The sequence below is a fragment of the Pipra filicauda genome, unplaced genomic scaffold (assembly GCF_003945595.2).
Source record: "Pipra filicauda isolate LSUMZ 115617 unplaced genomic scaffold, ASM394559v2 scaffold215_size1667880_pilon, whole genome shotgun sequence".
Taxonomy (NCBI): Eukaryota; Metazoa; Chordata; class Aves; order Passeriformes; family Pipridae; genus Pipra; species Pipra filicauda.
In genome coordinates, this window is record NW_024104327.1 from 1,498,948 (window position 1) to 1,643,126 (window position 144,179).

A 144,179-nucleotide genomic window follows, 5' to 3' on the forward strand; every position below is an offset into this window, starting at 1 on the left:
TGGAACATTATTTAATTAAAAAAAGTAGATTCTTCTGAAATTAAGGTACCTGAGGATGGGGATGATGATGAGAAACATCCACAGCAAGGAAGCTGCACCATGATGGAGATGGTGCTGTCTGCACCCACTTCTGAAAAACGCCATGAAGAGTTAAAAACTCCAATGTTCTTTGAAGCCACACAGCTCTCCAGTTTATAAAATACATATTTTTTAAAACATAACCCCTGCTGGGATAAAAAAAAGAACCCCAACAATAAAGCTGCAGCCTGGTTTTGTGACAGAAGCCCCCCACTCCACCCAGGCAGCCAGGGATGACTTGGCCAATGTTTAATGAGTTTACGATGTTACATATCTCTTTATCTTTTAATCCATTTAATCAACAAAGATTTCCAACAACAACGACTGGGGGAAAAAAAAAGAAAAAAAAAAGAGACGAAAGAACAACAAAAAACAATGCCCCCAATTTGTGTTTTGTTCGACTGCGAGTAATATTCATGTCTGCATGAGGATGGCATGTAATTAACATGTCATAATCAAAATGACTAAGTTTGACACATTATAATCACTGCATGGAGATTATAGCATAGCCACAGGCGATCTGCACAGCCTATCTTAATATCATTTGCATAATGAAAGCATGGTGGCAGTAATAGCTTTTTTCTCTTGTTATCATAATTTCACCCAGGGCTGCAAAGGGCTTTGGTACTGTCAGATGTTGCCTGTTAAAAGTCATTGCGTGTTGAAGACTCCAGTCCAAGTGACCGAAGCATTTCCATGTGAGCCGTCGCCGAGTGGCTGCAGGAAAATACACTGAAATAGGTGGGGTTTTTTTTTCCCACTCTGATTTCCCAGAAAATGTGTGTGCACTTTCATCTTGGGGTCCAGACGGAGGACCTGTTTCTTACCTGTGAGGCTCCAGTAGAACTGGGCTGCATTTGCTGGGCAACCCCCAAATTTTCCATGTGTGGGGAATAACAGGGCACGCCGGCAGAGCACTTCCCTGAAACATCCATGGAGTCTACCTGGATGGTGATGCTCCAGCCTGGCCACAGCACCTCCATGGAGGATGCTAGCAATGCTGTTCCACTCTGCCTGAATCAGAGGCAACCTGCCACAGCTCTCCAAAGTGATGCCAGGCTGGAAGGTGATGGACAGAGAGTGGCTTGGTGACCTGGAAGGTGAACTAGTGGTCACTGCTTCCACCTCCTTAGATGGTTCCTATGCAGGAATAAGAGATCAGCACTGCAAAGAAATGTCTGCAAACCTGGGGCAAAAAAAAAAGAAAAAAAAAACACCAGAAGGGAGACTGAGAATTGACCCCAGGCCTGGCAGAACTGCTCAGGTTGATGTCCCACGTCTCCACGGTGAAAGCAGAGGCACATGGTGTGAGGGGCTGGTGAGGGACAACCCGGTGTCTCTTGGCTTCCAAAATGGATGGCACAGCACAGAGGGATGTCAATTAAATTGCAGTCTAACTTTTTACTCAAGAAGGTCTCAGACCATATGCTGGCACTTCAAGGGAGAAGCAGCTCCTGTGGGAAGCAGCTCCCAATCTTTACCTGTCCACAAGTCATAGAATGGTTTGGTTTGGAAGGGAACTTTAAAGGCCATCTGTTCCAGTCTCCCTGCAATGAGCAGGGATATCTTCTGCTAGGCCTGGTTGCTCAGAGACCTGTCCACCTGATCCTGATGTTTCCAGGGATGCAGCATCCACCACATCTCAGGGGAACGAGACCCAGCTGATGGTCACAATTCCCCTTCTGCCTGGCCAGACCAAACTCCTAAGGACAAATACCCAACACAGGGAAGCTTTTGAGCTGGACCTTGGTCTGGATATGAACCTTGTGCTTCCAGTTTTACCTTTGCTCTGAGTAAGGATGGAAGAGTTTGGTATTTTATCAGGGGCTCACTTGCACCAGTAATTCTGTATTTTGTAACTCACAGTATCAGGCTTTTCCATCATTTCTGTGTTGTTCCAGCCACTATACAGTTCAATCACATTAACACAAAATAATCCTCCTGCAGACGTTACAGCATTAGGAATTACAAATTTATCTTATAGCAAAAAGTGTTGGAGTAGTTTGCATAACATAAACCAATACAGTCCTCCTATACAGACCTCAGAAACATTCCTGCAGAATTTGGAAAGGACTACAACAGATGAACTAAGTTATGTGTGCAGTCTCCCAGCATCTGGGTAAAACAGTGTCATATATACAGAATTATCTGAAATTATTTTTGCATGGTGTGCTGGAATGATTATGTTAAGTCTTTTTGTGGTAACAGACTCAAGTTTCTTCCTTGTATGCTAGCAGAGATATTATGTTGGCTCTTTTTATTTACGTGGGATTTTTACCATATCCACATACAAAGAATAAAACTGCTTTGTGAGGTAATTTTTAAATTGTGATGGTTAAAGGACCAGCAGTTTTCCCTAATCTGAAATAACCCAACCAGATGTACAGATCTGTACATACTAAACATACTTGTCCTTTCAAATACCGGCCTCGAGTATTTACCTGGGTGAAAAGACAGGACATGCAATATTTCCTAAATACTAAGAGAAATTATCCCTTTATAGGTAGTAGATAAATAGATAGATAGTAGAAAGATAGATAGGTACATAGATAGATAAATAGATAGATAGATAGATAATATATAATTTCAGAACCAAACTGAATTGGAAAATAAAACATCCTTCATGGAAAAATCTGACAGCACCTTCTCTCCCGGCATCCGCCCTGTGAGATCAGCTCAGGCTGGTCACCACCTTCCACCTCTTTTATCAGAGGGTGCAACCTTGCCCTGTGCTTTCTGGTGCCCATCCTGGTGTCTGAGTGCTCTGCAGACTCACATGGAAGCAGCAGGATCCAGGATAAACCCCCTTTTTTCTGTGTCAGTCGTGCAGCTGCCTGCAGTGGCTGCCATGGGACAACAGTGAGAAGCACCGAGGGGGGCACAGGAGTTGCTGGCTGTGCCCCAAATGTGCTGTCCCCAAGTGTGCAGCCCCTTGATGCCTGCAAGAAATACATGGGGTTTTTTTTGTGGTCAGGTGTTCCCATAGCATCATCCCAGCTCATTAGGAGGGGACCCCAGGCCAGAGTTTTCCCAGCTGACAAACGGTGATCCTAAAGCAAGGATTGTCCTTGCAGAATAGGCTCAGTGAGCAGCTTGGTGATACATCTGTTGGTCTTCAGGCTGCTGTAATCAAAAACTGCTTCTGCTCTGGTTGTGGACACCTGATTGAGACCACTGAATAGTTGATAAGAGTAAGAATTCTCAATATGATTTCCCATCTCATGGAACCCCATGAGAAGCCTGCAGTGTCCTACAAAGACCAGTTCATCTCTACCTAGACACCTGTGTTTTTTTCCAAATAAAACGTATCTTGAATGACAGAAATAGAAATTCTCACATTTGTCAGTAACATCTAATATAGAGGAGTCCCAGCTTATGTTCACCATATTGGTGGTTTCTATGCTACTTACAGCATATTTCTGTCCTGCTGATGTGTTGGACCTTTACAAATAGCTTATAAAATATTTATTTTCTCCCATAAAGGGGACAAGGAGCTTTTTCCAGCCTAATTTGAACAACCTGATCTAGTGGAAGGTGTACCTGCCCATGGCAGGAGGGTTGAAATGAGATGAGCTTTAAGGTCCCTTCCAACCCAAACCGTTTTGTGATTCTGTGGTTCTAATTCAAAATCTCTTCTGTCTCAGTGACTGTGCCCCAACAAATACACATTAGACAAAAGCACCCAGAGACTCTGCTTAAATTGCATTCAGCTCCAATGCTCTGTCACCAGAAAACTGGTGTTTTAAACCAAAAACACCCTGGTCTGGAAAGCAGCTGGGTCAAGTTCATAGGCTGGTGTTCGAGCAAGTACCGGGACCTGGATGGGGCAGGATGGGACCAGGCAGACATCACCTTATAGGAAGGTTTGGTGAAGAGTGCCAGATTTGCCATCCATTAGGATCATCCCTGCCCTCTAATGAAAACACTGAGCTGTTTTCCCTTCCAGGTTGTCCCATTCCCATGCCCCATGAGCACCAGCAGGCAGCCAGAGGCCAGTGTCTCACAATGCACATCCTGTGCTGACTGCACCAGTGATCAGAGAGGATGCCCTGGACTCTGAAAACCCCTCACAGGGCTGAGACACAGCAAATGAGGGTCTTTTCCACCAGTTTGGCTTCTGGTGACAGAAATGGCATCCCGGTGTGTTCCCTCCTGGGGCAGTCTCCTACTGCCGCCGCTGCCACGCCTTCCTAAATTCCTGTTCTTAAGTCCAACTGAAGTCAAAGCCCATCTCGTTGTCATAATTCCAGTAGTTCATGTGTCTTCTAATCACATGTTTTATCGTTAGTAAAAATGCCCCATGGGAGCTGATTAAAGGTTTATGAGAACCAAGAAAATCTGATAGGATTTGGTTTGAATCTGACCAGTTTTTTAAGTTTCCTATCCATAAGCTTTTAAGTACTTACAAGCCATTATTTCTGTCTTTGATGCAGTAGCGTTGTTGTTTTTCCTCTCTTTTTTCCTTTTATTTTTTCCCTTTTTGGTTTTTTTTTTTTTTTTTTTTTTTTTTTAGTCAGCGGGAGGGGTAAAAAAAAAAAAAAACCAACATAAATCTCAGAGCAGAGATTTTTGAAAATGATTATCAGATTTGGGTAAGATTTATCTTCCTCTTTAAAAAAAGCTTTTCAAAATCACAATATAAATGCATTAGCACAAAAGCAGTGTAAACTCACATTCAGAAAGACACAGCACTGTGATACAGGGCTTCTTTAGAAGTACCTGGAACATGAAAACAGCTTAACTCTTTGCCTGCTGGGTCTTCACCCAGACCTTTCCTTGCTTTATACCCAGAAATACAGAAAACTCAGTATTTCAAGCCCTGTAAAGTTGCCTCAGTGGAAGGTCTTTGCTTGGCTATACTAAGGGTTTGCAATGCAGGAGTTACACTGGCTGCTGGTGCATGTGAAGTTTGGGATGTCTTCTAAACTAGTTTCTTATTTCCAGTAATATTGAACAAGGCTTTTCTTGGCTTTTGACGGGAAACATAGAAACATCATCATTTCCTTCTGTCCCTGCAACTGGTCAGTGCAACCAGCTCTACGTTGTCCCTCCACCAAACCTATCTCAGGGCTGATGGGTGCCACAGCCTCAGAAGATGTTCTAATGCAGCTTATTTAGTTCCTCTTCAGTACTTCCACTTACTGAATAACTGAACCAAAACACATCACTTCTGCAATTACAGAGGGAGCACCTTTATGCTCCTTATTCTTTCCTTTTTCTTTTCCTCTCTCTGTAGACATTCAGGTCTAAGGGTCTTGCTCTGTGTGATGCATTACTTATTTTTCTTGGGTCCTTTCCTTCTGAGACCAACGAAACACACTGAGTTCCTTCCAACCAAAATTATTGTGTAATTTTAAGGCGGTGTTTAGGAGATGGACAGAATCAGACAGCTGATAAGTTCATAGCAGCAACACGAGGGTCAGGATGTCTTGGTTCTGCATCCAGCCTCTTCTCTGAGCAGTTTGTGGCAAACCTCATTGCATTTCACCTCATTTTTTTCACCTAGAGAAAAAAAAATGAAAGAGTGCTTGATTAGAAATACTGGTGAATAAAAAGATTGCTGCTGCTGAAGTGACAGAATCTGAATCCACCTCTATTATACCTATATTCTGTGTTTCAGTATGTGGTAAGTTAAAAGGCTTTTTGGCTAGTTCTGCTCTCACTAACATCAGTTGCAATCGAGAGCACCCTCATGCTGCTCAGCACTGGAAGAAGCCACAAAAGAACAACAGGCAACAAAAGTATCCACTGAAAAGTGTTTTGACAAGAAGTAGATGGACCTGGGAACAGTATTCAAAGCCAAGAAAACGGACAAGAGACGAAGATCTGCATAAATATTAAAAATCTTTTCTCGGGGTCTGCAATACTCTTCCCCTCCACCCAGAGCTGTTAATTTGATGTCAGTTATTAACAGCCAGATTTCTGATGGGCATTGAGCAGGTCTTCAGTCCCTGGCCCCATAAATTCTGTTTAGCCCCCATGAAATGTATGTACTCCCATCCTGCAGAACAGCCTGCAAAGTTCCACCACAGAGGAGGTCCATGATACTGCCTGTATGCTCTCCTTCCCCCTCCATCAGTCTTGAAGGGAAGGTTTAAAATGTACAGCAAAAAAAAAAAAAAAAGAAATGGAGAGGGAAAATATTTGTTCACTTGACTGGCACTTATTTGCCAAATTAACGCTCCCTCCCAAAAAAACAAACAAACAAACAAACAAACCACCAAAACACTTAATCCAATAACATATAAAGTACTTGAGAAAAAAAAACAAAAGGATGGTCTTACAAGTGGACCTGTGGAAACGTGATTTTCTGCAGAACACTGGGTAGAACACGGGCTCCTGTCGCTGTGTACAGATGTTTTGGGGGCTGGCAGCACCAGAGGAAGAGGCTGGGTTCAACCTGCGTCACTCCCAGCACTGAAGACACAGAAATATTTAAGCTGACGCACGTTCCACCCTGGCATTCAACAGAGAGCAATGCCAACTTCTGGAAAATAGAAGACCCCCAGGGCAGGCTAATAACAGCACTACTTAAGAACGTAAGACAATTATTACCTCCAACTGTGAGGGAGTCTGAGTAATTAAAAAGGGTTCTTTATTTTGATTAAAAAAGATTCCTTTTAGTCTGTTTGAATCTTCAGTAAAAGCCCCGAACGATATTATTAGATACCAGAAAAGAGACTCTCCATTTGATGATAGATGCATAGCAAACTCATTTGAAAAATTCTCCTATTATCATGTTGTCCAAAATCAATTAATTTCTCTTTCTTCCACCCACATCACTTCCTGGAGAAAATGCAGGTCTAACCCAAAGCTTCCGAAACCTTCTTTGGATTAACAGAAATCCAAAATTAATTGGATTTAATTACTATAAATTTCCTTCCCAATAAAATCTCAAGAATTTCCAATCATGCTGATTTATTTGAGTAATTAGAAAGCCATTCACAGATGTCACACTGTTAGGTAGTGTGGATAATGTGGGGTTTGCTTAACTGGATCCTGAGACCACAGCACTGTGAAGAATGACAAGCAAAAAAACTCCAGTAAAAAAAGGGAGATAAAGGGAAGGCGAATGGCACAACCTCAGGCAGTGCAGGGAATGCCAGCGGCTTCCCTTGGGAAACTCCCTTCTGTCCATTGTGCCTCCTCGGGTCTGCTGCTCCAAAATAATTTGCTCTGGTCCTTACATTATGCACCAGTCGGTCCTGAGGGGCTTTGCAACCATCCTGATTTTGCAGAGGAGGAACCCAAAGGTCCTACAGACGATGCAGCCAAACCAGGGTCACCCCAAAGGGGTGGTTTCAAAGGTAAAAGAAGAGCTGGAATGAGCTTTGGAAGAGGTTTGGGAAGGTGGTGCAGTCACAGCAGACCCTGTGTCCCCACGGGCTCACTGCTTCCTGCAGAACCTGTAGAACAAATGGGATTGTGTTTTCTGGCAAAGTTATTTTGCAATGCGGGTGATCTGTACCTGTGTCAAGGTGGAAATTGTCCCACCCACCTCCTGACATCGATGACTGGGCTGCTAGGAGCTGAACTGATCACCCTACCCACTTGGTGGAGAAAAACAGATTAACAGGGGCAATTCTTTTGACCTCATGTGCGTCCTTGCTCTGCCTGTGGAAAGGCTGAGTGATCAGGGTGAGTCTGGAAGAGACCCTTAATTTGGATTTTCTTCCCACTTCTTCACACTCTCAGCTAAGTGAAGCCTCTTCTCATTTGGCAGACTGGCTCTTCCTCAGGAGAGAAAAGTCCATAGATTTTCTTGCCTGTCCTTTGTGAGAGTCCTGAGAGTTCTGGGAATTTGAAAGTTTGTGGAGAGTAACACAGATTTCAGGTTCTCCTTCCCTTCAAGGGAACAGGGAGATTTAACACACTCTCCCACAAATGCAACACACTTGTTTCCATTAGAAAGGAAATTAGTGAATTTAAAAAAAGCATGTCAGGGTCACCAGACTTGAGGGGAATTATTTAATTTGATGCAGTAAATATAAATAGCAGTTTATAAGTGGGGGAAAACATATTTTTGAAGACTGATTTGTGAACTGAATCAAACAGCTTAAATCTGAGCCTTGCAGTGAATTCCCCCCTTCCTCTATCCTCTCCCCCCAAATTATCTTGGGTTTATACATGCCAGTATTTGACTAATAACATAATATTTAAATACCACAGTAATCTTAGCGTCGTAATCCTGACACTCACAGGTTGTCTTAAATAAGGGTCAGCTGAAGAACATGGTGTTGTCCAACCCCCCTGGGCTGTCAGACATCCTCAGCCACAAGAAAATCATCTTTACTTTTGGCTTGAGCCTTTAATGGCTCTGAAAGCTGCTGCTTTTGTCTAAATACATACATTGTGCAGCAGTTTAGGAAATAGGTGAAAAGGCTTTAATGGAGAGATTAGTGCTAGACATTGTGAAGCTGCAACTAGGTCATAAGAGATTTCAGAGGTCAGGAAATTTTTACAGGGCTTAAGTGTTTTGTAATATAGTTTAGTTTGCCCCTGGACCAGGGCATAATGGATGGTTCAAAACTTGATTTGCATTGATTAAAAATAACCAGGCTGCTACTCTGGGCTAAGAGTCACTTGACAAACTCCAGCACGCACCAGCAACTGCTCTGGTTTCTGCAATCATTTTAATGGGCTGGGGTCAGGTGGGCAGAAAAGGCATTTCTTGCAAAATGAAAGGCCACCAAAGTCAATGAATCAGAAAGTCAGGCAGTCAACAAAACCAGAAGCTTTTTGTCCCTCTTGTGTAGTCATAGTTTTCCTAGTCTTTGGTCAGATGGATTAGGGAACATCTCATTAAAAAATGATGTGCCAGCCATTTAAATAAGGTATTCATGGGGAAAGGAGGGGTTTAAGCGCAGAACGAGCCTTCCGTGTAAAATCAATGCTGTTAAACTCCATTACACTATCTTTCCTCCATGCCTAAGTAACCACCTTTCCAGTACCAGCCAGAGCATAAACAAGGACCCAAACCAGCACCAGCAACAGGCAGGAAAAGAGCGATTTCCTCTTTCAGAGGAAACATTCTGGGGGATTATTTAAAAAAATAATGTCTCAAAGATATCAGGTCTTTGTCCCCTTGTCCCTTCCACTGCTCTTTAGCCTCCTCAGCCCAATCTGCCTATTTTCTACTCTCCCAAATTTGTATAATTCAGCATAGACAATAAAAATAGCACATCTCAGGGTCTTGTTCATTTCCAAAGGTAGGTCTCACTTTGGAGTAGTTTCTTAAAAAACTATCTATGAAGAATTGTGGATTGGATTTAAAAAAAAAAAAATAAAAAATCTTTTGCAACCAAAACTTGTAATGAGTCATGATCACTCTGAAGGAAGACTCAGTGCTGAGAAAACAGCTTTTATGCACCAAGGAGAGGCTGATCCTGGAGTATTGAGTACATCCTCCAGCCCTAAAACAACAATTGACGGAGATCCAAAAATTGTTGTGAACAATTTGAAACTTCTGACAGAGACCAAGAGCTCCATGCGTTTAGCACATCCAGAGAAAGGGAGGAATTATCACCCTCCATCATGAGATGGAAAGCTTGCCCTTCCCGGGAGGAAAGTACAAGATACTAGACAAGATCTGTAAATCTGCCAGGAAAGGCACAACAAAAATCCATGTCTAGAAGCAAAAACCAGGAAAATCATAGCATGGCATTAAAAATTGTTGGTAATTCTAAAATTAATTAACAATGCATCAAGTAATAGCAGTGTACCAGGGGATATGGTGGATTCACCATTGATTGATGTCTTCCAGCCAAAAATGTGGTTGCTTCCCAGTAAAATATGCTTTAGGCAGACGCCAGTTCTTGGCTCAACCAAGAAGGTCACTGGACCGAGGTACAGAGCAAACCAGACTGGCTGATCCATTCTGACCTTCATAAATCTCCAAAATCCTTCCACAGGAAGATGCCCTGGGACGCAAAGGATACATAGACTAAGGTCAAAGTGTTGGGTCAGCCATGCACATCTTTGTCCATGACTTCCCTCCCTCCTCCCAGATGAGAGAAAGCAGTGGAAGCTGCAGCCATCAAGCTGAGGAGCAGTTTGGTTAAAAACACTGATAATGCACTTCCAGTTCTTTCTTCGGAAGATCATGCGGTTTTCTCGACGTGTGAGGCCAAAGAAGATGTGTGGCCCAGTGCACTCTTGACAAAAGCATAGATTCACTGAAGCTTACAATTAATATTTAATACCAACAAGTCTTCTGTGATGCTGTGCGGATGTAAATAAGTGGAGAGAATGTGATATTTACCCCACTATAAAACATTCATGAGAGCTAAGCTATTTACAAAAGCTAAATATGACACTGTATTTACTGTAGGTCACCTCCTAGGGTTAGAGATGAAAAGTTTTTGGTCTAATGGAAAGTAACATAATATGCCATAATAACACAACCACTGTCTCGTCTGCAAAGAAATATCTCCTGGCTCCCTCCTTCTATTGCAATTACAGGTGGGTAAAGCCACTATAGGGGGAAAGAAATAATAATAATGATAATACTAATAAAAAGAAAAACAGAAGGAAAAGGTGCCTTAAGGAGACTTGATACCTCGAGCCCCGAGGACACTTGATACCTTGGGCTTGTTACACTGTGTGCTCTCCATGCTCGTTATCAAACATCATCGTGTTCATGCAGGAACTCGGGTCAGCAGACAGGTATGTGGGACAACTTCACTTTAATTGAAGTTACACTATCCCAGGATTGCCAATTAGATATCAAAGTGCTTTGACGTGATCTGGGGCTTTCCTTCTACTCCAGCGGAATTCAAATTCCCCCTGAAAAAGGTTCTTTTTTAGGTACCCAAACCTGCGATCGATGCGGATGGTTAAATGGGACTGTCAAAAATTTAAAATGCCAATACGCTGGGAGTGAATTCGCTGATGAAGGTCTCATGGCGTTAGGCTCAGGATTTATGGGGCAGAATAGTTAAGAATTTTTTTCATAAAACTAACCCCCACAGCAGAGCCCTTCAGCAGTCAGCTGCATTATTCGCTCTGAGTCTCAGAAATCATCAAAGAATTGTCAAACCCAAAGCAGAGTCCTGATTTAGGAAGCATTTGGGTGAAGCTGTATTACAAAGACTCACAGTAAAACCCAAAACAAAACCTAAATTGACACATTTATCTCAGAATCCTGGATTGTTGTTCGGTTTGACATCCAAAAGCAAACTGAAAAATGATGTGAGTAATTTCTGAGGTGATAGTAATTTCTGGTGGAGCAGCGGTAAATGGAACAAGGCAGGGAAGGTTCAGCCTTTGGAGCATATGAGAAGAGAATGTGTGTTATTGTGAGCCAGTTACAAATGATCAACACCATCTACCTCAGTGTAGCTCAGGGCAGTGGTCACAGCACAAAGCCTGCCAGAGCTCAAGGAGATTTTGGACAACGCTCACAGACACATGGTGGGATTCTTGAGGTTGTCCTGTTGAGGGCCAGGAGCTGTGGGTCCCTTTCAACTCAGTATATTCTATGATTCTGTGAGTATTTTCCAGCTGGTGACTTAACAAGATACCAGTCTTCAGCCCTTTAAAGTTTTTCCAGGGAAGGAAAAATTAGGATGGCTGGATGGGTTGTTTGTTTAACATTAATTAAACAGATATTAAATGAGAGATAGGGTCAAATCTAAAAATAATAGAATCACAGATTTGTTTAGGTTGGAAAAAGCCTCCAAGATCATCAAGTCCAGTCTTTGACCAATCCCCACCTCGAAAACCAGAGCAGAGCACTGAGTGCCATGTCCAGTCGTTCCTTGAACGCCGCCAGGGATAGGAACTTCATCATCATGACTCATGAATAACTCAGGTGGAAGGGACCTACAAGAACCATCTAGTTCAGCTGCCTACCAAACAAAGTTAGAACTGTAAAGATGACTTCCTTGCACGTCAGAGAGGATTTTGAGAAACCAGGCATTAAAAACAGAAGCAGTAGCTGACATCTCCCCTCCTTCTCACCTGCAGGACATCTCCAAGAAAAAACGGGACTCCCCGGCACGTACTTGCCAACAACCCTTTTAGTACAAATCCTATTCCCACATCTTCCCCAAGACACACTGCTCTGATGGACAGAAGAACCCCAGTCTCACCACGGATACCACCACGTGACACCTTCTCTCACTGCTCCCGTGTGTGAGCCTGCAGCCTTTCCACCTCCTCCACCTCCAGGAGACTGAAAAGGAAGTACACTCTGACTAATGTAACACAGGCAAAGAGTCAAAATCCTCACACCCCCGCCCCCTCCACCCCCAGTCTCCCATCTGTGTCAACAAGTTTGAAGTGTCCATGTATTTTTGGTGATCCAGGAGCAAGTGACTTGCCCGAAGTGGCTGCACCCAGTTGGTGACAGAACCGCAAAGCGCTCTCCTCCTACAGTTAGTAAGCTCTAGTCCCTACACAAACATCTGTAGATCAAACCAGTGCTGGAACCAGTGACAAGATAATGAATAGAAACAGTGGTCTTTAACTAAGGCCCGAGATCTATCTCTGGGGGATGCTCTTGGGAGTGAATCCTACTACTGCTATGCTCAGTGTGCATATTTGAGAATAGATGATCTATCGCTGTACCATGCAAGCCCTTTGTGATATCTACTTACTGAATTCCCACAGAGACTTAAAAAGTTTCAGTGTGATTGATGAGACAGAATAAGTCAAAACAGGGAGGCCTGTGCAGTTTCAGAATTATTTGAAGTAAGATGGCTCACCCCATCACCTCAAAATTTTCCACAGAGCTTGGAAAATTAACCTTTGGTGTTCCTCAAGCCATGGGCAGAGGGGGATGCTGTGCAAGAGCAGGAGAGGTTCCACTCCTTTGCAGCCCGAAGGTGATGTGACTTTGGACTCAGCTACAGTCTTGGTGTTGTTTGGGGCCACTGGCAACATGCTCAGGCATCTCAATGCTCCCTGGTGATGTAGGTCAGCTGGATGGAGTTCAGTGGGTCTCAATGCATCTTCCAACCAAGAGAGGTTGTACAAATTGCAAAGGAGGTGGGAACAAAATTCTCAAACACAGGTATCCAGTGCCAGTTGTGTTGAGACTACCCAAAACATCTCTAGTTGGGGTTCATCCAAGTGTGGTGACTGAGACAAGTTAGGGGGAAACTCCTAGGCCATGAAATCTATGGGAAACTCTCTTTAAGAAGCCCAATGCCAGAGCAAATAAATCCCTAGTGCCAGGAGGGTCTGTGATTCCTACCTGAAAATCAGAGTGGTCTATAAGTTTATCATTAAAAGGTATTTCCCGGAAGCAATGAACTTCAGGCAAACACATTGCAGTTTCTCAAACCTATACTGATTGCAACAAGATTTTTAATAAAGAAATAAAAAGCTTTTTAAAATAGTGAAGTGTCTCATTTCAATAATTTTTATTTCATCTCATGATATTATTTCATCTCTTCAGTAGAAAAGAAACTCCACCTAATTTAAATTTAGGTGGGGGTTTTTTTCAATTAAATAGTTGTCAGCTGACTTGTTCCCAACAGGTACCAAAATATTTGCCTTTACCCAACTTTTTATCCAAATTTGGTGAGACGTGAATATTGAAACCTTTAAGTTTTTAACAAAATGAAAAAAACCCAAAACTTTTCTCTAACCTGCTTTACACACAAAGCAATTCCCCCAAACGGAGATGATCAAAACCACTGTCATTAAAAAGTTCTTTTCCCAAGGCCCTGATTTTGGATCTCATTCCTCCCAAGTTGTTCCTGTTCTCTCAAAAACTGCTCTGAAGCACGTTTCTTTTGCATCGCTTCTTCCTACATTTCCAGCTGTAGAGTACAGACAAACACTGATGCTGTCATCACTTACACACTTTATCTGGGGGCATTCAGAGTGCAAGTTGTTCACGAGGAAGGAGAAATGACCCCAGATGGAGTGGAAGAGGTGTTTGGCCGTAAGTGCTTTGAAATGCTTCTCCTAACACCAACCCAGAGAGTTTGTCTGATTGCAAATTCTCCGTCAGCTACAGAAAAGTGACACCTCTCATTTATGAGAGGTGAGTAAATGGGATGCTGGCGAGGGTTTGCTCAGCATCTGTTCCAGTTGTAGACAGCCTTTACCTGGGAGCAGGTTCCTAACCTGGCATTTCTGCACATGGAACCCCTGTCAAGACACCAAGACACATGAACACGGTGTTGTGGCACCTCGTGCTTAAAGATAATTAGTGAAGAGGTGATGATAAATGCACAAAAACTGGCTGCAGAGTGCGGAGGGGGATGAAATGCTCTGCAGCCCAGAAAACTAGCCCATGAGCTGGGGCTCTCCTGCCACGTGCAGCCTGCAGAGATGACGGGCAGGATTTACTCCCACCCCTTTCCTGTTCTGTGTCTTAACACCACTCTGCAACATATGGCCAAAGCTCTGCCACATGAGAGGGAATATTTCTCCATTGTCCCTGTCCATCAACACCATTAGTTCACAACTACCAAATCATTCATGCAATGAAATGTCATGAGAGGAGACATGGATGGAGGAGAAGACGCCTCAAATTCTAGTCCCACCTCCAGGATATGGATAAATCTAATTTTTGTCTTCTCAACCCCACCTTCCTTGGTCTACTGCTGCATACAAGGCTAAAAAGGAAAGACACCCCCTTTAAAAGGCTGACAACTAGAACTATGACATTGTGAAATTGATAATGCAAAAAATGTTTAAATATCCTCCCTGCTGAGCTGTGCTGAGTAAGTCAGGTAATCACTAAGGGGTGCACAACCATTTTATGGGTCATCAAGTGATAAAGCTAATATGCTGCTTAAACTCCCCGGGAGAGAGGTCTCATTTGGTTGCATCAGGCCATTACGCAGGGTTGTAAAAAATGCAATTGTTTGATTTGCCTAAATACAGGTGAGATGTAATAAAACCCCTTATTTGCCATCCCTTGCTGTGTTATGGCAATCTCAAAGCAAGGACTGACCTTTTTATTTGCTTATGAAGCACTATTCTTTACCTATAGCACCGTAGAAATAAAACTTAAGTATTTGAATGCACACACATAATCTATTAACAGTGTGGCGGGGGGAATAAAAAGCAAGAGGCCTTTCCAGGATGAAGCAACACAGATCAGGAAATGTGATTTCCTCAAGTTCACACCAGTATGTTCAGGTTCGAGGGAAGGGAAGAAGAGGAGAGGGGAGGATGGTGCTCTCTTGGTTAAAAGGAGAATGGATCCAAGCATCCCAAACACCGGAGCAAAAAGGTCAAAGAGTGAGAAATAAAAGCATTCGCCGGTGCGGTGGGGGAGGAAGAGAAAAAGAAAAGGACCCTGAGAGCATTACATCTTGATCAAGGAATGACTGATAATATTCCAGTGCACCATCTTTCAGGCCCCTCGTTTGATGACAAAGCACGGCCAACATCCCACATCCATTATCCGCTTCCCTCCCCGAGGCGAGCGCATCAATAACGCTCCCTGTGCCTCTCGGAGCCGCGTCCTCCCGTCTGCGCCGCGGCTGCTGCCAAGGGCTGGTGGGCATTTCCATACAGCCCAAGCATCATTACAGCCCACCAATCCTTCACCACTTGTGCAGCAGATCCTGCTGCTACACAGGAGCTGCGCTTTAACCAGTTCCTGTCCTTCAGGGATGCTCCGTCCATCCCAGCGGGGCAGCAGGGAGAGCAGAGGGGCTCTTGTGTCACCTAAGGTCTGTCTCTCTTCCCTGTGCACCTGATTACAGGTGATGAAAAAGCTCCTGGCATTTTGGCAAAACCACCCCTTTGTCTGGTTTTGTTTTGGTTTTGCTTATCCCCACCTTTTAGTTAATCAAACACGCTCATCCAAGAGTGGGAGCAGTTTGAATCTGAATGCAAATGCCTTCAGACTTGTTGCCATAATTTGATTGGATTAACAGTCTAGTTTGTTTGACCACCTGCTGCTATGCCTGATGGCCCACACCAAGGTGGGGATTGCCTTGCCTGTATTTTGATTTCCTCTCAAAAACCAGCACTGGGCTCCAAGACCCTCAGAAATCAGGACCTGAGCTCCTCACCTACCAACTCTGGGTGAAGATGTAATGGTTTGGCTTGGGAAGGAGATGAATTATACACTGCTCTGGGAGCCTGATGTGGATCTTGACAGCATTTCAGAGGGGTGCTCAAGCCTGCAAGAACAAAAAGTGGCAATTATTTTAAATAATTGACTATGGACTTTCCCCAAAGCTGCAGCTGAAGAAATCTGCAACCGAGGTGTTGTCAGTGTAATGGAGATGAGTAAGGTCCCAAGTGAGAGGAACCGATCCATGAGAGATATTAATCAAAGCTCTGACTAGTATGAGGCTAAAAAAAAGATATGAGTTACCTGCCTGGCTTTTCAGCAGCCTTGAGTGACTCCTGGCAGTTGCTTCTGCACCTGTGTTTTCCATTTCATAGAGTACTAAAATGGTTTGTGTTGGAAAAGACTTAAAACCTCATCTCATTCCAACACCTTCCACTAGACCAGGCATTTACTCTGTCCAAAAAGGTGCAGCTTCAGGTGTGGTGCACATCAGCAGGGAGACAGAAGTCACCTGGCTGGAGCTGTAACAGAGGCAGCTCTTCCACATCTGCCATGCCCAGTCCAAAACTGATTATTCCCTGCCTACTGGAGCTGACAACAATCCCCATTCTCCCCCTGCAGAAGCCAACTACCCCCTGCCCACTCTCCCTGTTCATCACAGGTGACCCAACATGACAGCTGGTGGTGGAAAGCAGAGCACACCTAAGAAAAGCAGCAGAAAGGTTTTCTTCAAATTACTGGTGCAAATCCCAGCAGGATCAGTGGTGGATTTGAAACTAGATCAGGTAACTTCCAGGCAGCTTTGTGAGCTGCAGGAAAAGATTACTTAGTTCAAGTCCTTTAAAAATAAAAACTCAGCAAATCAGGAAAATTTCTGTCTCTTATCAGAGTTCCTCATTCACTCCTAGGATAAATGGGAGAAATTCCAGGCAAATCAGCTGGTAACATCTGTAACAAACCTTTGACAGTGTTACAAAATATATAGGAATTTTTAAAGGTAGAGCATCCACTGTAATGAGAGAGAAATGAGAGAAAAAAAGTTCCTAAAAACACCCCAGACCCACCAGGGTTTTGTTTTGCTCTCGGAGGGATACTGGGGAGCTGGAAGTGGTTTCTCCTGCCTCCCTGACCACAAGTTTGCCCTGCCTACATGCTTCCATCAGAGCCAGGGCTCAACCTTCACACCATCAGCTCTACACACACCAAATCTTTCCCCTCTTGGCAGGAAAAGATACAATATGTGGGCCTGCCACCTGTACTTAACACGGAGGGGTGAGGGCCAGGCGCTCTCCAACCTGTCACCTGCACCAGGACAGGCTGGGAGGGGAAGGTCAGCTCCATCAAAGCAGCCAGCAAAGTAAAGCCAGTTAATAGCAAACCTGTTTCTAATTGCCTGCTGCATTAGAGCTACACCTTTCACCACCTGAGACCGCCAGGAACCCATTCAAAGCCTTGCTTCCCAGCTTATACATAAGCCCTTCATGTTTTATTATAACCCTGCCAATTTTTTACTTTCATTTATGTGCTGGAGAAAACAGCCCCTTCACCAGCCTCAACGCACAAGGGGACTTTTTAAAGCCCTATTTCCACATACATTGCTTCCAGAAACCCCCCCTGGCAGATTCCCCCCCTCCCTGGATTCCTGCAGTCTGATGCTCAGTGCACAAATGGCTGTGTGTGATGTGCTGCCAGCACCCTCAGCAGCACATTTTTCACCTTTTGTGCTCTGTGCTCAGGTGGATGATGGAACCACCCCAGTGCTCTTCACATCCTGGTCGTGCTGCTGCTCAGTGCAGTCTGTTGTTTAAGTCCCCTACCTCCACGACTGCAGCAGCTGCCACAGCATGCAGGAGGTACTCCAAGGAGCTCCACGAGTGCTCTCTGTGCCAGCAGCTCTTACCTTGGCCTCCAGCTCATGCCTAAATCCACAGAACCTCATGTGACACTGTGTGTGTGCTCCTTCCATCCCATCCTGGCCAAATCCAGTTTCCCTGCAATGTGACTCAAGCAACCAGTCAGAAAGGGGTTGGGATGCAAAGCACGGGGAGCAATTCAGCCCCACAACATTTCAACTCTTGACCATCCCAGAATCACAGAGACATTTAGGTTGGAAAAAGCCCTCTGAGATCATTGAGTCCAACCATTCCCCAGCACTGCTAAGCCTATCACTAACACGTGTCCCCAAGTGCCACCTCTACACAGCTTTTAAACCCCTCCAGGGTGGGGACTCCACCAGTGCCCTGGGATGAACAACCCTTTCAGTGAAGAAATTTTTCCCAACAGATAACCTAAACCTGCTCTGGCACAGCTTGAGGTCATTCCCTCAGAGTATGACCTTGGGGTTTTAAGTCCCGTGGGATGCACCATAAATTGGCTGTGCTCTCCTCCAGTCCCCCAGTATCCCAACCTCTGGGCTACCCAAAAGCCCCATATTTCTTTTGTGGGATAGCAAGTCCTGGCCAGGCATGGTAGGGAATTGTATCCCCTCTCCAGACCAGGTCCCTGGCACTGAGCACCTCTCCTCTGCCTGATTCACCTTTCCCTTGACAGCCTACACCTCTGACAGTTAATTCCTCATCACTGAATTAATATTTCATGGCAGCAGTCAGCACCAGGACACCACCACGACAGCTGCTTCAGAAACACGGGTGGACCATCCAGGAAGCCTCGTCACTAAATAGGTTAAAGTTATTTCTAGCATTGCAAGGCATTTTTTTTGGCATGGCTCAAGGTTATGGCAAGGCCACTCGCCAGCAGCGTCACCACCTTGCCCTTAGTTTTCAGGCAAATGTAGGAATTCACCGAATTACAGCCAAACCCAGCCATGCTCAGCGCTTAATCCTGGCTCAGCTGAGCCCCAGCCACCTTGTCTCTGCTCCTTTTTTTTTTTTTTTCCCTTTCTTTTTTTTTTTTTTCTTTTCCCTGTTATTTAAATCATTTTGAGCAAGAAAGTAGGCCATGAAAAAAAGGGGTAGCATTGTTTTAATAATTAGCAATTACGATCTCTGCAATATTAATTGCATATTTCCATAGCAAACACCCCCCTGGAGGGGAAAAGTGAGCGGTGGTTAGAGACCGCCGAAGCCTAAAACTGGAATTCCTGGGAACAGGGAGGGGAAAAAAAGGGAGAGAGAATATGAACTTCTTACATTCAAGTAAATTACTACAGGGATTCCTCAGAAACCTTTAATTAGCCCTGCTCTGCTGTCGCATTGATTGGTCTGAAACTCATCAATTATTCAATGGCAGCAGCTCTTTCTCTCTCTTGCTTTTTTTTTTTTTCCCCCTTCTTTTCATCCTTTAGGTGGAAGAGCCTGCTCTTAACCTGCTGGGGCGTTTCTGTTTCCATGCCATTGAGCCACGGGCCAGGAAACTCGACTGGATTTTCAGCCTCCAACCCAAACCCTTCGGGGACATGGTCTGATCTTCATGCTAGAGATCCTGTGCCCTTGCCTGGCTGGGCTTGTTTCTCCCCAGTGGGTCCAGCACAGTTAAAGGTGGCCCATGCTGGTTTTTAGGGATCACTCACCATTTCCAGCTCGGGTTATTGCAGACAGGCCTCCAGAAGTGGGGTTTTGCAGAGGACAAGGTGCTCCTCACACCTGGCATCCCTGAGGTGTGGCTGCCACCAGAGGGATAGAAGGTGTAATGGCTCCTCCCAAGTGAGGGATGCACTTCCATGTGGGGAAAGCTGTTTTAGGGAAATCAGAAAAATGAGATCCAGCAGACACTTCCTCTTCAGCTTTGAGGTGAAAACAGGGCTGACCTGGATTTGATTGCTGCCCAGTCAAACTTGGCCCAGGAAGATTAGAGTCCTGCATGCACAGCATTATTTGCAAATCACTATTTTACTGGCTTGTGGCTGGAATAACAGTGACATCTCTCCCAAATTGGCCACTTTCTCCAAAGAGCCACAGTTTCCACATGTTCATTTGCCTCACCCCTGGAAGTGTTCAAGGCCAGGCTGGACAGGGCTTTGGGCAACCTGGTCTAATGAAGGCATCCTTACCCATGGCAGGGAGGTTGGAATTAAATGGTCTTTAAGGTCCCTTCCAACCCAAACCGCTCTAGGATTCTGTGATTTTCCAAATGAGGCGCAGTCCCATCAGCACTCTGCCAGCACCACCTTGCTGGGCTCACTCATCCCATCAAGTAGCAGACCCCTGCTCAGCACCTTTTTGGGCACCACAGACCTCCCAGCATCACTGAGCCAGAGCAGCAGCTCCGGGGCATCGTGGGTGAAGATGAACTTGCAACAATCGCAGTCCATCCCTGGGCTGCCTTGCTCTATTTAAACTGCTGGGAGAACAGCTTTGCTCACCATGTGTGTACAGCTATCAGCCTGTGTGTTTATCAATCCCGTTTATCCAAGAGAATTCACTCTAAAATCTGGCTGCTGGAGACCCCTACGTATGATGCAGGTTCGCGGACTGCCCGGCGATGCTGATTGCTGCAGCCTGCTCACCTCAGTGCTCAGGAAAGAGACAAACTCACTGGGAATACACCCACAGACCTAGGCAGAAGTTACATTTTTAGAGGCCTCAGCCTAAACCAGAAGCCTTTCCTTCAGTCTGTAACTTTGAGAAATTCTGGTCAGCTACGCAAAATTTGGGTTGATGCCAAATATTCTTTTTTTCCTTTAATAGATGATATTCTCATTTCTTTTTTTTTGTTTGTTTTTCAAATTTAACCCACGCACACTTTTTAAATGGTGTTGTGGGGTTTCTGCTGTTCCCAGGCTGAATGTAGTTTTTTGTCCCCTCTTCTTCCCGCAGAACCATCTTTAGTCTCATGGGAAGATAATCTCATAGAATCCTAAACTGGTTGGGGTGGAAAGCACCTTAAAGATCCTCCAGTTCCAACCTCCCTGCCGTGGGCAGGGACACCTTTCACTAGACCAGGCTGCTCCAAGCCCCGTCCAACCCAGCCTTGAACATTCCGGGGATCTAGGGGCAGCCACAACTTCTCTGGGCAACAATTCAACTAGGTGAGTGACAATTTGAAAAGTCACTCTGGGCACTTCATCTTGGAAATGGCTTCAACTTTTCCACTGCTGTTGCAAATATAGGGAGCAGGGTCTGCTTGTCCAGAAGCAGCTGCCTGTGTTCCAGCCCACAGTCCTGCCCACCCTGCTTTGCCCGTGGCAGCTTGTAGAGTCACTCACAGAGTCAGTGCTTTGGATTTAGTGGCTTTCCCATTGATTTTCATTCCCCTGAAGTCCTTTACCTCGTCCTACAAGAAAGAAAGAGAGGGACTTCGTATGAGGGCATGTAGCGACGGGACAAGGGGGAATGTCAGAGGGCAGGGTTAGGTGGGATATTGGGAAGGAATTCTTGGCTGAGAGTGGTGAGACCCTGGTCCAGGCTGCCCAGAGAAGCTGTGGCTGCCCCATCCCTGGAAGTGTCCAAGGCCAGGTTGGATGCATGTGATATGAGAGAAAAAATTTAAATGCCAGACCTGGACAAACTCTCTGAGCTTGACAAACCTGTGCTTGTACCTCCCAAAAAAACCCATATTTGAACTAACAGGGAGAGAAAATCAGGGGAGAAAAAACCCTTTACCGTGGAGGCTGGTGGAGAGCTGAGCCACCCCAGTGTCCATCCTGCCCAGAGCACTCCATGTCCTCCACTGTCACATGGATCAAACTGAAAGGTACTCCTCTGTTTTTTAGCCCCTGCAAAATCTAGGAGAAAAACACGCTGTTCAACCCATAGGCAAAGGGGTTTTATTTGTCTTCTAAAAATAAGAAAAATTGATTTAAAGGATTGTTTAATTTGACTGTACTTGTTTTATTTTTTTTTTCCAAGACAGCTGTAAGAATCAAGGGCTTCATGTTTTCGAAGTAATTTTGGATCATTTCAAAATACTATTCAGAAATTTAAATATCACATTTAGATTAACTTATAATGATGCCTTACTTCTAAATTTTCGAAGCATTTTGTTTCTAGACAAAACGTGTTTAATTTGATGTCGTGTAGAAAATGCAATTTATAAAATTTGTTCACCTTTTGGCATGGGAATGATTTGTCTTCTCCTTCTCCAGCTTTCATTCACCTCTGATATGCTCCATAGGTTCTTTAGAGCTAATCTTGGTTTAGAATTTGCTATTTAAAGTAGAGAAAGGAATCAGTAATTTAAGCTGACTACCGAAAAAAAAAAAAATTGATTTATTACATTATCCAAAATCAGGGCTTCTGGTGCCTCAGAGAAGTGTCATGGATGTGCCTGAAGACCCTGGGAAGGTTGGGATGGTCCCACCAGGTACCCCAAGGTCTCCCTGCTCACTGCTCTCCCGCTCAGGGTTAGCTGCAAAGAAGCCACTGATGAATACAGGCAAAAAAGAAATCCAAACCGAACAAAACCTGAACCCCTTGCCCCAAGAGGGGGATAAGAAATGATGTATTGACTATGAATTTCATTTATCTTCCCACCTTCCCCGGCTCGAGCAGCGGCAGCGGCGCCGCTCGCGCTGCCTGTACACATATTAGCCTGTGTATTTCCCATCCTACTTATCCCCTGGAATTTATTCTAAAGCTCGCTTTTGGAAACCCATAAGTAGGACATAATTCGGAGGATTTGATATTCTGGTCAATGTTTTGTCTAGTAGTTATTCTGCAAGCCCTGGTGTTGCGGGGAAATGTGTCCTTAAATACTTACAGAGAAAACATAACGCGTATAAATATACGTAATTTTACTTAAATTGTGTTACGTTGCAACGTGCCACTGTAATACATAAAATCAGTCCTACGAATTAGTGACATTCAGGAACACAGAGGACATTTGGTTTGCCTACCTATGCTGGACAAGTATTTTAAACCTGTTTTACTCTAAAATAGGTGCAAATGTGTTCCCTTGTTTAGGGCAGCTTGAGCTCCTGACAGACAGTCAGGCATGACAGTGACACACAGAACTGGCAGGAATGTTGCCAGTTAGGAACTTTTTTGTCGTGGATAATAGTTTCAGTCCCTTTATTGAGATCACACACTCATCCCAGCACCTGCTGCAGCTGATGGGACATCAGAATTCCTCTGTATCCTGTGTTAAAATCCAATATATTGCTGTTAAAAGTCATCAAAAAATATTCACACTGCAAGCTTTTTGAAAACCACTGGATTATTTTCTCTAGTTTTGAGGGTAGTAGAAGGAAAAAGGTGACAACTCTTTTCTGGCTGTCCATGTCCCATCGCCCCCATCTGCCTTCTGAAAGCAAGGGAAGAAGAAGAAAAATGAGAATTACACTTTTTCCTCATTTTCCAGTTTTTGTTTTGACACTGTTTTAATTCAAAATATAGGTGTGAAGCATTATTGCTTTCTTAGGATAAAGAGGAATTTGCTCAAATTCCATTGAAGTCATGACACTGCTTGAGAATTTACCAAAGAGAATTGGTCAAAAAATTAAACAAAAACACACTTTACCCTTGACAGTGAATGAGTAATTAAAGAAAAGAAAAAAAACCCAAAACACAAAAATGGCACAACAAAAGAAAAAAAAAAAAACAAACAAAACCTCTAAGGTATCTTAAGAACAAGTATTATTTTAGGGGAAGTATTTGTTTGGCTATTTATGGGATATATACATATATTTTATATGGGATATCGAAAGAATTTGCCCCAAATGCAGTTTTGCCTTTGCTGTTGTAATTTTAATTTCCTGTCTTTAAAAAAAAAAAAAAAAAGAAAAGAAAAAAAAAGCAAGAATTTTGCTCTTTAAATCCTTATCCCCTCACCAGAGGGGAAGGTGAAGATTTAATTGTTACTAATTTTGTTAATCCCCTGATCGAGCCACCATTGATCCCAACCCTTTCCATCCATCACCACACTAAGGTGTAATTCCATCCCAGGAGTGCGAGTTTACTCCCTGACTGCACGGGGGAAGGACTGTGGGGGCTACAGACCCACAAAACTTGGCCGAAGACACTTTGGAAAGTATAAAAAAGGGCTAAGAGTTAAAAAAAATCAACCTTCTCTGACCCCAAGGAGACCCTTTTTCCCTGGGATCGGGCTTGGTGCTGCAACCTTTTGCCGCAACGCCAAGAGGGACACCGAAACTCCACCTGCATCACAATTTTTTCCCCTAAGCTGGTGGGTTTAAGGCTGGATCTCTACAGTACGTGAGAAAAGGCTTTCTCTGCTGATTTTTTTTCCTCTTTTTTCTTTTTTTTTTTTTTTCCCCAGTTCACTCCCTGTCACTAAAGCAAAAACACGTGTGCGCATCCCTGCCTTTAAGAGAACGTGGGTTACTTCTCCCCTCACTCCTCCCTGCACCCCCCACAAAATTCAAGGAGAACATACAGTTCATGAAAATTTAATGCCATATGTAACAAAGCAAAATGAATATTTAATTGGGGCTTTTATGTGAAACCAGATAACAAAACCAGTTACACACAGAGGGGGGAAAAAAAAAATAAAATAAAATTAAGCCACTCTAATGTTTGATAAAAACTGGTACTGAAGCAGTTAAGCTATTGGCAACAAGCGGCTCCTAATAAACACTCAGCTAATTCTGTAGGAAAAGCACTAATTAGAAAAGCAATAATAATCGGTGTAATTGCTCTAAATTACCCTCCTCACAGAGAAGTGTGTTTGGATACTGCAACGCAGCTGCTCCTGCTCCATCCAGGCGCTCGCAGCCAAGGACGCTCCGCTTTTCTCTGCTGCCCTCTCCAGGCCCAGGAAGGTGGAAGAGCTGTCACCTCTCACATCCCAGGGAAAGACGGGTTTATCCCACACTCTGGGCATTCTTGGGTGTCCCAACCTGCTTCGGTGACATCACCTGGATATCATTGGCTCCAAAAAATGCAATATGGGGCTCCAGAGCTGGGATTAAGGTGGATAAGGAGCTACAAGGAAGGGTGGTAGGTCCCTCTAGATGTCCAGTCTGCCCAAAGAGGGGAAAAAGACCTTAGTGGTTTGGGCACATTAGGTTGGTCAGGGTTTCATAGATGTTGCTTATAGCATGGTAGGGCTTGGAGCAAGAGCTGGATCCTCCTTGGGGATCACCTTCACCCCACGTCACATTGGCAAGGGGGCCCACAAGCATGCAGAAGCACAGAAGGGATAGAATCCACAGCTCTTAAACACCAAAACACAGCAGAGAGCCCAGAGCTCAGACCTTGATGCAGAAACAGGGATGTTAACTCTCCAGCACAGGGGGTGCCTGGAGCAGAGGTCCATGGAGAGCTCATGTCCTCGTGGCGCACTCAGCAGGAACCTGAGGACTCTGTGATGACTGGTTGAATGGGGGGCCCTGAGCAACCTGATTCAGTGGGTGACATCCTTGCCCAAGGCAGGGGGGTTGGAGCTAGATGACCTTTAAGGTCCCTTCCAGCGCAAACCACTCTGTGATGATTTTGTGACAGAATCAGCACTTCCTCCGCCAGGGATTCCCACCTCATGGTCAGGAAGATGATGGCACCTGAAGATGCTGTATTTGCCATTGTTCAGATTTGCAGTCAGATTTTTGGGCATCAGGAGCCCCCAAAATGCTCCCCCCGTGCTGTACCCAGAGCATGGAAATCGCTGGTGCAGCGATGGTCTCTTGTGTGATATTTTTGACTGTTGGCAAATTACTTTATGCTAACTTAAATAATAACGAATGGAATAACAAACTTCCATTGATTGCACGTCTGCACCAGCTAGTAAGGCTGCACTAGGGTTGATAACTGGCATTTTCAGGGCAGTAAACTAACTCCCTGTGCAGTAAAGCTCAGAGGGACTGGAGATGACCACTGTACAGCCAAGGCTTTAGCCCAACCACACTGGCTTCCTCCAGCTGTGATGTTAAGATCCTTTTCCTCCAAAAAAACCAGATAAATTAATTGCAGACCAAGAAGCCCTGCAGTTAGTTACGAACCTACATACCTACACAAGTCAAAACCATTCTTGACTTGGTGCTTTGATGACACAGGTGAAGACAAATAATCTCACAAGTGTCCTATGGTGCCTCCTCCCCGGTCTCACCAGCTTTAATAACACAGATTAATTTAGTCCAACAGTACTTCAACTGTAACCCAGCAGCATGCAACTATTCGCTAATAAAATAGAAATGTTCACCTATTTGAGCATTCCGTGACCTTCACCTGGGATCTTTCCCTTCCTTGGTGCCAGGTTGGAGACTGTGACCCCACCCCTGAGTGACCACAGCACAGCTTCCAGATAGGGCTAGCAAAAACCCATCCCAATGCAAAACTCTTGTTCACCAATCCCAGCCTGGCCAGCACCTGGAAAACAGCCCTGAAAACTTTTTTTTGGCTGGTTTTGGCCTGAATGTGCATTTTGTGCTGCTAAAGGCCACACATCCTGCTGCACTCTCATAGACAACTCTGCTTATATTTCACAGGCCATCCTGGCAGCAGAATTTGGCTCTTACTATATAAAGTCAATTTTTTGACATTACATTGTTTAATGGTTAGAGTTTTTCCAAACACATCTGCATCAGCTCTGTGTGATGGAACAGTTTGCCCAGAGAAGCTGTGGCTGCTGTGGCAGTTGTGGCTGCCCATCCCTGGAAACATTCAAGGCCAGGTTGGACAGGACTTGGAGCAACCTGGTCTGTTGGAAGGTGTCCGTGCCCCCATGGCAGGGGATGGAATGAGAGGATTTGAAGCTCCCCTCCAACTCACACTGTTTTGTGATTCTGTATGCAAAGTCCTTGATACATAAAAAGGTGGGTGGATGCCCTCAGGGCTGGGGTTTTCCATGCTGGAGGTGGGGATGGTGCAGCAAAGCCCTGGCACGTCATCTAAAGTGGTCATGGAGTTCACCTTTGGACCTTGAATCTACAGATGTCAGACACACTAGGGGGACAACTCCAAAATCTTCTCCAAAACTGGCATGGTATTTTGATTCATTTCACTTCCAACGACTCCCACAGCTGTAGAAGTGATGATTTTTTTTTTTTCCCTTTTAATTTAATTTCACTGATCTCGATGGAAGCATTACAGAGGAAATTATTCCAGGAACAAGGTAAAAAGGTCAGAGCCTGCGCTGAAATTTCCTCTTTAGCAGAAAAGAAATGCAGAAACCTAAAGCATTGTTTTGGAGAGTCAAACCCCTCCTGATCTTGGTTTAATTCCCCTCCCTTCCTTGGTGTTGCTCACAGTGCACTGCAGCCTCGGAGAGCGGACAGTCACGCTCCAAGTTTCCCTGTGTAATTACGTTCAAATCCTCGTTGCTTCCATGCATGCTTCAGCGTTATTTATATTGGTTTAACGATCCATTAAACAAATACTGTACTTTGGGAAGTGCTACTTTGCTTATGAACAATTACAGTTTCTCCAGCGTTCAGCGATGTTAACCACAAGAAAGGGGATGATGGTGCAGAGCTGGCTTGGAGTAGGGGCTTGGAACTGCTTTTAGCAGCATCACCATAACCCTTTCTGGGTGTTTTTTTCTGTATTTCAAAAAAAATATATTGAGGAATTTAAAAAAAAAAAAAAAAAAAAAAAAAAAATAAAAACCAAACATTTCTATAAGAGCACAGGTTAATTGCAAAGTGATGGCACTCAAGAGGGGATTCCTACCTGGTAGAATTTACTCCACTGGAGACCCATCCTACAAATACTTCCAGAATTTTGGTGCAGCAGACAGGTTCCAGGCTGTGAGGCACATCCCACGAGCTGACCTCACCTTCCTCTTCACAGACACTTCATGTCCAGCCATGCACATTGAAGCACATCCCACGGTGACCACGCGTTTGGCTGAGAAGGGAAGATGTGATCCTGGCCCCTGTGGCAAGCAGCCTGGCTCTCAGCTGTACTCAGCCCTGGAATTACCACAGGTTGGAGAGGAGCTCACAAATGCCCTCCCAGAAAACTGGAGCTGCCCTAGGACCTTGGGAATGGGGAGCACTGGGTTTGCCTAAAGAGGGGTTTTGAGGGCAAGAGGCACAATGAAGGAAATCCAAGTGCAAGGGAAGAGACGGGACTTAGGTCACTACCCTTCAGAGGCAGATTTCAGCTAGACCAGCAGTGAGATCTAACAGGAAGGGTGGTGCCTTGCAGGCCCATCATTTCAGCCCACGATTAATTTAACTGATTTTTGAAAATTTTTCGATGGTCTTCAGTTGGGCAGCTGAGCTTGTTTTATCCCTCCAGGCTGCTGCAGGCATTAGGGTGAGCCCCGGCGCACGGGAGGAGGGTGGAAAGGAACCAGAAGGAATGGGTGGGGAGAGACCATCCCATGGCAGAGTGGTGCACAGGGAGGATTTGAGGACATCAGGGGGACCACAGGGACCTCCTGCCACCCTGGCAGCTTTCAGGGCTCTGAGATCCCACGAGTGCTGGCAGCAGCTCAGGCCTGCAGGAGCAGGAGGGCAGCTTTGTGTTCCACCTAATTAGGGTGGCTGGATCCGCCTGAAACGTGTGCCGGCTCTTTCATGTGCCCAGTCACCCTTTACTCCTTTCCAAAGTGGCCTGTTGTGTCTTAAGACTGGTCTTATTGTGCTTGGTCTGGCAGAGTGGAAAATTTAATTTTAAACTAATTAGTTCCTGAGTTGCCGAATATCCTCAAATTACCGGGCATCACCTTTCCCAAAGGGGAAGAACAACATAACTCACCTGTATCCAACATTTGACACTGCTGGAGTCAAGAGCATGGAAACAAAGGATCCCCAATTGCTCATTGTCTTGGCTCAAAGGTCAAGAGTCGTTTATGACAAAGCTCTGATTAATAGTTTATTACCCACAATTACCATAGTCTCTTTTGTTAGCATTTAATATTATTAGCTAAAGGTTTGCTTTGAATGCAGAATGAGATTATCTTTGAATTCAACTTGTTCAGCTTTCCTTGGTCTTCAAACAAGGCTGCCCTCTGGCTCGTCACTCCGTGTTCTTGGTCTTCACCTGACACCAAATCATTGACGTGCTGTTGCTCTGATTACTTGGTCACTGAAAGGTCACGGGGATATAAATACTCTTTTCCAATTATTCTCATAAATGGGCCAGTAATCACACAAAACCATCCAGCTCTTCAAAGCTAACAACAGCAGCAATTACCTTCCACGTTTACGTTTTCAAGTTCATACAACACCTGTGCTACTCTGCCGGCACAGAATAATGGAATTGTTTGGGTTGGAAAAGGCCTCTAAGATCACCAACTCCAACTGTTCCCCCTGCACTGCCAAGGCCACCACTCACCCCTGTCTCCAGGTGCCACATCCACACAGCTTTTAAATCCCTCCAGGGATAGGGACTCCACTCCTGCCCTGGGCAGCTGTGCCAAGGCTGGGCAGCCCTTTCCATGGAGAAATGTTTGTTTTGGTTTTTTGTGTTTGTTTGTTTGTTTGTTTAGTTGGTTGGTTTGGTTTTTTGTTTGTTTGTTTGTTGGTTGGTTTTGGTTTTGGTTTTGGGGGGGGAGTGTTTTTTGTTGTTGTTTTTGTTTGGGTTTTGTTTTGTTTGTTTGGTTTTGTTTTTTTGTTGTTGTTGTTGTTGTGGTTGGTTTTGGTTTGGGTTTGTTTTTTTTTCTTCTTTGAAAGGCACCAAAAGGAGAGCCCAGACACCAGGGCATGGACACAGGATTTGCCTTTGGGATGACAACAAGCTTCCACTCCCTGGTTGGTTTTGGAAGGGGCTTTGGGTTGAAGCAGCCCAACGTTTTTGTGGCACCAAAGCATCCTCTCTCCTGGCTGGTGACCTGAGCTGAAGGCAATGGTGGAGACATCCTGATGGGGATTTCTTGCTCCACCATCATCTTTTCTAGTGTAACTCATGTAACTTCATCTCACTTCTTGAAACAATATCTATTTGCGTAGCACTGAATATGTCACAAGGTCCCAGCAAGAACACTAATCTCTGCAGATGTACAGAAGATTTTTCCATTCTGTTGCAGTTAAAAAAAGATAATATAACAGGGGGTATAATAGTTTAAGAGTTGAAATGGAAGTAAGCCTTTTTTTTTTTTTTTTATTCAGAGGGAGCACTTAAAAGCATTTTTCCCCCAAAAGAATCAGATTCAAAATAGGAAAATATTTTAAATATAAAGAGTTATTTTGCTTTGAATGTGTTCCTTCGAGACATTCCCTGAGGCCTTTGTTAAATTCTTCTCCTGTGACCCAAACAGTTTGGCAGAACAGATGCTAAAAATCACAGAATCGGGTTGTTCTTCAACAAGGGTTTCAGTTTAGGAAGCTACCCCAGGTTTCCTTCAATGCAATGTGCCACAGATGGCCATGACCCTGGGACACATGGGAAAACCCACGTCCTTGTCTGTCCAGCAAACCCTGGAAAGACACTGATATGGCCATAAAATGCCATTTGCACTCTACAGAGAGGTGCTTGCTCCAAATCATGGTCACTGTCTCACCCCTTTCCCCAAGACATGCTTTGATACCAACCCTTCTCCTACTTTTGAGTTCTTCTGTCCCTTGTAAAGCAGCAGGGACAACCACAGGCACCCAGCCCTCTCCACCTGGATTTTGGGGATGCTGGTGCTTGGCAGAAGCCACTCTCCAAGCTCACCAGGCACTTCGTGCTGCTCATCGGGTGTTGGCATCCCCAAAAGTGGTACCCGAACCCTGTGTCACCTCTTCCTTTCCAGGAGGGCACACAGATGATGTGAGTGAGCTCTCCCCAGGACAGAGGACATCAGCTGTCGCCTTATCAGAAAGGCCACATCACCAAACCACGCTCTGCATTTGGGAATTCCCTGGAGACAGCTCACCCAGCCCGAGCTCTCCCATTCTCTGTTCTCTGCTGCCATCAGGTGGATATTTCGTTTTATTCAGCTAAAAGCTGCAGAATCCCGGTGTGTTTTCCCTGGGTTTGACCGTCTTAGCCACGGGCAGTTGATTTCCCCGGCCTTTGGTCACACAGGCAAAGCCACGGGAGGAGGAAGACACAGAACGATTCCTGATATTTTCCCCCTTCTCAGGAACAAGCTGATTTTGGACACCACAGAGAGCTGCCAATACCCGTCAGGCAGCACTGTTAGGTCTTGTTCTGGTCTCTTAAGTCAGTGCTCTGGACCCAAAGCCCTCTGGGACATTGGATGGTTTGGGTTGGAAAAGACCTTAAAGATCATCCAGTTCCAGCCCCCTTATTCCAATGGGATACCTCCCGCTAGACCAGGTTGTTCCAAGCCCTGTCCAACCTGGTCTTGGACACTTCCAGGGATGGGGCAGCCACAGCTTCTCTGGGCAACCTGTGCCAGAGCCTCAGTGTCCTTAACAGAAAAAACTTATTCCCTATATCTACTCTGACACTCCTTCAGTTTAAAGCTATCATCCCTTGTTCTGTCACAAAAGGCCCTGACAAAAGGTCTGTGTTCCTAATTCTTTTAAAACCCCTTTAATTACTGATAGGCTGCAATAAGGTCTCCCTGGAGCCTTCTCTTCTCCAGGTGAACACTCCTAGTTCTCCCAGGCTGTATCCAGAGCAGAGGGGCTCCAGCCTTTGGAACATCTTTGTGGCTCCTCCACACTTGTTCCAGCAGCTCCACATCCTTCTTGTGCTGAGGATCCCAGAGCTGGACACAGGATTCCAGGTGGGGTCTCACCAGAGTAGAGCAGAATTCCAGGAGTTGCTTGAAACTGCAGTGTTTGTAAAGGCTTTTGGAATGGTTTTGCACCTTTGTGGAAAATCACTATTTTTTGTGCCACGTCAGCAGCAACAAAAGCCCAGAGTATGATCTCAGCACTGAAATTTGGACAGAGCATTCTCATGCAGAAAAACTGGGGTAGGTTGATGGAGGAGCAAACCAACCTGATCCTGCTGAGACCCAGGACACTGCCAAGGTGTGGGGTGCTGCTGTAGCAGGATGTGAAGAGTCACCTGTAACCCAGGCCAATGTGTTCTTATGCCTCTGAGCACCCACCTCTGGTGCTTTATTCCCAGATCTTCCATTGCGTTTCAACGCCTTCCACCACTGAGAAAACCACCAAGGAGAGTTTTCCCTCTGATCCCATCTCTTGCCAGGTTGAACCCCTGCTCCCTGGCTGGCCAGTAGATAGTGTTTTAACAGCTGCAGACCAAACAGAAGAGAAATATCAAGCTCACACTGCAGCAGGTTAAGTGGTGGAGATCTTTCTTCAGGTGGCCCTACAAGATTCAGCAAGACTGAACATCCTCTGTCAAACCTGACCTAAATTGGTGAGTGGGTTCAAGAGGCCATGGGAGTGGAGAGCCCAGACTGACAATGGCACAGACACAACTGTGCCAACTCAAAAGCCACAGGAGACATTCTCAAGTTAGGCAGAAAACCCACAAAACAGCAAATAAGAATATCGAAGAAGATATTTTAATTTTTCCCCACAGATTTTGATCATCTAGGAGTTGTCAAAAACTTCTCTTCCGATCTTAGCGAAAATAGGAGCTGGATGAGATTGTCCAGAGAAACTGTGGCTGCTCCATCCCTGGAAGCGTCCAAGGCCAGGTTGGACAGGGCCTGGGGGAACCTGGGGTAGTGGAAGGTGTCCCTGCCCATGTCAGGGGGGTGGAACTGGACAGTTTTTAAGGTTCCTTACAGCCCAAACCATTCTGTGATCCTCTGAAAGCAAAGCTCCCACTGTGAGGGAGCCAGATCCAATTCTTGGAGCACCAGCAGCACCTCTGCCAGTCCACAGGCAGAACGTGGCAAAGGCAACAGGAGAGAGAAAGAGAGAAACAGCCACAAAAACAGGCTCCTGCTTCCCAGTTTCACAGAGTGCTCGTGGCCCCAAAGTCCTCTGCCAGCTCCTATTTTTCCTCTGCCCCTAAAGTAAATAGGATGCTCAGGTGCTGACAAAAGGCGATAGGCAGAAATCAAGGTTAAAAAAGCAATAATTCAGCCAACTAACTGCCATCACTGTTCCTTCCTATCTCTGCATTCTTGATAAACAAATTCATAACAAGATTTTACTGCTCTGTTCCCTGGAGCAGTCTATTAGTCTGTCGTTCAACATGCACTACCAGTCGAAGCCGAGCTCCCCACAACACAATATCCCTTAAGATGATCTCCTTTGCATTCGCTATGATGTAATTATGCTAATTATCCAGCCAGCTTTAATATCGCCATATTTTCCAGGAGGTTTACGATCAAACCTGTTCCCTTAATTTACTCTCCCTGCCACCGGAGCCGGGGTGTTTTGATGTGCTCTGCCACACGTACGTCTCTCTCTGCGGGCTCCTCAAGGCCACGGGGAGCTCAGACATAACTTCGTCCCCCAGCCCGACAAGAATTTTAAAAATTACTTCTCCTAACTAGCGTTTAGCCAATGCCTGCTGGCTTCTCCCATCAACAATGTTACACTGATAACGTTGCATTCCAAGGTTCTATCTTCCTTTTTTTTTTTTTTTTTTTTTGTCCCCCGCTTGCAGTGGAGTAAATTCCCTGGGAAACCTTCACATGTTTACCCTTCCACTTGATACGAAAGCCCTGCCTGTCAGAATAACGTTTATCCATGCAAAAAACCGAACAAACAAAAAAATCCCCAACCAAAACCCTAGAAATTTTGGAGGCTGAATCCTCACAGCTAGTATAAAAAAGGATGCATATTATAAAACAGAGGCAGCAACTCAGAAGCTGTCCTTTCAATGACTGGAATGAATTTCTTTAAGTAATATATATGAAAAATATAATTTGACATAAAAATCTCATTATCTTCCCTACTGCTTGAAATACAGCTTGGTTCAAGCCTTACCAGAGTGGATCATAGAAAGTCCTCCTCATTCAATGAATATTAGCTTACTTAGGAATATTTTCTTTCATGTTTATAAAGTTTCAGTGCAAGTGCTCAGTGGGATATGGGTTTCATTAGCTTTTCCATTTCAACTTTTGCTATGTGCTTTCTTTTCCTAGAAAAAAAAATAAAATCTGAATTTTCATGGCTTGAGGCTACCACAAAGTTTTCTCTCCATAAAATGTGATTTAAATAGCAAGAAATGTTGGCCATAATCAGAATAAAAACCCAAACGTGACCCAGATGTCTTTTCTAGAGGGGTTTTTTTTTGTGTGTGCATCATTTCCATAAATTCCTGGTGTGTGCGGTAGCCTTTAGGACTGTGTAATTCAAAAGTGTTTTCACTATTTTCTGGGGTTTTTATCTCACCTCCATTACCATTTAGCTGAATTACCTCATAGAATCACAGAATGGTTTATGTTGGAGGGGACCTTTAAAGGCCATCTCACTCCACCCCCCTGCCATGGGCAGGGGCACCTTCCACTAGACCAGGTTTCTCCAAGCCACGTCTAACCTGGCCCTCAACCCTTCCAAGGATGGAGCAGCCACAGCTTTTCTGGGCAACATGTGCCAGTGTTTTACCACTCTCACTGTAAAAAAACCTCTTCCTTATACGTCATTATGTGGTAGAAATTACGTTCTTTGTAATATTTTACAGATTTATTCGTGGGCTGTGCAGAGGGTTTGCTCTGTGTCTCCCTGCAACAACCCCAGTACAGCTCTGGAGGCATGGAAAGGGTGAGGTGACTTCTGCAGAGCCTGGAGCAGCACCAGAGCTGCCCACAGCTCAGTGCATGGATGGATGAAAGTCCATCACGCCTCTTTAATTTTCCTCTCAGCTACAGAAATACATCTCCAGCAGACTCCACACAGACAGGAGGGAATGGGCTAAACAGAGTGTTCCCTGAGCACAGCTGCTTTTCACTCATGCTGGATCTTATCCCCACCTAATCCCATCAGTTTCCATATGTCACTAATTCAAAGGGCAGGGGGTCAGTCCTCCACACCAAAACACAACCATGGAGCTGCTCAGCCCAACACTGCAGGTGCCCTCAGGGCTTTATGAAAGGACACTGCCTGGAGAAGATGTGGGAGGTGCCAAGACCAATCTCTTGGCTGAACCAGACACAGATTTAGAGGGCAGGCTCTGAAGGAACTCTCCTTCCCTGAGAGCTGAGCTGTGTCTGCCATGAGGAGTCAGGTTTTCTCCATCCTCCCACCACAGCCTAAGAAAGCAAATGAAGGACACAGATGCCCAACCCACAGTCAAGCATAGGCACAAAACAGATCTTAGAAGAGCCTCCCTTCAGATACTGGTAGACATTGAAGACTTGCCTCCAGACTGCTTCACTGGCCAGAATCATCAGAGCATCATTATGTCTTCTTTGGAGCTTCACAGAGAAATAGCAAAGCTTGGGAATCATAAAATATCCTGAGTTGGAAGGCACCCACAAGGATCATCCAGTCCAACTCCTGGCCCTGCACATCCCAGAATGTGTGCTTCCACTTCCCTGGGGAGCCTGTTCAATGTCCTCTGGGTGAAGAATCTTTTCCTAATATCCAAAGTAAACCTCTCCTCACACGGTTCCATGCCATTCCCTTGGATCCTGTCGCTGGTCACCAGAGAGAAGAGATCAGTGCCTGCCTCTCTGCTTCCTGAGAGATTCCAGGAGAGTTCAGCCCTGAAGTCCGAAACATCTCAGAAAGGCCCTGGACATGAACCTATTCAAAAGGAGAAGCATCCAGGTTTCTTGATCACATGAGAAATAAGCAGGCTGGATTTATTTACATTGGGCTAACCCCACATCACATGCCTTTGAAATAATTTCAAAATAGATCCCCTACCTTGGGGGGAAAAAAGCAAAACTGCGCTCAATTCATCTCCTGGAGCGCTCAAGGACAAGCGGGAGGGGAGCTGCTGAGACAAGCAAATCCTGTTGTCTTTACACCAAACCCACAGGGAAATTGGGACTGCCTGACAGAGGAAAAGGTAATCTTTTTGATATAGCACACCGTGGTTGACAGACCAGAAAGCTTTGCATGAATGCCTTTTAAAGCAGCCCACAGCTTTAGGGCATGAATGTGAAATTTCTGTGTCTACCAGGACCATGCCAAGGCTGCTGAAGTTGCCTGTGTGAGCTACTCCAACCAGAAAAGATGGTGTTTGCCCTACTAACGTGGGGAGAAACAGGCTTTTGTTCCCAACCACCGAACAAGTCCTGCCACAGCACGAACAGTGACCAGGTTGTTGTGGGAAAGTCTGGCAGGAGAGTAAAAGGAGCACAGCTCCAGCTGGGAACACCTGAAGCAAAGCTTACAGATGAAACCTCAAGTGAAGAACAAAGACCATGTGCCCACGAGCGACAGACACCATCTGACCACGGTGGCTGGCGGGGACGTCGACTGCGGAATCGAGTTTAGCAGAGTGGAAACCATGCTCATGGGAAGTCAGGGATGCCTTGTTAGGGAGTCACAGTATGCTTAGAAAAACACCATTCTCACAGAAACACGTGATTCCAGTCAAGCTTGGCATCTACCTGAGACCTCACTATCTTAACTGCAACCACTGCAGGGTGTCTTCTAAACATGTTTTTGTGGCTTCCCCCCTCCCAGATTCTAGCTTGATGAGACCCAGGGTTTTGCACCAACAATCCTGAGAGGGGAAGGTGTCACCTGTCACTGACACAGATAAAGAGATTTCTTGTCCAAGTTGCAAGATAATAAGGTTGGACAGTTAAATAATAACATGGCACGGACAGTTTTTGGAAGAGAAGACAGTTCTGTTGTTAGGAGGTAGGGAGATGGGTGAAAAACCTGAAGGGGTTCAGGAGTGGCCTGAATCTGTACAGCAGTTTTGGGAAATGCTCACATCCACACAGAAGTGACTGTGCCATATATAACAACAGCTGGAGGAACTTCAGAACTGAATGCCGACCCTATGTGGAATGACAGACCATTTTCACGTTACATGGGAAAGGAAAATTCGAAGTGAGAAACACTCAGCAGAAGGCTTGTCAGAAAAATTTAATTTTGAAATAGTTGGAGACACATGGGGTGACATCAGCTCAGAGAGGTTGCCTGGCTGCAATGATGACCAAGGGACCAAATTGTCTGCTTTGCTGTCATTCAACAGTCCCATGTAATCAACATTCTCCACGTAACATTTCAGCTCTGTCAGAATTGCCTGACATTTTTTTTTCTTTTTCTCTTTCATCCAAATCTAACAAAATGTGGTTGCTTTTCTTGTGTAGTTAGAAAACCACCCAGTAGCACCTTTGTCCGACAAAATCTTTCTTTATACTTTATTTTCCTTAAAACATTTTAATCAACAAAGGTACCCCCACTGTTTTCTTTTAGGGAGTAGTAATTTTCAAAGGACTGAGTTATTCTCAGCAGAACATTAAAGCCAGTGTGCCAATTTGCTTTTTTTCCCTCAGAGTTCTTCACTGTTACAAGCACCAGGTCATATATAAAACCCCACAAGCAGTGACAGAACATGTGCCACTGGCCATTCTCACCAACCTTCTCTGAGAGGTGAGAAGTGCACAGACTGTTTATCAGATCACTTTGGAAACACACATTGGGTTGATGCCCAAGGTGAAAGGAGTTTCTCTTACACAAGGAATCAAGGTCATTTGCAAAGCAGCTTTACCCTTACAACAGGCAAGGGTGGATTGTAGTAGAGTCACATCTGCAAATTCCAAAACTACTAGGAATAAAAATAGTCAGTCAACTGGTGTACAACTAGTTTCATAAATATCAACACCTGTTTCTCATTATTTTGCCTCTTTGAAGAAGATACTTTCCCATTTCAGCTGGTCAGACAGCCAAACCCATCTTGAGTTACAGTCTAGTCACAGCACCTCCACCACTGTCTCATTAACCAAGGACAAGAGAGACACCCTGATGGGTCCCACTGGGGTGAAACCAGACCAACTCCACAAGCCAAGGAAGGGGGACACAAAGCAAAACACCTCCGTAGTCATAGACAAGTCACTTCAAAGCTTCCATGACTCAGAGCTATGGGTTGCCAACAGTGGTACCCTGTAAAAAAAAAAATACTGTGGCTTAGTGCAATCAGCCTAAGGCTGGAAGGCAGGAAGGTGTGGGTTTTAATGCTGGTGCTGCAGATGCATCCTGGGGTAATGGCAACCAAGAAATTCCCCAGGAGCTCAAACTTATTTGAAAGTTGGAAGAGCTGACACACACATGAGAAGCGCCCGAGGACTCCGGCAAAACAAGGGCATAAAACACTGCCCACTGACTGCACTTATCCGCTTTCCATCTGCACACAGATACTGTTCATCACGGTCTGCCTCCCCTGGCACTCCTCCACACAAACTTTTAGCAGATGGTTTTCCCTCCCAGAGCTGTGGAGGTCTGACGCCCGCGCTGGGAGAATCTGATCCCTCTTCTGGGTGACACAACCCATACGAACACCTTTCAAGGGACTGACTCTAAGAAGGGAGATCTCTGCTTTTTTAACTTCTGAAATTACAGTGTTACCTCTGTCATATTTGGTATTTCATCCCTTTTTAATCTGCTCTTTTCTGATGCTCTAAGTGGGGGTTGGCTCGTCATAGAGTCCCCATTTTCTTGACCATACAGATAACGAGAACACAAAGTTCTAAAGGGATCCCATGCTGCTCGATGGAATGCAGGGTTTAATCGATGCCACCTAGAGCACAGGACAGCGAAGCATATCAAAAGAGAAGGAATAGCTCCTGTACACTTCAGAAGGCACACCTTGGAAATCATTACTTTCAGAATTGGTTCAATCACAGCTGGGGAAAAAAGTCTTACAGACAGATGTCCATGGATGCAAACGCACCAATATTAGCACCAGGTACGTGAATTTTAAGTTGAACTGGATCTGCCACTTAAACTTCCCATGCCATGGGAAGAAGTCCACAAATTCCTCTCTTGCTCCTTCGTTGTTTTAATCCAGCTACATGTTTCCTTAGGTAGATAACTTTCAATGATCAGGCCTAATATTAAATAAATATAAACACATTTCAAAACCTGGCTGGTTTTTGACAGGGTCATAGCAAATTCAGGCTACCAGCAGCCTCTGCAGGCAGACTGGAGCTCAAGCCACAGTCGAAAATTCATCTGTCTTTATTTTTTGTTAGACACCCAGTTGGACACAACAGTCCCAACGTTAGTAATCAGTATGGCCAGTGCTACCTACTGCAGTGCTAATTAATGGGACATTAGTTCTTCCAAATGCAACCAGATCTTTTTGGCAGCACCAGATATGGGGGAGCGGGAGAAAGACAAGGGGAATCTTTGCTTGTCCCAGGCCAGAGATTCGACTTCCCAAAATTCTGCCCATCCTCCTAATGTGAGGATAAATCATTATTTATGCTCAGGTAATTGTCTCAACCCCTTGGAGCAGCCTGAGGGAAGCACTGGGTACAAACAGATCCCAGAACTTTACAGTCACCCTTCAGTTGAGCTCAAGGGTTTTTGACACATGACAGGGGTGCATGTTGACACAGCAAACTGAAAATACAACACAGATTTGTGACCAAGTGTCCTATGTTTGAAATTAAGTCTCTTCAAGCGTCACTTCATCAAAGCTTTGGTCCATCAGCCAGGCAAGTTTCAAGCCAGTGCTCTCAATCCAAACACAATTAAATTATTCAGGCAGTTATGTGCAGGCCAATTCCTTTCCTACCACCCCCACCCTGTTTTTAAGTAGAAAACTTCGAAGCTGGGGTTTTTTCTCCCCTCTTCTAACAAGACTTCCTGTTATTGGCAAGTAAGTATTTTGGAAAAAAATCCTCTTTATTATTCTTCCTCAGGGCCTCAGAAGAGCATAGTGTTTTCTCCACATTTTACAAGCATGGCTGCTGTTTGTCATGCAAAACTCCACTAACTTTGGAGTTAAGTGCTTTCAGAACAAAATCAGGAGACAAGGAAGTCTTGTAGAGTTTCAGTCAGTCAGGCTCTCTGCTAAATCCCTAAATAAATAAAGCTCTCCCTCTCAAAAACCCTCCACAAACCACCTTCAACCCACAGGATGAGGCGCCCAAGTTGCTGAGGAGCACTTGAACACTCCCAAGGGTTGTCCAAGCATTACAGAAAAAGCAAAAATGTCTTCTTCAGAATCAAAATCCACACAGATACTGCAGTAAACCTCTTCCCATCGAGGCTGTGGGCTTTTTATGACTATTTATTTCTAAGACTGCTTCTCCTCATGGCCAGGTAACTGCCAGGAGACAGGACAAGTGTCGGTTCTTTTGTCTTGAACTCGAGTTGCTCCAGAAGGGATTGTGCTGAGCCTTGGCTTTGATAACAACAGAGATGCAAATCTAGATTTGTCCTCCCCTCAGCCCCATTTCCATTAAGCCTGCTCCTGTGCTCCAACCACTCCTTCAGTGCTGTGACAAAAGGAAAACTAGTTTTATGATCCCTAACTAGCAGATACATATCACAAGTGTTCAGATAGCTGCTAAGGGCGCTTTTGTGACCACGTATCACTGCTGAAGCTGAACATCACCCACTCTCTCTTTTTTTTTTCAGCTCCACCACTTTTCCTGTTCTGCTAAACCTCAGTATTTCTCAGCCCTGGCTCTATGCCCATTTTAATTTCGTACACTGCACAAATCTCAAAGTCTGAGTACATTACGAAGATGTTTTCCCTCACATCAGTACTAACATCAGCGTTGCTAATAGCTGTGGGTTTTCCTCCCATTGGACTCTCAGACTTCTGAAGCTGTAAAAGAAGACATGTGTACTTGCCTAGAAGGGGATTATTGTTTCTAAATTAGTGTTATCATTTCCAAGGCCTGACTACAAAAAGAGGAGATGTTGGCGTATGATCACACACCTCTGTGCTGTAGATGTATCTCTTGTGCAGACCAGGATCCTGTTAGGAGTGTTCAATCTGGAGGTGGACACTCTCCAGAGCAACCACAGTCCTTCCCATGCAGAGCCTACCTCAGTGCTTGACAGTCCTCCCATCCTGCTGAGGCTGATAAGCTCCACATCCAAAACACAACTTCCTTTGTTCTCCACTACAAATGTATTTTTTTGCAGATGCTACTGCACCAAACTTAGTGCCCTTGAATTTTCAGCAGACCACTTACAAAAAAAATGCATGGCAACTAATTTTGAAGTCCTTTCTCCACTGTTAGCCTGGGTAGTGATTATATATTCAACCCCGAAGTGGACCTTGTTGAGCTTTACCTACCTATGTTTGCAGGAGAGACCAGCCTCAAGCTCCATCTGCTTTTGCCAGCTTTGGAACCAAGCATGTGAGGAAGCACAGCACAGACACAAAACACAACCAACTCTGTCTGTGCACAACCTGTGTTCAGGTCACTTGGACCTGCACCTGAACCAACACCCCCTCTGACAGCACACTGTCCTTCACGTGGTACAACTCAGTGGTGTAATTCTTCCCACAGCTCACAAATCTCAGCATTGCCTGCTGCTGTTTCAATGGCAAGATCAATGTGGTTCTCCTCAGAGCTTCAGTGTGATCAAATCTTGGCTTCCCTCCCCAGAAACCTGCCTCTGCCGCCTGAGGCTTTTTGTTTTTGACCACCAGTGATTCCACAGGGAAAAGAAATATACACCAACACACAGGTGTGAAAGCCCCGGGGAATCCATGCTGCATAACCCCTGCATGAATCTCATCAGCTTACACACACCTTTTTCTCAGCTTCACTTTGTGAATTCTACAGGTCAGTTCTTCAAGGACGTGCAACACAGACAGAAGAGACAGGACTTCAGAAGTGTTTCTAAATTCATTATGCATTAGTGTTATTTCAAAGCAGTTCATGCATCAAGACAATTCCAGTATACTGTGCAACTGTTTGGAATCTCTGAAGAGTTCTAAGTGTGCAGAAGATAACCCTGGGGGATCTGCCATTCCCCGGTTCAGGGCATGGCTCTACACCTTGACCTGCCTCTACTCCAGCTTCCTTGGAAACTGGGTGCACATTTGAGGCTCTGGTCTCTCTGTGTACTTACTCCTTGATCAGGTGACCAACTTCTCCTGAAGATTAAATGCGAACTGATGGAGAGCATCCAACTCTTTACACAACTGCAACTACTGGCAGCCCAAGCTTAATAATCTCCTACACTTAGTGCCACAACAGCTGTTCCTGGAATCTTACTTCAAAATGAAAAGGCAAGTAAACAACACTTTAGAATCTGACGTCTCGGGTACATGTTGCTCATAAGCTCGATTAATTCATGAGGCATAATTTTTTTATGCTACCTTACTACAGCTTTAGACAAGCAAATAGAGCAACAATTCTGCTTTTCACAGAAAAATCAAGAGTGACAGAAGCTTTCTTTGTTTCACCTTCCCTGTTGGGAAAGCAGTAGGGCTGGAGCCTATTGACACTTCGGATCCTATTCCAAAAGGAACAGGACAAGGAACTGGGCTTTATCGAATCCATTCTGACTAGATCTTCTACACGGGGAAAAAGGATCAAGAGCATCGAGGTCTGATGTCTTTACATATCCATTGTCATTCATTTTTCTTCTGCCAACTAACTAGATTTAATCCTGATTACAGTTAATGAAACAACAGCTAATGCAACATCAAAGACTGTTCTCAGCTTTGAAGCCTAGATTCTAGTTCTTGTAGCTGTGACAATCCAGGACTAGGAACTTACTCCACACACTGTGCTTTCCCAAGGCAATAAACAACCTCACTTAGGGAAATTTTTACCCAAGAGGGAGGGAAAAGAGGACCAACGTGACTGAAGGTTGTTTTTAAATGGCAGTTATTTTTAAATGGCCTCTTTTAATGCAGCCTATGGTGGGGTATTGGGTTTTTGTGGTCAGGTTTTGGTAGCAGGGGCTGTGAGAAGCTGCTGGAAGCTTCTCCCCACGTCCAGTGGAACCAATTCCAGCCGCTCCAGGATGGACCCACACCGGCCAAGGCCATCAGGACTGATAGTGACACCTTTGGGATAACATATTTAAGAAGGGAAAAAAAGCTACTGTGCAGATGTAATTGGGTCTCAATTGTAATTGAGAAAAGCAGAGTGAGAATGTGACAGGAACAGGTCTGCAAACACCAAGGTCAGTGCAGGAGGGGCAGGGGGTGCTCCAGGCACTGGAGCTGAGGCTCCCCTGCAGCCCGTGGTGAGGCAGCTGTGCCCCTGCAGCACATGGAGAGCCATGGGGATGCAAACACCCACCTGCAAGAGCCCACACTGGAGCAGGTGGATGCCTGAAAGAAGGTTGTGAACCCATGGGAAGCCCGTGCTAGAGCAGGGTCCTGGCAGGACCTGTGGATCTGTGGAGAGAGGAGCCCATGCAGGGGCAGCTTTGCTGGTAGGACTTGTGACCCAGTGGGGGATCCATGCTGGAGCAGCCTCTGCCTGAAGGATTGAACAACCTGTGGAAGGGTGACCCACAGGGGAGCAGTTTGTGCAAAACTGTTGCCCGGGGGATGGACTCACCCTGAAGAAGTTCATAATGAACTGTCTCCTGTGGGAAGGACCCCAGGCTGGAGCAGGGGAAGGAGTCCAATTCTTCTCCCTGAGCAGTGTCAGGAACATGTGATGAACCGACTGTATCCCCCAGTCCCATCTCCCTGTTCTGGGGGAGGAGACAGAGCTTGGGAAGGAGGGAGGGGTGGGAGGAAGGTGCTTTTAAGATTTATTTTACTTCTCATTATCCTGCTCTGACTTCGTTGTTAATAAATTCAATTAATATCCCCAATTCAAGGCTATTCTACCAGTGACAGTATTTGCTGAGTGATCTCTCTCTGTCCTTAACTCATATCTCAACCTTTCACTATATTTTCTCTCTGCTGTCCAGCTGCAGTGACAGAGCAGCTTTGGTGGGCACCTGGCATCCAGCCAGGGTCAACCCACCACAGGTGGTTATTCACTAGTCAAGTGGATATTTCATCAATATTTTCCTAGTAGTGATAAGCTTTCAGACCAGTTGCAACTTAATTCCCTGAGCAGGTCCTTCTAGCAGCAGTTGCTAATACAGTTGGCATGTTACTTGCTATTTTTGTAATTCTTTTAATAAAGACAGTACCTCACTGAAGCTTCAGTGTCCCCAAAATTAGGTTACAGTCAAGCTTGTTTTGGTAAAAGGAAGACTGCTTCATACTCAAGTAAAACACTGTGTGGGTGGAGTATAGTGAAATCCTGTATTTCACAATATTTTAACTCAAAACCCAGCTGCAGTAAAATTTCAGTTTGCAATGCTAAAAAAAGCTGTAACCACAATGAAGTGTGACAAGTTTGAAGGCTTAAAACAAAACACAGTTCACTGTGCCAACAGTTCAGAGCTGCAGATGATTATCAAACCCCCAAACTTCACACCCTCCCACTTCTACATGAAAAGTTGGACACATGAAAATAAGAAGCTTAGTGAAGTAGTTGTGATTTCTAGCATTAAGTGTGTTAATTAGTTCAAAGCTTTTATTCCTAAACACCTTAGCTGACTACTTCGATGGCACTCAAGAACCTTTCAAGGCAGATATTCATACTTGCTTTATGCATTTAAAACAGGCCCCTCAGCCAACAGCATAGGCTCTCTATCAGAGAGCAACTCAGAGCCCTAAATTCAGACTTTATCTCTCCCTCCTGATTTTACAGGGAGCCTGAAGTTAAATTATTTATGCTGCTTGCCCGCGATTATTCTCAAGGAGGTTAAGTACTGATTAAGTACAACGTCCTGAATAAGAACAAGAGAACATCAAAGCTGTCACTGTGGTCTAGATTTGTATGGCACCACCTGGAAGTCCAAGGACTCTATGCAAAATGCTAAAGTAACAGCAGAGAACTCCTGTTGCAGAGTGCTCACTACCTAGGCAGGAAACACGCACAAAAAGAAGGGGGAAACGTGTAAGGACGATGCCACTCTACTACCAAGTTCCACAGTTTAAAGCCGAAAGAGTCCAGGCATGCGACATTGTTCTCAAAGCCTCAGCCCTTAAACAACTTCTAAATGAAATCAGGTGTTTCTTTGGCGGAGGAAGGGCTCTGAAAAGTCACCTCTGTGCCTTCGAGCTGCCAAAAGGCAATTCAAAAATCATTTTTAGGCTTGGATGTTTGCATCAGCTACCTGATTTCTCATTACTTGGCTTTGGCAATACGATGAAAATCAAGCTCAGGCAGGGCAAGTGATGAGAGAGATCTGAACTCAGGCTCACGGAATCCCAGTCTAAACTTAAGGCAACAGTTATATACAGAGTTTTTCCACCTACAGGTAAGTAGCTGGCTACCCATACTTTAAACATCTCCATTTGAGTACTCCCTGCTTGCTACGTGTTTTATTTTGCAAAACAGCTTCACTGAAAAATAATTCACTTTGGACATCCGTACTTTGACTGGCAAAAGAGGAGAGGGATGAAGCCACATTCCTTATGTACCACAGGCATTCTGCATTACGATGTTTGAGTGGGCACTGGTCAGGTTTTGAAGAAGAGCAGAACAGCAGTGGATTAAGAAACAGGAGTAGGTTAAAGTTACTTAAGAACTGCCAAAGGCATTTAAATGAAATACTGGTAAGCAAACATTTTTAAGCACAGGTTAAGTTCCCTTGTGCCACTGAGCTGTGGTTGAATCAGCAATGGCAGGAGAGAATATTTCAGTGGTAAAAACAAGTCAAAACCAGTGACTTCTACACAGACTGAGATGGTCTTGCACACAGGCAGACTCTCAGGTAACGTCTGCAGGGTCCTTGTACAGCCCTTGGGAAGCGCACACTGAAAGAAAAGGTACAGTCGAGGTTACTACAATGTTCAAGGCAAAGCAAGTAATTCCACCACAACTGAAAGAGCACATTCAGAAATCCACAGCAAGGAGACCACAGAATTAGGTCACCCAACTGATTCAAGCTGCAACCTGCTCATAAATACGAGTCTGACCCAGACAAGCCTCTCTTATCTAACTGTTTCACAGGTGAAAGCAAACATCTGAGTTAGTAGGATGCAATTTGCTTGTGGTAGGAAAAAGCAACTGCTTTAATAAACAGGAGTAGAAGTCTGTACGATCGAGGACCCACAAATCCAGAACCTCCACAACAGCTGTATGAAAAGTCATATTAACACCTAAACTCTAACCTTCTCAGCCACAACTCGGAGGACACTTGTACCATTTGTTTGGGTCGGTTAGGATGATTCCTAACCTTCAACAAAAAATACAGACAGCAGTTAATAAAAAAACCCACTCAGCCATCATGAGAATTAAAACTTTTATTAGTGTATTCACATATTAGGCAAATGCAACACGCATGAAGCTTATTTCTTAGGTTCACAAGTTCTACCAATACATTAGTCTACTGGTAAAACTAGCACAAACTGGTAACTGCTTTGCCAATTTTTGAAAGGTGTCTGGCCCACTTTTTCAAGGCTTGATTTTTGGTATTGCTTCTATTTCATTATGGCATAAAAATATCCATCACTATCATCAATTTATTCAAGTGATTAAAAGCTGTAACACTGGCCACATTTTTGTTCTCAAAGCTAAGTTATCACTAGCTGCACTTACAAAGTACAGTACTAGTGTAATGGATGAAACAATGGGAAAAACAGACAAAGGCAATCCTGCTACTGCCACGATAACAAAAGAATGACAGACAGCTAGATCACAAGATTGTTAGTAAGATGTGTATTTTTCAAGTTCATAATAACCCTTCTATACAGTTTCCCATCCCATCCCCAGCCCAGACTTATTTGTAGAATATATTTCAGAATATTTTTTAATATGGTGCTGCTGTAGTGTCCAAAGGTTCACAATAACATGCACTGTCATGAGGAACCTAGAAAGTCCTCCTTCGCTGGTCATACCTCAGCAACCACTATCCTAGAGGTTTTGCAGAAGCAACTACTTTTAATAACAAGGCCCATTATGACATAATGAATGCGTGTGATCTGATGTGTAAGTAAGCTACACAAAGCCACTCAGATCAGAAATTTAAATTCTGTTACTGAAATATGTTAAGAAGCTGCATCTATTTAAAAACCTAAATAAAAGAGTCTAGTTTACCCTGGGAAAGGATTTTTCAAAGGTATTTGGCTCCAGAAACTAAACCCCATTATTTTTAGTGACATCTGTTCAATGAAAACATACAGATGTAGGGGGTAAGCCAATAACCTTGTGTACTTAATCCATGATCAAATGCTATGGTAAGTTCTCACTCCATGAGAAAAAAACCCACTGATTTCAATGATTTAAGGTACAAAGAGTCCCAAATTACAACACTGCCAGCAATAGTGCTGGCACTAGATGCATCAACTCAGGTGGGTAGGGAAAAGTAGACTCCCAGTGTAATGGATACTTGGAATTTACAATATGAATTCATTTTAGGCCCCATTAAGTATATAAAGTGTCTTAAGATTTCACAGAGGAATCTCAAGACATTTCTTTCCCTTCCAATGGAGGGATTTTCTTTTTCTTTAAGAAGGCAGCAAAAAGTTAAGCTTTTCTACAAGGAAAGTCTGCTTTTTATGTTTAGGACTACTCAAAAAACCTGCTTATATAAAAAAATATAAAAGAATAAGGGAGTAGAGTCTTGGAATCTTATGAGATATTTGCCCCAATCAAAAAACCAAACGACTATTTATGGGAATAAAATGTAGAACAGCACAATACTGTGATATTTGAGATCATGATACATTATCTGTACGTATACTTAGCTATTCATGTTATTGATAAACCATTAGGACACTCAATTATATACCCAATAAAAACACCATTAAAGAATCTTTAAAATTGTCGCTTCTTTCTGAAGAAGGCTTTTCTATACACTAAATTTTCATCTAGTATCAGAGTATAGGAAACAGAATCCACAAGGTGCTTTAACTGATGAGACCTCAAGTGCTGTTTTTCTTTTTTTTTCTTTCCTTTTTTTTTTTTTTTTAAACCTTTTTTTTTTTTTTTTCCATTTTTTAAAAACCTTTTTTGGATAGTAAACAGTTCATGGGGACCACACACAAATACTACGACAGAGGAGCTGTTATATTAAGTCTGTTGTTTGGACTCGATGTTTAGCCCACTGGTGAGGAAGGAGAAAGATTTAGGACATGCTGGAGCAGCGAACTGAAGGGGAGCCCATCTGAGTCAGTACTTTGTCCAGCCACTGTAGAGGTCCATTCAGATGAAGTTCAATCCAGCAAGGAGTGCTTGTTACCGTTTGGCGCCTAGAAAACAAAGAAATAGGGAAGTGGGAAGTCAGAAAGCAGCTGTGGCTGCCATAAAATTCTCCACCGTGTGACCGAGTATGTTTCCACACATATCTACTACACAGAAAGATAACAACCTGCAACCATTATCAAAACTGTTACTAAACTTTTTTCAGTCTTTGAAGAAAAAAAACAAAACAAAACAAAAAATCTCCAAAATTCCAAAACACTCCCACATCTGTAAGACACATCAATAATTTCATCCTTGTCCTAATACATCAAGAACACTCCACTCTGGAGAATAACAGCAGTATTTGCTTCCAGGGCCACACCAAGAGCCTTACTTGTAAAAAGAAATTCAGACAGAATTGTCCAGCTGATGCAGTGTTCACATCACAGGTACCCGTGTGCAGCTGTATCTCAACCTTCAGAGAGTCTGCATGCATAAATGGGTTTGAATTCTATAGACAACTACTGAGAAATATGGAATAGAAACCCTTGTTTCTGCGCTGTCAGCGTGGTCAAAGACCACAATGCTGTGGTGATCATAAGGTCAGGCTTTTTGGAGCAAATGGCACAATAAATGTATAAGGAAACTGGGAGATGTTGTCAGAAACACGACATCAAAACACGGTGTGTGGTTATCCTGTGCTAACTGATGGTATCTCAAAGGAACACCAAACCTTATCTCTGATTTCCTGTGATCTTACACTTCTACATGTGTTTTGTACTGTAACATCCTCACACAAACAATTTAAGTAAAAATTACATTTCCCTTGTCTTCTGCACTAATTTGCCTATAATTTTCCACATAGAAGCCCTTAATAAGACAACATGTAGCAAGAGTCAGTAAATCTGAAGGACTGACAACCATAAAAACTTCATTCACTTTCCCATATATCCTTGTTTCAGAGACCTGTTAGTCAAAAATCTTCCTTCTCATCTCCAAAGTAAAGAAATCAGAACTGGACATAGTCTGCCTGAAAAATCCTGTTATTTCACTGTACCCACTCCAGGCATGGGAGTTTTCCCTAACTAGACTGGCAAGACTACTGTTGCTAAGCCAGTTTTTCCTAGTAATTCCAGCTATCCCAAGATTCAAAGGCAGCAGATTAGTCAGACACAAACCCAGCCCCTTCAGTTTTACTGTCGGCACTGCAGCCCTTCGCTTTAAGGAAAGCTGTTTATATAAACAGAGGAACTGAAAAGGCAGAAAGATTAAACCAGGGAGAAGATCGATTTCAAAAGTTTCACATTTTCTAGGAGAAGACAGCAGCTGAGGACTGTGCTCTCTCAGCACTCAACAAAACAGTTATCTTAGCCCCAAATGCCTATGCGCCAGAACAAAGTGATACAACAGAAAAACAATCTAAACCACAGGAAATATAATTCCATTTAGTCTTGAATCCTCTCCCAAAGAAGGAAGTTCATTATTCCACTGCTGTCAACTCCCCTATGATGTGTTTCACAACACACTTCCTCAAAATTTTATAACTGGTTCTGTTCAACAGCCCTGGCTTTGCACTACACTGGCAAAAATTGATAAAATAGTGACAGTCTCTGAGCAACCATCTCAAAGCTAAAAACTCAGCCTCTCCTACCCATGGATTTCCAGTTCATTTATCAATAATTACACCTCTACTGAACTTTCTTCAGAAGATGATGCTAGACCTGGACAGTTCCTGTGCTACTGTGAACATCTGAACTTCTACCATCCTCAATTCAAACCAACATTTAACAAGCCAAAAGCTGTAAGTTATTTTGCCTACCAAGCTTATAAAATGTATCAGCTTGCCATACCTGCACGTTTATGCACATATGCCTAAAGTGCAAGTAATGCTTTGGCTCTGCCCAAGCCTGTTCTATGAGAAATGTTTTTTCATATAATAATGAAACACGGAAGTTTTAACAAGAATGATGGGTTTTTACAGTGCTTGCCTGGTCCCTTTTGACAAGTCAGACTACATTCATTTAAATTCAAGGTTGTGTTTGCTGGAGCCACCTCTTCTTGCTTTAATCCCAACTCAGCATAATTTACAAGTTTTGTGCATCAATAATTTATTAGCATCACCTTAAACAGAGATGCAAAGAAACTAGTTCAGCATTATGTTAGTAATCAGTTTCTGTGCTATTCTGGCAACGTTTCCACTGCAGCTTTTTCAATCCTATGGTGTATGAACAGTTTATAGGCTAATAACCAACATTCTCCCTCCTTTGAAACAACTTGACCAAAAGTTCTAACCCAGCACTTACACTCCATTCACTTCAAGCTGCCTCCATGTAATGTGACTGATTAAGCCTTTCTTCTGTTCAGATTAGAATGCTGTATTTAATTATGCCTAAGTGTATACATACTCCTTCAGAGCCAAACCCAATAGCTCTTTAAACCTGAGCCAGATTTTTTCTTGTGCACCTCTTCCTAACACAGAGGTACCAATTTATTCCATTACTCAAATTTCTCATTTCATTTAATTAGACTATTACAAAATTGGCTTCATTTAGCTGAGAAACCTCCCCCCCACACTGACACTAATGTATACATGTACGTACTTCAAGAGCAGATAAAGCAATCAAACCCCCCAGATTCAGTGGAAGCTATATGCCATTGTTCAACTTCAGAAAGGATATAGATTAAAAAAAAAAAAATCATTATGTATTGTATTAGGGTATTGATATGTCAGACTTCATTCTTTCAGTGGACAATTTCTAGAGAGGTTTAAGGGATTTGTTTAAAACCACATCTCTAGCTCTCCAAAATAATGAAATCTTTGAAACTGCTCTGTTAGAAGTCAATTACTTTTCTTCCTGAATTCCCATACTACATTAAAAACAGGCACTGTCCTCAACTACAGCTCTCAGTTTGTGCTAATAGAGAATACAATTGGAATCTATTCAAAAGCATCTAAAACGCTATTTTTTCCACTCAAAGGACTGTTTTTAGAAGTTTTACTACACAAACACAGTCGCCTTACTCCTGCAAAGTTTTTTCCACTACAAGTTCCAAAATATTTGCCACCCCTTAAGTGCGTGCTCTCCAGTAATTTCATTCTGCAGGAGGCACTCCCAGTGACTCCAAGTCTTCCCGTTGGGTACCATCAAACCCCATCCCGCACCACAACCTAAGGAACTCACACTACACTCAGAACAGACTGATTGTATGTTCAAATGTCGAAATGACTGTATGTCTAACAATCACAAATAATCTCGCAGCACAAGCTGTGAAACTTCTAGGTCTTGTCAGGGATTTCACCATAACATGCAAGCCAGCAGGACTGAGCAAGGGAACAGAACTTTGACGACATTCCTTGCTCAACAGTTGGCTTCAGTGCAGCACTAAAATCAGTTTATGGACTTCATAACTTAGCAGTTCCATAGATGAGGAGGAGAAAAAGGAAAATATGGGTTCAATCTGCAGACAGCATACTCACAATAGCACTGAGAAGCCTCTATGTATGGCTTTCAAGCCAGACAGAAATACTTTGTTAGCGAAAGAACAAAAATGATTAACTCTAAAAGCAAAGAGGTTTTTCTCTTACCTGTACTCAGCCCCCCATCCTTTAACAAAGCTCATTCTTATGGTACACATTCTAGTAAGCTGATAAACTGCTTCAAAGCCCTGATTCACAGACTGAGCCAGAAGAGCAGCGAATTCTTGGTTATTAAAGATTTTTAGATTGCATCCTATAAAGAAAAAAAAAGTCAAAAAAAGGTGCAGTCAGTGAACATTTGTGTTTGCTACACAGAAGCCCAAAACTATGCAGAAATTACAAAAAGGAAAGCAAATGTCGTCCAGCGAATACCTTCACTGGGTATTTTCCCACAAGACCTTTGTGAGGCTACTAACCTGGTGGAATTTTGCACACAGTTGCAGGATGCCAGCCATATCTTTGATTACAGTTGGGGCTCTGAACAAAAATCGCACTATCACTTAGGCACTCAGCAAAAACTTCTCCACCAATGTAATAGAGACGCACTCCCCTCCCTGTAGCAAAAGTCACAGGTACTCTAGTTATGATATGACCCAAGCAGATTAGGAAACAAGGGAGTATTTTTTTTCAGAGAAGGCCAAGTTTTTTCCTCACAACAGAAACAGAAATCAATTATCCACAGGACCTCACTGCTGTGCTGACAGCTGTAGCAGGAGCAGAACACAATTAACTCGCATTTTTCTCCCACGAACGCACAATATTTGGAGGAGAAGAAGAATAAATTTGGTCAAAAGCAGGACAGAATTTTCTACCCATATGATGGCTTGTAATCAAATCCAAGCTCAGAAGCAGTGTTCATTAAAACAGAATTAAAACTTGTGCTAATATTAAAGCAGGACAGGCCACTGTGGTGAAAAAGGAAAACACAAGTATACCACTTCAACACTCTCTGCTTACATGCACCCACACCATTTCACAACCCACTGCATATCCCTGTGTTGCTTTATCAAAAACAACAGGACTTCATTTAGCCCTATTACAAAAAAATAACCATAAGATATCATATTGTCTGCTTTTAAATCCTTATTTTGTTCTCTTTCTGAGATAGGAAAACAGATCTGCGTAGGTTATTTGCAGCAGAAGGTAAATAATGTGCAATTGATCTCCCAAAGAAAACTATTTATAATTAACAGATCCTTTAAAGGCCACAGTTTCCATTCCCCTTTTTTCTTTAAAACAATTCTTCAACAAAATGTGAGCTGCTCCCTTAAAAAGTGAGAGCTCATTACATTTTTGATTTTCCTCGTCATTGATCATTTTGACCAGTCATCAGCACAGGCACAGTCTAGGTTTCTGCACATCTAAAATCTTATTAGACAAGCATTTGGATTTGGCATTTGGACTTAGCACATGGGGAGTCAAAAGGGTCTACTAAAGAGGTTGAAATTTTACTGAAAGTGAAAAACACAAAAGATTTTGTGAATGTTGCTAATAAAAGAATCCATGAAAAAAAAAAAAGATAGTTTACTGAAGAACTTAAAGCCAACACAGTGCATTGTGGAAAACAACATTCTTTGATTAACCATTACAAAGGAAATCTTACTCATGTCAGAACAGTGTGTTATTTCAATGGCAGCTTTTCCCATTTCAGAGAAGAATTCAAGAAGTACTACCAATATCCATTCTGCATTTTATAAAATAGAATAAACTAAGCAACATGTCAATATTTTGTATTTAAAGCTTCGATTTCAATTATAAGCAACTCTTACTATAAACGCTGCCCAGGACAAAGAGGTCCAACAAGGAGCCTGAAAGGCAAAAACCTGACTCGTGGGATGCTTTGGTGCACCATCTTTTTCCACAAGGCAAGAACAGCAACACGAGGAACAGAAATCTCACACAGCTGAGTGGCTTCCTCCTGTGCTGCCTGATGCCTGACAGCTTTGTGACGGCTGCTGCCACCAGGTTAGGGGCTACTGACTGAGGAAAGGCAGCTCCTTTCAGCTCCAGCCATCGCTACATCTCCTCCCAATTCCAACTGGCTTTGGTAGCAGAAGCTGCTACATTTCTCCCTGATTTTAGAAGTTGTGAGCTCTGTGTCTTTCCACTTTTGTCCTTAGCTAGAGAGGTCAAACTTTCCTTGGCAAGCCCTGAGAGGGAATGTTGATGTCTGGCAGCACAAGGGTGAAAGGAACCCAACACACATCCTACCTGGATCATTCCAGATAAATTAGCCGACAAAATGAAATTAGATAGTTAAAAGATCAGAGATCTTCACCTATATGTCGTCTTGTCATTTCCACCGTAGCATTTCTGTTTACATTGGAAAGCAGACCTAGACAAAATCGCTCAGAATTTGATGGATCTGTAAAGCCATCTACGGTCAGGGAAGGCTGGGACGCGTGGAAGGTTTCTCCCACTCTTTGATTCAATTCATAATATGCTATTGAACACCAAAATGCAGGCTCCGAGTAAGTAACTGGTTGCAAGTCTAAAACAAACAAAAAAAAATTTTTTTAAACCCAAGCTTAACACAGAATTTGAGGTTGAAAGTAGAGCTATCTTCCCTGCTATTTGTCTCTCCTAGAAATGACAGCGGTAGTCTCCTCAAACTACTTCTATTATGTTTTGCCTGCTGTCCTTTTTACCTACCCCAGTAAACAGAATGGAATTCAATCTTCCACACAAGGGAAGGAGGAGGGGGAAAAGGGGTGATCTAATCTGACCACAGCTCATTTAATTCAGTACTTGCATTTTGCTCGGCAAAATGATTAAGCTAATGGTGCTCTGAGCGCCAGACGTTGAGACATTCCTGTTGCCTTTCTGTAACTTGCAAACATTTTGGCAGCATAAAAGAAAAGATTAAACTATCAAACACTGAACAACAGAAAGGAAAAAATAATATGAAAATTCTGTTCTCTTGCATTACACTAGATCTTATACTGTCTCTTTATCTAAGGGTAGTTCTAAGCTCCTTCTACTCTCCCTTGCTAGAGCCCAGTATCTTCCCCGTGCATCTTCAACTCCTCCTGCGCTGCTTCCCCTTCTTACCTACCCTAAATACTTACTCAGCATTCTGAACAGCATTTTCCTGTCACATCCTGTCACCATTCCTTAAACAAACCATGGGCAATCTGATCTTCCTGAGGCATTTATACAGACACACAGCAATGGCACCCGATCAAAGCAGGTGGGCAACTAACGTGGGAGCAACAACTGTGCTGCAGTCAGAGGTGAAACAGTACATGAGAAGAGCAGCAGAAGGGAGATAGCAAGTCTGGACAGCATTATGGACAGGCAAATGTCCTCTAAACTACTTATTTTATAAATGCTGTTCCTGCACACACAACGTATCTCTCTTTGCTAGGAGCTCAAAAGTTACCAAAATAGAGCAGTTGTTAACAAGTTATTAACCCAGCCCTATTATATTTAACATCAGGAAGCCAACCCAACAGTCACCTCTTAATGCAACTCTTAATTTCTTAAAGTACATTTTCACTTTTAAAGTAATTATAACTATATAATGAAGAGTCATCACACATAGAGAAATAATTATAAGTATTTCCAGCTTACCCAGACTGTGATTAACTGGAGAGAGAGTACTAGGAGACAGCTCTGCTGGAGATCCTGTTGAAGCAATACAGATAGTTCCAGAGCAAATGGATTTTGTTATTTCAGCTGGGTAGGCACAACCATTATCTACACCACTTTTACATTGAAATTTTTCAGAATAAGAAACCTCAGAAATCCTACAATCAGTTTTCTGGAATATCACACACTTACTCTGAATTAAGATTTCATTCAATTTTCCAGATTTCTGGGAACCTACCCCTCCTTGTAAAGACTTAATGAACTTAGTGTTGTATTTGGCAGAGCTCTCCCTCCATGTACAAACTGTGAACATTATTTATGCACTTCTCCAGTGAGAAGGTAGTGACTTCCCAAATTCTGCGAAATAAAAGCTAAGAAAGAGTGGATGAGACAAGCAAGATATTGCCTTTCTGTTTTCATAGCAGAAGGTTTATCTTGGAAATGAGAAGGCTCGGGGGTGACCTAATGTGGCCTTCCAGTAGCTGAAGGGAGCCTGCAAGAAAGATGGAGAGGGACTGTTTACAAGAGCAGGTAGTGACAGGACAAGGGGGAATGGCTTCAAACTGAAAGAGGAGAGATTTAGATTAGGTATTAGGAAAAAAAAAACTTCCCTGTGAGGGTGGGGAGGCCCTGGCACAGGTTGCCCAGAGAAGCTGTGGCTGCTCCTGGATCCCTGGAAGTGTCCAAGGCCAGGTTAGATGGGAGCAACTTGGTCCAGTGAGAGGTGTCCCTGCCCATGGCAGAGGGGTTGGAACAAGATGGTCTTTAAAGTCCCTTCCAACCCAAACCATTCTGTGATTTTATGATTCTGTGATCTCCAGAAAAGAACAAGCTACATTTGCGCATTTGAGGAAATTATTCTTTTCCAGAAGGAGGAAGTTAAAAACTCAGAAAAACATGAACCCTCCAACACAATTTGCACACTAAAATGCAAAATACAGAGAGGCTTGCACAGAAACATTCCCACAATGACTGCTTATGTCAGGCTGTTTTAATTAAGGTATCTATTGTCACATAGCGGGAAAATATTGCAGTTCTTACAGAAACTGGTGCAGTTGATTCCAACTAACTAAAAACGGTTGCTAGAATTAGCTAATCAAGCACACCCAAGTCTGGTGGCACACAGCAGGAGGTTCTGATCCAGCACACTAACTGTGCTTTGTCCAAGTCTAAGGTCAACCACATTCTGCAGAAACCCTTTCACACAAAGGCTCAAATGCTTAATGTTTCTACAGCTTTTTCCACAGAGCTTTACCTACAAAAATTAATTTGAAACAAAGCAAAAGTGATAAGGTTGTCAGAGACAGGTTCTCAGAACACAGATTGTCTGCAACCTGTTTATTAGACCAACAGACGTTTTGCTTCAATGAAGCTGTTTACTAGGGAATAGTTGAAACCAATTAACTATTAAAATCTATTTTAAGGATTTGTGGTGAAGATTTAATTAGAACTTGTATACTTCTGTTATGTAACAAATGTGATGTACTTAATACGGTTCAGAATGTTTTAAAAGCATTTCCCTAGCAAAAAACTATTTTGTTCATGAAAGACTGAAAGTGGTATTTTAAACAGGTTGTACAGAGGAAAACTGCCATCACCTTTTGGGCTGAATTTGTGCTCCTACGCAGAGGGATCACAGCTAGTAATCCAAAGCCTCGCAAGTAGTGAGAAATAAATGTTACCTGTATCCATGCTTTGGTTCAACTGCTGGTCACTTGTTTCTCCATCTTCACTGATATATCCTGGAGGAGGTGTTTCTGTAAAAAAAAGAAAAACACACTGACTGCTTGAAAGACTGGGGAAATTTCCGTAGACTAAACACTTGGTGTTTTTGTCATCACGTCTTCAGGAGCTCCACGATACTGGAACACTGAATCAGAATGTCACTTTGCTGTCCCTTTTTCCTTTCAGCAGGACTTCAAACACACTACCTGCCTTATTTTTATGTAAAATGTATCTTCTCTTGTATGCCAGTCAATTGCTCAAATACATGTAATTAACAGACAACTCCTGTTTGTTCCATTTAAGACAAGATACAGTCACTACAATGAGTAACAATTTTGCAATTGTGATCAACAGTTTCATACGTAGTAGAATTACAAATGAAAAAAACCATCTGGTGGCTTCCACAAAAAAATAACATGAGCTATCTTTATGTAGTATAACCATCAGATCAGATACCCTCCTACACCTTACTGAAATTGTTAAAGATTTATTTTTCAGTTCAGTCCCCAAATCCATCTTTCTTCAACACCCAACAGTTGATTTCTCCCATTTATAATAACCATATTGACTACTTACACTGCACAAGCTCTATCATTATTATTACTACTACTTCTAAGCTCTATTAGAACCATCAGCTATTCCTTCAACTAGCTTTCTTTAAAGACAGTTACATAGACCAAAGTAAACTCAGTACCAACTCTGAAGCATTCTGATACCAGAAACTGTGTCTAATTCCACAGAAATATCTTCAAAACCCAGGAGACTGTGCCTGTTCCTCTTTTCCATTCAAAATGCTCTTTGTAATCCAGATAATGAGTTAACCAACTGCCTTTCAGGAAATAATTTTCTTTGAACTGGGCAAATGTCTTTTCCTCCATATTAAAGGCAAACCCTGGATTTCTTCAGTGAAAGTGTTTGAAGCTAACTATCTCTACAATCACCTTAGAATTGTCTCTGAAACTTCCAGGGATTAAACACTTTTAATTACATTATTAACAAACAATAGAAATTTAAAGATAAAACCTTTTTGCTTAAGAAGTAAAATAAAATTATATCAAATATCATGACTAAGTTGTACAGCAACACAGCAAGATCAGAAGGAAGTCAGCAAGAGGAAACTAGATTAAGTCAGTTGATTAAATTAAAATGAACTGAGAGAATTTAATCTTGGATTCATTCTGTAAAACGAGTGTGCTAAATATAGGTGTGACAAAATTCAAGTGACAAATTAAACTGGTGATTAAGGGAAATCTTCACTAGAAAGAAGTGTGATAACAAAAATCATACCCGTTTTGAACATTTCTACAGAATCCATTGTGACAAAGTGGACTCCACCCTTGTCCAAATCATTTGCTGTAGTTGAGCCCACAGCCATGGTAAAAGGTCAATACCCATTTCCAGTCCAACCCACGCCTCCTGTTTCCAGTTGCTAGTCTAGGCTCTTTGGCACAGATTATTTTCCATGTCCACCTAGTACTAAGAATAGTTTAGGGTCAGAGGTTGAGCACCACCACAGCTGGAAATAAAAGCATCGGTGTGCCATTAAAAATTTCCAGTAGAGTTTGAGTCTGCCAGGAGTGTGGAGACAATGCAGCCCAGCACATCCACAACCTGGAAGGGAACACACAGCTCCCAAAGGCCTCCCTGTACTTTTGTCATTACCTGGGCCCAGTTGCAGGTGAAACCAACTTCTACCAACCTCTCTTGTAGACCAAGCACTGAGGCAGCACTGCAGTGCAAAGCTACTACAGTCAGTCTGACCTGCCACTAAGGAAAAAGGTTCTCTGAAGAAGGCTAAGGCACTCAAGACTTATCAAAGCCCGGCTAAGTGTTCAAGATTAAGTCAGCAAGGTCAAATAAAGCAAGATTCCATGATATGAACACAAGAGAAGGGTGCCAGTGACAAAGAGAAGGAGGTAAGGTGTGGTTAGCTGCATAAACATTTGAAGATCATGTGAATACCCACAATCACCTTGAACAAACTCCCTGCATATAACTACTTTAGCTTGTTTCCACAGCACTGGATTTGCAGTGGCTTTCCAGTAAGTTGTTTACAAGTGCTATCAAAAGCCCTCAGATCGAGTCAAAAAAGTATACACAAGTTAAGAAAGCAACATCAACTTCTAGCACCCTAAATTGCTCTTTATAGGTGGCAAATGATGTAGCCCAAATTAAACAGAAGAGATCAAATTAACTGATTTTTTTTTTTTTGCCAGTTCAATTCTTGGATATTTTTGAAGAAAACACAAGCAACATTCTGTGTAACACATGTAGATACTATTTGTACACTGCACAAATTCGAGTTTCAAGGCAGTCATCTTATTCTTTCTGAGACTCCAGATGTGAATTTTCAGCTTGTTCATAACATGGATGCATTAAATATTTATGAGCAAACTTCAGCTTTACTTGATTTTGCACTCCAGGCAACTTCCTGAAGAGATAGGAAACAGGAAGCTGGGTCAGGAAACAAAGGTCACTGATTTCATGTTTCAATAAGGATAACAGGGTTTTGGGTGCACTGCAGCACATTAGCCTTGGAAATTTGTTTTGGAGTGGGAAAGGGGCAAAGAGAGGGAGGAGGAATTCTTATCAGTTCAATGTTGTTAGACTGTTCTTTCATACTAAAAAAACAAACTTGCATGCACACAACAGCAACAAAAAGCTAAAGCAGACCTTGACTGATAGTGAACTACAGATCGAGACACTTTTTAAAGTCACTGCTTTGCAACTTAAAAGTTTTCTCCACATACTGCATGTGATGAGATTGAGCACCAGTTTATTACTCAATCTCCAATGCACAGTTTTGGCAACTCCTCTATGTCTGTGAAACAGGCTTAAAGCTTAAGATGAAGGTCTATTTTGTATTTGTTAGCATCCTGAATCTTGAATAAGCTACTGAAACCAAGTAAGCTATTGTGAAACCACAGCACTAGGGCTTCACACAGGATATCTCAGTTGTTTAAGGTATGGTGCTAATAACACCAAGGTTGTGTGTTTGATTCCTGGTGGAATTCCTAAGTGAATGGTAGTGGCCATTCACTTAGGAGTTGGACTTGTTGATCCATGTGGGTCCCTTCCAACTCAGAATATTCTGTGATTCTGTGATCATGTTCTGCAAACAGAAGTGTTTAGGTATTTCCATTGGAATTAACACATGAAATCAACTAAATCTAATTTACTGGAGCATATATCAATTAATTTGATTAGGAGGATGGAATGACCATCTTTGTTCCAATGGCACGATGCTAAACGTACTGTTTAGAGTGGGAGTTAAGAAAGTACCTGGTATGTAATTGCTCTGTGGCTCAATTCCAGCTGGAAAGTTAGTGTTTTCAGGAATGGAATGGGTATAGTCATCGAGAGGTGGCAGCTCCGTTAGAATCTCAGTGTGCCGTGGCACTAGCACAGGAGGCAACACTGGAAAGGAAAAATTCAAAATATTAGTAAGACCCTCAAAATAAATGATTCTGTAAGGTAACAGGAAAAAAAAAAATCTAAAACATCTCATAATTTCTTCAGCTGTTCTGAAATTTTGTGAATCTCAGTACTTGCTAACAGCACAATTACTGGAAGAGATGGATTCCTGAGGTGCTCCAAGTAAGACTGTTCCATACTAGCAAAGGTAAATCATCTCTGTTCTCCTGTTCGGTCTGGATCATACTTAGCCAGCTGGAAGCTGCTAGAGGTCCTGGAAGTGTTTATCAGGACTATTCAACAGATTTGTAAAGATTTTTCAGTAACTTTACTATCAAAAACTATCAGGGATATAATCTCACGTAGAGATGCCGCAACAGAAAGTCAGAAGCAGTCCTCCTACCTGGTGTCTCCACTCTCTGGTAGTGGTAAGGGTTTACACATACTTCATCCTTTTTAAGATTAAAAGCATATTCACAGTTTTCAATTGCTTTAAGTTCATGGTGGCTGTGGAGGTCTGGCCAGCGCCACAAGCGACAGTAAATGACGTGTGGCAATCCTTTGCGGTGGGACACCTGCAGACGGCCATCGAGGGATCTGGAGAGGAAAGATGTGGAGAAGTGTTTACAGACTGCCTCTTAATCACTCAAGCAACAGAGTACACACACGGGAGATGGGTAGTTTATCCTCAAATTCAGTGCACTGACAGTGCTAGTGACATTTATAACTCTTGTTAAAAGGCTTCAAATGTGATAAAAGTGTCTTAACTTATTTTTGAGCTGCTCAAATTATTGCCAGTGAATTTAGAGTTCATTAAAAGCCACTTCAAGTCCAACCAAGTACGACTGCTTCATATACTTTTTCATATACTTCTTTATTTTAAATGCAGAAGACAGTTGTTAAAAATAAAATAAAAATCACACACTTAATGGTCCCTTCCACTGCTAAACCTCAAGGCTTTGTTATGGCATGGATGCTTTATGGCTTTAAGCATAAGAATTCCCACAGGACTGCAAATAAGCCTATAAGCAGTCAGCTGCCCAAGTGATCCACATGGCAGTATAACTGTAATGCAAAAAGCATGAATGCACATCTTGTAAGGGCTGTACAGTTTATCTTCTTCACTTCATCTGCCTTGCTACCAGCTGAAAACGTTTTGCTAGTTTTAAGACAGACTGCATATGCTTACACAAATGCAGATGTTTATGATTGTTATGGGATGGGAGACAAACCTCAATACACAAATCAAGTAATGCGACATGAAAAAATAAAGACCCTGTTTAGAATTTGCCCACCATTAACTACTGAAGAATTTACAAACAATTCTTTAGTAGCTCGTATCTGAGCCAATTAGCAAGATTTAACTGAAAGCTTGTGGCATACAAAGCAGTTTAAACACTTTGTAAGATTAAGTCTAAAGAATTAAGTTTCCAACTTTGTTAATATAAATACCAAATCACATTAGAGCTTGCATTTAACAAGTCTTCCCATTCTTTCAATAGCACTGGCGTGAAAAAAGAATACTGCAGAATTAGAGTTTCATTGGTCAAAACATCAGCTAAGAACATTGGATTTCTACACTGGCAAGGAAATATTTTTAAATGCTGTACCATGAGAGGCCTAGGAAGCATTTTAGTCTATTTTACAGCTAAAGCATCCCATTACAGACCCTCCAAAGCCAATCCCTCCCACAAGATTTTTATGATGCGAGAGAGGGCAGAATATTCACCTGGTTTGTTCAGAGAAGCTGTAAAGGCCTGTTGTATCCCACTGATCTATCGTGTTTGGTGTACTCAGTCCCCAAATTTCAGAGCAAGTGCTGTGCATAAATTGAAAACAAAAACAAAAAATTGATATGAATATGGAACATGGTTATTCAAAACACCATGATGTCAAACATGGAAAAATGTACAGAACACTTCCTTTCACATAGAAGATAGAGCACTGTTAGACTTACATTTACACTCACATCTCATGCTATATTTTCTATATGAAGGAGGCTATCAAAATGGAACAAGTGATTCAAAGTAAATGATAAATGTTTTTAAAAGGTGAACAAGTTCTCAGGTTTTTAGTTGATACAGTTGCAATGTTCCTTAAAACAGGCAAAACTTCCTCAGCCTAGTTCTTTACGAAATTCAATTTTAAAAGGTAGTTTCTGGGTTGGGTTTTTTTGTTTTTGTTTCTTTTTAAACATAAACTGCCCTAGGAATTCAAACAAAGGCCATGTGTATCCAAAACTGAACATCACAATCTAACATTCAGGTACCACCACTTATGCATTAATTTTATTCTCCATGAACACACTAATTTGCTGCTTTTCCCAAAACACAAAAATTCAAACTCTGAAGAAAAACATGTTAGAGCTGATACTTCTCACTGTTTTCTGTACTCTCCTTGATTAAATAGCTAAATATTCTTTCCCACAGTATACAAAATATGAGTGTTTAACATAGTTTTACAATGTAGTATTTTAAAAACTTTAAGTGCTAAATTAAGCAGGAAGGGAAGGAGAGATAACCAAGTCTTAACCAAACTGGTTTGAGGACAAGATCACAACAGTAAAGATAAAGGAACCTTCAGTTACAGACACAAATTAAAAGCAGCAGCAGAAAACAGCACGGAACTGTAAACAGGCAGCAGACTCTCAGAAGCATAAATTAAGCTCAATTCTATCATATACTTGCTCTGTGGCCACTAAAAATGGACAGTTTATTTTATATAAGTTACACACAACTAGATCTTGCACCTCAGAAATTAAGAGAATTTGGCTCACAAGCACCTTAGATCTTTGCTTCCTGACTGGAGAGCCTGAAGCTCAATTGGCTGCTACATTACCTTTACAATTAACAGCCTCTGAAGAGCTGCAACAGAAAGAATCCACATTCACCAAACTCCTGGTTTTAAATCTAGGTGTTGTGATTTAAATTTAAATTACTAAATTTAGCTGATGCGTTCACAAGTTTGGATTGAGTGCTTCAGGGAAGAGAAGTGAGGTAGGTGTTTTCATTTCTCCTCGTTACACAGGGAAAATTCATTAGTGTTATGAAACAAAGGAGCAGATAGCACAGCACTGGACTTAAAACCCACTTTCAAGGCTGACAAGCACCTCAGTTCTACAATGACTTTAATAAAACCCAAGTGTGAGCTACTGGTGAAGGGAATGAATAGGTCTTGCCCCCTTCTTGCCTGTACCACACACCTTATTTCTAATGCCATCCCAGGGAGGCTGAAATGTCCATGAAATTGAGCAGCAAACCCAAACCAATAAACTGGTTACCCGACCACAGAACATATGTGGCTCAAAACACAAGTTGTGAGAGTTACTTTTCAGTCAAATCACTTCTGTTCACCATAGAGCTACATGAGCACTACAAGGACAAGCAAGAGTGTAACTGTGGGCAGCAGCAGCCTGTTAAATAAAATACGGCCTTTACTGGTTACAGACAAAAGTAAAACCTTGTACTAGATGACTTTGTCTAGCAGAGAGCAGCAGAGAGCCAGAGCTGAAGGCCCATTCTGACACAGATCCAGCTCTTCAAAAAAGCCAACTACTACCCCAAACAAATTGCATCCATCTCTGACACAAGAAGCATCACAGCTCTCCAGAGCAAATGGGCAAAGCGGGATCCTGACCACCACAGCATCAGCAGAGCCTGCAGCCTCACTTTTTCACATTCCACATTCCATTGTGCCTCCAGAAGGGGTGGGCTGCCGGCAGCTTCCTAAGGATAGAAACAGTTGCCCTGAAGACACACAGGCAGCCTGTGGGACACCAGGGAGCATCCCTGCACTGTACTGTGTCCTTAAATATGCACCACTACTGCTGGTAAGACAGATCATCCTGTACATGCAATTAGAAGAACAATCAGCAGACACAAAGCCTACTGCATGTTAATTGACACAGTCAGCTCTGACAGCTCAGTACCTTTGAGCAATGGATCCTTTATACAAGGCAGTGCTCCAAAGCTGACACTGTCACACAGACTACACGTTCCCAAAATTGCGGGGTGCATCACTGGTGCAAGCATGACATACCACACATTTGGTTCGTAAGTCTTTTAAGATGATACAGGCAAAAGTAAAATTTCACAGCCCTTGACAAAGCACAATGAACAGGAACAGTATTTTATATTGCTAACCTCTTCTCTCTATAAATATTCAAACTGTCAAAGCTGACAGCATATTCTACAACCTACAGAAAGACAAACAGTATCCTGAAGTGACTGTGTCACAGGGCCATAGCTTGGAATGAAGCTCAGGACACCACAGAAGCAGGACAGGCCAAGAGGTACAGAAAAGTGACCAGTTAGATCAAAACTGCTCCACTATTCAGCAGCTTACACGATATGCCATCTCCTAGGATGTATAACTGCTTAGAGCTGGGAGTACTATAAGTGTTTTACTGGTAGATCCACACTAGGACTATATCCAACAATCGACAATCAAACACTGAAGAGCCTGCAGGAAATCACTCTGTATTATCAATAAAGTCAGCTCAACACAGCTTTTACTGTTCACTGGAAGAAACATCTGCGGAAATAAAGTGGTTTGTCCACTCTCCTGCTCACATAAAAGATCCATTGCCTACAAGATGCAAGGCCGTCCCCCCCTCCACGTCACCCAGGCAATAAATTAGGACTCTTAATATTCACACGCACGCACACCAAATCAAAATGAAATTCCTCACAACCCTAAAAACCATACTTCACACACAGCACTTCCATGAAAGGCCACACTATGCTCATTCATACACAAGCAACTGCCTGACAGAGAGTAGGCATGCCTACTCATCCCAGAAAGGTGGTGCTGGAAAGGTGACTGAATTCTGAAAGATGTTTTAACCACCACTAAAACCCTCTGAAAGGAAGACAGGAGGTACAGACTTTTTAGTAGTGCAGAATTACAGCCTCAAAATAAATAGGAGTCATTCACTCCTAAATCTACCTTTTTGAGGCATCCAAAACCCCTTGTGATGCAAAGAGTCCTTTCAGGGCCTTAGTCCATAAAGATTTTAGGACTAACATCTGTACTCATAAGTTAAACCTTGTCTGGAATCATTCCCAGTCCTTGGAACATGATTATTGTCTGCTAGAAGGCAGCTAGGACATTCCCCAGCACCAGGCTGTGCCAATTAATGTTCTCCCACACAATTCCCAGGTTTGAGACCATTGGGACCACTCGCACTGGGCAGTTCAGATGCAGCCCCCTGCCCTAGTATCTAAGAGTTGAAGAGTATGGACAAGGCAGTCCTGAGCCAGTTGGACACAGTGCCTGGGAATGTTCCCAGGCACGTTTAATTTATTAGGAGGGAGGCAGCCAAGACATATCACCATTTCACCTTTAATATGCAGACTGCCCTCAAACTGCACTCTAGAAGCACACTTCAGGCTTTGTATTTTACCAAATGGGGGGTGTTGGTTTTGAACGCACTGTAAACTGAAGCGCTGATAAGCCATCATTGTTTCCAAAATATAATTTGGCTCCTGTGTACAAGATGTATTTAAATCTTTCCTGTGTAGACAGGGCTTAAATATACTCCAAAATACAAGCTTAAAGCTAATATACTTCCTCTCACCAGAGCAGACGCTTGCATAACAAGGAGCATTTTCACCACTGTTCTCAAAACAATTTGGCTGTTGACAGAAACAAGTCAACATTTGGTCAACAATACAACAGCTAGTTTTTTATCTTTTCAACACGAGCTCAGAATAGCAAATCACCACAGTCTGTGGCCTCCAGCACTCCCAGAGCAGGCCTGCTTAAATTGTTACTTTTGCAGATCCCACGAAGTAAGTGAATTTATTACAAGGGACTTCAGGGATATAAAGCATCAATTTGGCTCAGTTTCCCAGGTGATCTGAAGGTCCAACAAGAGAAAACTATTTCCTAGAGAAAGGAGAAATGATGAAAAAAAAATGCTTGCAAGGAATAACAACTACTCTTTGAGACCCAGGGATTTGTAGGGAAAAGTTAAAGTCTAGTAGGTATCTGATTGAGCTGCTACATACTAAACTTAGGACAACTGGGGTTTGGGACTTTTTGGGACTGACCAGAGGACTGATGAGATGAAGAAAGCGTCACACAAGCTAATACTGAGTGGAATTGAAGCTACTTCCAGTGGAGCCTTTCCCTAAACGGAAAGGGTTGCAAGAGCTGGTGTTTCAACCTGACTTTTTATCTGCTTATAGCAGCATCTTAGATCATATTATACAATTCTGGCAGGATGAAACTTTAATGTGGCTATCAGCATGCAACAGCACACAGTATGCCTTCACTTCTTCCATTTCATCACTTCCTTTAACAGGAAAATCTGAGTTCCAAAAAACCCGCACTCTGAGTAAGAAATTACCTAAACAGCAAAGAGCTGTGGCAACGCTTCACAATTTTCAGATAAAATGCCAAAACTGTCTTTCTTCAGTAAGACAGAAAATAGTGACACACACAAGAAAAATGTGGACACAGGAAAAAAACTAAATATTAAAGATAACCCAAAAGTACTTGTATTCCCTTATCTACATGACATGGATCATGTCCTCAGTCAGCATCAACAATACAAACTATCTTAGTGGAGTAACAGTTATCTGTAAGCTTATTACAAAAACGGGACTATCAAGTCCTCATTCAACTACAGATGAATTACTGATCTGCCCATGAAGAATGAACACAGACAAACCTGGTTATTAGGACAAACGCTCATAAGGAAGCAATATAATTGCTTTAATGAAGGATATCCCTACTGGAGGAATTAACGTCCACATCAAAATCCCTAAGAACCAGATAAAAACTACATGGGATGAAGCAGTCTAAAGTGAGATGCTGTACTGACCTTCACAAGGCCAAAAGTACAGATAGGCATCATACCATCTGGAACACACTGCCAAAACCAAATTCTTCTATTTGTGATACGATTCGATGGTAAAGGACACTGCAAGATAAGGCTGAACAGGGTAAGATGATGTTAGTCTGTGACAGCACAGCCTCATCTCAGTCAGTGCAGAAAGACAGTTACATCTTGGCTTGCAGCTGCAGGAACTGTTAACTAGAAACTTCAGCAGTTGGAGATGTAGCTACACAGAACAATCCACAATCCCCTCACTGATGTCCAGATGCCAGCTACTAAAGCCTGCTGGTACTCAACCTAGGCCGCTTAATTAGGATCAGTTTCTCAACACAGCTAAAAGCCAGATGTACTGACTTGCAGATCTAAGCAAGCATGTGCAAATACTGTTCAAATATTCGTGGCCACAACATCAACAAGCTGGTGCCTACGCACGGCACTGCGCTGCACACACCAAGACATCCCTGCATTTTCCATCCCTACACTTTCCCCAAATGCCTTTGCAAAACAGCAGATACAACCAGGGATAAAGGTGGTAGGTCTTGTCAATGATACTCATTTTTATAGAGATGCTGTTTCATTTGGGGCTGTAGCTGAAAGAACCTGAAGCCAGCACAATTTAAACAGTACCCTATGTGCACCAAAACTACCACACACGTGCTTAGACTTGTCTCTGTATATCACTGGTTGTTGAATTTATTACCAATTTTTACTGAGAGATAGAATGAACAAATAATTATCCTACCACTATATACAGTTTTGGCAATACTGTGTGCTCAAGGTACTTTTTATACTAAATGAAGGGCTTGCAACAAGCACAGCATCAGATGAAAGCAGGCAGAACCCCTTCAAAGATATTTACATGTGAAGTACCAGAAACTCTATGCAGAAATGGTTAAATATTGCCACAATTCATAACTGCAGTTATACTTTTCTTCCTTGAAGTCTTGCAAAGTGGAACAGCTCTAGAGGAGCTAAAAAGGCACTGAGTTGACAGCCTCCTCTTTACCTGAAGTGGTAGCACTAGAAATATGACAAATAAAACCTGAAATGCAAATAGCATTGTGCTAGTCAAAGACAATATTCTAGAGAAAACATTACAGAATGGTCTTGGACATTTAATTTGCTTATTTGTGAACTATTACATTAAGCCCCTAACTTCCTTCCTGAATCTTCAACATCTTTCAGAATCTGCAGCCACTAACAAGTTTGCCAAGTTCATGCTCAAGGCAATCTTTTCCATTTGTGTTTCTCCTGCACCTTATAATCATGAGCCTTTCCTCCACTAAATCTAATTTGTCTGCCTCTATTTTTTCTGAGGCATTTGTAGGGTTGGAGCTGTGGCTGAAACGAAAAATAATTTCAGCAATCTGTGACCGTTCTCCATTTTATCTGTTTTAAAGTGGTAGATAAGAATGAAAGATAAGTTTTCCAGTTCTAGAATTCTCACGCAAAGTCCTCCCTATTGCACTGAGCCTGACACCAGTTTTCACTTACATTTTTACTCAAAGACTAAGCACCAAAAATGCAATAAAACCATAAATGATGATCGGGTTTTTCACTTGAACTAACAAAGTTACTTAGCACAAGCACACAAATATCTTTATACTAACCTAACACTTACCAGACTTACTACACTGACTTAGGCTCTGGTTCATCACTGGTGCACCTAGACTGAAGCTGCACTCCTGTGAAGACACTGCCCATTACGCTCCACTGATACAACCTTTGAGAAAAGGCTCAATGAGTCAACGGATGAAAGAACAGAATCCTTCCTCTCACACCAGTTATCTTCTCCTTGATGCAACTGAGGTTCAAGAGCAGCTAAGGTGACACACCAAACCTTGGGAGCTAGCTCAGAGAGGGTCTTCAAGGTCTCCAGTAATAGGAAAGACAGAACTGAAAGGCTTAGGTGTAATAGAGACAAAACAAAGTCAGCAATTTAAAAAGTTCATTGGTTTACATGCAGTATTGTATTCAGCACAGAAAGTTCCTACCAAATCTACCTGACCATGGTTTCCTTAACTCTGGGTTTCAGATGAAAATATGAGTAGCTGCCTTTATATTCTGACTTGATGGTCCTTTCTATATACTAACAATTAGCATTTTACACTATTACAGCCTAAAATGCCTACAAACCAGAGAGCACCTGTCTCTGCAAACAGCCCCTCAGCGAGCTGTACAGACAGCTGCCTGAACAAAAGCTCTCTGTAAAATCCAGTTTGGCAGGCCTAAGTGTCTCAGCTACTGAAAGGTATGTTGCTCGTGGTTTCTCTTCTCCATGCTGGGGGTGACAGGGGAAAGGTTACTTGTACTATGCTCACTGAGAAAACAAAGTGATCTGTAATAACAACACTAAGTTCCTTTCATGAGATATCCTACCATACTCCTTCTTTGAATCACTTCGCATCCCTGCAGAACTGACCGATGTTTTCTCTTGCATCTCCATCATCCCAAATTACAGTGACAAAATGTCATCTGCTCACTTAAGTGCACGTAGCCAGGCACACACGTTCATCAAACGGAATGACTCGAAGCTACAGCAGTTCACTCCCGCTTGAGAATGACGTGAAGTTACACAGAGGTCTTGATCTCATTTTCTTGCAACACAAAATGCAAAGATCCAGGAATTCAGTATGAAATAATGACTTCTCTTTCAAGCACCTGATAGAGGGATGAGCTAAAACTTCAGGAATATCACATAAAAAACACTAGCATGAATTTTTCTTAAAAAAAAATTAATTATTTACACAGATCTGCAGTGGCACTTGTCCTTCAGAGGAAATGGACAAGGTTCTTCCATGGAGACCATTCTGTGGCAGAAAATCAGGCTTTCTACTGTGGGGTAGAAAACCAGACCCCTAGAAAAGTTCTGTTAAGAGGCAGTATTAGCAACCAGAGGAAATAAATATTTACATAACTAGAGGTGGACAGGCAGTTTGCCATCAGATTCTCCAATTCTTCAAAGGAGAAACAGAGCCTGATAAGTCTAGGAAAAGAATGTAACGTAATGCCTAAGACAGTCCTGGACTCCCAGAAAAAGTTTTTGCAGAACTGAAAGCAGAGACTTCTCTCTCAGCAAATGGCAAAACTGTCAGTTGGATACTCAGCTCCTACAACTACGACACCTTCCTCAAGTGTCTCCAGACCCTCAGATGTACTTATTTAAGCAACTGGCTTTATAGTGATAATAAAAAAAATAAAATAAAAATAAAATACTAAAACTGGTTTTCCTTCTCCCCCAGAATTCAAAATCAGACTTTTATTCTTCAAGCACATGCAACACAGATTACTTGCTCAAAATGGTAACTGTACCTTCTCTCCCTGCCTCCCTCCTCCCCACGTACACATTCAGGACATACTACATCCAAGAAAAAGATATTTATGTATGTGCATATTTAGTGAAATATAAATCAGGAACCATTACACAACTTCTCATCTTTCAGAATGCTTTCACGAATGAAGTTTACATAGAACTTTATAAAGTATATTCAAAATCACTACATCAAATACAAAATGCAGCATCTGAACCGAGGAAAATGACTTAATAACCTTCCTTATAAATGGATGTATGCTAAAAAATTAACACATCAAAATAGCCAGAAAAGCAGGAGGCACAGGATACAATTAACCTCTCTAACACTGTGGGAAAAGAAAAAAGTCATTGAATAAATCCCATTTACTTCAGGTTAAAACTTCAAGGATGTCCACAGGGGACACAAAAGTGGAACGTGATGTACAAAAGATACTCTGTTAGAGCCCAACATCTGAGCTTCCCAGTGCTCCTTTCAGGGCCAGTAGTTAGTTCCTTCCAGTTTTGCAGAGTGCCAGGGCAACAAGTCATCTTGATGAACAGTATATGCTTCTGTTGCCTTTTCTAAAGGCACACTTCTCCTGGTCACATGTGCAACAAACTACCTACTAAGGCAAAAACTACAGATATAAGGCAGGCCTCTTCAAAGCACTTTATCCTCCTGCCTACTCCCAAATCCTGACACGCTAGCCCAGTGCTGCCACAAAAAATAAAGCAGCCAACAACAATCAGTGTTACCTTTATTTTTCTCTCAACGCTAAGAGATGCTGGAAGGATAGCACCTCCGAGTTCAAGAGCAATTTTCCCAGGATGCCACAGACACTAAGGTGAAGTAAAATATTTCTTTTTTTGTTGTCCATATGGTCTGTTCAGAGGCAGACTCTACATCAAGGAGTCTTTTTACTCTCTCTTCAAAAGTCAGGTGGGGAGCAGACCTTGAAAAACTTCTGAATGGCAAGGTCGAGCAGCACAGAGATGGTGTTCAGGACTGGGAAACAAAAGACATGCAGCACAGCTCAGCCTTCCTCAAGACTCAGCAGGGAGCTGGCCACAAGTCTTATGCTCAGAGACCAAAGATGTGGAGCATGCAAAAGCAGCCTACGGAAATCATGAGCTAAGAGCTTCCTTGGGAAACTTGCCCAGCAGTTCCCTCCTCTCAAACAAACACCACAGCTTTCAGCAGCTCTGATCTCACAAATGCTGAAGCAGACTTACTGGAGATAAGAACCAAAGCACAGAAATACTCCCCCTAATCACATGCTCAAAAACAGCCACAAAACCAGTGACTTCTACATGCCCTGCATCTAGTGAAGATGACAAGTGCACAACAGCATTCTCAATGGTAGCTCTCCGGAGACTAACCAGGCATGGGGTGGAGGGAAAACCAACAACAACGACACAAAAAACCCCCAAAACCAAACCAAACAAAAAAAAAATAAAAACCAATAATAATAATAATAATAAAAAAAGTAAAAACCTATTATCACATGGACCCACAACCGCTGAGGATGTGGATGTTTATGCTTTAAGATGGCATTCCTGAAATGGTAACTTGGAATTCCTGCTCTCATTCATTACAGTACTATATCTAATAAAGGTTTTCCGACTGCTGCAGTTTCTCATAGTATCTTTAGAAACTTAAACTATTCTACAGTAATAATCAGGCAGCAGGTTGAATTGACACCCAGGGCTCTGTACCATTCTGAACAGACCTTAAGAGACTCAGAAGTGTCCAAGGACACACTACCTGTGTATAAAGACACATCCATCACAATACTGGCTGATATATCCACAACAAATTGGTTTGTTAATAGCAGAGAGAAATCTCACAGATCATATTTTCAACAGGCATTAAAAAATAACCTTTATCTCAAGTTCTCTAAGCACTGTTAGTCACAGTAGGTGTGCTGAAAGCTGGTCCCACAAGCTCACAGGTACAGCTACCAAGCAAGGGCCAAGTCAAATAATTTCTGTCGACCAGTCCATCATCTTCCAAGTGGGTGAGTGGCTGATGCTGCCGCTTGCGTGGGCTGTTTTGCAACTCGTGGACAGCTGAGAAAACACGAGATATTTTGATTAACTTTCTCAAACTACTGTGTCCACGGTCCTAGAAAAATATGTTAACTTGGCAAGAACAACAGTTACAGGTTCTTGTGACACTTTTTTTCAAACTGATGAATTACACACCCATTTCAAGAAACAAACATGCACAGGATATACAATGTGATTTGCTCAATGCAGGGAGGTCATTACACCCTGAGTGACCCTGCTGCAGCCCAAGCAATGCACACCTGGCAGAAAACTGGTGAAGCAGAGAATACATTTACCTTGATCCACATCTCTGTGAAAACTCAGGGAAACATCAAATATTACATTACTAAGGCATATGGTGCTTCCTACAAGGTATTTCAAAGGAAGTTAAAAGACTGATGCTCAGAGGAAGCTTCCTCAAGCAACATACTGATGGAAGAGAACTGAATGGTACTTGTGCCAGTCACTGTTTGCTAAATAAATACAAAATTAAGTCAATGATGTTACCAATACTCCAGGAGAGTCCTTATTTTATGAGGAATATTAAACAAAATCCACAATTAGCAAGGAAACTATAAAAAGGCTTGAAGAGTTTCACTGTTCCCATGCAAGAAACCAGTTTTTTATTTATAAAATGCACTTAGCCTGTTTGCTGAGATATTAAATTGCCTTATCCACTTTTGCTAAGGCCAAATCAATAAACTAATAGCAAAGCTGCCTAACCAGAGGCCTCTGTCTCCCCAGGCCCAGAAGAGAATACAGCACCCCATATTAGTTAGATATGCCAACAGAAAAGCTGAGTATGCAGGACACCCCTAGAACAAGAATCAAAGTCTGTTTCCTGAGCTCAGGCAGAAAGGATGTGTTAAGAGCATGGCCCAGTCCTGAAGTCTTCGACATCTTGCTCATGATCCACACCCAGGACACACACCTGAAGACGATGCCGACAAGCGCTCTTGCCTCACACGCAATTGCTTAACAGTTAAAGCCCTTTCCCAGGACACCCAGCAGTTTCTTTTTCTCACTCCACCTACGAGGAGTCAACCCTGACCTACCAACACCTGTTCTCTGCTGAGGTGGCACTTGCCCTGCTCTCTCTTTTTCTTTGTCCTGTGGCAGCCAAAAAGATGGGAGTTTCAAAGGCTCGAGGAACATTAACCAAGTAAACGGTTATGTGGCTTCTTGTTGGCAGGAGAGCAGATTAAATCCTTCTTGGAATGCCTGTGGTTGTTGGCCTCAACACTGAAGGGCTCCCACATGATGAACAAACACAGTGACACTGGACTCCAGTAAAAATGTCTTCTCATCATTGAATAGAGTATTACAGAATTTTTTACATGGCTCCCACCAATGCAGCTTGCAGCAGGTGCAGTACTTTACTAGGTCTTCTGTTTTCCTTCTATATTGAATCAAAAAAGGCATTTTCATTATTAGCTTTGTGGAATTCATCAGTATGCGCATACTTAAACTCTTTCCCTGTTAAGTTTATATTCAAAATCCACCCCCTCCCCATAACAGAAGGGTGTATTTAGGATAGAAAGACAGAAATGAATTATCAATGAGCTCTAGTGTCTGAAGGCTGTACTGGAGTAGGCTTACATGAACACAGCAAGGTTCACAAGCCACTCTTAGAAAATGCAGGTGGAGTCCCTGAGATGAACATTTGATTTATCTATTAAAGAGAAAAGATTTTTTCTACCGAACACCTGAGAGTCAAACACCATTTCAAACATGACTTTCAGTCTCACAAAGCCACAAGATTCTGCATCAGTTCATATCAGCCTTTCTTCATGTTCAAAACTGCAAAATTACAGCATGAATTAAAATTTTTTAAGTATCAGAGAAACTCAACTTGAAGCCTCCCACAAAACTAAGGGGAAGTGAAGACCTGTTCAGGGAGGTAACTCACTAATTCAACTAACCAGTAACTTGAAATTCTGCATTTAAGCAAAAGTCAAGGGTATGCTTCTTTTGCACCACATTTTTCTCTATCCGGGAGCCAAGAAAACAGACCCAGCATCCACAGAGATGGTCCATTTACCTACAGTTACGAGCAGAGATTTTAAGTAAAAATTTTCACCTCTTCATCTACTGAAACTTGCTTTTACGTTTTGTAATGAGAAGCCACGACTTGGAGGATCTTTTTCTGAACAAATGCTGAAGTCAGACCGCTGTGCAGCCCTTGTTCAAGGGGATTTCCCCAACTTCATTGTTCTTCTGCCAATTTCGAAGCATATGCAGCGAGATGTGAACCTACTCCAGCTCCCGATTGTTCTCTTGCATCCTGCCAGTCGGCGTCAAACAATGCATTGTGACAGAAGCCAAAGAAAGCTGCTCATGACGAGACTACGGCATTGCACACAGTAAATTTTAGAAGTTTTCCACCAATCAGCGCAGCAGGCGAGTCAGAGTAAGTGAACAAAAATAAGGAGTAAACAAGGCATGGGAAATTACTTTTATTAAATTAGCAGGTGTAGATTACAAGCAGGATTAAATCAGTAGGGAGCCTATTAACCAGCTATTTGTGTTCAAAGCTGCAGCAGCAAAAGAACTGCAGTATCTTGTTTATCCCATAAATTCTTCCTGGACTAACAGCCTGAGCTACACATTCAGGAAGTTTTTCCTCTAAAATTGGGTGGGTTGTCATAGAACATTCACACTAGTAAAAACAACACTCAGGTGATTTGTTGCAGTACCAAGAAAACTAAATTGGCTGACTTCTACAGTAGAGTATAATGGCTGGATATAAAGACATGAATTACCACAGCAAGCCAGGGAACACTTTTGCATTGACTGGGGCTGGGCACAGACAGATTCCTTTATTGAAGAAAAAATAAATACTATTTATGAGAAAATTTAGGGGTCAGTATTGACAATAAAGCATAGTCAACATATTTTTCTTGAGTTACTAATACATCTTCTTAATGGCAGCATGAACTGCCACACGCAGACATCACTCTTCCAAGTTAGAGCTTTCTACCAGGATTGACTGAGCAGGTAAGTCACTAAAGTAATCACAGGCAGCTATTTTTCATTTGCCTAAAACTCAACAGCCCCAGCATCAGTTGTTAACCTGACAATTAACTGCATGGAAAAAATGAAGCAAGCTTTAACACTTATTTTTGATTCTGACTCTTCCTGCTTCTTATCATTAAAGCAATCCTAACGAGAAGCAACAGTAACTTGAACATAAAGAAATCTCACAAATTCCAACAGCTCATTTCAATTTGTTTTCACATCACTGATACTACAGCAGAAAAAACATACCTTAAAACTCACTCTGTAAATAAATAATACAGCCTACAGCAGTGAGGTGAAGGTGGCATTATCACAAACCTTATGAAAAAAAAAGTCACGATTTATAGACTGAAAAATTACAGCAAACTAAAAGCTTCTAAGGTTACCTGAGAAAAAACAGCAGAGCCAAGGCCAGAATCCACATCCCCTGAGCCTTTATCCAGTGCTCCGGTCAGTACACAAAATAATCCCCGGAATTCAACATTTTTTCCTCCTGACTCGAGAGACAAGCTCCTTTGAACTATACAGCATTTTGCTACTGGCCAAGTATCTTGCACATTGATATTTTTACACGTTGACCTAGCTCAAACAACACGCCAATACTTTCTGCTTGGCATACCAACTCTAACAAATTATGTGGGTAAGTCACATGGCTTCCTGAATTGCACGAGCTTAAAACTGGCAGCCCTAAGTATCTTTGTTTAATACTCTAAGACTTCCTTTTTCAGGATGACATCATTCTAAGATGCTGTAACCTGAGCTATGTCTACACTACAGCTTAACCTTAGCTACAGCAATTCAGTCCTTAACACCAGCCACAGCTGTGCCAAAAACCAAGTGAAGTTATGTTTTAGTTACATAATTAAACCTTTAGTTTATAATTAAACCTCACTCAATTACACTGGAACACAACTGCTACTCTTAATTTCAATCGACAGGGATCTTAAAGCTCATCCAGTCAAACTCCCTGCCATGGGCAGGAACATCTTCCACTAGACCAGGTTGCTCCAAGCCCTGTCCAACCTGGCCTTGGACACTTCCAGGGATGGGGCAGCCACAGTTTCTCTGGGCAACCTGGGCCAGGGCCTCCCCACCCTCACAGGGAGGAATTCCTTCACAATATCCCATCTAACCGTGCCCTCTGGCAGTGGGAAGCCACTCCCCTTATCCTGTCCCTCCAGGCCCTTGCCCAAAGTCCCTCTCCAGCTCTTTTGGAGTTTATATACCGGAAGGGGCTCTAAGGTCTCCCCAGACACAGTGGAGAATATCAGGAATAAAGCCTTATTGCTAAATGGCCAGTCAAGTAGTAAGTTGTAGTAGAGGAAAAGGATATCATGAGAGAAAAAAACCCATTATCTTAAGCATATATTAATTCTGCATCGTATTCTATATATGATATACACTGACACTATGAATCAAATAGGAGAAAGCAAAAAAAAATTAACTTTAGGCTACAACAGTATTTAGTTTCTTGGCTTACTCTGCTTTGACCATTCACTGCCCTCTGTCACACCCCACCCATGATGGCTCCTCTCAATAAACAGGACCTGGAGACACTTTTGACCAGTTCACAAATGTTTTTACTAAGAAATGCTCAATGCACTGTTTTCACAACAGGCTTCAAAAAGGCATTTATTTAAAGTCTCTTTCTGAAGAAAAGCACCACCAAGTTATCCAGCTCCTTCCCTGAGTAAGCATATAAAAAAAACGTATAATTCAGGAATACTAATACTAGACAAGCTGGTATTTCCATGTGGTTAGTTTGTCTGAACAGACTCATTTCTTCCACCAGCATAAAGAAATTGAGAAATTTGTGAGGGACTACCAGTTATGTACATCTTAAGTTTAGTTTTTGATAAAGCAGGCTGAATTGATTTTTAAAGTAGTGTTAAAGAAAATGCCTAGGAGTGCTTTTCAAACAGATGGAGGTTACACTACCAACACTGTCTTATTAACTGCTAAACTTGAGTTCAGAAATTAAATTTCAGAGACTTGAAGTAAAACCTCACGTGAATTTTTATTTTCCCATTATATGTCCACGCAGCATCTAAAGGTGTTCTGCAACCCAGAGTTTGAATGTGTCATTTTGCACACATGTAATTAGGGCCAGCATCTTTTTGTCTATAACCATATCCTTTAGTCTTTTACAGAGAGCAGAGACAATATTTCAGTCCCACCATAATTATGGGACTGAAGAGCAAGGGCAGTTTGATCCTCCTCCTACACAGTTCCAGTGAGCACATCCAAAGTATTCCCAGCACCAGATATCACAGGGAGGATCGGGGTATTATGAAGCTAATCTTGGCCAACACTTCTCAACATCTCAGCTCTCTCTTGCTTTACTTCCAGGAGAGATCTCTTTGGCTTTGTTCTAAAGCATTAATTTTATTGAAATTCCAACAAGAGAAAAGCAGAGGGGCCTGTGCTTCATCCTCAATAATCCTGTCATCAGAAAAGGGAGTCAGTTTATCAACAAACAAATTACAAGCATGTTCCTCCTGTAATCTCAGCAATAAAAATAGTACTTCAGTGAATTCTGAAGTACTGTCTTAAATATACTTATTTTTGAAAGCTGAAGATGTTCAACTGTCTTGAAACATTTAGAGAACCAATTTACATCTAAGTGAATGCATCCAGACAGAGATATAGTACGCAGTTTGAGGGTATTCTTTATATATAAAGCTATGATTAAACATCAATGTCCATCCCCCAGCTTGAACAGAGAATTATCCCAGCTCTGCTACAAACTACTGGACAGTGCCAAGTTCTCTTTCTGGGAAAACAGACTTCACCTCTGTCTGGACAGCAATGTTATTTTAGGATCTACTATGCCAATCCAACTGCCTAGTGCTGTCCTCTTTGCTAACTCATTCATTGCTTTGCAGATGTTGGGAACTCTTCTAAAACAGTTTCCAGAGAAACTTTCCCTCCTCCCCAGTTTAACTCCTGAAATCACCCATCTCCTACGGCTTTAACCCGAGAAGGAGCAAATTGATTTCTGTATTGCTATCCTCCGAAGTAACCTATTTTGGGGAATGATATTACAGCTTGAAAACAATCTATTCCAGAAGCCACATCAGCTTGACAACTCTGCTCTACTGGTGATCAAAAGCATTCTCAAAAGTAGGTTACTGCGTGCAGGTATGTGATCGCTTTCCTGACAAATACTCCCAAGGAATTCAAGAAAACACGCTAACTGATGGAACAAGTTCTATTCAAGAAAAACTGTACTCTTTACACCTAAACTAGAAATTACTTTTTACTCGGGTATCTGAAGAAAAAGGCATCAAAAAGCTGTAATTTTAAAATATTTCTTTGCTGTCAAACAGTAGTGCCAATCAGTTGTCCCATCTTTGAACAGGATGTTTCTTTGCCCAGTAGAAGACATCAGAAATACGACAAAATTAAGATATATTGGATTTTTTCCAGGACATCATAAGCAAATATAAGAGAAGTAGTTAAATGTCAACAGCATTATTCACTTTAAAATCAAGAGCAGCCCTTTAAGCTCAGAAGTCACATGGAGAAGAAACTCTTGGATATTTAATTCACAAAAAATACCACCTAAACAATAAGTAAACCCAAAAACACTACAGCCTTCAGAGGCAGTCAATATATATGACATATATCATTATATTTTTACTTTCTTAAGGAAGAATCAGGATGTGATTGGTTCCATGATAGCAGTTTAAAAAATTACCAAGCTTCACTATTGGCTAAAGTGAAAAATATACAAGTATGGTTTTAAAATATTTGAAAGATTACTACTTCATCCTAACAAGCTCAAAGGAACACCAGCGTTAGTGAAGATGGTCAGTAATTCCAATCAACCACTTCTTTGCCTGCTTCACATTCCCAACACTCCCTCACAATGTTCCACATTCCCAAAACCATGGAACCCATTGTAGAGTTTTTTTCTTTGACTCTAGATGGTACAAAAATTCAGAATTCATCTCATATTGGAAGTAGAAGCCAGGTGCCTTAGAAGTTTAACTGTGGACTAAAAATGCCACAGATCACCTACATTGCTGATGTCAGGATTTGAGCCCCTCTCACTCTCTAAGTCAGAACTGGGAGGCTGCAGAAAAGGAAGAAAAGATACGCTTCTGAAAACAATAGCACAGGGATGCTCTCCTCATCTTAAATGAGGAGGACAGAGGGCACATTTAAGACTACATTCTCTGCATACATACTGAACCGCAAGAAAAAGCATTTTTCAGATAATATCAAAACTAATGTCAAAGCAGGCTGCAAAGCAAGACCTTGGCAGGAGCATTAGCCTTCACTCTGCTACGGAAGCAACTGCTGCATTTCACCTCAGACTCTACAGCACCTGCACGGTACCAGCACCCCAGCAAACAATCTCTAAATTGGGATTGAAGAAAATTGATCTTAAAACCTTACTTCAGCCAGAAATCTGCCAGATGGCTTTTCATCAACAGTCAACACCACTTTGCTTTTGCAACGTAGTTTAATATGAAGCAGCAATAAAATTTACCTCCTGTGCAGAAACTCAGGTCCTCCCATTGAAGCTGAGATTCAAGTGTTAAGTATCATTCCACACACACAGTATCAAAAGCAAGTTTACATAATAACTGTAATATAACTACTACTATTAAAGTCAACAAAAAATTATTGATATTAATAGTAGAGAGTTTAAGTTATCAATCAGGAAGGTGTTTGATGATGCATCAAACCCTTCTACACTACCGAGACGAGTACACAAACACACGGAAAAAGAAAACAGAGATATACTGTTATAGATGCATGTTTTAGCCGTATCCTTCCTCACAACCAGGAATAGCCTTTGTCAGGGCACACATCAGAGCTATATTCAAAGCTAAAATAAATGAAAGCTAGAGATGCTGGGAGTGATGGGAGGCACCTATTTATCCTCCTGCATAGACTGGAAGAAAAGAGAAGGTGCACCTATGCACTGAGTAGTTTCATGGCCCAGTTCAACACCGTATCCTGCAGACCGTGCCAGCAGTAGAACAGGGACACTGCCTGCAAGGAGATGAGACAAAGTAGTGTTTTGAGGGTGCAGTAACAGGTAAGGGAAAATACAGGGAAAGATGGACTCTTCTGGGGAAGAGTCAATTGTTTTGACATGCTAGAAACGAGGATTACACCTGCCTGGGGAGTTCTCCATATAGGCAGGTCATCTCCATTATTACTTACCCTTCATATAAGATTAAAAACCTAATACAGTTGTCACATTACCCAAATATTGGCATGGAGGCAGAATTCAACCTGTGATACAGATGAACCCAGCTACAGCTCATCCCTCACCTTTTTTGCTTTTGCTTTTTTTCAACTTTAAAAACATAGGAGATACCACAGTCCAGGTCAACATTATCTTAAACTTGACCTGACTAAACTCTCTTATTAGTTGTACGTTATCAGGCATTTTGCAAAAGCAACTGTTTTATGGCCTTATTCAAAAGCAGCAAAAATTAAGCATGAAGCATATCTATATTCTTTTTAACACAAAAAACCCACACAGCTGATCACACCAAAATACTGGCACGCTGAAACTAGTTATTTGTGTTTCCCCACTTTGGATTCCAACACTCTGTGCTGTCACCAGTGAAACAACTTTTTAAATAATAAAGATAGACTATGAATTATTCACCACATGGCATGGCTTGATTTGTAAAATGCTTGGATTTTAGCCATCACTAGTTACAGAGTTTTTATGGACCGGGCTTTGAGGAACCTTGTCTAGTGAAGATATTCCTGCACATGACATCTAGTGAAGACATCCCTGCAAGGGGGTTGGAACTAGATGATCCTTGAGGTTCCTTCCAACCCAAACCATTCCAGGATTCTATGATCCAACAGAAAAATCCAGGCTAATAAGAACGAAAATGCTCCACTGGAAGAAGGATGTTCATGCTTTTGTTTCTCTTCTTGTGCCTATGTCAAAACTGCAAGGGAAAGAAAGCATGAAGGCAGGATCTTAAATGCCACCAAATTCATCACATATTTCAGAAAAGTGAACTCATGTGCCAACATTTAGTTTCAGAATACACAGGGATTATGTGATTAGAATCCCACTGGCTTGCTGGGAGGATTCAGCAAGATAACTACAAATTACTTAGAGGGCTAGTGTCAAAAGGACCTCTGTACTTATTTAGCCTCTGCTCTAGATTACTGACCCACTTATGAAGAGCTAAGCACCCCTGCTGTGCAATGCCAACACCCACTCCATCTGTTTGCTTCTGCTTTCTCAGAACCTCTATTAGTCTCATAAGAAGTTGTGTTAATTACCACATGAGCAGCTTCTGTGTAGTACACACAGGATCAGCCTCCCTTAGTGTGTAGTCACCTTGACACACCGCACAGAAGCAGCACAACCCTAACTCAGCAGGATTATGGACGACATACAGTAAGAAACGCAGATTCCCGAAGAGGTGATTTAAGACAACTTCTGTTCAAACTGCTCTCGGTTTCGAGAAAAGCTTATAGAAGTTTAGTTGCTTAAGGTTTCAATGATAAAAAAGCATAATAGAGTTTAATGCTGCATCAAACCCTGGAAACCTCCAAGGGAACCAGAAACTTGCGAAACCACAACTGAAACTTCTGTAGAGGGAATAATGTGAGAGTGGCAAAGAGAAGCATCCCACAACACTTGTCAGAATCTACACCAGATTAAACAGCATTAATGAGTAAAACTAAAGCTGGCTAAAAAAATCTAACACACACAAAACCCCTCCCCAAGCAGAACAACATTAGGAAAGCTAGCCCAGCTGTCACATCAGAACTGCATCTCAGCAGCTTGGCACCACAAACTTCCTGCTGACTAGGAAGGAAAAAAGTTTCAAATTCAGCATTTTATTATTTATCCCTGCTGATCTGCAGATCTTTAAGACATTCATTAAAGTGGGACTCAAGCAGTGGTTTCATTAACTTACTAAATCCAAGAACAAGAATCTCCAAGAAGTCATTACAGTACTGAGTTGACATTCGTTACTTCTTGGGAACCCAGACTACTGCTGTCAAATTGAAATAATATCAACAGTTCAAAAGCCAACTATGAAACTCAAAAATTCTCTATAGCACTGCTGGTGACCCTGGTATCATCTCACCCATTAATACCAAAGCCATTTCTTAGTTTAAAATTCAACCTTGTATAATAGCCAACATCACCTGAAGAACTCTTCCTGGTTTACTCCTAAGGTACTCAAGAAGAGTGAAACCCAGGTCCAGTCCTTTTTACAGCTGACTGGAAGATAGATGAGAACAGTACATCACAGCCCAGCAAGAACTGCTGGTCACAGAGTATAGCACAGCTTCTTACTCCATTTTAAGGAATTATTTACTATGTCTCCTTTAACACAAAAGGCCATGCAGGCATACTACTGCTTAAAAATAGTGATCTATTAGCCTATTGTCTGGATCTTCTAAAAAAATTCAATGTAGACAACTATCCTTCTGAAGTAGCAATACTTACTGTCCCAGTATCCCTGTGGGAGAGCTCTAGAAAGTCTAAGAGCTCTAGAACCTAGAGGCACACTTTGTATCAAGTGAATCTCTGTGAGGCAGATTTAACTGCTGTCATATGAAACACCTTCCAGTTAAGCACTTCATCTTTGTCATGGTACACAGAGTCATCTCAATAAATATATATCCCTACAGGTTCAAATCTTAGTCTGCTGATATACACTAAGACAAGAAAGCACTAATATTTTATTATTGATTATTTTTCACCTGGTAAAAGGAAGAAAGCAGAAGGGAAACCCAGAAGATTTTGGGACTACTCTAGAGAAGAAAATACAAGCAGAAGGCAGCATTAGAATCAAAAGGTGAAGAGAAAAGAACAGAATTGAAGAAGTCATTCATTCAGAGCATACTCATGCCTTTCTCAGACAGCTGTGTCAAATCTAAAAGAGAATGCTGAAACGATTATCAGATAACAGCTATAACACATTTGATATATGGAAATCACTACTGACACCAGTCAGATCTAGTTTGCACTATGATTAGTACAAAGTATAAAAGTAGCTGGGATGAATGTGCTCATACAGAAATAAAGCTCATAAACCAGACACAGTTTGTCTCCCCTAGAAATCATTTAAGTGTCAAGTGGCTAAGTGCCCAGAATACTCCTGTGCCACCAGATCCTCCCACTTTTTCATAGAAAAACACACCTGTGAAGTGACTTGATATTTCTGTCACACATAACGAGCTTGCTTGGGTACCTCAGTGGGATTTCTGTGCAACATGAATCGAGAGCAGACTGCATTATACTTACAAACATCACCCTTGCTCTCGCACAGCAGTTGCTATGAATTAAGCTGAGAAAGTCAAAGAGGTAAAATACAAGTCGTTCACCTAAATGTTTATACATACAGAAGCAGAAGAGCAATTCTAGAAATACCCCAGGTTATTAAACAAAAAGCATTTTCATTAAACAATTACAATAATTACAGTAAATAAACTGGTCTTCAGACAACCTGCCTCCAAAGATAAAATTCCCCTTCAAAAGGGAGAATGGAGGCAGCTTGTACAATTTAAATGAAACTACCAGATACAACTGAAAGTAATTAGATGACTGAAGTGTTGACCAAGGAAAAACTAGTCTTTTTTTTTTTTTTTAAGTGAAAGTGTCGGTTCAGGTATGCCCCCCCTACCCGATTATAGATAAGGTTATTAAATAACAGCATAAGGCAGTGCTACAAACTAAGAGCTGTGTTAGGCAGCACTAGAACACACACAAACAGAAATCTACATAGTAATGAAAAGTGAAATGAAAGAAATTGTGACTTCACAAAAAATGTGATTCAGTTATAAGCAAGCACTATAAAAATCCAATATAAGTTTCAAATAATTTTTAAAGAATCAAAAGCATGCACCTGATTTTTTAGTGATTTGTTCACAGATAGCCTAAACGTACATTTAGTCATTTCTTAAGTGGTTGTAACAATTTCAAACACAACAGCACTTACCTTGGTATTGTCACACATTTTGTATTGCAATTCTGAGTGGTAATTGCCTTCTCAAGCTCATCCAGCTGTCCAGTTTTCTTCAGCTTCTTGACCAAGCTTTTCACTGCTTTTTCACACCACTTTTCTTCCTGACCATTCTGCTCACCACCACCGGCCCCTCCAGAGCCACCAGCAGACTTTTTCCACCCCAGAAGTCTCTTCACAACTGGTGGAGTGAATGGCAGTATGGATGACATGACTTTCACCAGACAGAACACTCAGCACGCAATAAATTAGAGAGCTCCGTCCAATCCCTGAAAACACAAACCAAAACGAGACGTGTTAGAACTGAGGTTTCACGTGAAACAAACACCTCCCTCGTTACCAAATGGCATAGGGCCTCCCAAAACAAGTCAGATAAATGGTTCAGAAGTAGTATCATCATGGTTAGGAGGTATTTCATCGATAAAGTTCAAGTTTGCTACAGACTCTTCAAAAGTTAATGCAGACTAAGGTTACTGTTGGATCAGACATGCAATTTTTCCTGAAGTCTTTCCTGACTAAAGCAAACTTCAGCAAATACACAAGGTAACTGGACTCTAGCTTTGCACCTAGGCTGGCTGGTTTTAGTCATTTATTAATATTTTCCACAAGTCACTGACAAATTGCATACATATATGTGCATGTTCCACCCAGCTCCAAGTTAATTTAGCAAGTGAAATTGTGTTCCGAACACCATTTAGTCGCTATGGCTTGAGAGAACTCTTCCAACAGCCAGCCATCTCTCAAACCTTTCTTTTCCCATTTTGTTTGTCATGTTTTAAATAACTAACAATTTTTGTTCCACAGCAGATGCCAATTTCAAACTCACTAATAAGTCTGGTGATAAACTTATTCCCATCTAGAGTCCAGTGGCCCATAATAATGCAGTTTCTCAACAGGCAGCACTTAAAATCATCATGTATTTCAAAATTCAACAAACGACAGATAAAATCTTAGTTGGCAGGCACCTGAGTAGTAGAACTTTCCAACTTTGATAGCCTTTCATTCAGTGTAACCACCTGATCATGATATTTATATAAAATGAAATATTAAAACGAATGCTGAAACTTGAGCTATGTTTAGCATTCACTGCAACATGCACTTCAAATCGTTTAGAAGATAAATGATAGCCATTTGTTTTTGCAGCTTCCATTAGGCCAGTTTTAGATCTTAAAATGTAATACCTAAAACCAACAGGCAGACAGCTGCTAGAAATTGCTTGAGGACATTAATGTTCCTATGGATAGAAGCTGAAGTCAAAAATGTTCTTATTTCCAGGCGGTAAATGGGTATTTGAACTCTGGAAAGTTACCTTATTTCCAAGTGAGTTCAGTCAGCTGAAAATACCTTGTTTTAGCTAAAAGTTAACATCACCTTCATGCTCCTCGAGTTGAGCTTTGAAGGCAGCTTACGTGCCTCTCCACCCCATAGAGGCGCACTCCCCACATCTATCCAATATATACCAACTTCACCTTACTGAAGCTTCCCATCTCCAAAACAGCATGATTTAGGACACTTCAGCCTACAGCGTTCATGGTTAATTTATGCCTTGTCACATCTTTGCAGCTTCAGGGAGGACCAAGTCAACAAACACTAGATTATATTCTACAGTTAACTTTAAATCATAACCTCTCAACTTCCACAAAACAGAGCATTCAGCAGGGCATGACATTCAGTTTCAAAGAAATTATACCTCCATAAACCAGCTTCTCAGAGCACCTAAAGATACGGCTGAAGCAAGAAATGTAATTTTCTGAGGTCAAGGAGACAGAGGTTCCAATTAACAGGGACTCAAGATCAACACTGGTAACTTTATGCAAATACTCTATCCTAAAATCACAGAATCACTGAATGGTTTGGGTTGGAAGGGACCATTAGAAAACACTTCGTTCCAACTCCCCTGCCATGAGCAGGGGCACTTTCCACTAGAACAGGTTGCTCAAAGCAAAATCCAACCTGGTCTTGAACACTTCCAGGGATGGGGCACAGCTTCTCCAGGGAACCTGTGCCAGGGCCTCGCCACCCTCAGAGAGAAGAGCTTCTTCCTTACATCCAATCTAAATTGACCCTCAGTTTCAAACTGTTGCTCCATGTCTTGTCAGTATAGGCCTCGGTAAAAAGTCAAAGCATTTATTTTCACACAAGACTACAAAGAACTTTTATTCTTCCAATAATGTTACATTACTACAGAATTTGTCCCCAGTATTTCAAACTGCAGGTTTTGCTACCTGTAAAAGCATTGCACTGGAGCCCTGGCTACAGCAAACAAGAAAAATAAACTCAATAGCTAACATTTTTTAATTAAACACTGACTAGGACAGTAGAGGTACAGTTTCATAAGGAGTCAAGCCAACACAACACCTACTTGCCACAGGAAGCCTACTTCTCCTTCCTTTTTTCCCCTGTGGCACCACCACCTCCGCACCAGCGCTAATGTCCTCAGCCAAGTAAAGTAAAACAGTTTAATTTTGTGGGGTTTGCTGAGTTAGTTCTCTTTCAAGTTAAGGAGTTGCTCACACATGGTACTAAAGTACCCTAGGTGATGTCAGATAAGTTACAGGAGTGTGGAAGGACTCCAGTCCCAGCCTTCAACTGCAGTGCTGGTGTTGACTGCATCACTGGAAATGTGCTTTAATTTAGACCATTTATTCTGGTGACAAAACCAAATTAAGCAGCCTGACACGTTCTGAACTGTTCAAGGGCCTGGCAGTGAAACACATCAGACCCCTAATAAGCACCCTGAGCAGCTCCAGAGATGAAATAGGAGGCTTGCGTGGCCCCTGCTGGTTTAAGGAACATGGTTTCTAAAACAGGGAGCAGCAGCCACTCAGCTTTTTAAAAAAAGGCTTCAGCCTTCGAGCAAGGACAACACCGGATGGTTCACAGGCACACACATGAAACTCAGAAAGACCAAACCAAAAAGGACAGGCTTTAAAGATTGCATTCTAAAACAGCAGCAACTGATGGTGTAATACCTGAACATTAAATTCAGTGCTGACAGATGTAGGCAACCAAGTACAACTATCACTGCTGATCCACTCACCAGTTATTCTCCTTTTTACAGAGATCACTGACACTTGAGTATTTCCTGTGCTTTAGCTTCAAATCCGACACCTTTCAGTGCCACAGAATACTCCTTTGATTGTCAGCCTCAAGAAACACACACTTCAGGAGGGTCTCATTTACCACCAAGGTGGTAAGAGGCCTGTCTTTCAGAGCCTATTGTTCCAAACCCTCCAAACATTGTCAGATTAAATATGTAATATCCCCTCTTACCTGCAATATGGGTTTTTTTCCTTTGATCTAATTTTTCAGCTTTACAATACTCCTTGTGATGAGGTGTCCAGTTCTGTAGTATTTTCTCTCTTACAACTGATTTATATATATATATATGTAAAAATTTTTCTGTATTCTCTGGTGCCTTTTTTTTTTTTAAACCAAGATTTGCCTTTCTGCTTCAAATGCACATTAAATGATTTAAGTCTTGGAGCAGGAAAGAATTTAGAAATTCTACACATTTCAGTTTTTCTTTATATTTGAAGTCTCATACTATTTTGACATACTCAGAGGCAAAAAACCCCAAATCCTTCTTTTCTCATTTCCAAATGACTGTAAGCTCAGACCTAACTAACCTGAAGTTTCCAGATGCTATACTTAATTGTATCTAGTTGCCTTATAGATGTGTGTTCATCCAGCTTCTGCAGATGTCAGAAAGCAAAAGCAGATCTGCCACCTCCGTGAAAATTACCTTTAAAAAAAAAAATAACAAAACACAAAGGCACACATTTAAAGAGCCCTTTATAACAATGATTTTTCTGCAGCTTAGCAGCTATTTAACAAAAACACAACATACACAGCTGCGGACTAAGAGTCCGGGAGGCTTAAACTAACTTCTTCCTTCTAGCTATTGTTTTGCCATGTCAGGGATTTGCTGGGAGTATCAGTAAGAATTTCACCAAGTTATTCCAGTAGTGGCCCTGTATCTTTCAAAGGGTGAGCAGAGAGAATGTGACACAAGTAGGACAGGACTTCACTCAGCTTAATACTTCAGCTGATTGTGATGAGTACTCACAGGAGAGTGTTTCAGCTAGCCTATTTATGAAAAAAAAAATAAAATAGCAGTCTGCTCCAAGACTAGACCAGACAGTGCAAACTGTAGGGCATGGTTAGGTTGAATCATGGGCAATTTGGCTAAATGCAGATTTTGCAAAGAAGAAGCAGTAATGGTGCATCCAGCCTAGTGCTCCATCTCCAAAGGTGGCAAAAAGATAAGCTAATCAAGGAAAGCATGTGAACCTGGCTGTTTTCTGTACTCTCCTCATAATTCTTCAGCACCTCAAACTGTTACAACACAAAATTAAAGGCTACATTCCTACTTATTCCCTTCAGCAGCCATTTATGGACTTGCTGCCCACAAATCCACCAAACAACTTTTTGAACGTGCCTTCACAACCTCTTGTGGCACGCTGCACTAGTATTGAACTGCCCACTGTCAAAAGAACTACTTTCAGTAATTTAATTTATTCCCTCCCTAGTTTCAGAAAGTGACTCTTGTTCTACCATTGCAAGTTTGCTGAAGAACTGTTTGTGTTCATCTGGTCTGCAAGCTTCATGGTTCTGTACACTTGAATCACGTCCCTCCCTCAAACAGAGGGCTCTCAGACTTTTGTCTCAAGGAAAGTACCCAAGCACAGCTAACACAGTTTGGGATGCTCCTCTGGACAGATGTCAAGCCTGAAAGCTTTACTACTCCAATTAAATCACAAGTACTTGAAGACTCTGCATAAGGACTGATCTAAAGACCACAGAAAAAAAACTGTATCAGTTTAAGGTTATCTTTGCACTTATCTGTTTGGTCATATTATCCTAAATCTCTCAATGTAATAATTTAAATAAAAAGTGCAAAGACAGAAGTTTACACCCCATGAGGAACTGGAGGTAGAAGGCAGGGTGCCTGTGTCTGCTGCTGAACATCTAGCAGGAGCTCAAATAAAAATGAGGAGCCCTGGACCTGTGTTGGGTTATAACTGTACCCACCCAGACAGTCTCAGAGACACCTTGTTTATACTAATGGGTTTAGGAGTTACTGTTAAAGCTCATGTTTGACCAGCAAATCCCATTTCAATTCATCAACTGTAACTTTTACCTTCAAATAGATATAGTAATACAGGGAGTTTTGATCTCATAAAGAACAGTTCCCTCATACACCATCACTGTTGACAGTAGCCTCTTGTTAAAAACATTGCCCTATTTTTTTTACCTGGGACACATTCTTCATCCAGTAAAAAAAAAAAAAAAAAAGAAAAAAAAGAAAATATAAGATGCTTTTCCCCAAAATGCACCCCAAAAACAAGATTTGCCAATGCTGCAAGAAACATTTCCACATTGCTAAAATGGCATAAGATTAAATATGTAATACCCCCTCTTGCAATATGATTTTTTTGCAATTTCTTCGTAGTTAACAGCCAACCACCTCAAAAAACTGAGCTCCCATTTACAGCCTTTGCTTTTAAGGACCTCAGATGTGCTTTGCCATCACTTACTCTTTGCATTGTCTCCCCTTGGCTCACTCTCTTCCACTCAGGCCCAATGCCACAGCCCAAATCTCCATCTTTTTAAATTCTTGTGTACTATTTCCAACTTCCTCTACAACACACCAGCACTCAGGGACTCTGTGGGTAACTGCAGGGAGATTTTCAAGATCCTTTTCCAAGCTCAATCAACTGCAGTTGAACTACTAGTACCAAGGCAACAGTGCATTCCATAGCACAAAACTTCCATTTTATCCCTTTCCATCCCAAATCCATCTCTGGATTTTGCCTTCAAACTGCAGCTTTGAATGCTCAAGGGGTTCTTACTGTTGCCCAGAGGTACAAGAGTTTATTTAGACTGCTGGAACACAGGGAGCATGTAGTGTAATTCCCAACAGATTAATACTGGAAAAGCTACAAACTGCCCAATTTTGGTGGTACTTGTTTCATCTCTGCCCTTGCAGCATATCTCTGCTCCCTGATGCACACGTTTCTATGGCTGGTCAAACAGTGTCATAGTTGGCAACTTCTAAAGTCATAGTTTGAGTCATGTCTGCTATTATTCCACTTTACTGTGGTTCTCTGGAACAAGTATTAAATATTAAGCCCATGATCCCAGCAATAACTAAGCATAAAAGATGAAGAAAACCTTAAGGGCAGCATGCTAGCAGACTAAAATCTTCAAGGGAAATTTTCCTTTCCTGAGTGTCTGGAACATACTATAAACACACTGGTGCTACCAAAAATATCAAGTGATTTCTGGCTAATTTATTCTAAAGCCTTATGCAACATATTTCATATCAGTCTGCTTATTCATCCAAACTTGAAATAAAGAAATTTGATCTTTCCTGGTTTTACTAGAAGTATTCTGGCTTAGAGGAATTTCATTTCCAAGAGCTCTTCTGGAATAAAGAGTACAGAAGTTAAGCTCCTGAGGAAAGAAGATCGAGGAAAATAATTTGTGGTATTTGAGAGAAAGTCTACAAGCTCATTTCCTCCCTATTTTAGTCCCATTTTTGAGACTTTTTTTTCAAAAGCAATGTTTTTTTCATTAATCCTGGAATCTGGACAGAATTCTTTATCAATTTCACCAAGTGCATAATGTGCACCTGAATTCTGTATGAACTTCAAACCAAAATCAAACCCAGACAGAACACATTCAGACAGAACACATTCAAGCTTAAATCTCTCAGTGGAGCAGACGAGAGAAGACACTTCACTTCTTCTGTTTGCACCCACAACTCCTCCCAAAGCTGCCTTCTGAGGTTCCCTACAAGTGAATATTAGACACCTGGTTTTGCGATACCTTTCTGAAGAACAACCCCAAAAGAAAGTGAGATGGTGCTCAACCTTACCTCCTCACACTCAGGTCAGAGGAGCGTTTGGGGTTTTGTTTTGGGGGAAAAGCAATCGAGCCCTACTAGGCAGTGCCCTCAGATTCACCTCCCAGTTCAGGTTTCCAGCCAATTAGCCCAGCAGTGGGGGGAGTGGTTCTGGAGAGTTCCCACCCCAAGAGACTCTGCCCAGCTCACAGCCCAGAGCTCCGAGGACTGACACCACGGTCCTGGTTCAGCTTTGACAGGAGCTGATGAAGCTCAAAGCACACTGCTATGACCTGAGAGCACAGGAGCAAAGAAAATGCTTCCTCCAGGCCAACTTTAGATGGAGAATTTGAAACATACCTATATACAGGCTTGATTTATACACTAATTTTTAAGTTTACCATGCTCTAGTATTGCAATGCACACTGAAACTACACATAACTGTATTACCTTTATATAGCTCACTGAAAACAGAATTTTGAAAGCAGATTATTCCCCCCATATTATTGCTCGCTCCATGAAGCTTGATTTTAAATCAAATGAGGAAACTCAAACTTCTCATGCACAGAACTAAACGAGCACAATCATGATGTTATGAAAGCTTGAGAGGTTGGATTTTTCTTCAATTAGTAAGGGCTGCCTCAAATTACAGCCAAATGTGGTAATGAAAAGGTATATTGCTATTAAAAAATTAGCACTCCATGTAACCCATGCACTCGTGGCACACTAAAACTGCATGCAACTCGGGATATGAGAAGGAAGAGTTGTTAATTTTACTGACCTTTGATTAAACTACTAATAGGACCGATGTATTTTACCAACTCTCCTAGAATGGAAAAGGAGGAAAGTTACCATAGCTGCAGTCAGCCCATCCACCTGCCTCTGCAAACTTCTTTCACTTATTTAGTATTACAAACAAGGTCAGAGTATTGCTCCTTAAAACTAAAAGGCCAGAACAGCCCCACAGAGGTAGGGAATAAGCACTCCAAACCATGGCAGCTTAAGCCCTTCTCACCTCATTAATTTTGAGTAAAATTTTCCATGTGTAACAGGTAAGTGTCACCTTCATTATTTTAGAAAATAAATACTCCTGGGCTAAATTTGACAGGAATATTCACAGAACTGCTTACCAGTTACCTGGGTACCTGTTTCAGTTCACAGCTTAGCAGCTACTCCACCAAACAATTGCATTTAACAATTACTTAATGCAAGTTCACTTTCAACATCGGTCTAAAGCCCCGCACACAGGCCAGCCCCACACCCCCTTGATAAGCGCAGTTCAATTATGTTTCCTGTCGGATGTTAAGCTCATATTGCTACAGTGTAATTAAATGTAGCTTGAGCCCCAGACTAAACTGATGGAAGACCCAGGAGCTGCTCTGCCGCAGTCTCCGCTTGGTCTAACTTCGCATTATGACTGTCAAACACAAATAATCAGAATAAAAAGTCATCTGGAACGAAGGTTTACTCCGTTTGCAACGGAGTTTCTGTTACTGGAAGTGGAGAGGAACGTTTAGGAAGGTTTTCTGCAGTAGCCAATTTCTTCTAGCCCAGAGAGTATTGAACACAGGGCTGCCTGTACTCTCCATTCTATTACAAAAACCTAATCCCATCGCATGACCTGCAGCAATTCAGTTTAACAAATCAACAATTACAAATATTTTGGCAAAGTAAGCTTAGGTATTGTTTGCCTCTCGGCACAGTTCACAACCAGTTTATGGCTTTATGATAAAAGTCATTAAATCCAATCTGAAAAGCAGAATTTACAGCTCACTTAGCAAGTCAGGCCCATAAATGGATGCTTTCAATTACAGGGCATTTACATGTACAACCATTAAGGCAGCACTGAATACATTTGAAAACTCTGGAATACTTTTTATAATAATTAAAACTTTGAGTACTGTTCTTTGTACAAACTAAACTTAGGAATTTGCTTCAGTCTCAAGCAGAGCTCAGGTTCATTGTTATCCAGAACCTACTACAGAGCCTGTTCTCCCAGTACTTTTGTGGGAAAGGGATTAGAGAGATGGAAACAAGGTTTGTTTTTTAAAGTTGCTCTCAGGAGCAGGGATTTTTTTTTTTTTTTTTAACCTCCAATAAACTCAATTATATCAACTAGTGCTCAACACTTCTGAAAGATCAAATGGAAGAGGAAGAGGAAGGAGGACCCAGGAGAGCCTTTCATTTGGAGATCAGCTGTGCAATTAATTTTGCTGGTGAACCTAGCTGCCAGGTGGAGGAAATGCAGTGATCAGCTCAGAGAACAATTTTTTAATCTCACTTTTTCAACTCTGGTGTCCCTTTCACCATCAATCGGGACCTCACTGAAAGCTGATGAATTCCTCTTCAGGGTTCTATCACACAAGTCCAGCTTCTTCCACAAAGAAAACTGGATCTTCAAACACTGCCACTTGTGTGGGTCAGGTTACACCGACAGCCACCGAAACAACTGCAGAACAACCACCAACTGCCAGGTTACTCTATTTAACATCCCAATACGATGATCAATATGCGCTCAGACTCATCTTTAACCTTAAACCACCTTAAGCGAGACCCTCCCTTTCCTCTTTTTAAAGGCATTTGTAACTAGTATTATCTTTCATCACTCCCTAATCTTCCTTCGCGAAGCCCAGCCATGATCTTTCATCACAACAGTGCTAATCAGAGGGGGACGAAGGGACTGCAGACGCACCTCCCTTAGTTACATTCTCACCCCCCTGGGATTCATCAGAGCTTGTAAACGTTACAAGTTTTAAAGCTGCGCCTCAGAACAAGCACACAAATAACCCCCTCACGCACCAACAGTGACACAGAAGTATTGGAAAGTCCAAACAGCAACCCTGTCCTGAGAGGAGCCTTCCACCTCAACTAGGAGGTGTTTCTTTCTCAGCCTGGAGAGCAGAGCAAGGACTAATCAGTCTCTCACTACGGTCCAGCCCCCACAGAAATAATGTCATGAATCAGCCTGAAAGTACAGCTCTCCAGGCTAAGAGAGGAGCACTTGAGAAAAGACAAACCTGCTGTTACCTGCGGTCTCCTAACAAGCTGTTATTACAAACCTCTTGCTACAGATGGAATCTAACTCGTTTATAACCATGGGCTGTGATAACATGAGCTCTACACACAATACACACAAGGTGCAGCGCTTTCAGAGGCACCTGTCTTGGTAAACCCAGTAAACAAAACTTTTTCTTAGTGCCATCCCACTTGCAAAGCGTTTGAAAAGGGCACAACACACGTGTTGGGCTTTTCTCAGTCAAAAACTGTGACAGACAACCAAAAAGACATGAGACCTGAATCCCATTCAGGCTGCAGTCTGAATCCCAGCTGTTCAACAGCTCTCCCAGACCACCACGAGGGCTCTTCGCTCACTCACATCACACACTTTTTCCCCTTCTTTTATTTTCCCACAGCAAAGACTAAAGGACCACACTGGGCTGCACGTTTCCCCTGCACTCCCCACAGAAAGGAAAAATAAAAACTACAAACAGGAACTCCACAGCAACACCACCAACCACTCGCATTTATCACGACACGACCTCCCCCAGGTAGACGAAACACTTAGCAGGTTATGTTTGTTTACAAACAACACCCAGGGAATGGGGGCTGCCACAGCTCCTCTGGGCAACCCGTGCCAGGGCCTCGCCACCCTCCCAGCCAGGAATTTCCCCCCAGTATCCCACCTAACGCTGTCCTCTGGCAGCACACAGGTGAATAAACCCACCGACCGCAGCTCGTGCCCCGTGTTCGCCCACGGACCAGGAGAGGGGCGGACAAAAGGGGTGAGATGAAGCCTCGCCATCCCAAAGCACAACTCGCTCCCAACTTTCCACACCCCCAACCTCGACGCCCCGCACCCCTCACGGGCACGCAGGGGTGTCCCGAGCCGGAGGCGACGATCCTCGCGGGTCCCTCTGAACTCGGGATGTTCCGCGAGCCCCTGCAAGGAAAACGCACCTGGCACGGAGGGAGTGGAGGGAGGAAGGCAAGGAACAGGGCGTGCTGGGGGGAGAGAAGGAGCAGCACAACTTCTCTACCTCCCTCCCTCCCACACACGCCCCGAGGGGCACAGCCTGGTTCTCCCCACCAACCCCGGAGCGGCTTATCCAGCCGGGAACAGGATAACCCATCCCTGTCCCCTCCGCAACAAAGGGGCTGCGGGCGCGGGGAGGCGCCCCCGGCCCCGCCGGCACCAGGCCCGCACGGTACCCCGAGGCCCGCGCAGCCCGCGGGGCAGTGACCCCCGACCCGCCACGCACCAGGACGCACCGGGAACCGCCGAGATCCGCCGAGAGCCGCCTGGAAGTGCTGCTGCCCTGCCGTGTCCTGCGCTCCCGCTGCCACTACCCGGGCACCGCGGGGCCGCCGCCTCTCCCCTCAGTTCTACCCTCCTGCGCCCGCCCCCCGGCACGCCCCGCCCCCGCCGTGAGGCGGAGAGCGCGCCCATTGGCCGCTCCTCCCGTGACTTCAAGATCCGCGTGGCCATTGGTCCGTGCGGACGATTGGCGGTCGGAGAGACCAATGGAAGACCAGCAGCGTAAAAAAAAAAAAAGATAAGGGAAGAAGGGGAGAAGAAACAGGCGCGAGGCGGGGGAGGCGGGGCGGGGCGGAGCGCTGATTGGTGGAGCCGGCTGTCACTCACGCCCGCCGCGGGCGGTTGATCGGAGAGGGTGAGGGTTTGGGTGAGCGGCAGGCGCGCAATCGCGCTGTAGAGCGAGTCCGTCTTCTTCCGCGGGGTGCGAGCTGAGTAAAGTAGTGCGCTGCTTCCCGGCAGGAATTCCCCCTGGACGTGAACCCAGGTGTGCCCGGATGGGCGGGAGGCCAATGGCCCCGGGGCTGTCCCAGCCGTGATGTGGCAGCAGGGCCAGGGCAGTGCCCTCCCTGTGCTGGCACTGCTGAGGCACCTCCAGTGCTGGGGCAGTTCTGGGCCCTCAGCCAAGAGAGACATTGAGGGGCTGGAGCGTGTGCAGGGAAGGGAACGGAGCTGGGGAAGGGTCTGGAGCAGCAGGAGCGTCTGAGGGAGCTGGGGGGGCTCATCCTGGAGAAAAGGAGGCTCAGGGGGGACCTTCTGGCTCTGCAACTCCCTGACAGGAGGGGGGAGCCGGGGGGGATCGGGCTCTGCTGCCAGGGAACAAGGGACAGGATGAGAGGAAACGGCCTCAAGTTGTACCAGAGGAGGTTTAGATTGGATTCTGGGAAAATTCCTTCATGGAAGGGGTTGTCCATCCCGGGCACAGCTGCCCAGGGCAGTGTTGGAGTCCCCATCCCTGGAGGGATTTAAAAGCCATGTGGATGTGGCACTTGGGGACAGGGGTTAGTGATGGCCTTGGCAGTGCTGGGGAATGGTTGGACTCGATGGTCTTGGAGGGCTTTTCCAACCTGAGCGATTCTGTGATTCCAAACAGATTTAAACTACCCAGTTCTTCCTCTCCTGCAGTGGCACAGCAGCCCCAGGCGTGACAGTCCCAAGGTGAGACATGGACAGAAGGGAGCCCAAAGCCTTCCCAGCCTCCTTCTGCTGCCTGCGCCCACCCCCGTACTCAGTGACACTTAACGGAGTGGCTTCCCCCCATATGTTTTTATTTTCTTATAGCTCCTGCCTTCAGTAGGCTCATCAAAGCTTGTGGTAATGATGTAGCACAACCAAATCCCTGTGCCTCAGTAGATGCCCAGGCTCACCACAAGTGAATTACCTGTGACTGCACAGCCAGGGACCCATCAGCAAGTGAAACCCAGCACTGTTTTATCTGCAGGGATCCTTGCAGGATGCCCAGCAGATTCCCTGGGACTGTTCAAGCCTGGAGAAGAGAAGGTTGAGTGGAGACCTCATTGCACCTTCCAGTACCTGAAGGGGAATACAGGGAAACAGGAGAGGGACTCCCTGTCGGAAACTGTAGTGACAGGACAAGGAGTAATGGGTACAGACTGAAAGAGGGGGAATTTAGGTTGGATATTAGGGAAAAATTCTTGTTTGTGAGGGTGGGGAGGCCCTGGCACAGGTTGCCCAGAGAAGCTGTGGTTGCCCCATCCCTGAAAGTGTCCAAGGCCAGGTTGGATGGGGCTTGAACAACCTGTTCTAGTGGAAAGTGTCCCTGCCCATGGCAGGGGGATTGGGACTGGGTGGTCTTTAAGGAAGCTTCCAACCCCTTAAAATTCCATGATTCTGTGAGTGGGAAGCCACAGGATGAGAGTTTAAGGGGCTTTTTTTGGACAAAAAGGTCAATTCCTGCTTTGCTATAAGTCTCTTAAAGGCATTCTGTTTTCTTGCTTTTGCTTTTTTGATATTTTTCCTTATTCTATGTCATTTATCTCAACTTCAGGCCACTTTTACACCTGAGGTAACGTCTCACCACCGTAGCAGTTGTCTCTCCAGAGACATTCTCCTCTTCCAGACTGAAAGGGTTCCTGAACTCAGTGATGTAGGTGTTGTGATTCAGTGTCTTGGGCACGGATCCCATCTCAACAGGGCTGGTATTCCCAGGAGCCAGGTGAGACACCCCTCCCATCATTTGGCCCTTCTGACAAATGGGTAGATGTGGACTTGTGGAAATCTCCCTTTTGCCTTTTTTCTGTGCTTGGATTTTCTCAGCTTGAAGCAGGCATGTGGCTGAATGAGGTTTTTTTGATTGCATTTTCCCTGCTTTTCCATCATTTTGAGATTCAAACAGTTGTGAAATAAGCAAAGAAGTGAAATGGAGAAGATTCCTGGTGCAGACAAAGCAGAGCATCTGACAGGTTGCCATCATGTTTTTGAAAGATAAGGTGTCCCAGGCATCTTGTACCTGGACACAGATTCAGGCTATTCAGCCTGTGCAGCACTTGCTGGAGGTTCCACTGCATTGAGAGAATTTTTTCTTCCATGAACAGCAAGTTAATTAAGCTCAGTTTTCATACAGTTTTGCGTCAGACATTCCCTTCACCTCTCCTCTGAAACAGTTTCATGGCTCCCTCTCCTTTTTTATCTCCAAGGTTCCTGGTACCTCCAAATCTCCTTTCTATGCCCCAAACTGCTTTGTATTGGCTTTCTGTCTGGAGCAGCACATGCTGTGCCTGGTTCAGGGATGTGTGTGCTCTGGCTGGCCAGCTGCCTGCTGGTTCTCTACTGCCAAGGAAGCCAAGCAGTGCTGATAAGGGCTGGACTTTCTCTGCCTTTCTCCCGGGCAGAAACATGGCAACACGTTTCTTTTCTAATGCAGCCGCTGTTTGCCATGAAATTCAAAAGACTGTGTATTTCCAGGGGCTCTGCATCTCCCCTAGGTGTGGTTGAAACAGGTCAACAGGCTGACAAGCTTAGACTGCACAACGGTGACACAAAAAGCACCAATTTATGTGTAAACCTGCTTTCTCTAGGAAAGGAAATTGCAAGCAGCAGGAGAACAAAAGCTTCTTCTGGAAGCTTTTCCTTCATGGAAGAAGGTGGCATCAGGGCTGCAAATCGCAGAGCTCAGAAGTGGTGGCTGTAGAGAAGGCAGGCAGGATGTGTATCTGCTATAGAAGCAGTTCCAAGATGCACACTTGCACTAATTTAGGTTGGATATAAAAAATAAGGCTTTTTTATTATGGGGGTAGTGAAGCACTGGCACAGGTTGCCCAGACAGGTGGTGGATGCCCCATCCCTGGTAACACTCAAGATGAGGTTGGACAGGGCTTTCAGAAACTTGATCTCATTGAAGACATCTCTTCCTTTGGCAGGGAGGTTGGACTGGAGGACCTTTAAAGGTCCCTTCCAACCCAAACCATTCTATAATTCTGTGAAATAGTACTTGATTTAGTAAAAACAAACTGAAAAACTTCAGCCTTGGTACCAAAGCTGGATATTGCTAGGTTGTATTAACTAATCAGAGAACCACAGAACGGTTTGGGTTGGAAGGGACCTTAAAGACCATTCAGTTCCAATCCCCCTGCCATGGGCAGGGACACCTTCCACTAGACCAGGTTGCTCCAAGCCCCGTCCAACCTGGCCTTGGCCTTCCAGGGATGGGGCAGCCACAGCTTCCTTGGGCAACCTGTGCCAGGGTCTCACCACCCTCACAGGGAAGAATTTCTCCCTAATATCTGACCTAAATCTTCCCTCTTTTAGTTTAAAACTATTCCCCTTTGTCCTGTCACTATCAGCTGTGTAAAAAGTTGCTCTCCGTTTCTTTTATAAGCTCCCTTTAGGTATTGAAAGCCTTCAGTGAGGTGTCCCTGGAACCTTCTCTTCTCCAGGTGAACACCCCCAGCTCTCCCAGCCTGGCTCCAGAGCAGAGGGGCTCCAGCCCTTGGAGCATCTCTGTGCCTCCCCTGGACTCGCTCCAGGTCCATGTCTTTCTCAAACCGTGGAGTTCAGCACATTTTGGACATCAGCAGTTAGGTACAAATGGTTGACAGGCCCATTTGGATTTGAACCTGCAGAGGAGGAGCAGGAGCATCTCCCCCAAGATCCCCCAATGTGTCTGAGAGGATCAACATCCTCACAAAGGACACCCATGTGCAGAGACTGGAACAGCTCAGTGGTATTTCACGGTCATCTGTCTGCTAGAAAGAGCAAGGGCAATTGAGCAACTTGGTCTGGTGGAATGTGTCCCTGCCCATGGAATGAGGTGACCTTCAAGGTTCCTTCAAACCCAAACCATTCTGTGTTTCTCTCAAATAATCTAAGAACTAAAAAAATATGCTGAAGCATTAGCTGGCTGTGCTATGCAACAGAGAATACATGTTGACTTCCCAAAGCCTGTGACCAAATCCTGTAAGAGGTAAAAGAAGTACAACACCAATATCAGATAACTTCAAAGACACCTAGGATTTCTAAATGGCCCGACACTATCAGATATGACTGTGTGGAGTGGAGGTAAGTGTGGAGAGCAATGCCAGGAAGACAGGGAGTTGTGATGCAAAACGGTCAGCCAGCATGTTCAAGACAGGAAATATTGTGTGACTGGGGGAACTCTCATCAAAGTCTGCAACTTCCTCACAAGTGGAGGTGGCAGGGCAGCACCGATCTCTGCTCTCTGGTGACCAGTGACAGGACCCAAGGGAATGCCTGGAGCTGTGTCAGGGTAGGTTTAGGTTGGATCTCAGGAAAAGATTTCCTCCCCCAGAGTGTGGCTGGGCACTGAGCAGGCTCCCCAGGGCAGTGGTCATGGCCCCAAGGCTGCCAGAGCTCAAGGAGTGTTGGGACAATGCTCTCAGGTTCAGGGTGGGATTGTTGGGGTGTCCTGGGCAGGCCCAAGGGGTTGGACTCAATGATCTCTGTGGGTCCCTTCCCACTCAGGATTTGCTATATACTTCTGTGTGTAAAAATGACCACAAATCCAAGGAAAACCACTGTTAAATGCTCCCAGATTTCTCAGCTCACTCTGTTGAAGCACTATCATGTACTTCAGTAAGTGCTTTGCCTCTTGCCTCACTGGTTGCAGTGCTGCTTCCCTGCTTACTCTAAATGCCACTCGAGCATGTTATTTTCTCTCTATACTTATGAAAGTAGCTTTCCTCCTGCCCAAATCTGCCAAAGATTATGAAAGAGGAGATGGTGCTGGGTCTGGAAGCTGGGAAAGGGATGGATTCCCTTTCACTCTGCATTATTTCATTATTTCATGGCCTCTCCGTGCCATTGCAGGACTGCAGAACAGCACAACACTGGCAAAAGCCTCCCCTGTTTTTGCTACCAGCGTGAAAAAACTCCTGAAGGACTGAGACTGTGTCTCCCTCAGAGGGTTAAATATGGATTTAAACCCTTTTTCCTTGTATCTCATCAAGGTTGTACACAGCTCCACACCATATCAGCTCTTGTGGCAGCACAAAGAGGGCTAAAAACAAAGCCACACTCTGCTTATCCCATCCCATCACGAGGAACATGTCAGTTGATTTTGAAGGGAACCAATGTCTGGTGTACTGTCCAAACAGGCATTGCATTGAAGTGACCAGAGGAGAGCTTTAGCATCGTAAATTAAAAGAAAGCCATTGCATGAGGCATAAAAATCTCCATAATGAACAGGAACTTTACTCAGTCATACCAGCATAGATTAAATACTCACAAAATTAATCAAACTTTTAAAAAAGTGCTGCAACTTAAGGCTGGAAGTAGTGGCAAAATAACATTAGAAAAGGCATTGCATATTTCTATTCTATTCACCTTTTCAGTAATGAAACCATTCATTATTTCAGTAATGAAATTAATAATCTCTGAAGCCTTGAAACTCAAATCTGCTGATCGCCTCTTCTTAAATGCAGAAGTATGTTTCCAGTATTACACAAATCACTGTCACTTCAGACCGGGCTGTTAGGAGATTTCAAAACAAAGAAAAAAAAAAAAAGAGAAAAAAAAAAGGAATCAGTTCCACAGTGAATAAAATATTGAGAAAAAATAGAATTTGACAGCCCCTGATGTAAGCCTGCTGTGTCTGTCCTATCCCCCCGGCAAAGCAGGCTTAAGAAATAACTACTATTCAAAATAATGTTCTAAAAGCAAGGTTCTGCCTTTCTGACCCATCACAGCATGAACTGGTTGGTGTTTGTGTTATAAAGTACATTACATTTGTCAGAGGGAATGGAGTTAGACAGTAATCCTTAGAAGTGGCATCCTCCTTAAGACGTTCACAGCACAATGTATCTGCTGTGTATCTGCTCACGTTCTTCATTTACGCTGTATAATCCTGATCAGTAAATTATTTAACTACCTTATCTTAATTCCCAGTGCCTATGTGCACATAAACCCAGTTGCCCTGACTAACATGAAGCAGAATGATTTGAGAGACAGCTTTGCCACTGTCGGACACTTGAATTTTGAATTCCTTTGCTGCATTGACTTGCTTGAATTTGCACTGAAATGGACAGGGAACTTTCCTGCACTGAAACTGGCCCTTCTTTCCCCAATTGTTCTGTTTTTTATAGCTTAGAAACATTTCATGTTGCCAGCATTTCCGTTTTTAACTCAGATTATCCCTCTATCCTTTCTTATTATTCCAAATGCTGCACCATTCATCTTCCTACATCCTTTATTTTGGATTTGTTGATTAGAAACACATTTGTGCTAACCCCAAATAAGCCATCATTAAAGTGAAATAGCCTTGTTTACAAAGAGATTTACACAAGTTCATTGACTTAAATAAACAAGTGTAATTTGTGAGTAGGCCTGGGGGACAATAGCTTTGATTCTAAATTAGTGGTAGGCCTTGGTCCAGGAAGGATTTGAGTACGTGTTTAAATCTATGAAGTGAACAAGCCAGTGGAATCAGTCATAGGAACAAAATTCAGCATAAATGCAAACATGATATGATTAAATTTTTGATCATCCTTATTTTCTTTTTCTGTTTGCTTTTTCCAGCAAGCTGAAATTAATTCATTACAATGAAATCCACAAAATAATTAAGAAGAAAATAGTTTGTGCCTCCGTAGGAAGGATCAAAATAAACCAATTTATGCTATGATCAGTTATTGCAATACAGTCTGTTTCTGCTTTACACTGTGTAAGATGCACTATGCTAATTAAGCATATGTTTGTATAGATTAGTCTCAATGAGATTTACCCCAGTTTTCTACACCATCTGTGCAAGATTGGTAGACTAGTTGGAAGTGATCTCTGTATACATTGTCTGTACTAGCTGAAGAAGTGTTTAGAACACTTAGAGGTAGAAGTTTTCTTTTCGTTATTACTGGTCTAGCAAACCTTTAGTTACGGATTTTGAGCGTTTTCCTTGTGCTTTCAAAAACTAGTGATTTAAGGCAATATCAATTTAGAAGTTATGATTCAAAGTTATCATTTTAAAAGACCAAATAAATCAAGGAAGAATTTAAAGAACCTGACAAATCCTTTCCTGCTTAGTTTTATTTAGAGATATGAAACATGCATTACTGCTATGGAGGGGAAGATACCACCAAGTATAAATGTTGCCATAATGAAAAATTAGGCCTTAAAAATAATCTGGGAGTTTATCACTACAAAACTGTCATGTTGTTTATTTTAGCTCTTGGCATTTATCATGATGAATAACTGATGCATGAAAAAAAAAAGTCTATCCTCCTAACAGTGCTTGAAGCCAACTGATGGCTTTTTCTGTGTAATCCCCAGGGAAGCCTGTGTCAGAACCTCTACCCTGGCACTCCATGTTACCAGGGGCTGATTTCCTTGACTGGGGGGACAGAGGAAGGAGCTCTTTGCCCTGGACAGCCCTGGTGTGATGCTGTGACAGAGGATGTTGGGAAGAACACGAGGAGCTATCCCTGCCTATGCTCTTCAGTGTAAGAGTTTTGTCCTAGTTTTGTCCTCACCCAGTTCAGGATCAAGTTGGTGCAAGAAGGTGTTGCAGGGCACACATGCTCTCTCAGTACAGCAAAACCCACTCTGCAAAAGTAAATTTTGCCCCATTTTACACTTAGGAAGCGTTTTTCTGGCAACACAGACAAGCTCTCACCAAGAAATGGGAGATCCTGGTGCCATGTTCTGGTTAAAAATCAACATTTTACCGGTCTTCAAATTTATGACTAAGACAGACCATTACAACCACCTACTACTACATGTTGCTCACTTCAAAGTCCAAATAATTTCCCCCAAGGGATCCCTCTTCGGGTCCGTGGCCCTTGCAGCTCTCATCTTTTGCAGAAAAGGCAGCAAACCCGGGATGAGAAGTTGGTGTGGTGCAAATGAGGGCCTCTCTCTTTTGTCTTCACGCCATTAGATCTCATTATATCTTTTTTATTGGTTTAAGTTTGTTACACTGATGTCTTCTCATAGAAATCTTTATCACATTTAAGTATTTGGCGACCAAGAGAGAGTCACACCTCAGTGGGTTGGGGGTTTTTTTTAAGTACACAAGCTAAACCGAGTTTCTTTGGTCTTTCCCTGTTAAGGAGGGTTTTCAAACTTCCATGTTTATCCAAAATCCTCTTTACAACTTGCTTTTTAAAGTATGGACGCTGAAACTGTGAACAGTCCTTTAATTAATTCACAGTATTACACTTCTCTGCCTTCATTCAGTTGTCTTCTGTTTATGCATTCAAAAGCCCCATTTCCTCTCTGGGCCACTGTCTGAAACTGGGAATGGATACAGTGACCTGTGAATCCGTTTTAAAGCCACTGCTTTCCAAAATGCAGCCCCTGCTCTTCAAGTTGAGATGTGCAGCCCTGATTCCTTCAGACAGCTGTCTTAAAACCACCAATCTGAGCGACTACATTTGCTGCACTGTGCAGAGTGGCCTGTAAAAGTAATTTGTCAATATTTATGAAACATGGCAATAGGAAAAGACTCCCAGCTTCCAGCCACCGGCAACGACAGCTTCTGAATTTTCAGACCTTCATACTTGCAGGTGAGGAAAGGTCAGACACAAATGAGACCTCAGATTCTTTAGAGAGGTATTGCTAGTGGAAATGGAAATGGAGAGCCGTGTCTTCTGGTAGATGTGACCAAAGCGAACCCGAAACTGCGGTCTGGCTGAGTTAGCTTCTTTATGCAAGTTTGACATGGCTGCAGGCAAACAGATTACAGATCATATAGTTTTAAGCACCAGGGATAAGGAAATCACAACACACCGGCTGCAAAAGTCAGATTCAGAATTAATCAGCCTGTTGATATGTGTCACAGCAAGGAATGGGGCCAGAACAAGCTACAAAAGATGAAAACCTTGGAAAACATGGAAGGGGCACACATGGACAATAAATAGGAGCAGCACCTGAAATAGAACTAGTAGTCTGCAAAGAGAAAGAAACAAATGAATAAGGCTAACACCCAATAATCATGTGTTCATTCCAAGATAAATCGCTTTCCAAGCCTGCACAAAGAACAATCTGCAGCAATTCGTAATCTACAGCAACTGGAGACAAACAGTAACAGCCTTCGGAAGGAGCATCTTGCTCCCTATCCTCTGGCTTTAAGATTAAAGTAAAAAAAATCCAATCAACCAACCAAAAATGAAAACAAGTTTGCACCTCAAGCAATGTCAAGGCAAGAGGTGTTCCAAGGACAACCTCCTTTGCAGAATGAATGCAAGTGTCTTTCACAAACTTAAAAGCTAAATTAAGAATTTAAGTGAGGATTTAAGGTAGGTTTTTGCAGTTATTTTCACTTAAGGACCCACCTTGTCCTCTGTGTATAGTTTCAACCTTTGCGGTGTTGAGTGTAGCCACAGGCTTCTCCTTAGATAACAGAGGGAATGTTTGTGCTTTTGCAGCGCAGGGGCTCAGAATTTAGCCCAAGCAGTCCTTGTGGGTGACTTTATCACAATGCAAAGCTTTGGAGGACCTTGAGTTGGGTGCAATCGTTGTTGTTCAATTTTGTGTATGAAGTTCAGCTGACCACTGGCCTGACAGTGAGAAAAAAAAGCCCTGCTGAAGTGAAAGAAAACAGAAGAGTCATCTGGAAAGCCCCTTCCAGGATGTGTCTATAATTTAGTCAGAGCTGAAAGCCTCTTGACTGAGCTCGGTAGCTCAGGGTTTGCGGATGCTGTAACCAGAGTTCAGGGCTGGCTGCTTACCCAGGCCCTGGGTGGATTTTGCAATGGACCAAACTCGGTGTTACAGGTGACTACACTGTTTGGGGAGGAAGGGAGTCGGGGAATGTCAGTCTGAACTCTGTCCCCTCTTAAGAAACACAGAGGAGACATGCCTCGAGCGGGTTTAGAGTCCAGGAGTCATTCTGCCCGATAAAAGTGCCCAGCACAAACCCTAATGACTCTGCCGATGGGCACTGGCAGCTGTGGTGCTCCGCGTGTGAACTGCCCTCTCCTGGAAATGCCCAGAGAAGTGACAGCCGGTGTGCTCGGGCTTCTTTCTGATTGTCCTTTCCTGACTGCTGTCTTCTCATCCTCCAGCCGATGTTTCTGCTACTTCTCCTGTAGCTGATCCAGAGGAAAAGCTTCTGTAGTCCCTCACCTACGACGTGTCACTGCCAGACAGCTGATTGTCAGCCTACCTGTGGGACTGTCTATACCCAGTGATGTGCTGTCAAATGCACAGAGTTAACAAAGTGATAGGGGAGAATGTTTTCCCCGTGAATCCTCTCTCAGTCATGATCTCGGAGCCTATTTGTGTCAGTGGCAGGTACAACATTTTCAGATGAAGACACGACTTGATGAATGAACTCTGCTTCTTTAAGATGCTCTAGGTTGCCTTTTTTTTCCCCAGTCCGTCCCTTTCATCACCTTAGGCTTAAATAAATTCCCCAGGAACATGCAGTTCTGCAGTTACAGGTAGTTTGCACTTATTTAACAGCTAATATCAGTAGATAATGGTCTCCTGCTGCTAGATAAAGTCAGAAGAAAATCTGTGACAATTTACATTTGGCATACATTTAAACATTAGGGCTAGTAGCTTGGAAAAAAACCCTTCTATTTTTAAACGGAACATCAGTTTCTCTTATTACCTTGCTTCTCAGCAAAAGGGTGAGAAGCACCAGCACCATTTACAGTTCCAGACAGGTAAGATTGTTCCCATTAATGAATCCTGCCATTCCCCTCTCCTGTCTTTTTGCCCCTTTTCTGAGCATGATGACTTAATGGTGTCTGGTATGGCTCAAATCACGACCCAGCTACGGTCTCATCTGGATCCACTGACGAGGCTGTCAGGTCACTTATGAAATGCTTCACCTGGAAGATCTCCCTGCTCTGAGCAGGGAGCTGCATCGCCACAGCCACTGTCTGAGGCAAGAACAAACCCTGGAGAGGGGAGGTCAGGGCAACAGGGCCAACCTCATTCCCATGAAAGAATATTTGTAGCACAGTTTTGTCTATTTTATATATATGTATATATAAAATGGCATTTGGGGGATTTAGAGGCTAGACCTGTGCTGGCTTTTGAGGCTGCCTTGAGGCTACCTCCAACACCAAACCCCTACAGACAGATGGTGGGATGCACTTCACCAAATGTTAGAAGTTAGACGTCAGAGTCCAAGTTACTCACCCTAAACTGTCTAGAGGAGAGTTCATGCCTATTTTAGGGGTTGTTTTAGAGTGGGATGAATAACCCACCAGGAGTTCCTATTATTCTACACTGACTATAAAGGAAACCTCTCAACTTTTAGGTACCTCAGGATGCTTCAAATCTGCAAGCCTGGCTCCAGCCACGCAGCAGAGTATGGAGGGTCCAAACCCATGGGGTCTAAACCAGGAACTGGGCCTAAACCTGACCACAGCAGCACGACTTTCCCCCTCCTGCAGCACTGTGAGCAGGTCAGCAGTGCCTGGTGTGTGTCCCACACCAAGGAGCTGCAGCCAGAGGCTCCGGCTGGTGTGGAATGAGCAACACCCAGAGAGTACCAGACTTTCTGCTTTCAAAACAGGGCGGGCACGTGAAAAGCGCTGCTGCAAATTGTCCCTGGCCTGACCTAAATCCCAAACCATGCCCGAGACTTGTCTGGAAAAGTGCAACTGGCCCAGGGCCCAGCCTTTGCCGGGGACTGCAGCAACCAGAGAGCATGGACAAGGGAGCTCTGCGTGCTGGGCTTTCCCATTTGCATCTACGTGGTCCTGGGATCAGACTGAGCTGCCCCAAGGCCTTGGCACACTTTCCTGCTGCAGAGCAGGCCAGACATCCTTCTTGGAGTAACTTGGAACTATCCTTTGGTAGGATAGTAGATACTAGGCAACAAGCTGGGGCACAGAGTGGGAGTTTTGGGGTTTTCTGAAGGTTTCATGTTTGGGTGTGTTCATTTGTTTTGTTTGGGATTTTTTTTTTTATTTGACTTTTTTTTAATGTACTGGGAAAAAAACCAGTTCCAAACATCTTCAAGACAATCACAAGATCAAACCTCAACTCTCCAAAGGCAGACAGGTACACTGTCACAATAAACTCAAGAATTAAAATACATTTCTGTTGACTGTGAGGATGTCTATCTGGCATGAGAATCTCTGGTGTAACACCATAGTGCCCAGCTTAGCTGGGAAAACTGTATGACAAGCTCAGGACAGGGATTGATCCAGGAGCTCTGGAATTCCCTTCCTTGCTGCTCTTGCACAACATCACTGCTTGCCAGCTGTTGCCTTTGCCTACTGTTCTTCATCCTTCTTATTGTACATTTGCATTACAGTGTGTACTGGAAGAGAAGACTAGGAAACCTCAGTAAAATTTTTTTTTGCCTTTTGATATTTTATTTCTTTCTGTTTACACAGCTTAACATCTAGATGTCAGGTATTCTCCTATGGGACTGCCAAGGGGTCCTACGAGGGGATTTAAGATTTACTTCTGGTTATATCCAAAGTAACCCCTGTTTTGCTGCCCTTTGTGTCAGTGGGCAACCATCCATATTTGTCAGCTTTCTTCCTGACAGCATCTCCATCCTGCACGAGACGAAGGAGCTGGTGTGTGGTTGCAGCTTGCATAGACACCCCCCCTTCACAGAGAGCCAGTAATTGTTAAATAAATTATATGCTTTATTGTCCGCATGTTAATAACTCTAATCCCACCTCCAACTACCAGGTTTAGAAATGTGATTAGGGAGGATTATACCTCACCTAATGCCTAATCGGTTGTCTGTTCCTAGCTGGCCTTTTATTTCCACACACGCAACACAAAGGCTCTAATCAAACATCTCACACGCATGGAAAATGCCGAGCGAGTTAAAAATCAGTCGAATGAGAGCAGGTAACAGCTAGAAACCAGACATGACTGACACATCAACCAGTGTGGTTACGGCTCTGGGCAGCACCCAAACACTCCCTTCACACCCTGACCATTTATTTAGACTGATTAAAACCCAAAAGGGCTGGAGGTAGATCTCTGCCAGACTGGTTTTCTGGTTTGGGTTTGGTTTTTTATTTCAGACCAAATGTGTTTCTTTTTTTTTTTTTTTTTTTTTTTTATTTCCCCACACAATTCTTGGTTTTATCTTGCTTTACGTAGGAAAATATGTATACCTTTTCCAGCCACACTAGTGGGCAGGTTGGTGAGTGCCACATTCAAGAGTGGCCCTCACAGCTGATCTCTGAGCACAGCTCCTTGCTCCCTGTCTTGATATGAGGCTCAGTTGCCACGATGTGGCAGCAAACACGAAGCGACATCCCAAAGCAGTCCAGGGGCTGAATTTCAGTGAGGGGGATCACAGGATACGATGTCTTTACCCCTTGACCATGCAAGCTGAAATGACCATCTACTCCACCTGACTGAGTGTTCTCTTCACACAAGCACCCAGAAAGAATCACCTCTTCCCCTCACAAAGACAAGGGCAGGCAGGCAGCACCTTGTGGAATTCCCCAAGTACTTATAACACCAAGGGAAATGGATTAATGAGAACCAGTAGTGTCTAGAAACTCTTCCAAAAAAAAACCTGAAGGACCAAGCCCTTCCCTGCCGTGGGGTTGCATAGCCCTCTTGAACACCATCAGCTGGTTATCCAGCAGAGGCTTAGCTCCTCTTTCTTGGAGCACCAGGACTCTCTGCTTTCCCCTCCCTTCAGCACATCCACAACCCCAGCAGCTGCTCTTGGCCAGGCAGGGCCAGAGGGACCCAGCAAGAGGTCACAGGGGTTAGAGTTCATCTCTGGTAGCACCGATCCAAGCAAGATTTGTCCAGTCTGTGTACTGCAACAAGAAAAGGATGTGTAGCTGTGAAGACCACAGAGATGTTCCGAGGGCTGGAGCTCCTCTGCTCTGGAGCCAGGCTGGGAGAGCTGGTGGTGTTCAGCTGGAGAAGAGAAGGTTCCAGGGAGACCTGAGAGCCCCTTCCAGTGCCTAAAGGAGCTCCAGGAGAGCCGGAGAGGGTCTTGGGACAAGGGATGGAGGGACAGGGCAAGGGGGAATGGCTTCCCAGTGCCAGAGGACAGGATAGATGGGATATTGGGAGGGAATTCCTCCCTGTGAGGGTGGTGAGGGCCTGTCCCAGGTTACCCAGAGAAGCTGTGGCTGCCCCTGGATCCCTGGAAGTGTCCCAAGGCCAGGTTGGATGAGGCTTGGAGCAACCATGTCTAGTGAAAGGTGTCCCTCCCTGCCCATGGCAGGAGTTTTGGGGTGAAATGACCTTTAAGATCCCTTCCAACCCAAACCACTCCGTGATTCTACACATTTGTTAAAACTAAAAAACAAAAAATAAATTAAAAAAAAAAAAAAGGAAAGAAATCCCAGATTTTCAAGTGGTTTCCTGTTGTTGGTGTCTTTTCTTTCAATAAAATGAATTATAATTTGTTTTGAGGTTTATTATTACAGCACCCCTCTGAGGTCTGAAGAGTTGATAGCCCTGTGGAACTTGGGAAGAGTTGGTGACGTTGGTTTGCCTACAGTGCTTGCTATCAGGAAAATAGGGGATTATGCTGGGGGGAGAAGAAAGGAGCATATATTTGTCAGAGAACTGAAATTACACCCTGAAGAGCAACATAGATGCAAATCAAAGCGTGATGATCAAGAAATACCCAAGGATTTACCAATTCTGGATTAGAAAGAGGATTTCAGCCATGTATTTCAAATCTCTAATCTCGAGTGAGCAAGTAATCTAAATCCACCTAATAACAGTGAATGAAATCATAGCTTAGTTAAGTAATTACTCCTTTTTTTCCTTCATATCGTTCAGTATAAGTATCTTTCATGAGCTTTCATTGAATCATTAATTTGCATCGCAATGATTTTAACTATTGAGTTTTAAATATCTGTTTTGATGGCTGATCAAAACCAAACTTGGTCTCTATTTTTAGTTTTCGGTGTTGAAAAAAAAAAAACCCACTGAACATCCTGTGGCTGATGTAACCCGAACTGCTTCCTTGCAAGACCTCTACCTTTGAATTTACCCCCTTGGCTGCTTCAGGGAACTACAGGTGGGCACTAAATGTTGAAGTAGACGGACACGGATGGGTTGTGGTAGAGGCTGTATCCAGTCACCTTTCTAGTGGGCACCCCGAAGTCTGATCTAACACAGTCCAGAGATGCTGTTAAAGCAGTTTCAGTGAGGCAGTACATGGGAATTCCAGCTGAGGACCAATATAACACAGTAGAAGCTGGGAGATGCTGTGCTAGCAGCTGAGCACAAGACTGAGCCTGCTTATGCCTGGGCACAAACTTAGAATAAGTGCTGGAGGAGGGGAATCAAGGCATATCTTAAGATGCCCCGTCCCTGGCAGCGTCCAAGGCCCGGTTGGACAGGGCTTGGAGCACCCTGGTCTATTGGAAGGTGTCCTTGACCATGGCAGAGGGGTTGGAACAAGATGATCTCTAAGGTCACTTCCAACCCAAACTATTCTGTGATTCCTAGAAGAGGGACCCAAAGAAAACGGAAGCATCTGTGAACCTGCTGTATGGCTGAGTGCAGAGAGAGGCAGTGACCAGAGAGACCCAGGTCTGAGCTTTGCTAAGGAGTGAAGGAGCCTGAGTCTACACTTAACTCCATTCTGGTATGTGCTATGATTTGCCTCATAAGTGATTTCAGTCTTAGGGAAGAAAAAATAAATCAAAACCCCAAGGAGTGGTGGCTCAAGGAGTGTGGTGGTGGTGTGATGCCTCCTGTGCCCAATGCCTGCTGGGGAATCATAGGATGGTTTGGGTTGGAAGAGACTTCAAACATCATTTACTTCCAACCTCCCTGCCATGGGCAGGGACACCTTCCACTAGACCAGGTTGCTCCAAACCTTGTCCAACCTGGCCAACACTTCCAGAGGTGGGGCAGCCACAGCTTCTCTGGGCAACCTGTGTCAGGGCCTCAGCACCCTCACAGCCAAGAATTTTTTCCTAATATCCAAGCTAACATTGCCCTCTGTTAGTTTACAACCATTCCCTCTTGTCCTGTCACTACATACTCCTGTAAATGTCCCCCTACATCAAAATGTAACCCTGCAGTAAGCTAGCACACCCATCCTCCTGTGAGCCTGAAACCTCTGGGTAAACCACACCCTACTGAGACAAAGAGAGGTGTTCACACTTTCACCTGTGATCATCCATTCCTCCCCGTGTCCTCCAACCTGATCCCTCTCCAGCTGCACCCAGGGTGCAGAGCTTGCCTGGAGCCCGTGGGAGCACAGTTATGTCAAACACTACTCGGATCTTCCTCTTGCTTCCACATCTCCCAGCTGGCTCAAAAAGTTGTGGCCTATGATTTTCTAACCAACATAATACAGTCTTGGCTGTTCTTGTAGCCACAGAGGGGTAGTTTTTGGAGACAGGAGTAAGTGGGAGTTAAAAATACTGAAGGAAAAACATAGGCAAACAGCACGGATGAGATGAGCAGAACTGGGAGATAACACAGATAAAAGTTTGGTGATCAGGCCCTGACACAAGCCAAACTTTTGCCTCAAAATCTACTTCACCAGGACAGCAGTATATCCTCCTGGAGGAGCCAGAGCCTGGGTGTTTCAATCTCTCCACACAGAAAACAGCTTTTAAGGCCATGTCCAGGAAGGCAGCAGAAACTTAGGGCTAACACACTTCAGCAGCTGCTGCATTACCTCTCCTGTCACAGAAGTTTCCAGCATAGAGACCATCTCACCAGCTGTCTGACGACTCTCAACACCAAGCAGGGGAAAATGCTGCCTACTTGTTCACTTCTCCCCGTGAAAATGACTTCCCCATCAGCCTCCAGCTCTGTCCTCTGCTTCTGATTGATCCACAGGCGGCTTTTTTTTTTTTTTTCAGCTGTCAGACTTTTTTCCTCCTCTCTGCCTTTGCAGGAGATGAAAATTCAGCTGCTGGATGAATGCTTACCTGCAAATTGGAGAAAGTGCATGACAAGAAGGGGGAACATGCTTGTGCCCTCCTTGTTCTTGCAAGGAAGGAAAGCAAGACAAGCAAACCTGTTCTTCAAAAAGAAAAATTAGACAACAGCAAGATTCTTTTTCCCCACCGTTATTTGTATTTTGCCTCAGCTGTATCTTGGGTGTGAGGATGAGTATTAGTGGCAGGGACCTTTGAGGGCTTCAGGACACAGCTCGGGCTTGACCAGACCACAAGCAACACACAGCAACAGACTCAGGGGCCACTCTCAGGGCAACCAGAGCGCTGCCGAATCAGGCATCTGAATCCCTTTTTAGGTGTCCACATCCAAAATCCAAGCCCTGAATATTCATTTTCAGCCACTGCTGATGCTTGTCGTCATCTGTCAGGCCCTGACCAAACCACCCAAGTCCCTGCAGTGGCACCATTCCCCACCGTCCCCTCCACGCTCACTCGTGGTTTATCAACCCTGGGTTTCCTCTGCCATCCTGTGGCCTGCTCACTCTACACCATGAACCTGCTGCTGCTTTTTGCGTTTAGTGACTCTGAAAAATACGTATTTCGCCTGCAATTGACCATCCAGCAGTTTTCTACGCTCTGAAAGGACTTCCATCTGTGTTGCATGGTACAGTGAACACTCTTGTCACAGCTGAGATATGCTGGCGGCTTCCAGTCTGTAAGATCTGTACAACTAGCCTTCAACTTGGATTTTTTTAGAGCAACATTAGCTTCTGCAGAGGCAGGCTAGGCCACAAAGATGTCCTTCTCCTCTCACTGCCTGTCCCCTCTTTTGTCTTTGGTTTGATACCAGAGTCCTCTCCTTTGCAGCAGTGGCAACGCTGGTATCACACAAAGGGCCTATCACACAGTCTGTCAGGGCCTCTCCAAGGCTGGAGAATTCATAGGCCTATTTCTCAGTTGGTTAAAATAAATAGATTTTTCTCCCAAGACATAATAGTTTCCACTGAGAAGGCCACTGTCCCCCATAACTGTCCTTCCTTGGATTATAAGAGAGCTATGCAAGGACATTGCTATTCATCTAACCATGTGTTTTACCTTCTCACTAATCAAAACCATCCCTGTTTTTCCTCTCAGAAGCTGACACGGGCTCCCATCCCAGCCTGTCTTTGAAGTCACAGATTCTGACTTTCACTGTCTTTTCCCTCCCAGCCCCTCATTTTGAAGCAAGGGATCATCCAAGGGACACCAACGTGTGTTCGCTCGAGAGCCCTCCAGCTCTGCTCCAGAGCACGAGCAGGCAAGACTGATGAACCAATATTCACCCTTCATCTCCAAGGCAAAGGCTTGCAAACCCATCCAATTCCAGCCTGGGAAGCAGGGCACATGCCATCAGCTCTCAGGGAGGCAGGCAGGCAGCAGTACCCACCCCAGGGGCAGAATAAATCCCAGCAACAGATCTGTCCTCTTTGGAAAAATAGATATGCAGGGATTTCCTGGGACAAAAATACTAATATTCCAGGAGTTCAACTAGATGATCCTTATGGATCTCTTCCAACTCAGGATATTCTATGACTCCAACACTCATCAGGAGCTCACAGCCTGGGGGAAAGTCACTTTGGGAAAGAAACTGCAGCTTTCTGGCGCCCAGGGTGTCTTTCTAAAAGCTTCTCCTCCAGCTCAGCTAGAAGTTATGGGTTTGACATAGAATCCCTGTCTTGGCAGATGATTTGATGAGCCATCAAAGCTGTCAAAACTCCCTCTGTAGTCAATTGTGTGTTTTATTCTGCCTTAGATATTTGTCATAGGACAAGATGGGTTATTCCTTGGCCAAACCTCTCATTGCCACACACAGAAGCAACCTGGCTGCCAACCCTAGAGGTAGTCCAAGGCACCCTACACAGAGGAATTCTACATTTTGTGGCACGAAAGGTTGAACAGATGATCACAGTGATGAGAAAGTCATAAAAACATCAGTCACACACAAGGGTTGTGACTCAATCTTGCTCCCTGGACATGGAAGGAAGCAAAGCCAGTCCTTCAAATTTCAAGGTTCTGGTGAATTTACGACATAAATTATTCATTGCCCTAAACAAAGACATTCTCTTATCTACCTCATCTCTACTTGCTGGAGCAATAAATATGGCTGCAATTAATTCTGGTGCAGAAGAGCCAATAAAATGAACTCTCTCCCATAAACCTTTCCTTCGGCATCCTATTCTAAGGGCACTAATGAAAACACATTGCCAGAATCTTTTTTCAGACACACCATGATGAATTATGAAGGTGCTGGAGGACATGGAAATGCAGATCCTTCTCAGGTTTTGGTCCTGCAATGGCAGAGACAACAGCAGCTCTGTCCTCTTGCCTTGGCTGAGCTCAAGGCTTGCAGGGGCAGGGAGGGACACTTTCCACTGTCCCAGGTGGCTCCAAGCCCCATCCAACCTGGCCTTGGACACTTCCAGGGATGGGGCAGCCACAGCTTCTCTGGGCAACCTGTGCCAGGGCCTCACCACCCTCACAGACAGCAATTCCTTCCCAATATCCCATCTAACCCTGCCATCTGGCAGTGGGAAGCCATTCCCCCTTGTCCTGTCCCTCCATCCCTCGTCCCAAGTCCCTCTCCAGCTCTCCTGGAGCCCCTTTAGGCACTGGAAAGGACTCTCTGGAACCTTCTCTTGTCCAGGCTGAACACCTTCAGCTCTCCTAACCTGTTTCCAGAGCAGAAAGACTCCAGCCCTTGGACCATCTTCAGGGCCTCCTCTGGACTTGCTCCAACAGATTAAGGCCACAGCAAGACACATCTCTCCTTACAGTCAGAATTCCCCATCTCTGCCTGAGCAAGCAGCTCCTTGGACACCAACAGGGGTGAGCACGTACCTGCTCTCCCAACACTGAAACGAGCTCCCCAGTCCCTCCCTCCTCTTCTCCATTCACAAATCCCTCCACATCCTCAGAGCAATTACAGCTGTAGCTGGAAGCAGCATCCCAAACAACACAGCTAATACGTGTTCTCACACCAGGCTGCCTCATCAGGGCCCAGCAGAGTCCCAGATTAAGCGATAATCCTCACCACAGCCCGCGAGGGTGGATCAAGTCGCCGTTTCCATTTTACAAACAGAGGAGAGAAGGCAGAAAGATTAGCTGCCTTCCCTCAAGGAGCCCAGACCTCAGTCCTGGACTCAAATGAAACTAGTTTCTGTCCAAGAAGGGGGATGAGTCAGGTTACAGCCACGGACTGGAAATCACGGAGAGCCTGGTGCAGGCTGCAGGCTGGTAGTTTACTAAATGTAAGGAGGCTTAGGTCCCCAGCTTTGTTTGAGGCCAGTACTCTAGTGTTTCTGGATAAATTGATTTTTCAAACCAAAAAGTAGCCTCTCAAACATTTTCACTAACCCTTTGCAGGATACTGGTATCCTCTCTCTCTCTTCTGGGCTGGAAGAACGCAGGGAAAACCACGTTCAGCCCACAGCATGGCATGAAGATGGTACAGATCTCACCCTCCTCTCCCCAGGGATGTAGGATTAACTGAGCACAGCCCAACGCCCCTTTTAAATGATTTGGGCTGAACCTGTGGAGCTTCAGCTGGTGGTGTCCCTTTTATTAGCCCTTCATTCAGCACACCCAGCACACCCATGGCTGTGGGTACACACATAGCCTCCTTCCTCTCTGCTCTGCTCATCCATACAGGGAATTTGGCCTTTAGTGACATGGTGTATCCCATCCTGGGTGTTTAAACGTGTTGGGATCTTCAGTGGTGATCAGTGAAAGCTTTGAATGCTGGGTGCAAAGGGCCAGGAGGCTGAGAACCAAAGGGACAGGGCATGAAAAGGGCACTCAGGATATACATCCTCCATTACCTGCCACTGCAGGGCAACCAGCACCCCAAAAGTGTAATTATTTCACTCATTCCAGATGTTTGCCTGGAGAGAGATTGCTCTCCCTTTGACTACAGAAGAAGTATAGCAACAAAGCAGGGACAACAGTGTCACACACAGACAACTGTGGGTGTCTGACCCAGATGAGCTGAATCCCTTTCCTTCATCCACTCTGTTGCTGCCACCTAGGCAGAATATACTCCCACTGTGCAGAAACATCCAGCACCTTCTGGTTTCCAGCACCACATTCTTCTAAGCCTGCTAGTGCCTTGAAAATCCATTTCATAATAAATTTTGCAAGTGCAACCTCCTGCCCAATTGATTTAGAGAAAACAAAGGGTCGGTGGCGCCCTCCAACACCCTGTCAGCATCCTCCTGCTCAAATTTTAGCTGCTTCATATCAGGAGCCTGTTGAAAAGGGTCTGTGGTGCTTGCCAACATCCCCCTAACATCCTCTAGTCCCACTTTGCTGCTGCTGGGCACAGAGACACTCACCCCATGTGTTCCTGTGCAGGCTCTCACACCCGAGCATCCTTCCCACATCTCTGGTCCTCAGGGCCTTTCTAAGCCCTACCTGCTCCCACATGCTCAGATGTCCATTCTCCTCCCCTGAAGGCCCATCGAGCACCCCCCCTGTGTGGAAGGAGCATATGGCAGGGCAGATGGGGTGTTAATGCAGCAGCTGGCGCGGGGCGGCGCGGGATTCCGCACGGTGGGCACGCGCTGCCTGCAAACAAGGACCCCACGTGTGTGAGGTGGACACACCCCATGCTTTGGACATCCCTGCCTGATTTGGGGGGTTGGTGGCAGTGGCTATGACCCCTCCCCGCTGCTGGGATTTGCTCTCATGCTACTCGTCGGGGCACCAGGGAGGGAGTTTCATTCCTTGTTGGCATCTGGAGTCATCTTCGTGTTTCATTCTCCCTCATTCTTGCATGTTTTCTTCAGAGCATCACCAGGTGGGACATGGGCATTTATCTCTGGTGGGTTTTTGTTTTTTTGTTTTGGTTGGTTTGGGTTTGGGTTTTTTGGGGGGGGCAGTGGGAAGCTGTTGTCAGCCTTCCACCCTCAGAGACAAACCCCTGCCACAGACACCTCCAAATGTAGAGCACAGTCCCCTGAACCAGCCACAGCCACACATGTCCCTAACGTGGCTCCTGCTGCTCTCACCAGCTCATCTCAGCATGGTCTCCTCCCAAAAAGTTCCTTTCTTTTTCCACCTTGCTCCAAATTTCTTCCTCACCAGCTGGATAGTAATCTGCACAGCAGCCAGCTGAATCAGACAGGGATGCTGGAGACAAGGAGATGGGGTTTCCTGGGGATGCTCCCTCCTAACATGCAATTTAACAGACTGATGAAGCCATTGCCAAGGTTGACCACTCCCCAGGGTCATGATTTGCACCCATGCAAGGACCACGTGTAGAGGGTAGGCTGGCAGCACACACACAGGTACCTGTGTGCTGCAAAAGGGCACCATCAATAAATCTCTGGCCCTCCCCGTGCCTCAGTTTCCCCCCCAAAATAATATTGTCTTCTATGTAAAATTTGGTGAGGATAACAGCTAAATGCATATTAGATGTATGTAGGTCCGTGTATGTATTTACACATGTATTAGGGTTGTTGAATCTATTTGGAAGTAGATACATCACATATTATCTATCTTGGCTGTTTCTGCTCCAGGGGAAAAGGATCCCAGGTGCTTGGAGCTGCAATAACCTCTGTCCTGGGCTAAGCTCATTGAACACAAGCAGGACAGTGGGCAGCTGTATGAGCAGCACAGCTGCACATGGTGACTACGCTCAGCTCACAGAACCACGGAATCATTTAGGTGGGAAAAGCCCTCTAAGACCACCGACTCCCACCATTCCCCATCACTGCCAAGGCCACCAGTAATCCATGTCCCCAGGTGCCATATCCACATGACTTTAAGTCCCTCCAGGGATGAGAATTCCACCACTGCCCTGGGCAGCTGTGCCACAGCTGGACAACCCTTTCCACTACGAGTTTTTCCCTCATATTCAACCTAAACCTGGCATGACTTGGGCTATTTTCTCTTGTCACTTGGGAGCAGAGCCTGACCCCCACCTGGCTCCCCGCTCCTGTCAGGGAGTTGCAGAGCCAGAAGGTCCCCCCTGAGTCTCCTTTTCTCCAGGATGAGCCCCCCCAGTTCCCTCAGACGCTCCTGCTGCTCCAGACCCTTCCCCAGCTCCGTTCCCTTCCCTGCACATGCTCCAGCCCCTCAATGTCTCTCTTGTCTGAGGGGCCCAGAACTGGATACAGCACTCGAGGTGCAACCTCACTGTCTCCTCGTGGGAGATTTTCTTCCCCCTCCCACAGAGCTTCCACTCACTCTTCGCTCTACTCATCCAGCTCCTGTCTTTAAATCTTGGTGTGTCACAGCCTGGCTCTTTCAGCCCTGCAGCAACACTCAGAACAAATTGCTGCTCACCTTCACTTCTGATCCAAGGACCACGTCTCAGAAAGTTTGTGAGAACTTGGTATTTCCAGCTGATTTTTCAAAGAATATATCATCCAAAATCCTCCAAAAACATCCCATAAAAGCTGCTTATATGAGAACCCCGTTTCTGAGAACTCAGGGGTGAAGCCTTAAATATTTCCCAAACAATGCAAAAACTCCAGATAACGTTGCAGAAGTTGGTCCCACCGAGACAACCCTGTCCTGTTTGCTATGGAAACTGAGTTAACAGCTACACCTTAAAGACAGGCAGGCTCCCTACGAGGATTTGCCGGAGGTTACCCAAGAGCAGAGGAGAGTTTTAGCTGACAGACAGGGTCTGTCCTTAAAACCTCAGCCCCTGCCTGGTTTGGCTTTGCATCTCCTGCCTGCAAATTGGCTGCCTGAATTTCAGATGACCCCTGAGGCTCGAGGCACTGCATGAACTATTAGGAAGCCTGATCGGATTTGTGACATCTCAGTCAGTGTCATCTCTGCAGAAAGAAAGAAATAAAGCAAAACTTTGGGGGTTGCAGCTCGGCATTGCTGTTTGGCTTCTTCTTTGATTATTTGCATTTATGGTTTCTAGCCTCAATTCCTGAGGAAATGAGCTTTATATAATTGCATGAGATTTATATTTGTCATCTCTACTTGACTGAACTGGGCAAAATTATTAGTGGTACCATGAGGGGAAGCCAGAAATATCAGCTGAGGCCACACTGGGCATCAGAGGGTCCAGTCCTGGCTTACCCCCTCGGGAATAATCTCCAAAAAAATCAGGGTTCTCATGAGACCACCAATAGCTGTGGCATGTTCCCAGCCTCACTGGCCTAATTATTTGGTTGTGGTTAACTAAGGGTAAAAAATTCTTACAATCATAGAAATATTTAGGTTGGAAAAGACCCTTAAGGTCATCGAGTCCATCCATTAAACTCCCTCTGGATGTGGCTGAAGTTTGTATTTCCTCTGCCTGGCAGGTAGATGTGGCTAGGGGTGATGAGAGGTGGTGGGGGATCGTGCATGCCCTGGGGCAACTGAGACCCCAAAACAGCTCCAGGTGTGGGTACCAACCCTCTAATGTCATGGTGCTGATAACACCAAGGTTGTGGGTTCGATCCCTTTGGGCGATTCACGTAAGAGCTGGATTCGACGATCCTTGTGGGTCCTTTCCAGCTCACGTGTGTTCTGTGTAATTTCTAAGTCCCCAGCATCACTTCAGGGGCAGAGCTGCCACCAGGCCACCACACGAGGGCAGTCCAAGTTTGAGTGTGCCGGGAGCTGCACAAAGCAGGTGCACAGACCTCGGGGGAAAAAAAAAACCCAATTGTACTTAAATATTATTTTTTTCCCCTGCACAGTGTTTCATGCCGGGGTTGGGGGCATCACCAGGGGCTGCTCCTCAGCCCAGGCACCCCTGTGGTGACAGCCCAGATGCCACATGAAGGGTCACCCAGGGGGGCCACCACAAGACGGTCTATCACCCGCCTCACCATCATTTGATCACAGAATCATTTGGGTTGGAAAAGACCCCATGGATAATCAAGTCCAAACATTAACCTGGTGCTGTAACTTCCGCAGCCCCACAGCAGCATTAAGGACACACGAGCCACTCGGTGCTTCAGGTAACAGTTTATTTTCTCCAGGGTGTAAGATGTGCAGCAGGTACGTGTACAGGACTGCTGTTTTCTTAGCCAAGAGGAGTCGCAACCAAACAAGAGACTGAAACAAAGAAACCTAACAGTATCCTGCCCTACAGCAAATAGTGCAAGTCATGTAAAACATCAGTTCAACACAGGAAAACAAGGGGAAAAAAAATAGGTATTTCCAAGCCACAGGTATTTTCTCTCCTTCTGGAGGAGATCCCAAAGGTGGGGCTGGGAGGTGGGAAGGAGCTCAGTTCAGTTGGGCTCGGACTATGTGGGGGTTCCACAAGAAGGGGTTTTTCACTCTTTTCTTCCCTTTTTATTTTTGGCTTGGAAAGAAACTCAGGCGCAGATCAAGGGGGTGCACACTGTCAGAGGCACCAAAAGGCAGACCCTAAAACCCAGCTGTGGGTGACCTGCTGCCAAACACAACGTCTTCTTAGAATGGAGATGGTTTGGGGGTCTTGCTTCATTTACTCACTTATCTTAAAATTTTCCTCTGCAACCACAAAATCTTTCAGCTTCAGGGCACTGAGACTGTAAACAAAGCACTAATCTCCTCCAAAATGGATGGGAAAGGATGGGGGGGCATCGCAGGTCCCAGGGGGCTGCAGGCAGAGCACGAACAGAGCAGAGATGGGGCAGCATTTGTAGCACCACTGGTGTCACTGGGAGTCCTGCTGAGGGCCACATATTCGAGTCTAAAACATTTTAGGCTCTCCTTTTATTTTTTTTTTTTTCTGCAGGTGATTGGCAGATGGAAAAGCCTCTCACTCCCCCGAACTGCAGGCTCGCTCTTTCCTTTTTAAAATACATTTAATTTATTTTTTATTTTGTATGCAATTTCTCCTGCACAACTGCAGGAAGAGGCTTTTGCAACACTCAGCAAAGGGTCTTGAGCCAAGGGCAAGGAGCTGCCCATCCAGCTCCCTGCCACTTGCACTCAGGAGATGCTCCTTTGGCAGCAAACCCTGGTGCAAGCAAACACTGCATGTGCAGCATCACCCCCTGCACTGGTTCTCCCTCCACGGCCTGGATGCTCCAGCAGATAACAGCAGCTGTTCAGGGGCAAGCGTGTGGCCATATGTTGCTGCTAACAAGCATTTACTGGAGCTGGTTCCTTTCTGTGATTCCCATGTGTCTGATTAACTCACAGCTCCTCCGAGCAATTTTCAGATTTTTCACTCTCCCCCTTGCAAATCTCCCTCTATTTTTTTGTTTGGTTTGGTTTGGGTTGGGTTTTTGTTTTGTTGCTGTTTTGGCTTTATAAACAAACCAGAATATGAGCATAAAATGAGGTCAAAAGGTGCAAGATTTGGAAAAAAAAAGTATATTTAAATAGCTAAAAAGTCATTAATCTAATTTTGTAATTTTTTTATGCTCAGAAACACACTATTTCTGGGATGACCCTGCCGTGGTCATGCAGACTCCAAGCACAGATGAGATGCTCAATGACCAACCACCTGCCCTGGGAGGGGGATTGACATTTCCATCTTCTCAAGACACGTTTTTGGATTCTGCCTGCAGATCTGGACCCCTGCCTGAGCATCTGATGTTGTGGAGTCCTTCCCAGGAGTGTGAAGGAAGGAAAATAACCTGTGGCTGTAAGAACTTGAGATGTTTTTTACTGGGATTGCAGCAGGGTGTACAACCCATGGGCCTGAATCCCTGGTCCCCAGGCTTGGGAGGATGGGCTTGGATCCTTATTTACCACTGCATTCCCAGTTAAAACAGACTGGGGAGAAATCAAGCTGACTGACCTGGGTCCCTGGGCTGTGCCAGCATCCCGTCCTCTTGGGAAATGTTTTTCCAGAGGCTGCCCCATCAGCTGAGCAGAGAGGAGGGCGCTGTGGTGATGGGAACATCCCTTATCTCATGGAGCTATGGGAAAGGAAAGCACCCTGGTAGGTAGCAGAGACAGGTGCTGTCAAAGGTGATTCATCCCACCCTTGGGAGGTCCAGCGTGGGTGGAGTGAATCACCCTCCCTCAGTACCTGCCTCCCTCCAGAGTCAGGACAGCTCCAGAGGAAGGCTGGAGATCACGTTGCAGGTTAGGACATCCAAAACTAAAAAGTGTCAACATGCAGGTGTCTCAATATGCACAGGGAACTTGTTACTTCACTTCCAAATGGGTGAGTGACGTGGGATTAGTCCCACCATTCCTACCTGGCACTTATTTTCCAGCTTTTGCGCCTCCTTCAGAAAATAGCAAGGAAATTCTGCAACTCCTGAGTGGCCAAATGAATTATAGGGCTCATGTTTGCATCAGCTGTGCTCACAGAATCACAGAATCATTAAAGGATTTGGGTTGGAAGGGACCTTGAAAGGTCATCTAGTTCAATTCCCTGCCATGGGCAGGGACACCTTCCACTAAAACAGGTTGCTCCAAGCCCCATCCAATCTTGTTCTCAATATTTCCAGTGAGGGGGCAGTCACCAACTCTCTGGGCAACTTGTTCCAGTGTTCTGCCACCCTCATCGTAAAAAATTTCCATCTGGTCTGAATCCCCCCTCTTTCAGTTTAAAACCATTTCCCCTTGTTCTATTGCAACAGTCCTGCTAAAAACGTTTGCCCCAATCTTTCTTCTAAACCCCCTTTAGGCACTGGAAGGGGCTCTCAGGTTTCCCCAGAGCTTTCTCTTCTGCAGGTGAACACCCCCATCTCTCCCAGCCTGGCTTAAGAGCAGAGGGGCTCCAGCCCTTGGAGCATCTCTGTGGCCTCCTCTGGACTCACTCCAGCAGCTCCAGGACCTTCTGATGTTGCTCCCCAGGGCTGGAGGCAGCTCTGCAGTGGGATCTCACCTGAGGGGCAGAGGGACAGAATCCCCCCTTCCCCTGCTGCCCACGCTGTGGGATCAGTCCAGTGCTCATCAGTCCCTGCTGCAGCCAGGCCTCTGGAGCCTGGTGAGATGAATAAGAAGCCACCACACCCTGAGCTGGGACAGAGCCCTGAGACCCTCCAGCCCAAAGCTGCTGTTCAGCACACCCATCCTGGCTGTGAAAAGGAAGCAGAGCCCCAGGAAGGTAACCTCCACACTTAGCTGGGCTCACATGTGGATACCTGTGGCCTGGACTCACCACACAACATCAAAATGGGAAGAAATAGGGTTTTCTCTAATCCTCCCTCTCCCCCTCCAAAACACAATCACTGCCAGCACTCAGGTCCCTCCAACCCTACCCAACCCAGCGCCAACGCGGGAAAATCAACCTTAACTCCGCAATCATCGCCAGCATCACAGCGCCCGCGGCCCCTCGGGGTGGAGCCCGTACCAGCTCGATGCTTCATTCAGAAGTGATTGTTTCGGCTTTCCAAAAGGTGCCTTTGGAAAGCACAGATCTGTGTGCCGGGCAAACATCCGAAAAGCTGAGGCCACGCGGGTCAGCAACTGCAGCGGCTTTGCCTTCTCATCGTGGCCACAGGCAAGAGAATCAAGTCCTGCTAATAATTTAAAAGCATCAATTAATACAGTTTAATAAATACATAAAAGAATCTAGTCTCTCTTTTTTTTTTTTTTCCCATCCACTTTTTAGCATCGATCAAAGTTAAGGGTGATTGTCCCGTGAGTAACTAAGGCAAATTTCTTTGTCTCTGTGTGTGTGTGTGTGTATGCGTGTGTGTTTCTCTCTACTTTTTTGTTTTGATTTTTTTCCGTTGTTTTGTACATAAAGCAATCACATAAAAATAGTTATAAATAGAAAAATTGCAAAGGTTTATCCCCACTTAGACAAATAGGAAAAAAAAAGAAAAAAAGAACCCAACCAACCTAACAAACAAACCGAGACAGAAAAAACACCTTGCTTCAAGTCCTTGCAGATTATACAGTACTCAGCATCTTTGGATATTTTACAATGACTCCGAATAGTAGACAAAAAAACACCTGAAGGAACCAGTCATCTGCAAAATGTTGCTTGTTGTAAGAACTTGATATGGATTAAAAAGAAAAAGTTTGTTGCAGTTTTAAGAAGATTTTTTTTTCTTCTTCTCTTTTTCTCTCCGTTGACTTTCGTTGCACGTGGAGTCTCTGTGGATTTCTTTTGCGGAGGAGGAAGCGAGTGCTGGGCAGTTCCTTGGGATCATTCTGCTACGGGTGGTCTCAGAGCAGAAGTCCTTCAAACCCTCATGGGGGCAGAACCCAGATCCCGTGTGTCCCCCTCCATGCTCTGGTGAGGAGGTTCTCATCCAGCCACCACTTCACTGATGGACAAACCAAAAAATTCATGAACCCGCGGTCCTCTCATTCCCTTTGATTTTGCTGACGTTGAAAGGTAACAGTAAAAAGAGAAATAAAAAAGCCCCAGTTTGTACCATTTACATATTCAAGTGCCGGTTTCATGTAAAACCAGCTTCCTGGGACACTCACTGCAAGACATGTCAGCCAATGCTGAAACTGGGGTCCCACCACATCTCCCTCCCATGGCTCATCTAAGAGGAGCCATGGGAGGCAGATGTTCACCAAAACCCTTTATCCATCAGAGTAGCTCATGGTTTCAGAGCTGAAGGAGGCTGACAGGGCAATTCCAGCCAATCTGCTGCTCCTTTGGCCTCAAAAGAACCCTTAGATGGAGTAGCCAAGATGGGGCCTGCAGGGATGCTAGGGAGACACCCCAAACCTGTTGGTCACCTTCAGCTTGGAGCACCCTAAATATGTTACCCTCTTATCTTTTGAGCTAACAAAGAGTGAAGAAATAGCATTTCTGCTTGCTGGCAAGTAGACAATATAACCACCAGGACACCTTTAGTGAACTTCTTTTCCACAAAGATCCCTTGAGACAAGCAGCAGGGATATTTCCACACTCAATTTTTTCCCATCGACACACATGAGTGTGTTTGGTAATTTTTTGTCATCAAAATATATATATATAGGAATTCGAGGGAACTAAGGACAGAACCCCAGACTTTTCAGAATGGTCAGTGGCGGCGAATTCTGACTCTTTGGTTTGAAACGACTTTTTCATTTCCAAATTCCCACGTGGTTCATTTTCGCAAAGCAAGGGTTTAATGAAAGCTCAATATTGAAACATTTCTGATTCTTCCAAAACTTTTCCTTCACCTTTTCAAGCAACTGAAGTTAAAATACTCAAAATAGGCTTTGGTTCTCCTTTTGAAATTTTGAAATAGCTAAAGAACCAAAATAAGTAAATCCCCCTTTTACACCCAGCTTTGCAGCTGGGTGATTTTTTATCTCCTTTTTTTTTTTTTTTTTTTATGTTTTTAGGGTCCCAACTCATGCTGCAGATCAAGGGCTTTCACCAGCCCTGTAAATCCGATATACTGCTGAGAAAGTCAAAGGCCAGGATCCTCCCTCTCCCAACATGGCTGCTTGACCCTCCCCTTTATCCCTTGTAGGATAAATATTGCTGCCAGACATGGGAATTAATTAAAAAACAAAAAAAAACAAACCGAACCAAAGAAACAAACAAAAACAAAATCAAAAAAAGAATACAAAAAAAAAAATCAAAAAGAGAAAAGTCCTTTTGACCAAAAGGGCCAAGGAATGTAACAGAACAAAACCAAGTCTGGACGGCTTGTTGGTGTCCAGTGGGCTCTGCAGGTGGAAAATGGGGAGTATTTCCCCCAGAAGAGCCATCTCAAAGTGATGGCTATGCCCTGGACTAAGGCAAGTGACATTTTCGGGAGTGTTGAAGAGAGCAGCAGTCCTGGCCTGGCCTTCCCAGATGGAGCCATGAGTGGTGGGTGGCTGGGTGGGACAGCGAGTGCCTGATGGCCCCAAAGCCAAGTGCATCCAGAGTCTAAAGTGCCAGTGGCCAGGGGGCACAGCACCTGCCCACTCCTTGCTCTCCCCAGGGACAACCCAGTGCCCCAAGCCCCATGTCAGCAAGGGGACAGAGTTTATTGGGAGTCCAGTGACGCAAAAGGGCAGGTGGGGGCCCCGAGGGAGCTGGCTGCCTTGCTGGGAAGAGAGCAGGCGCATGGTGGGACCGGGAGCGGGTTTAGTTGCTTGCCTCTGAGATGGGAGCCACGTGGCCCAGCCCTGCCAGGCCACTGAAGCCTGTGCTCCAAGGGTCGGGGAGCGGGAAGAAGGGCTGGGCAGCGAGGTTTTCATTGTGGCCCAGGGCGAAGGCGAAGATCCCCGCGTTCCTCTCCATGTCCATCTGGGCCCGCCTGAAGAGCTTCCTCTGGGTCTCCTCGAACTGGCTCTCCAGCTCCTGCAGGCTGAAGGAGGCCTTGGCCCCGCTCAAGAAGTGCTTGGGGCTGGGGCCGGGAAGGCACATGGCCGTGCTGCCGAGGTGGCCGCTCATCTCCTCCAGCGTGGGCGGCATCACGAGGCCGCTCTCCACGGGCGGGCCGCCGGGCGCGAAGAGCAGGCCGGCCGCCCGCCACGCCGCCGGCTTGCGGCCGCGCCGGGGCCGCGCGATCCGGCAGCTCTGCCGCTTGATGTGGCGGTGCAGGTGGTCGGAGCGGGTGAAGCTCTTGTAGCAGAACTCGCACTGGTAGGGCCGGATGCCCGTGTGGATGCGCATGTGGTTCTTCAGGTCGTAGTTGTGCACGAACTTGGCGTTGCAGTGGATGCACAGGTACGGCCGCTCCCCCGTGTGCTTCCGCATGTGGATCTTGAGCTTGTCCTGCCTGCGAGAGGGAAAAAAGGCACTTGGTCAGGGCGGCGTGGGCAGGAAGGGGTGGGGTTGGATTTGCTCTTTGGGTCAGGAAAGGTGGGAAGCCTGTCTTGGGGCTTCCCCCAGCGTGTAGATGCTCTTGCAGGTTGACCTCTGCATTCACCTTCTCTTTCCTGGGCACCTAAACATCACACACACACATGTCAGGAGTTTGCAGCCCATCCCAGAGAGATCAAAACCAGCTTAAATTGGAGGAAAAAAGCCCTCTAGAATAAACTCCCAAACCAGGGAAACATAGCATCATTACGGCTGGAGAAGACCCGTAAGATCATCAAGTCCAACCATTCCCCCAGCACTGCCAAGGCCACCACTTACCCTTGTCCCCAGGTGCCACATCCACAGGGCTTTTAAATCCCTCCAGGGATGGGGACTCCAACACTGCCCTGGGCAGCCTGTGCCAGGGATGGACAACCCTTTCAGTGAAGAAATTTTCCATAGTATCCAATCTAAACCTCCTCTGGTGCAACCTGAGGCCGTTTCCCCTTCCTTGGGGAGCAGAGCCTGACCCTCACTTGGCTCCACCCTCCTGTCAGAGAGTTACAGAGGGCGAGTATCTAAACATGGGAATATATCTATCTATGTATATCTAAATAAGGGAATAGCTAATTTAGCACAGCCCTATTCCTGCTTGCAAGTAAAGAAATTTGTTCAGATTCAAGAGCCTGGCACCGTGGGCTGAAAATACTGCTTAATTTAAGTCCCTCTTGGATTTTCCTTTCATTTTATCCTTGCACTGACCACACGGTGTCTCAGGAGGCTTTCATTTGGAGCAGGAGCATCACAGAGGGTGGTGCTGGCAGAGGTGCAGCTCCCAGGCACTCAGTCCTTCGCTGCCATGGTCTCCAAGGCCATCACACATCCAGCCTCACTCAACAGTATGGAGAAGGTTTTTAAATCCAGCCTTGGAACAGCATAATATCCATCCATCCCAATGGCACTTATTTACAAATAGATATATATCTATATATATATATTTAAGGCAAATATCTGAAAGCAAGAATATTTTCTCACGCTCCAATCACTATTTCCTCCCCCCTGTAATAAATGTTTCCTTCTGCAGTCAAAAAAAAATCACAGCTAAAGCATATGATTATAAAACTGTAAAGCTGTCAGTAGCTGAACTGAGCTAAGCACTGCTCAGCTAGGTTGTACCAGTGGAGTTCAAGTAAACAGCAAAGTATGAAAATTCATATTGTTTTACAAAATGCTTTTTGGTATGAACCCTCCAAAGTGCTAATACTGGGGCTATATGTAGAACACATGGAGTCATGTCATTATTATATATAAAACCTATATATTATAGATATCTCATATAAAACTGTATTATATATTTTAGATAAATATTACACAGTATATAATACTATTTATTATGGTTTAAAAATATAATTGCATTATAAATTATATAATACATAACATAAGTACATGTTACGATATTTTGATTTATGTAATATAAAAACCACCCCTGAAAAAAATGTATTTATTCTGCCAGGTCAAGCCCTCAAAACATGCAAGGTGCTACCTTTGCACTAATTTTTGCCACCCTGCCTGTGTGCACACTGAAGTAGTTTTTGGTGACATGCCTGGCAGCACACTGGTGTCAGCCAGTCCATGAGGAGTGCAGCCCTGGTCTGGCCACCCCTGTACACCAATCCCTCAGGATCAAGGATACAGAGAAGTATCCCTAGGAGGAGAGCCACTTCTTCACCAGATGATGCTTTACTGACTTTGGGAAACTGGTCCCAGCCTGGTCCTGCACCTACGGATTTTTAGGGAGACAGGAAAAAAAAAGCATCTCCCGGTCCCTGCGCCTAGCTCAGGGCCAGACCCCGACTTCCCACTCTGACATTTTTAAAACTGCTGTTTTCCCAAGAATTTTCACAAGGGTGCATTTCCCCCGAAAGGGCTCAGCAGAAGACAAAGCAGCACGGAAAATTTCACCCCGAGCAGATAAAACGTGGCGAACTCGCACACACGGATGAAGGCAGGGGGCTCATACTGCGAGGTGGTGGGAAGCGTTAATAAAAAGCAGAGCCACCAGCCCCACCTATAATTTAATTTAAACCTCTATATGTAAAGTTTAACCTAGCGGGATCGCTTTTCCTAATAAACACGCCGCGTGCCAGGACTGCATAATGTAAACACAGGCAAAGCTCTTTTCAGGCTGTTTCCCATCTCCGGCAGCAGACAGGGAGAAACTCAATCCCCCCACGCCCCGGGGGGATGTAAGAGAAGGTTTATGGCTCTACCTGGAGCAGCTCAGAGGCTGGGGGCGGGGTGGGATGCTCCGGTTGTGGTGGAGCACCCCGGGGAGGATGTGGCGTGGGGGACACAGGGTTTGTGAGCCGGGAGCTGGGCTCGCAGGCTCTCCAACGGAGATCCACGCTCCGTGTGTGTGAATAACCTTAATGCAATTGCATTAGGAGAGCGATTAGGGCTCTGCGAGCTGTCACAACACAAATAATAGGAACAAATAATGTTAACCTTTCCGGCTGGAACAGTTTCTCCTTGAGCACTCTGGGGCTGTCTTGGTGGAAAAGCTGAAATATTTGCAGTTTTCTCCAGCGTTCTAGCAGGGTGAAACAGCAGACTAGAGGCTGAGCAGCCTTTGTTTAAGGAAAAAAATTAATGAGCTATTAAATGAAGTCCTGCTTCCTGAGATCAGATGTCCCTGGGCGGTGGGAGTGGCACATCCAGGTGCATGGGGGGTCCTCACATCCTACTGATGTGGAGGGGAAGGGATCTGATGGGGAGGTTGGCGGACTCCCCACCCAGGAAAATATATTTTCTCTATTTTCCCCAGTAGATTTGCTCCTACACAATTCTTTAAAAGGCAGAAATAACGCAAAGGACTGATTCACTCAGAAATCCCATTTGGGAACCTCTGCTTCCCTGCACCTCATTCCCAGGGGACCCCAAAAGGAACCATCTGGGCTTGCATCTCCCCAGTGAAGGCACTGTGGGGCACAAGTCTGATGCTTTCAGGAAGCACGAGATTCCCCCCTGAGAGCAAAACACTAATGTAAGTGGCAGCATTGAGGAAATCCCGACAGAAATCTCTTCCTACATCTCAATCACTCCACTTTGCTTAAAAACACACTTTTTTCCTAAAGGAGAGTTCTCACATCAGAGTAATGCTGCAAATGGCTAAAAAACCCCACCTCAAACAAAACCAAATAGCTTTTTGCTATTCAAAATCCTTCCAAACGCATTTAAAAACAAACCAATGTTTTGAGATTTCCACTTTGCTCAGGGTGTTAGAGAAGGAAAAATCCCTCCTGCGCTCAGCTCAGTGTCAGGTGACCCACACAAACAACTTCATTTTCATCAGTGATGATGGGGGATTGCACCACTGGGTCAGTCCCAATTTTGTCATTTTTTTCCTGGGTTAAAGTCCCACTACCCCTGTGCTCTACATTTAGAAGCTGTTGAGCATATGGGGGATGTCAAAGCTGTTGGGTTTCACCCTGTGTTAGCAGTGGGCCATGCTAGACCACCTCTGCATGGAGCTTTTAACCTCCATGATGCTGATTTAAGCTGCCTGGATTAGGGGTCAGGATGCCTGAACTCTCACCTGAACCCTCCTACTAACCTTCAAAGTGAGACAGTACCAGCATTTCTCTGTGCCTCGGTTTCCCCAAACTAAGCCCAATGATGCTGCCTTTGCATGTAAAGGACTTTGGGAGCCCTCTGGAAGGGCTTGGCCCTATTATGTCCCTTATAGGGAAGGTGTCAGTGATGGGTCAAGCCAAGCTATCTCCTCATCAGCAATCAGCACCACATGCAGGAGAGTAACACGGGCTGGCCAGGTGGTCCCTCCAGCCTGGGAATACCACCACAATCACCGGGGTGAACCACCTGTCTGGAAGCAACAACCCAGCGTTAACCTGGGGTGCAGCACCAGCAGGAGCCGGATCCGAATTCCTGCAGGCAGGAATTATCACCGTGCAGTGGCCCTCCCCCTAAAAATAGCAGGGTGAGCCAGGCTCACGTCGCATGTGCCCGCCCGAGGCATGATGCTCCCCGCATCATAATGCGGTGTCTGCTGCGTTAATGGAGGGGAGCATGGAAATTTATTTTCAGGTCAAATCCTCATCATCTGCATATCTTCCATTCGAATATTATCATAGGACAGGAGAAGAAAAGGCAGGCTGAATGCAGGAGCACCCCAGGTGTCTGGCCATTGTCAGGAGCTCGCCTCTGCCTACTGCGCAGATTATTTTCCTCTGGTTTTCCCACCCCAGCTTAATAGGGCTCTGTCTCTCACACGCAGCCAGGAGCTGAAATACCATGCTCTTGTCAGAAAGCTTTATTATTATGGTAAAGATTGTCCTCATTAGATATTAATTATACTCAGCAAAAGCAGGTCCAGGAATCTATTTGTCTCTGCTCGCCGATTAAATTTGCCCAGCTTTGCAGGGAAGGGTTTCAAGCTGGAGCATTAGATTTGTATAGCCTGCTCCAATTGCTGCCCAGAGAAGTTGTGGCTGCCCCATCCCTGCAAGTGTCCAAGGCCAGGTTGGACAGGACTCTGATAAACCTGGTCTAGTGGAAGGTGTCCCTGCCCATGGCAGGGGGGTTGGAACAAGATGGCCTTTAAGGTGCCTTCCAACCCAAACCATTCTGGGATTCTATGAGTCTATCTGTTCCCCCAGCACTACCAAATCCACCAAGCCATGTCCCCAGGTGCCCCAACGACACATTTTTTAAATCCCCCCAGGGATGGAGACTCCACCACTGCCCTGAGCAGCCTGTGCCAATGCTTGACAACCCCTTCTATGATGAAATTTTTCCCAGTATCCAATCTAAATCTCCCCTCGTGCAACCTGAGGCAGTTTCCCCTTGTCCTGTTGCCTGTTATTCTGGAGAAGAGACTGACCCCCACCGCACTGTAACATATAATAATTAGGAATGCTCCAGCCTCAGAAAACCCAGATACTGTCATGTCCAAACATGTGCAACTTGGTTGTGGTCTACACTGGTGCCAAAATGTGCAAACCCAAACTAATTACATCCTGTGGCTAAACGGCCCTCCCAACTCAATGCATCTCCCAGCACACTAGAGATGAAGCTGCCTTGGCTGTTTGACCATCTGTTTTCCAGCTCACTCTGGTCCCACTGTGGTGAACTATTGTGGGGTTGAAAATATCCTGTTACTTATTTAAGCTTTTGTCCAGTGAGGGGATGGATCCAGTGAGTTGTGGATGTCATCCACAACCCACAAAAATCAGTAGGTTCATTTTTCTTCCTCCACCCTCCTCACTCTCCTCCCTTACTCCATTTTTTCTCTCTCTTTTTTTTTTTTTTTTTTTTTTCTGAAAGGATAGAGCTCGTGCTCTGCTTTCTTTCCTACATTTTTATGGGGTGAAAAAGAAAAGTGTAACTCAGGAATCAGTCACGGGTCATGACACGGCCCCTCCAACCACCACCATCCCCCTTCCCACACATGGCAGAGGTACCCAATGCACACCTGGTAAAGCGAACTTCACAGATATTGCACATATAGGGCTTCTCCCCCGTGTGGGTCCTCATGTGCCTGGGCAGCTTGCCGGCTCCCATGATGACTTTGTTGCAGATGGGGCACTGCTGGGATGCCTTGGGCTTTATTTTCCTCTCTTCCTCCAGGGGCCATGGAGGAAAAACTCCTCCGAACTGGGTAGCGCTTAAGAAATTCAGATAAGCGCTATAGTCAGTCTCTGCCTTAATATGCCCTAAGGGAGCTGCTGCGGTGTTGGCAAACATGTCCTTGAAGAAGTCATTAGGGAAAGGAGGCGGAGGCAGGTCTTCCTTCTCTTCCTCTTCCTTGATCTTCCTCTTTTTGATCACCAGATCCAAGGGGCCGTTGTCTACTTGTGGTTCCTCCAGCTGGGAGAAGGAGCTAAAGTCTCCGTTCCATAGATGGGGGAAGAAGCTGGGGGCGAAGGGAGAGAGAGCTGGCCTTCTTTCCGGGATGTTTGCCTTAGGGTACAGGTTTTCACTTAACAAGGACTCGATGGAGAAGTCTCGTATCATGCCCAGGTGTCCAGAGGAGTTACTGGCTGGGAAGTGATTTGGAAAATCTTTAGGTGCTTCTGGATATGCTTCTTCGGTAAGATCAGACTCAGAAGGGCTTTGGTGGCAGCTTACTTCTTGTACATCGGTTAGGTTCTCCTGATTGACGAAATCTTCCACTTCCTCCTCCTCCTCTTCCTCCTCATCTTCGTCTTCATCTTCGTCATCATCTTCGTCCTCTTTGTCATCTTCCTCTTCGGCCTCTCTGTCGGGCTCCATGATTTCAAGGCATACATTGATAATGCTCTGGATCTCCAGCATCTTGGCAGCACTGAGGATGTGCTTGACGTTTGAGGTGGTGATGGTGAGCGTTGAGGTGTAGGCGAACTCGAGGATGGCAGAAAGTGCTTCAGGCTTGACAAAGTCAATCTCGTAAACATAGGGCTGGTCTGTTAAAGTGCCGGTAGTGAAAAGTTTTTTGAAGTACTTGCTGCAGGCAGCCAGGACGGAGCGGTGGGTGCGGTACTCCTGGTCCTGCACGATGAGGATGACATCGCAGAGGAGCCCGTCGTGCCGCTGCTCGTTCAGACCACACAACACCTCGCTGCTGTGGTTCGGGAATGGGATCCCGATAAGATCTTCAATGCCATTGGCCATATTCTCATTTAGTGCCCTAGGACAAAGCACAGGCAGCGGAGTGTTAGCAGGGGATTCCCAATCAGTGATGTCAAAATGATGCTGCCTTGTCCTGGTGTCCTTCTCTCCCCCACCTCACTTGGACCCCTGTAATCACCTCCCACTTGCACGGCCCCACTGTGTCTCCATGCCACCTTCAACTCCTTCCAGGTCCTCTGTGATCTAACCTCTGCTTCCCTCCACATCTTTTCATCTCCTTCTTTGTCTCCATCCTCCTCTACTCGATTCCCACTCCTTTCACCTTTTCATAACCACCACAAGATCCCTCTTCTCTTTCACATCCCTCCCCCAGGAACCTTGTGCAATGACTCCCTCCCATCAGGTTTCTTCTACGTCCTCCCAGAGACAACTTTGTTCCAGGTACATGTTGGATTTGCCCTGCCAGGAGCTATGTGGGGAAAGTGTGATGCTGTATTGCTTCACGCTGCCAAGTCCCAGCACCCACACAGCTTAAATAAGGAGAGCCAGGGAGTGCTCATCCCATCTACACCATTGTTCTTGGGACTGGTATAACTGGATGTCCCAAATAGGAGGGTCATGGCTCCTGCTGCAGTAGGAGAGTGATCCCAATGGACAAGCAGGTATCCACTACTGCTACTTCATGCCTGGAATTTATCCCACATCGCCTCAGCATGTGGACAACCCACACAGGAATGTCTTGCTGAGGGACCTGGGAGTGGGGAGGCAAGCAAGGATTTATGTCACGGTGTACCTAAATGCTCAGAGGAAGAAAAAGAGGGAGCAAGGACCTGGCCAGACACAGATTGCTGTCTGCCATCTTCTCCCATGAGCTGAGCTTGTTTCATTCCCAGTCCTGCTTGGACTTGTCAGCATGGTATCAAATGCCCTGTGCATCTGGCAGACATCTTCCCCTGCTAGAGCAGTTTTAGCTTCAAAGGAAAACTCGGAAGCAAAAAGCTCACACCCAAGAGGAAAACCTGATTTCTTTTTGCCATTTTTTAATCTGTAAGATGTTTCCTCTTTCACATGGCTCCAGCAGCCCTTGCACATGAGAAATCCCAGGAAAGGAGAATGATTTCCTCCAGCAGGTGACGAATACATTAATCCCCTCACACACAGAATACATCAAACAGACAGAATAACTTTGAATACACTAACCCTTTGGAAACCCCCAGGACACAGAGCATGTGTTCAAGCAGTGTCACCTCTACCAGCCCCAGCTCGTGGCCCTGCTGCAGGTAGACACCCAGTTCAGAGCCGAGCAGTTCATCCCCAAGAGAACTCAGGGTACCTGTAAGTGAAACTGCAGCCCCCCTCCGCCCCCTTTCACACAGCTGAGACCACCATGTTCCCAATCCCACCCTCTGCACCTCTGTCAGGTTCCCAATTCCACCCCACACCACCTCCGCATCTCTCCCGGGATCTATTGCTGTGTCCTGGGTGTCCCTCCCTGCTCAGGATCTGGCTGCACTCACTCCAAACCTCCTTCCCACCAGCTGTGGGACCTGGACTACCTCATGGTGAGGGGCTGGCTCCCACCTTCCCACCTGGCACTAGCCCTCAGGGGTGGAAAGAGCCTGGCCTGATGGAGGTTGTCCACAAAAATCCACACTTCACCTTGTCCAGGAAGCCAGCGACCCTTGGCGAAGCCCGAGGGGCCCCTAGAGGGGATCAGACTCAGCAGCGAACATTCCCGTGGGAAAAGGAATGCTGTCTCCCTTCTCCTCCCTCCGCAGAGCCACGCTCCAGCTGAGAACTTACAGATATCTCCCCCATACCTAACCAGCACTGCCAAAAACTCGCATGTGGGAGCCAGTGAGCAAAGGCCTTGGGAAGATGGTGCAACCCAGACGGAGCACACCTGGGGACAGGTGATGGACCACAAGCCTGGTGGGAGCCACACGGGGAGCAGGCACAGCTGTCCCTGACCAGTTAAACCTCCCAGGGGGCTGGCACCATGGGAAGCCCTCTGCAGCCACCTCCCTATGCCCAGAGTTGGGGGAGGAACCAGGAATTACAGCCCGCCCCCGAGCCCCTTCAGCCCCAGCCACCGGCACTTTTGGTCGAAGGAGGATGTTCCAGCCCCGTGTCCCGTGGTGTGCCCATTACCTCCACGCTAATTACCTCTGTTGTCTGAAACAAATTGATTCATTACAGTGTGCTGTGCTTAACCACATTAACCAGCTACACTCCCCACCAACTCCATATCAAACCCCCCTTGAAAATCGCCGATAAATGACAGCAAATCCAATGTGTTCTCCAAGTGGAGTGTGAGATAATAAATAACCCCTGAGCCAGGGAGGAAAAGACAACTTCCTTTTTTAGGGCTTTGTATCCTGAATAATAAGCATGAACAATTAAATTGCTATTGCTGTTTTCATCTTCTACTCATTTACTTTTGTTTGGAAGGAGCATTAGTGTTGAAGGAGCTCCTTGCATGAAGGAACATGTCTTCCTACAAGCCTATTTTGATCTTTTACTGCCAGTTCACCCCAAGTGCCAAAGATCAGAAAATCAGAATATTAGACTACCTTGAGAAATGTTTTTATAGAAGGTTTTTTCTGGGCACTAAACTTCATTATCCCTAATCAGTGAATTGTTCACTACACAGCAAGAAAAAATTGAATTGGGAGATTGAGGGGGTATGTCATTTATATATATTTATATACATTTTATATATATAAAATATATTAAAAATTATGTTGCTTTTGATGGAAATTGATTGGTTTTCCTTTCTTTTCCCTTCCTTGTCCTCTTGAGAAGTGGTTCTGTTAACCACAGTGCTTAGGCAAGCCCATAACTTTACAGGATGCTGGCAAAATTGAAGGTGATTCATGTCATTTAAACGGGGGGGGGGAGGGGGGGGAGAGGCAGAGAGAGAGAAGCAGCCCGCTCATTTGCATACATTTGCATTTTTTAAACTCGCAGGGTGGTTTGACAGCTCTGGAGCTCAGTGAGCTTGAGAAATGACCTTATGGTTCCCATGCCCCCGGGGAGGTTGATGGCCAGAGGCTGGAAGTGTGCTGAGCCTGACGTTTTCCTTCCTCCCCCTCCCTCCTCTCCCTCCTCCTGCACTCCCCCCTTCCCCTCACCAAGCCAAGGGTGGGGTCCTCAATAATAACAGGCATAAAAATAGCATCTGATGGTGACAAATGTCACCAGTGCACGCACACACACACACACACATGCAAAAGCTGAGCAGACGACATGGAGTTAAAGAGAAAAATCCCATTTTATAATAGAAAATTACAGCATTGTTAAAATAAACTGGAGGGAGATGGTGGAAAGGGTGGAGGGCACCTAAAATAAATGTATTCTGCGAATGACATCGCGAAACATTGCATTTATGGTCATGCTTAAAACTCATTCATTACTTTCTTGCCAGGAAAAGCACGATTTATAAAAAAAAAAAAAAATTATGCTGGGAGGTGCTATTCGGGTGTCAGATTGTTTCTCCCCACATTCTGCCAACAGATTTAGTCACTTGAGGCTGCAACAGGAAAAAAAGGGGGCAGGGGGAGCTAAGCTTCATACTCTTTATGGATGAAAAAGCCCAAATACAAGCCGGGGACCACAGAAATATTAAAAACCACCTGCAACCTGTGCTCCCTGGGTGACCCAAAACTCATCCAGGCAGTCCTCTGCTCAGAAACCCCTTCTATTTTTTTAAAAAAGGTTTTTTTAAATCTTTTTACTTCAAGCTTCTCCAGTATAATACAGCACCTGCAAGCCAGTAATGTAAAATTGAAATACCAGAGAGAGAGGCGAAATGCTCATTTAGCATCGTGGTAAATTAAAAAACCCCAGAAGTATACTCAATAGATTCTACAGATATGTGCATTGAAAATAGATGAAACAAACTAATATTGCCTATATTCATTTGTATGGGTGGAAATGGAGGATGCAGCTCGGAGGAGCCCTGGGGAAGATGGGACAGGATACTGCCTCTGGATCTCAGTGTTGCTCAATGCTGGGAGCAGGAGACCTGTGACCTGTGAGGGCTCCTCACCAGCACTTCCCTTTCCCATCTCCTTCCTCATCCCCAGGGACAAAGACCTGGGAAGCTGAGCCCTTGGAGGAGACAGCCCAGGTTTGGGATGGGGATGCCCCCTTCCCAACTCTTCCATCCGTGAGGATAACGCTTCACAACCTGAGTCTTAGCTGGGAAATGGCAATTTTGACCTTTAATTGTATGCTGGCATGTAACATAATTGCCATAACGTGCAGCATTTCAATATTTCAGTATTTTAATACTCTAACATTTTAATATATTAATATCACAGCACATTAATATTTTATTGTTTGTATATTGTACATATTTAAAAATTTACATTAGTGTTGTACATATTTATATTTTATGTGGGTTTATTTTATATTTTGATATCTGTATAGAGATTTTTGGAGCAACTCACCTTGAAATGTGCATTGATTGGACTTCTCTTTGCTATGATTTTCCCCTCAGGAAGCTGCTGGTTCCTGACTACCTTTCTTTTTAGTGTGCCTATAGTCAGTCTCCATGGGACTGCCACCCCAAAGACATGAGGGTGCCCCAGGGTAAGCTGGGGATGCAAACAAGCTGCCCCCCCATGCTGGGCTCATTCTGCATTCAGCACAGCGGGGGAAGGAGCCTGAGGCTCTGGCTGATCTCTGCCTGCTACTGGTGTCAAAATGTCATTTTTCCAGGCAAAACAAGGTGTCTCTAGTTCTTCTTTTCACTCCCTCTGTACATGAAGTGGGCTTTGGGGTGCAAGCCCAGGGATAAGTCTGGGGTTGGACATCCCTGGACACCGCTCCCCCATCCCATCCAGATCCTACTCCCCACTCCCCAGTCAGTCCTTGCTGACACAAAACCCCTGGAGGAATTTGAGCTTTACATCTGAAGCATGAGGCCACCCAGCAAAGCATCCCAGAGATGGCAAAACCAGGATTCCGGGTGCTGAGCATCCCAGGCCACCCCAGCCTCCTGCCTGTGTCAAGAGAGGGAGTCAGAGAATCACAGAATGAATCCCAGAATGGTTTGGGTTGGCCTTAAAGCCCATTTCATTCCAACTCTCTGTCATAGGCAGGGACACCTTCCACTAGACCAGGCTGCTCAGGGTCCCATCCAACCTGGCCTTGAACACTTCCAGGGATGGGAGAGTCATCAGGAGATCTCATCATCTTTCCCCATCCTGATTTGTTTTCCACCACCACCTCCCCTGCCCAGGGCACTGAGCAACCTGAGGCACAGATGCTTTGGTTCTGCTGCTTTGCTACCTGCTCCTCTTTCCCAATCCCTGCTCCAGGCTGCAGGAACAGAGGCAGCAGCCAGGGTGGGCTGGCTGCTCTCCCTCTGCATCCACCCGTGGTCCTGTCTGTGTAGACCTGCCTGCTACATCCATCAGCCCATAAATATATGTGGGTTATTCCCCCCCCCCCCCCAGTTTTATTTGTGCCTTTTCATAATGAGGCAATTAAGATGTGCATGTGAGATCACCCTAATCTGTCAAAATATTACAGCTACTTTCTATGGAATACTCTGGCCAGTGATGGATACCTCCTGCTACTGTTATTTGGTGGAAAAACACTGGCACAGGTTTCCCAGAGAAGCTGTGGCTGCCCCATCCCTGGAAGTGTCCAAGGCCAGGTTGAATGGGGCTTGGAGCAACTTGGTCTAGTGGAAGGTGTCCCTGCCTATGGAAGAAGGTTTAAACCAGACAGTCTTTAAAGGTCCCTTACAACCTAAACCATTAAACGATTTTGTTTTAGGGGCATAGGGATGTTGGGGTTCTGTTCCTGCATCCAGTGATTGCTCCATGACCTTGAGCAAGTCCCTTGTGCAAACATCCCTGAGCAAAGCCACCCACATTGACACCCTACTCGAAGTTGGCCCCACAGGGACAACACCACTGCCTCAGCCAAGCACTTCACTCCAATCTGGGAGACCAAGAATGAGTTGGGATCCCTAAAAGCCTATTCGAAGGCAGGCAGAGAGCCATTTATTTTTTTTAATTAAAAAAAAAAATAAAAATAGGAAGGTGAAAAACCTAAAACAGGCAAGTATTTCCTCAAGCGCACCAGCCCTCTGAACATCTTGTCTCCAGGAGAACATGTTATTAAGCCACCCACCCCAGTACCAAGCGTTTCTCCCCTCCGGCGGGAAGGTGGGGCAGAGCACTCCTCGCCTTTCAATCACTTCCCGGCGAGGTGCCTGAAACGATGAGGAAAACGTGGTGACACCAACCGCTGCCTCCCTCGCAAGGAAGTGATTGGGTTTTTAGAGGACAGCAGCCACTCTGCAGACCCAAAGATGGTGCTGTGGGAGGGGAACCGCCTTGTAGCAACAGCACCAGGTTTTTACTGCCGGGCTGGGCACCCGCCCCAGCCTCCCATAACCGGGACCAACCTTCCCCTTGGGACCAGCCTCGCTCGGGAAACGCGGGATTGAGCTGGGAAAGTTGGGGGTGTTTGGCTTTTAAGAGGTACACAACCAGATCATCCACTCAAAATTGAGGATCTCGCCAAAAAACTCATGGATTTCGCTTAGGTCTGGACAAAGGAGAAAAGGGTGGAGGTTTCCAAAGTGATGCTTTGGGGAGGAAGGATGCAGAGAAGGTCACATTTGCCATGGAAGACACTCATTTGCAGCAAGGATAGGGAGGAAGCCCCATAGTAGCTGCAGAGGTGGCATCACCCCACATGTCTCCTGGCAAGGGAACACCTCTGTAAATGGAACAGGTCAGTACAACTTAAGGGGATGATCCGTAGGACACCAATGCAAAGGTCAACCAGAGCCCCAGCAATGCTGGCACAGATGGAGACCTCCCACTGGTGCTGGGAGAAGAGCCACGGAGGGGACAGCCCAACCCGTTTTGGCCAGGCCCCACAGAGCCAAGGATGTGTGAGGTGGAAGAGCCCCAGAAGTCGAGCATGGTTTGATCACATAATTAAATTTTTTAGGCTTTGGGGATTGAGATCACACAGGTGACCTTCACCCTGGTATTTCTCCATTACCTACCGGACTCTTCAATATTCATACTAATCTCTGAACAAAATCCTTGGGTATACAAGGATCCATCCATGTCAATATCTGGCTGGCAAGCTGAGCCCATGTGAACTATGTATATTTGCACATACTATATGAAACTGAATTTTTTTGGCTGGAACTATTAGTTTCCTATAAGCAGGCCACCAAAAAGCCATCTTCACTTAAGTCCCATGAGGGAATCCAAAATAGAAGGTGTTCTAGAACCACCTCCACTGCTTCCGGTGATGCCAACAACTTCATATTTCACCCTTTCTCTTCCCAGTTTCCAAAATCCATGCAGAAGTTTAGCCAGCCAAGCAGACCTGGGGCACATCAATAGTGGAGATCTTCAGGATATCTCTGCTACAGCATTACTAGGGAAGGACTATTTGCTTAAGGAGGTAAATAGTGATTACAGGTGCCACTCATTTGCTCGTCAAGGTGTGGAAGCCTAAGTATCTCCTGTGCCCTTTGTGAATCCATCCCGGTGAATTTTTAAAGACTGCTTATACAGCACAGCAAATATCACGCATCTCCCAACAAATCCATCCCTGCAGGTTAACTCCAGCCTCCCGGAGCCTACATGAAGCACTCCATACCTCAACAACTTAGTTTACGTACAGATACGATCTGGCAAAATCACAAATTATGAATCAGATCATCCCTCAGTGACCTGAACAGTTGGATGCTACTGGTTGTACTGGGGATTTGCTGCTGCTGCATGACCACCAGGATCCAACCCCAGTTCACGGGGTATTTTAAGTTAAGGCCATATTTTCTGTCCTCAGTTCCTCTATGGGTTTGTTGCTCAGGCTGAGCTCTCGATTGGCACGTGGTGATGAACAGGTTGAGTTCATGGCCAGGGGGTTGGAACTACATGATCTTTAAGGTCCCCTCCAACCCAAACCATTCTGTGATTTCTATGATCACATCACCAGGACCATGCCCCAGGGCTCTCCTATTTCCTTGGAAACAGTTCTTGGCCCCCAGATAAATGCCAACAGGAGCCCTGGCAGGGCCAGAATAGAGTTCGATGCCTTCTATAATTGAAGGGCCACGTTTTCACTTCGGTCTCCTCTTTCCGGCTCGTTTAAATTACCCAGCACACCTCCCAGTTCCAGAGTTTATATAAAGCTCCAAAAACCAGCAGCTCTGGGTCACTTCTGGGTGGCAGCTTGATGAAGTCTGCATGCTGCATGACAAGTGCCATCTGATGCGCCGAGCAGGTTTTGGCAAAGGGGGATCCTGGTGATAAATGGTCAAATAAACGTAAACAATTAGCAGAGCTACATCAAAGGCACCGCCTGGCTCCAGATGGTGTTTTGAGGGCTTCATCTATGCACAGAGCAGGGGCAAATTAATTAACCACAGGCAGGCAGGTACCAGACAGGAGACTTTATAGGATGGTCACACCTGACCACAGTCTTTTCTTTCAGCCTTATCCCCCACCCCTATTCAAGCAGCTCCTTGGAGGTCTGGAGCTTGAGGGGTTGCTCTGGGCACCATCTCCCTTCTCTCTGCTGAGGTTTCAGAAGATGCTGCAAGGCTGGAGATGCTCAATATCATTTTTTTTTTCCTTGAAACCCTCAGAGGTCCCTGTCTACATGATTCTGCATAGCCTTGATGCTCTCCTGACAATGCTCCAGATGATGTTGCTGGTGAATATTTCCCCTCCATATGTATGTACATGCACACACACACACACACATACACATATACTTCAAAAATGCATGGGAGGGGGGAATATGTTAAATGAAACAGATGAGTTTCCAGTCATCTTCTGCAACCACCCCACTCTCATGCAAACTCATTCTCACTTCAAGTGACACAATCCCCCTCCCACGCCACCAAAAGGAGGGAAAAAAAAAAGAGAGCAGGAGGAAAACCCCCAGATTTCCCCAGATATCCACACGAGAGCTGGCCTGGCTGAGCATCAGGTTGCTGGTCCCTCCAGCAGCTCTGACATGAGATGGATGAGGGGCCATGAGGTATGTGACATCACTGGTGGCTTTTCTGCCCATGTGTTTGCAGCTGCTCTCCTCCACCACCTTTCCCTTGTGCAAGATGCCCAGATCCTGCTGTAGGGAGTGATACAGGATAACTATATATATATATATATATGAATGATATATCCCTATGGACACACGACATTGCAACCCAATGAGCACATCAGTGGTGGGTACCTCCTTCCAGCACGGCCCTAAAAATATCCAAAAAAGCCATTTCCTTCCATTCTGAGCTCCCCTGGGAGAACAGGCCAGCCCCTTCCCTCACTCCCGTCCTGTTCTTCTTCAGAGCCAGAAAAAGGAAAAGAAATTAAAAAAAGGCTCCTATTGAACGGCGCGCACACACTGGGTGGGTTCGCTTCCTGACACACACACACAAAAAAAAAAACAACAAAAAACCACCAAAAACCAACCAAAAAACACAACCAACCACAGCGGAAAAATGTGCCCAGCTTAACCATGGAAAACTGGTTTGGCTGCCGTCCTTCTGGAGTGGACGGGATTGCGAGGGACTTGGATGCGGATCTGGGTGAGGCTGTCACCAGCCTGCGCGAAAACACCGCTCCAAAATAAAACACTTTTTTTTTTTTTTTTTCGGAGGGCTCCAGAAAAGCACAGAGCGAAGGACGGGCATCCAGCCTCCCCCTCCTCTCCTCTCCTCTCCCCTCGCCCCCAGAGAGAAAGCCACCGGCGGGAGGACTTTGGGAATAGAAATAAAAGGGTCAGAGCGCTCGCACATTAAATGAGAAGCAGATGTGTGCCTGCTCGCCAGCCTGAGTCACCGCGGGAGGGTGGGGAAGGGGGGGTTATCGCTATTTTGGTGCTGGGTGTGGGGTACAGAAAACAATGTGAGGAGAAGGCGGTGCAGTGTTTGAGCAGGCTTAATATCGGCTTGGGAGCAGGTACAGGCAGGCTCCAGGAGTGGTGGGGTGGGAGGCTCAGCTCGGTGGTGGCATTGGCAGCAGCTGCGCTCCATCCCCTGCCTGGGCAGGACTGCTCCTCCAGACCCTCCCCAGCCTTCCCCACAGCGTCTCAGAGCATCCTCAGTGGCACACATCCCTGTTAGGGCGGGTTTCTTGCTGGTCCCCATTATATCTCCCAGTATCATCCATCCAGGAGGAGCCCCCAACCATCCCCATGCATTGGCCAAGACATGAGGCATCTCCAGGCTCACACCAGCTTTGTCCTACCTCTCACAAGGCCACCTCAGGAGCTAGTACCTCTCCAAAGCACAGCTTGCTCTGGGCCAAGCCCCATAACACAATCTCAGCCTCACCTTTCAGTTCCCACCGTGCCCTGTGCTGCTGACACTGTGTTGCCATTCATTAGGCTCAT

At 44.4% G+C, this 144,179-nt stretch overlaps 3 protein-coding genes across 10 annotated transcripts; 1 reads left to right on the forward strand and 2 right to left on the reverse strand.

Annotated features, from left to right (window-relative positions):
* Positions 1-45,891: 45,891 nt before the first annotated feature.
* Positions 45,892-95,400, reverse strand: SMAD2 (SMAD family member 2). Of its 4 annotated transcripts, XM_039381164.1 has the most exons (12): positions 95,294-95,395; positions 87,804-87,919; positions 84,151-84,443; positions 61,726-61,815; positions 60,400-60,593; positions 59,865-59,999; positions 56,540-56,614; positions 54,840-54,893; positions 53,545-53,757; positions 51,683-51,820; positions 51,375-51,519; positions 45,892-47,856 (listed from the first exon to the last, which is right to left on the reverse strand). In XM_039381164.1, the coding sequence occupies exons 3-12, from the start codon at positions 84,384-84,386 to the stop codon at positions 47,733-47,735; spliced, it is 1,404 nt and encodes a 467-aa protein (XP_039237098.1). In that variant the 5' UTR covers positions 84,387-84,443; positions 87,804-87,919; positions 95,294-95,395; the 3' UTR covers positions 45,892-47,732. The 4 variants fall into 4 exon arrangements, with proteins under 4 accessions (XP_039237098.1, XP_027575787.1, XP_027575789.1 ...); XM_027719986.2 differs by lacking the exon at positions 87,804-87,919 and having other exon boundaries at positions 95,294-95,400; XM_027719988.2 differs by lacking the exon at positions 87,804-87,919 and having other exon boundaries at positions 95,284-95,394.
* A 338-nt stretch (positions 95,401-95,738) lies between these two features.
* LOC113987366 lies at positions 95,739-108,077 on the forward strand. Of its 5 annotated transcripts, XM_039381172.1 has the most exons (7): positions 95,758-95,823; positions 96,462-96,494; positions 96,618-96,836; positions 97,345-97,512; positions 103,074-103,243; positions 107,017-107,164; positions 107,275-108,077. In XM_039381172.1, exons 3-7 carry the CDS (start codon positions 96,690-96,692, stop codon positions 107,617-107,619), a joined length of 978 nt encoding a protein of 325 aa, XP_039237106.1. In that variant the 5' UTR covers positions 95,758-95,823; positions 96,462-96,494; positions 96,618-96,689; the 3' UTR covers positions 107,620-108,077. The 5 variants fall into 5 exon arrangements, 1 of the variants encoding a protein (XP_039237106.1); XR_005563518.1 differs by lacking the exons at positions 96,462-96,494; positions 96,618-96,836 and having other exon boundaries at positions 95,754-95,823; positions 107,017-108,077; XR_005563517.1 differs by lacking the exons at positions 95,758-95,823; positions 96,618-96,836 and having other exon boundaries at positions 96,379-96,494; positions 102,330-103,243; positions 107,017-108,077.
* Positions 108,078-124,350: 16,273 nt separating this feature from the next.
* Positions 124,351-133,849, reverse strand: ZBTB7C (zinc finger and BTB domain containing 7C). Its single transcript, XM_027720012.2, has 2 exons — positions 132,655-133,849; positions 124,351-127,140 (listed from the first exon to the last, which is right to left on the reverse strand). The coding sequence occupies exons 1-2, from the start codon at positions 133,830-133,832 to the stop codon at positions 126,504-126,506; spliced, it is 1,815 nt and encodes a 604-aa protein (XP_027575813.2). The 5' UTR covers positions 133,833-133,849; the 3' UTR covers positions 124,351-126,503.
* Between the last annotated feature and the right edge of the window lie 10,330 nt (positions 133,850-144,179).

Excerpts from the sequence above, each read along its gene's own strand:
- LOC113987366 (XM_039381172.1), top strand. The coding sequence starts at position 96,690 with ATGCCCAGGCTCACCACAAGTGAATTACCTGTGACTGCACAGCCAGGG. Across the intron at positions 103,244-107,016 it reads CCCTGCCTATGCTCTTCAGT|GTACCTCAGGATGCTTCAAA; the intron begins GTAAGAGTTTTG and ends CTCAACTTTTAG. Across the intron at positions 107,165-107,274 it reads TCCTGCAGCACTGTGAGCAG|GGCGGGCACGTGAAAAGCGC; the intron begins GTCAGCAGTGCC and ends CTTTCAAAACAG.
- ZBTB7C (XM_027720012.2), bottom strand. The coding sequence starts at position 133,832 with ATGGCCAATGGCATTGAAGATCTTATCGGGATCCCATTCCCGAACCAC. Across the intron at positions 127,141-132,654 it reads TGTGAAGTTCGCTTTACCAG|GCAGGACAAGCTCAAGATCC; the intron begins GTGTGCATTGGG and ends TCCCTCTCGCAG.
- SMAD2 (XM_027719986.2), bottom strand. The coding sequence starts at position 84,386 with ATGTCATCCATACTGCCATTCACTCCACCAGTTGTGAAGAGACTTCTG. Across the intron at positions 60,594-61,725 it reads AGCTTCTCTGAACAAACCAG|ATCCCTCGATGGCCGTCTGC; the intron begins GTGAATATTCTG and ends TTTCCTCTCCAG. Across the intron at positions 60,000-60,399 it reads CCAGAGAGTGGAGACACCAG|TGTTGCCTCCTGTGCTAGTG; the intron begins GTAGGAGGACTG and ends TTTCCTTTCCAG.